Source organism: Eucyclogobius newberryi, unplaced genomic scaffold (genome assembly GCF_026437365.1).
Source record: "Eucyclogobius newberryi isolate DKJ021-1_F unplaced genomic scaffold, fEucNew1.0.hap1 SCAF_4, whole genome shotgun sequence".
Classification (NCBI taxonomy): Eukaryota; Metazoa; Chordata; class Actinopteri; order Gobiiformes; family Gobiidae; genus Eucyclogobius; species Eucyclogobius newberryi.
Window position 1 is genome coordinate 29,500,302 of NW_027316056.1, and position 134,687 is coordinate 29,634,988.

Below are 134,687 nucleotides of genomic sequence, written 5' to 3' on the forward strand. Positions count from 1 at the left end.
TGCGTGTGCCATAATAGATCGATGGTGTGTACACTCGTGTGTGTGTGTGCGTGTGTGCGTGTGCGCGGGCGCATAAGCGTGTTATCGAACATGGCTGCGCACCAATCAGCGCTCCTTGCGCAGTAACTCCTCTTTTACGCCCACAAGTGCTGCTGCACGATTGGACAATGATATGAGAGTGACACTTGTGTGGACCAACCATGGCCGAGTAAAAAGAGAAAATAGCCAAGCGGAATGCTTGAGTTTAGTCAATGAATAAAGTACCACGTTTGTTGGAAAACACTGTTCAATGTTCCATGTTCTCTGGTTGAATCCAACTCTCACAATTCAGATGTAAAGTGGGGCAGCACGGGCTATGAATTGATAAGATAAGCCTTTATTTGTCCACACAATGGGGACAAATAAAGGCTTATCTTATCAATTCATAGCCCGAATTGTTAAACTTATAAAAGGATAGCTGAAAACATCAGGGTTAGCTCCATAATCGTCATGATCAATTCCACAACACAAGTTATAACCCTTAAACCACCCAGACAATTAGAGCTAACTCACTTTGCACCTGTAACTGACAAAACTGTCCAGATCATCACCAGTCTGAGTTCATCTACGTGCTGCATGTGTTAACCACCAAAATCCCATTTGAACGTTATCTTCTTTTGTTGTTTGTGTTGCACCAAATCACCAGGACAAGTTCCTATGTCTGTGAATTTTGTTTATCGACAAATGGCAATAAACCCTATCATGATTCTGTTTCTTATTCTATCTGACATAGTTAACATGTCACTTCAATCTGGAACATTCCCATTGCTGCAGGACTGAGTACGGGAGACTGGGGTTGGTTGTCACATGGGTTGGTTTTCATAATATCTCAACCAGCAGAGGGGTCAAAAGTCGCGTGTCAGATAATTTTAGCTGTCAGCACTCTGTTGAGAAGACCTGCATTTTTTAAATATCAAAAAGTAAGTTTTTAGAATACAATTATTATATTTTTAACAAAATGACATTGACAGTCTAGTACGTTATGTTATTAAAAGAGGAAAGTAAGATGCTAATAGTACTACTTTTCAAAGCTAAGTTTAAAGCTCTTATCTTGAAACTCGGGGTTGGCTGTCACACTTTTTTGGGGGTTGGTTGTCACACCTGGACTGGCAAACCCAGTATACATTTGCCAAAACTGTGAGTTGGATGATGAAAATTATGACTGAGGGGCGCTATTGAAAGGGTTAACATAAAAACGGTTTTGTATTGTTTCTTTTATTCCTATTTATTCTTTAATTTGTTCTCTAGATTAAGTTTAACTTCAACCTTTATCTTTAATTTCCAACAAAAGAAAAAAGACTGTGGAATGTTATATCCCTACTTAATTTGTTTCGTGTTACATGCAGACAGATTTCTAAATGTGATTAATGAATTTTCCTAAAATGAATGTTTTAATCTTAAAAAAAAAGCAGTTGTTTTAATTTTTTTATTCAGTATTCTCTATTTTTTAAAAGTCTCCAGATTCCCCGATTTTCTTTTATATTGGATTGCTGCATTGAAAATAAATTGAATATTAAAAATGTCAAAGTTTGATCCCATTAATTCCCCCCCATTGAAATAACATTGGGACAACAAACCCCGTGACTAAATAATGAATATAAATGTAGTTTTGTTTCTTAGTGTTTCTGTGTATTCCATAAATAGGGCCTAGTAGCAGGAACTCACGCTCATCATTTCAGCCAATCACAGAGCTCCTGCCCGTGACGTAGGTGAGTGGGGCACTTCCTGGTTTGGTCTCCGCAACCGAAACCAAACGCACTATTTCAGGATGCATTTCTCCAGGTAAATGGCATTCAGACTCTCATTTAACAACATATAGGCGTGGTCGCCGTTCTATTTCTCATTTACGGATGTTCTTACTGGTTTTAGCCTTATTCTGTCAAGTCAACGCTGTGTGTTACTAGCTAATAATGGTAAAGCTAGCTAACCTTAACTATAAACATAATGTTTTTTGCACAAGTCAAGCTGTGTTTTTATTTGTCTCTCAAAAATGACTGAATATACGTAAAATATTTCGACATTAAAACATATGTATATATTTAATTTGTCTGGTGCAAATATTGCTAGGTCATTTTCTAGCATGGTAGTAGTGTTGTGTTTTTTTTTCTTATCTTTTCCGTCATAGTCCAATGTTGTAACATAACACACCTATTTGAAATGATCAACGGTAATTATCTCTTTATAAGTAACTACACATTTAAGTGTGAACCTTACAGTTGCTCATATTGTATCCAGTCACATTGTTTAGTTTATCCACACTCATTCTTCTTTATAGTTATAAATCTCTCACTCTCGCATGTTCACTGTGGACTGACAATAAGAACCTGGAGCCGCTTAACCAGGGATTACAGTGACAGGTTTTTAAAGCACATCCCTTTAGTTTGTGTTTATCATTGTCTCACACACTCGTAATGTTGGAAAAATGCACATGAACGTTTTAAATGAATGTTGGTATTGAGCTGATTGAAAATGTGTTCTGTATTGTAACATTTCAGCATTTCTTTTTAATAAGATAAGATAAGATAAGATAAGATAAGATAAGATATTCCTTTATTGTCCCACATGGGGAAATTTCATTGGTGCAACGCAGGTAGATACAGAGGTAGATACAGAAGAACAGATCACTTATAGTAATCTTTCAGGTTTGGAATTTACATAAAAAGGAAGAAACGAGGCTGCCATCAAGCCTAGACTGTGTTCCCCCCCCCTTCTACCTGGTTTGCACTCTTCTAACGGCTAAAGTGGTGCTAATCCTGTGTCCTGCGCCATGATGCTGTGTTGGGGCAATGCGAGAGATGGACAGTTGGGTAATGGTGTGGAGAAGAATCCAGTCTACGAGCCAAAGAGCTGTCCAGTGTTCTGCGGCAGGGGGCTGAGGGAGATCGCTTGCGCCGGGGAGCACACGGCGTTTCTGCTTCAGGATGGGAGCGTCTACACATGTGGCTCCAACAGCTGTGGACAGTTGGGCCACGACAAACCAGGGACGTCCCCAGGTAGGCCAAAGTTCTGTTTTCTAAAAGGCAATCTTGTCATTTATGTTCATTTTTTTAAATTCCGTACTGTAGTGAAACATTGCACATGCAGCCCAATTAAATCACTGTTCTCTTTGAATTACATATTTAAAGGGAAAGGTTAGTTTAGCTTTGTGCTGTCATTAAAAAGTAGTGTTCCTATTTCCCTCAACATAGAATGATTACTACTTCCACGTTATTTAAATGTTTGTGGCATTTCTGGGTTACCTCTTTGCAGAACTAGTCGTGGCTTTGGATGCTCAGAAAATAACAAGAGTGTGCTGTGGCCGGGCCCACTCTCTGGCGGTCAGTGAGCAGGGCCAGGTGTTCACCTGGGGGGCTGCAGAAGGCGGGCAGCTTGGTCTGGGCGCTACGGAGACGACTGTACGAATACCCAGGTGACCGTGTACTTTTGTGAATGGAATGTAGGCCGTAACTCGCGAGAAGCAGATGATCACAATAATCACAGAATCCAATATTTAGATCAGAGTTTTTGGTGTGCATGTCCAACAGAAATATGATCATCAAAAACATGATCATCAGATTTCGGTTGCGCATGTAAACATATTCATTAACATGTGCCAGTTAATTGAGGGATTTTCAAAGTAACAAGACAAAGTACAATTTAAAAATCTCTTATATTTTTATTTCCTTGTCAAAACCTGCAAGTGTGAAAAATCTGAAAGAAATCTGATTAGTCGCTTCACATCAGATGTTCATATGACATTTCAATAATCTGATGACTCCCGAAATCCGATAATGGTCAGATATTTGTTGTGCTGTTGAGTATTAAGGTTTATTAACAACTTGAAGCATTACAACAAATTTTGTTCAACCTTAGACTTGGACAAAATTAATTGATCCTCAGTGGAACTAACTTTGAGGAGCTCAAATAAACAGTTTAAATGGTAATCTTTGTAATCTTCATCAAGCGCACCAAAATCTGATTATTCATTTATATCTGTACCTTTTAAGATGATTTAAATGACATGCAAAATGGGATGTCATTGGGAGGGATTTTAATCAGAAAGAAATCAGATGATAACTGCAGCCACAGTCATCTAAAATATAGAAGGGTACGAATACAGATTTATAATGCAAAATACACTCTATATACGATGGGTATGAATAAGTACAAAAAAGTAAAAGTAAGTAAGTTAAATCAATACGGAATCATCAATAGCATTAACAATGTCTTTTAATGGTCCTTGCATACATGTTTAACATCAGTTTTAATTCTAACTCGTAAACATAAATAGTTTTCCTCTCCAAAATAAGTTGTTTGTCCCGCTTACTTAGATCCCTATTTTTTCTTTTTTAGATTGGTGAAGCGGCTGTGTGATCATCGCATCTCTCAAGTCATGTGTGGGAACCAGCACTGCATTGCACTTTCTAGAGGTGTGAAAAACATTCTTCTCCAAACACGCCTCTTCACACCTTGCTTATAGTTGTTGCCTTTGCATCACGGTTGGTTTGAAATTTCAGAAATGACCAAGCAATATTCCCTGCATTTTCAGACGGCCAGCTCTTCACTTGGGGTCAGAACACAAGTGGTCAACTGGGGTTGGGAAAAGGAGAGCCCAGTAAGCTGTTCCCTCAGCCGCTGAAGTCTCTGGCAGGGATTCCTCTGGCACAAATAACAGCTGGTGGCGACCATAGCTTTGCACTTTCTCTGTCTGGAGCAGTGTTTGGCTGGGGCAAGAACAGGGCTGGACAGCTGGGGCTGAATGATAAACAGGGTAATTATGTTCACCGGTCAATTATCTTCATTTTCTGTTCTATTGACACGCATCAATAAAGGAATATTGTAAAAAAAAAAGTTTAAAAAAAACGATGCCTATCTTATTACAGAAATAATATACATACAAATAATATGAATACAATTTTTTCTTCTATTATTTATATTGTTGAATAGTTGTATTTACTTTCAATTCTGTAAACTGATATTGCAAACTAATAATCCATTGATTCTAGTTTATGGTTTTTTTTTATTGTTTATTGTCAGTAGAATCGGCCTTGACTAACTGATTGACTTGACTTGAACTGATTTTGCTCTGTCATCCTCAGATCGCGCTGTCCCTTGTCACATAAAATTCCTTCGTTCTCAGAAAGTGGTTTACATCAGTTGTGGAGAGGAACACACTGCTGCTCTCACAAAGGTACTTGTGTATGTTCATGTCTGTTTTATCACATCAGTTGGGGAAACATAGATGGTAAAATCCTTTGAAGTTAATAGCGACTTTGAACCTGCGCAGTGACAGTGACGTTTACTTGATAAAAGGATGCTGCATAACCCTTCAAGTGAGGGTCTGCGCTTGTTTGTCTCCATAGAGATGTTATTGCTCTGCCTCGAATGTTTCACAGTACGGCATAAAAGGTATCCATCCCCAGGCCAAGTTAGGTCAGATCTGTGGAGAAGTGAGCCCATTAAAAACATTTGACGGCGTACTGCTGAACATTCCAGCTAAAGCATCTCTGTGAAAAGAAGCCGTTGGCAGAACCACCACCAGTAAAGTAATGCACTTTAATGCGAGCAGAAGGTGAACACAGAGTTTGTGGCAGAAGTGATAAAGAGGCGGAACATAGTGTTGGGCAGCTGTAATATCTCATATTCAACCCCAGTATATTTAAATATTTCATTATATGTGATGTATTAATTTTCTGTACGTCTCTCTTCAGGACGGTGGCTTGTTTACATTTGGAGATGGCTCTTGGGGTCAGCTGGGTCATGGCTCCACCAACAGCGAGCTTCTACCCAGACGAGTGCTGGAGCTCATGGGAACTGAAGTGTCCCAAATTACCTGTGGCAGGTCAGGTTAACTTTAACAACTATTAATGCAATATCATGTATTAGTCTTTTCAAGGCTGTCCTGATGATCTTAAACCTTTTCAGACACCACACTTTGGCGTTTGTGCCTTCCTCTGGTTTGGTTTATGCGTTTGGTTGTAACAACCACGGCCAGCTGGGCACTGGGATGTGGGGGAACTCTAAAAGTCCATGTCCAGTCAGGATTCCTTTCATTGGATGCTTTCAAAAAGGAGGCAGGCACAGTACTAATACCATTTATTTTACTCTTTTGTGTAATATGAAATATTTTTCATTTTAAAAAATTTGTGTATTTGTTTTTAGGACCAAAGCAGTGCACAGTAACAAAAATCATCTGTGGAGGTGACCATAGCTTTTTGTTGTTCTCATATGACCAGGTATGTAACTTAAATAATCCTTCTCTTGAACTTACTCTTATACTTTATGGCCTAATTTATATTTATATTCTGTATTATATTATACTATAATAGTATTTCTCATTACAGTTCTCGCTTACTTTCATTGTTTGATTGCTGTCTACAGTGCTTTGCTTTTATTATTAATGTTTAATAAATAATAGTAAATAATAATAATTTAATCATACTTGTGTGCATAACAAAATATAAAACACAACAACCAAAAATCTCACATATCCCTTTTTAAGTGCTCTTACAGTGAGAGAAAGTTACCACTTGATGGCAGTAATGCTTAACATTGAATGCTCTCAAAACGGTTTAGTCTGTCTTGTGCTGTCACAATACTTTCTTCATGGGTTAATTGTGTGACTAGTCAAAACTTCCCGAATGTTTTTCCCCAAATTAGCCAAAAATTCCCCACACACTGAAATAAACAAACGCTTCTCATGTTCCACAGAGTGCAGTTGTTCCAGAAGACTTCCGAGTGAATAGTATCAGTGAAAGTCTCTCCCCAATCAACTACGATCGCATCAACTCATGGAGGCTAAAGCTTATGTACAGCGCAGAGTCCAGCGTCACTGAGTAAGTCAAGGATTCTAATGTTTTTTTATTTCTTTGTGTTTGCAAAGAAAAAACAGTCGCCAGTCTTATTTCATTGACTTACATGTGTTTTTGAAATATACATTTTGTCTTTTTCAGTGACATTATAAATCAGCTCTCTTCCACGGCTTGTTGGAACGGCAGCTTCTTGGACCAGAGGTAAAGCCAAGAGCATGATCAGTCTAACGTAAAGACGATTCCTGTAATGTTATGATCTCATGTTTCTGCGGAGTGGTCTTCCCCATGAGGTGGCAGTGCCAGCTCGTGATGCGTGGGTCGTGTCTTTTTTCCAACACGTATGTCCTCTAATTTTGGCAATCTGACCTGCCCCAGCCGGCCCCCCACAGAATTTATTTTTCAACCCGCCCCACGCTTAGGCCTATTAAAACCTTTTTATATTGAAATGCAATGTAGCTTAATTTGGACTACGATTTTGTGTCGTCACCAGATAAGAGCTTTCAGGTGCTTCTTCAGACCAACAGAATCTGCACTTGAGCAATGAGATGGTTTAACAAATTAATCAACATACTAGAACTAATAATGATTTAAAATTAGTTTGCGTCTTTTCTTTGCACCCGTCTCTTCCTCTCGCTCGTTCTCTGTACAGAGAGATGTGAAGAGGACAGACAGGTAAATTGGCTTAATGAGGAACTGAATTTAGACACAATTAAATGAAAAGATCTAAGATACCACGGTTAGCATTTTGTAACAAACCCTGCAATAAAATGTTCATGTTTTGACCCGCCCTCAAACGACAACCCCACATCACTAGTGCTAGCTATGGGGGCAGTGACATTAAATCCCCGATAGAGATGACAGACTGTAAAGCGCATAAATTATCATGTTAACATTGCAGAGATGGTGGAGCTCATGTGAAGCCCACGTGCTCGGTGTAGAGGTGTAAGAGGTGTGAAGAAGCCCACATTCTCAAATATCACTGTTGTCTATTCTCAGAGATCCTTGGCCACCTGACCTACGTCTGCACTCTGGCACACTCTGCGGCCTCATCAGATCTCATGTAGAACATCCTTTAACAATCCCTTTTCATATTTCATTTCCCACACAAAGTTATCTAAAAATCCATGCACTTTCTGTTGTGGCTGCTAATCTCTCATGTTACGTTATTGTTTCGTGCTAAACATGTTGTACATGAGGGCTCCAAAAGGCTTTGTCATGGCTGTATTTGACCCGCAGTAGGTTGGTAGTTTTCCATCTGCAGATACTTATCACTTTGTGGGAATAAACAAGAAGCGACATCAAGACTGGAACCTTTTTTACCTTTTTAAAGTTCAGGCAGATGCACAATCAGTGCATTGAAGTTTGGTATTTGTCTGTCTTTCAAATACTGGTGTTTTTATTGCTAAAACATTCCTTGAAAAACATGCCTCTTTACTGTGAGCGAGGTCGTCCCTCCACAGATCTGACCTGTAACTTGACCTTTGCATTACCTTCATTGCCCATGGAGATAAATGAAATGCCATACTGTGGAAGATGCCAGGCAAAGCAAGAACATCTCCATGGAGATGACTAGTTTACTTAGATGTGCATCAGTGTGTTCTGTTTGACACTTTCCACCAGGGCTGATCTGATGACTAAATAAAGCCTCTGATGGTGACTGTAAATAGTTTGGTGACATACACTGGTGTTTTTCTGGCTTTTCTGACTCTGTGTGGTGCACCCTTTGTTTTGGAGGAAATGTGTTTAGGAATAGGTGTAGACACCTACAGGCTCGGTATACAGCACACACAGGCGAGTACTCCTGTTGAACTTGGCTTAAAGCTCACATGTGTCAAGAGTCAAGACTGGGTCAAAGAGCTGTAATAATCCCAAGTATTGTGTACTTTATATCAGAGCTTACACACCCTTTTCATCCATTCACTGACTCAGTTCAATCCCACTAGTGATGACCTAAATGTCACCTTGCTTTCATGATTTGATTTGATTTGATTTTTGATTTTGCAGTGATGATGCACATTTCAAAACCAATCCCAAGATCCCTGGCATCGACATTCCCTCTGTCCAGGCCTTGTTTGAGGCTCTCAGTCAGCCAGCTTTCTCTGCACTCCTGGAGCAGGTATGTCTTTGACGTCAACAAAAACAAGAGTTATGTCCTTGCATAGTTTACTATGCAACATACCGGTATGTCTTTGAGTCCCAACTTCTCCATGATTCATCTAGTTGTTGTATACTTATTATTGCCATTACATTATTCAAAACTGTAAATCTGTCTCCTACACCCACAGCCACTTAAGGGAAAAGTAAATATTCATTCTGTTTTGATGGTACGCCTTGTTCTACTGCAGATCTGTGGCAAAAGTGAGTCATAACTTCAGTATTAAACCAGTAATGTTAGGCTTGGGATTCACGTTGAGCAAACCAAAGTGTTTGGCTTCATTTCTAACCACTAAAAGCCTCACCCTTCTTTTAGCCGTCCGACTCCTCATGTTGACGAGCTGATTTCTAGTTTGTGTTTTTTTTCCTTCTGTTTGAACAGGCCACCAAAAGCTTTGAAAACTTGTTGATCCCTCAGCTGCCCAGCTCCCCACCAGACGTTGAAGCCATGAGGATCTACCTCATCCTGTCCGAGTGTCCATTAATGCACGACTCCAAGAACTTCATTCGACTCACTATTCCCTTTGCGATTGCGATACTGCAGCTGGACATCAACCCGAGCAAAGTATTAGGTGTGACATTTGGTTGATTAGAAATGCCCTATTTCAAAACATTTTAGAGCTGATGTAGTTTTTGCCTCCTCTTGGTGCAGATAACTGGTGGTGTTTTGTGGAGGGCAGTGTCTTCAGGCGAATGGTGGACATGTACAAGAGAATTGTAGTGTTCATGCTCACGCTTGGAAAGTCGGTGGTTGTGCCCGTGTTCTACGACAATTATTTCCTGGCCACGCTGAGACTGCTGGAAAAACTTCACAAGGTAAACAAGTGTGTTCTCCAGTTCTGTCCCGCTGTACAATCCATGGAAACGCGTTGTTTCTGGTCAAAGCGGTGGGTTTTGTGCCGGCCCCTGGCACCGCTGGTGAACCGTGTCTGTCGTTTGTTGCCAGGTGAACTTAAAGGCCAAACACGTAGACTACAACAGCTTTTATATCCCTGACATTACCAACCTGGTGGACATCCAGGAAGACTACCTCAAGTGGTTTTTAAGTCGAGCCGACATTGTGAGTGGTGAAAGTCCATTTTTGTTTGTTCTTATTTTGAACTTGACATTCCGAGTAAATAAATACTTTGAATTCAAATACATTTCCTTCTGTAATCTTGATTTTTTTCTTTTTTTTTCTTTTTTTTCCTTCAGAAATCTGGATCACCTCCATCCAAGGTAAACAAAATTTCTGCAATAAAGTTTAAATGTTTTCTCATTTTTCATCATTTGCAAACCACTGTTTTGTCTTGCAGAATGACTTTCCCTCAGTGAACCTTTGTGCCTATCCATTTATACTGAATGCTCAAGCGAAGACAACCATGCTGCAGACTGATGCTGAGCTGCAAATGCAGGTACTGAGACTGATTACTTTAAGTATTATCATGTCCGAGAAAGAGTATTGGACACCAAGAAGTCTCATAAGATGCAGATGCAGATGCATGTAGAATTCTGTTGCAAATGTAAATTTTATATTTAATAAATATTATCATATACCTTATATCAGGGGTCCCCAACGACTGGGCCGGGGCCCAGTTTTGGGCCATCTGCTACTGGGACCCCAGCAAATATAGAGCCGATAAACCTCAAGTATCATTAATAAGACAATTACAAAATATTTAGAACAAGGGTGTGTGCAAATGTTATGCTGTTGTTACTGGCCCCGCCCCTTTCAACTTGTCCCTGGAAAAAAGTCTTCTTATTGCTCTTGCCTTATACATGCGTATACTCCAGATCATTTTCACAGAAAGCATGGCTTTCATGGCCTTCAGCTAATGGGATGAGTGTCCTTTTCTCTCTGTGTCCTTTTCTCTGTGTGTCCTTTTCTCTGTGTGTGTGTGTGTGTCCTTTTCTCTGTGTGTGTGTGTCCTTTTCTCTGTGTGTGTGTGTCCTTTTCTCTGTGTGTGTGTGTGTGTCCTGTTCTCTGTGTGTGTGTGTCCTGTTCTCTGTGTGTGTGTGTGTGTGTGTGTGTCCTTTTCTGTGTGTGTGTGTGTGTGTGTGTGTGTGTCCTTTTCTCTCTGTGTGTCCTTTTCTCTCTGTGTGTCCTTTTCTCTCTGTGTGTCCTTTTCTCTCTGTGTGTGTCCTTTTCTCTCTGTGTGTGTCCTTTTCTCTATCTGTGTGTGTCCTTTTCTCTCTCTGTGTGTGTGTGTGTGTCCTTTTCTCTGTGTGTGTGTGTGTGTCCTTTTCTCTGTGTGTGTGTGTGTGTGTGTCCTTTTCTCTCTGTGTGTGTGTCCTTTTCTCTCTGTGTGTGTGTGTGTCCTTTTCTCTCTCTCTGTGTGTGTGTGTGTCCTTTTCTCTCTGTGTGTCCTTTTCTCTCTGTGTGTGTCCTTTTCTCTATCTGTGTGTGTCCTTTTCTCTATCTGTGTGTGTTTGTGTCCTTTTCTCTGTGTGTGTGTGTCCTTTTCTCTCTGTGTGTGTCCTTTTCTCTCTGTGTGTGTCCTTTTCTCTATCTGTGTGTGTCCTTTTCTCTCTGTGTGTGTCCTTTTCTCTCTGTGTGTCCTTTTCTCTATCTGTGTGTGTGTGTGTGTGTCCTTTTCTCTATCTGTGTGTGTGTGTGTCCTTTTCTCTGTGTGTGTGTGTCCTTTTCTCTATCTGTGTGTCCTTTTCTCTGTGTGTGTGTCCTTTTCTCTGTGTGTGTCCTTTTCTCTCTGTGTGTCCTTTTCTCTCTGTGTGTCCTTTTCTCTCTGTGTGTCCTTTTCTCTATCTGTGTGTGTGTGTGTGTGTCCTTTTCTCTCTGTGTGTGTCCTTTTCTCTCTGTGTGTGTCCTTTTCTCTCTGTATGTGTGTGTGTCCTTTTCTCTCTGTATGTGTGTCCTTTTCTCTGTGTGTGTGTCCTTTTCTCTGTGTGTGTGTCCTTTTCTCTCTGTGTGTGTCCTTTTCTCATTGCATTGTCCCTTTTACAAGATGGCTGTCAGTGGTGCAAACCTACACAACGTCTTCATGTTGCTCACGCTGGAACCACACTTGGCGAGGAACCCGTACCTGGTGCTGCATGTGCGGAGGGACCACTTAGTGAGCGACACGTTGCGGGAAGTGTCCATGTACTCGGACGTGGACCTCAAGAAACCCCTCAAGGTAAGAGTGGGAAACTTGTTTATGTAGTGTTTAAGAAAAATGATAAAGAGAAAGAATTAACTTGAAATAACAAACTGATGGGTGTTTTTGCTTGAGGTGATCTTCGATGGCGAGGAGGCTGTAGACGCCGGAGGAGTGACTAAAGAGTTCTTCCTGCTGCTGTTGAAGGAGCTGATGGACCCGGTCTACGGCATGTTCACGCATTACAAAGACTCAAATCTGCTCTGGTTTTCAGACAAAGTGAGTTGTTCCACTGTTACTGCATTTATATGTTCAGCGAGACCAGATTATGGGGTGCAGAACATGTAATGCGTCGAAATTATATCAATTTTGAGTTCAGTCCTAATCACATTCCTCTCATCAGTCACACCGAAAGTACTTACTGAAAAAGGCTTAAGCATCTGTCAGATTTGAGATTGTTTTTTATTCAATGTCACATGACCTTTTGCTCCAAATGGTGTTTAAGCTTTTCATCGTTTTGGCACTTGACTTCATAGTTTTTTATTGCCGTAGTGTTTCATGTCTGTGTTTGACCGAAACGATTGCTGTCAAGGAACACTACTTACACTACAACACACTATTTTTTGCTGTAATATTACAGCAAAAAATATAGATTTAAAGGCGTTATTGATGATTTTCCGCCAATTTGAGAACTCAAGCGGAAGTGTGCATGCGCACTCCCCCCGTGCAGATGCACACAACAGCCTCACTTCTACACGTGCGGTTGTTTATTAGTGCGACGGATCGCATCGAATCTCTCGTCTCCGTAGATTTCCGTCTCTTCTGAGTCAGCTCGAACTGTCTTTCTGTCTTAATTTTGTCCCGTACACTGAGGGAACTATATTATGATAGATCAATGCGCTTAGACACAGGGAAACATGCTGTTCTCATGGAGACGAGCTGATGAGGCTGCAGGTGAGCAGTAGGTGCGTTCTATGATTGATACGTGGCATGACTAATCGGCCGTCCACGTCACGAGGAAATGAGACTCAGATTTGTAAAAACAATAACTTAAAAAAAAAATACATATATATATATATATATATATATAAGATCAATTTAAAATTAATAAATAATAATAAAAACAAACATATATATAATAAATCAATTCAACTCATTTATCCATTCACTGTAATTGTTTATTTTATTGAGTATTTGTACTGAGTCTGAGTTTATTCGGTACAAAAGTAAATTACCATATATAAGTCACACATACCAACCTTTAAGTGATATAATAAATACAATGTAATGTTTTGTAATGGTAAACTTTGTCAATTCAACTCATTTATCCATTCACTGTAATTGTTTATTGTGTATTTGTATTTGTATTACCATATATAAGTGTAGTATAGTGTTATAATCATTTGTTGTCGTTGTCAGTGTTTTGTAGAGTCAAACTGGTTCCACCTGATCGGGATCATCTGCGGCCTGGCCATCTACAACTCCACTGTGGTCGACCTGCACTTTCCTCTGGCGCTGTACAAAAAGCTGCTCAAAGTCTCCCCGACGCTGGAGGATTTCCAAGAGCTGTCGCCCACCGAGGCCAGGTAATGAGACCCCTGCGGCTTCAAGCGACGCTAAATCCGCTTGTCGTCGCTCTGATTCCTGAACCCTCTGGCATTTGATCCGTTCGGTGTCGATCTGTCGTGGTGCCAAGGTTACCTAACGGGAAATTCACGTCTGTCACAGATGTCACTCTGTAGGCCACCAATGTCCAGTCGTGATTGTTTATAACGCGCTTACTCTGCGTGCACATACTTTCAACAAGCAGAGGGCGTCATTTACCCTGAAAGACGCATTTAGAAGACAAGATTGTGAAATGATTTAAACGCAAAAATCCCATAAATTCTGTGACATGCTGTCGTGCAATAAAGGCCATTTTTCTCTTCAAGGCAAACCATTTGTTTTCATTTTCAGAAAATTGAGTAGAAGGCAATAAACCGGACTGTCTGGGTTCTTTTGTCTTTTTGTTTCTGTAAATTCCACAGTGATAAACAGTGAGTGACAGAAGCAGTTAAAGTGAGAGTTTGAATTTCCTTGGGGATGTGACTTGTACTAGGAATGGACTTGCATTACTTAGAAAAAAATAATTCATTATCCTGTTGCTGTTTGTTCTCTGCGAGTCGTTTGGTCGCGTTTTGTTTCGGAACACATTACTTTAACTAAATTGTTAATTTTACACTCCACTCAGCTGCTACTATTGTTCTTATTATAGGAGTCTGCAGCAGCTATTGGACTACGACGGCAACGACGTAGAGGAGACGTTTTTGCTTAACTTTTCTGTGAGTAATCAAATATTAATCCTGTACAATGAATTACACTGAGGTTGCTGATTTACAAAACGCAAAGCTGTATTGCCAAGGAGGGAGATGCAAAAAAACATAAAGCCTGCAGCGCTAGCAGGCAACAGCAGATGTCAACGAAGCTGCTAATTATCACACACGTGCTCTGATCTTTTCACTGTCATTAAAGTCCGCACGCTGCAGCTGCGGAGATCAACTCTCACTGATCTTCCCGTTTCACTGAAAACAAACGCCACTTCGACACGTCAGTCAGCTGTGTGCTTGTTATAGGGAAAGACATACGATTATGTTACAATACTTCTCATCCTCAGGAATCATACGGGAAAATAATTATTAACTCATTTCTCTACTAAAATAGATTCCACGTTGGGAGAAACAGTGCTCCGAATGAGTATTTTTTTAAGCGGCACGGTAAAACGATTGGAGCGTTGCCGTGTTTATAAGCGCGGTGTTGCTCTAAACGCACGTCTCGACATGTCTGGTGTGGACAGTGCATAAAAGGTGTGACCACAAGTTTCAATTAATGACGCCGCAATAAAACCTTTAAAATGTGCCGCGGATCTGAATTTGAAGAGGAAAACAACAGCTACGCGTGAATGTAAACGTTATTCAAAGGTGCGCAATGACCCCGCCCGTCTCCATGGAGGTGTTATACATTTGCCTAGAACGTTCCAGAGTGCAGCAATGAACAAAATTTGTCAGCAAAAATCACGAAATGTATTCTCGTGATGGACAGTGTTTAGTTTCTTGCCTTGTATTGACGTATTTACAGTTGTTTTAAAATTGATTCATGGGTGTTTGAGTGATCCTGTATTGTCGCGTGCTCAGAAAATACCTGTCTTCACCAATCCCCTATCTCCACCCACAGCTGTGTACTTGAGAGTATTTAAAAACTGCAGCAGACTCCGTATCAAACATGTTAGATTTAGAAATTTCACATTGCTAGACTCTATTATTCAGTCGTTTTATATTAAATTTAGCGGATTACAATTACAAAAAAATACTAGAAAAATAGCATAGTATGTCTTCTTTAACATTTTTATAATGTCTTTTATAAGGTCTTGTTTAGCAAGTTTTCTGGGACAAGAACTTATTTTTTTAAATTTTTTTACTAATTGGGACTGCACATGATGAGAAAACAAAAACATCTAAAAATACCTAATTTCTAGTTACACAATATGACATCTACATTGTGTGAATGTCAAACTACTTCGTTGGCAATAAATGTTATTTAAAAATCCTCAATGACCCCACCCGTCTCCATGGAGGTGTTATACATTTGCCTAGAATGTTCCAGAGTGCAGCAATGAACAAAATCTGTCAGCAAAAATCACAAAATGCATTCTCGTCATGGGACAGTGTTTAGTGTCTTGCCTCATCGACTTGCATCAGCTGGTGATGTCACGTCCTGTCTGTGGCACAGAAAACTCAGAAGAATTGTTTTGCTTCTAATAAATCCAGTTTTCATGAGTAGCACACGTCTAGTCCCATTTTACGTCCAGTGATGATGTGATAACTAATCTAATCCAATGCTGTTGTTGTTGCTGTCATCAGATCACTCGGGAAAACTACGGGGTGACCGAGGTGAAGGAGCTGCTTCCAGGAGGTGAAAGCATCATCGTGGACAAAAACAACAGGTAAATCACTCGATTCGCGTCGCGTTCCGGGCCCCGAGTTCACGTTCCGGGCCCCGAGTTCACCTTATTTTATGCCCCGTTCGGTCCAAGACGGTCCGAGCGTTAATATCCAGTCTTGGGTGTCCTGAGAAAGGCGGGGTGATGTGGCCGCCCAGTTTGGTAGATTATATAGTTTAGAGTCCCCGGATCATTGTTGCTTTGGTGACCGGGTGTGGTTACTTGGAGCTGTTTCGCAATGCCTGTGCAAATATGAAGTCCCTTGTTTTTGTCTGAGCACATTTTCTGTGTTCCCAACGCTGGGACATTTACTCAAGATGCTTTATTTTCCATTTATATAAACGTATACATTATGGCTTCTTTGTCGTCTCCTTGAACGTGCGTTTCTGCATTTATATAGTACTGCTTTGCCTGGAATGTTGCATTGCATATACTGGTATTCAAGTACAGCTGCAGAAGAAACACAAAATAGTTCAAATTTATTTATCTTGAGAATTTCTTCCAGACGACAAAAAGCTGAACCTGATAATCTATATCTGAGGCCACTTCAAGGTTTATTATCCCACAATATTCATCCAGACTTTTGTTTTGGCCTGACCCGCTGCGTGTATAATAATGGAAAAAGCTTTATTTTAGTGCAAAGAGAGCACTACGTAATTTGGTAAATCGGCGAATCAGAACCGGCCGTGAAAAAAAAATCCACATGGGTCGATCTCTACTTAAAGGCGGTATGGACGATTTTTGGGCGATTTGAGAACTCAGGCGGAAGTGCGCATGCGCACTCCCCCGTGCGAACTGCGGAGCGCATCACATCGCTCGTCTCCCGTAGATTTCTGTCCACTTCTGCGTCAGCTCGAACTGTCTTTCTCCGTCTTCATTTTGCCCCTTACACTGAGGGAAATATGATAGAAAAATTTGCTGAAAAAAATCGTCCATACCACCTTTTTAAGATAATAGCAATAACCAGACTTTCTTTACCTTTTTCTGCCATAGATTTGCAAAGTTGAGGCCTAATCTGCATATTGAGCCCATATTATACCACCTGGAACCTTGATAATGTACTATACAATATATTGTTTCTCTGCTCATAACAGAACGTAACTGAAGCCTATATCCTAAAGTCCTATATCTAAATCATTTGTTAACATTAGCTGTTCTAGCGCTTATCCGTTTAATCTGACTGAGCAACTTTTGTAATGTAAACAACACGCCTCTCCGTGTTCCCAGGCTGGCACGTGGCCGAGAGCATTTGAATGACCTCAAAACTACAACTCTTCCTTTACTCAGGGCGTGTACTTTACAAATAGTTTTTGGACTATTTCAAAACGTGTCCATTTCCTTGTTGTTGTTTTCATAGCAGACACAGATAGCGTGTTGTACTCTCGTTGCAGGAAGGAGTTTGTGGACGCGTATTTGCACTACATGTTCTGCGCCTCGGTCAGCGAGCAGTACGAGGCCTTCACCACCGGCTTCCTCAAAGTGTGCGGCGGCGAGATCCTGTGGCTTTTCCAGCCCTCGGAGCTCATGGCCATGGTGGTGGGCAACAGCAACTACAACTGGGACGAGATGGAGAAGGTGCGTGACTTTGGGGCTGCAGGCCGTGTGGCTCAAAGGAGATGAGCATGAGACTGCGTGTTCTGGAGGTGGAGGGCATAGATAGACACATAGACACGCCTCTCTCTGTGGCTCTGGAGGGCGTAGATAGACACATAGACACGCCTCTCTCTGTGGCTCTGGAGGGCGTAGGCATTCAGAGACACACCTCTCACACTCACGCTTCACCGAGTTACGTCACATACAAATCTCCTTTTCAAAATTCGATTTGATTTTTTTACCTGGTATTGAATCACAACAGAAGGAGATCATCATTTTACATTTGGTTAATTTAAACTACAATATTCCTCTGAAACGCCTGAACAGTAGAAAGTGGTTCTCTGATAAGCCGCGCCTCTTCATAGTGACGTTTTACCGTAACAAGCGGCAGATTGTGAGTCTTGATTTTTCCAATAATCGTAATTTAGTGCAGGCATGTGGGCGGGGATAGGGGGTAGGGGAAAACAGGAATTTTCTTAGCACAGAGTCTCAGTTGCGGGGCAAAACTTGATCCCTCAAACACACATGAATTAATCAAAATACAACTTTGAGTAAAATAATAACGAGGAAAGGCCGCTTTATGTCATTTACCTGACCTTGTCACTAATGCCAAGTAAAAAGTATGTTTATTGGTCACTAGAACCAGAAGCACACGTGACGGTTAAAGGTGGTAAGCCTTTTGCTCAGATGCCAGTTTTACACATTAAACTAAATGCCAAAATACAAAAATTTGCTATTTGTTAATCAAAATACAGGGGACTGGCTCTGGAATTCTAAAATGTTCCCAGATTAGCCGAGTCGATAGCATGAGCATGGAGCGCCGTGTGCGTTTGTGTATAAGTTTGTGTATCATCTGACAACTATAATGTCTCCAGGGTTGAATACTGGCACCACGTTCTGAAACTAGTGCGAAAAAGTCCTTTGACCTTGAACTTGGTCTATTCTATTCACACAAAACAAAAACTGACAGATAATTACAGAGATACGGACCGTAAAGCAGGTCAACAAATCTGTCATCCCTCAGTTAAACAGCAGCTTCCTTCCACCACAGGATTCTCACCCGCTCCGGCTCGATTTAAAGAGCGACCTATGGAAAACCGTGACGACGCGATGTAATGCTTAACCTGCCCGCTACATATTGAAGGAGATTGGTAAACTATAAGACACACGATGTAAAGATTCTCAGCACATTGGGACCAGCCGAGTTTATGAATGAACGGTGTTTTCGGAAGTGTCCTGAATACACAGGTTTACATTTATTATGAACGCAGTCGTTTGGGGGAATTTTTAAGAGGACATATGAAATAAAATGTACTTTTCTGAGCTTTTAACGGCGATAATGCGATGTTCCTCATTATTGACGTACTTACTGTGGTTTTACAATTTGTTCACGGAAGTTGGAGTGATCTGGTATTGTCGCGTGCTCAGAAAATACCTGTCTTCACCTATCCCCTATCTCCACCTACAACACTGTACTTTAGAACTGCAGCAGACTCTGTGTCAAACATGTTCGATTAAGAAAGGTCACATAGCTAGACTCTTATTATTCAGTCGTTTTGGATTAAATTATAATATTTTCCAGTTTATTTAAAAAAAAAATACCAGAAAAAACTGCACAATATGTCTTTAACATTTTTATTTGGTCTTTTAAAATGTCTTTTCCACATCGGCACCATTGTAGCATCGACTTTTGGGACTAGAACTTCTTTATTTGATTTACCGTATTTTCTGGACTATAAGTCATTTTCATACTCATACTTATATTCATACATACATTTATACTTATATACTCCGGAGCGACTTATATATGATTATTATTTGTTATTTTCACACTTGCAACTGCATTTCATACTCCAGTGCAACTTATATATGTTTTTTTTCTTCTCTATTATGTATTTTTTGGCTGGTGCGACTTATAGTCCGGAAAATACGGTATTTCACTAATTAGGACTCCACATGAGGAGAAAACAAAAACTCATTAACTAGGGGAAAAAATACCTAATTTCTAATAAAATTGTGTAAAACAGACGAGGTCAAAGCGAGGGTAATTTAGGACTTATTATGACTTTATTGTTGGCCCTGTAGGAAAACAAAACCGCGACAGACGTATTGTTGTTTTTTGCAGAATGCCGAGTACAAAGGGGAGTATTCCGCCACGCACCCGACCGTCCGGCTGTTCTGGGAAGTCTTCCACGAGTTCCCTCTGGAGAAAAAGAAGCAGTTCTTATGTAAGTATCCGGCAGCGCGGCCTGTAATGAGCAAGGTCGAGGCTGTAATTATCTTTTAGTGCAGCGTTTGCCCTCTCGCGTTACCCGCCTCGCAAGTGTCGGTCGCGTTACCCGCCTCGAATATCGTTAGAAATAAAGCGGCGTTTGGAACATTCACGCGTCGCTCTCGTGCCGTTCTACCGACTTAAATAAAACGGTCGGTCGGTTTGATTCGGACGCGATCCGCAAGCCAAAGTTGAGTGACTGCGACGGTCAGATGAGTAGAGGGGGTAGCCGTGGCAACAGTTCCCATGGCAACGGCGGGGAGCATCCACACGGCAGCGGAGCCCAGTGCCATGTTGGTTTGTGTTATTGCCCCGGTATTATGCTCGTAATGATGGAAATGATATTCAGGACATTTACAGCATCTATAACCTGTGGTAGCTCGGATGTTGCACTGGTACTTCTAGTATTTGCATAGTATTTGAATAGTGTGTGAGTACAATAACACTTTGTTTGTACGCGTGAGACGTGAGATTTGATTATTGTTGAAACCAGGTTCATTGCATGCATGGAAGTGGTAAAAAGCGATGCACAGATATGTTGTGTATCTATTATAGGTTGTAGAGTTTGTGCTGGTTCTGTTTTGTGAAAGAGCTGCTACACTCTTATAACTACGGAAAAATGACTAAATTAAATGATCATTTAGTTTGTTCCTTTCATGTAAAAGAGGAAAATCGGTGAGAAAACCAGATAAAAAACAGGAACACGACAGCGACGCTCACACACATAGTAAACAAGCTATGAAAAGTAAAGTAATGATAAAGTTCAACAGCATAATTTGAGGTTTAACGTGATCTTAGCTGTTTATTATAAAGTTAAAGTTAATAATTCTATCCGTTTGCTCTGGTCCTCGCAGTGTTCTTGACCGGCAGCGACCGCATCCCCATCCACGGCATGGAGAGCCTGAAGATCGTCATCCAGTCCACGACGGCGGAGCTGCACTACCTGCCCGTGGCCCACACCTGCTACAACCTGCTGGACATGCCCCTCTACCGGACCAAAGAGACCCTGAGACAGCGCCTCACGCAGGCCGTGGAGCAGTACGAGGGCTTCAGCCTGGTTTGAGCGGGCGGCGGTCCGGCTGCACCGCTTCAATGCACTTTGGAAACACGACGGCCGCACGTTTGGCTCAAGACAGGATTATTGTGTAACCAGAATATTAAAAAACAAGCATCGATTTTAACCGGACATTGCCGGCGTCCCTCCTCTGCGTGTTTGAAACGTTTGCTCAAGCGCTTAATACTTACAATCGGAGATGATCACGTGGTTTGTACCGAAGGCCTCGCTCTGTATTTATTCCAAAATGCTGATTCATTGATGTGAAATATGTACTTGATATATTTTTGTACCACACTCCTCCTTTCTACAGCAATAAAGAGCAGCCCGGTGAATGTGAAGTCAGACCGGGCTGTTCTTGGACAGGCGTAACACTGGATCCATCAGCGCATGTGCTCATTCCTCCTGCAGACTTTAGTGCTATGCAACGCCCGTTTGTCACACCCTTTTGCACCTTTTGTTTTTGTGTTACAGAAATGTATTCAACCCATCGGAACGACAGGATTCTATGTTGTATGACGACTTTCCAATAAAACGAGTGCTCGAGCTCAGACACGAGTGGCAGGAATTGTGGCTTGATTTGGTATTTTTAGTGATTTAAAGTTAGTTACTCCGGTTGAATTGTTTTATATTGCTCCGTTTTAAGGTAATTCTGACCGATAGAGTCTTTAAATGATCCAGGCATCACTGAACGTCGAGCGCTAAAGACTTCAAACCGAGAGTGATGCTGAATACATAGATAAATATACACGGCGAATTAAGAGTTTAAGGTTAAATAAGATGAGAAGGTTAAATTACAATACAAAGGTTAAATTCCATTCCTAAAGTTAATTAGGTTAAATATAACAATCAAAGTCTAAAAATATCTAAATTGAATTAAGACTGAATAAAATAATTGGGTAATACTGAGTCTATTGTTTGGACTTTAGACTCATTTTTTAATATAAGTTGGTCCCGGAGTCAATAAAACTCATATTCAAGTCAAAATGGCACAACGCTGGGTAAATTCTATGACATATTTTGGCCCAAAAGGTTAAAGAGCTAAGGCCTAACTACTGTATAATGTGTGTTGACCTTTTCCCACAGAACGCAATGAATCTAAGCGCAAAAGAAGCGTGTGATTAAAAGCAGTTAAACATTTTTTTATATTTTAATTGCTGCTCATCCCTAAAATGTTGATTTCATGTGGTAGATTTTTCCTTGATTTAAACTCCTCTTGGTAATTTCCCCTCAAAACAAACCTAAGCCTACAAAAGCATCATTAAAAGACGGAAAAGTAAAAATGTACACAGCCCACACCGTTCAAGTCAGTAAAAATATGATTTCATTTGTGTTATATACAAAATACAATTTATACAATTTTATGTACTAAAATGTACACACTCAAAAGAATTAAGTCTGCCAGTGTTAACATTGAGAAATTTTACACTGATAAATCATCCATTTTGGAGAAAATAAAAACTGTACTTGCTCACAGAGATGTAAACAAACGCAGCGATCTATATTTACAAATCGAGCCAAGAAAAACGTCCTCCATCTTTTACTCCAGTGATTCCAACAGGCTTTAGCTTATTCCAGGGAGCAAGAGAAACGCACTACAAATACATGATCCAATATTCAATCACACATTATTTTGGTCGTCGTGTCTCTGGGCGTGATCGGAAAACGACGTGGAACGCATTCTATCACGGACGAACACTGATCCGTCTCGCTTACAAAAAACACACACTACATTCAGAATCTGGCGTGGAAACGATCTGTCGCTTTAAGACTAAAATGTGGCGACGTGACATTTGTTCGGTAAAAAAACAACAATGAAAGAAAGACATTAGCATTAGCGGTGGAGGTTTGATTCTTCTGCACGTCTCGCTGAGGTGGCAGTTCGTAGTGGAAGGTCCGGGAGGCTTGTTCTTCTCTTTTCTCTCCCTCATGTGATGAAATGTAACATTCTCTTGGCGTCAGTCCGTTAGTTTTCTCACATGAACTTGGTGGAGTCTCTTTTGCTGATGAGGACTTCGAGCAGCCGCAGTTTGGCCTTGACGTGTTTGTATTCGCCGTACTCGGCTGCCAGAGGGGAGCGGTCCTCCTTCTGAACATTCCTGCCAGGCCCAAGGAAATGACATAACAGAACTAGGTTAGAAGAAGAAGAAAATGTGACCTTATGTAATGTGAATGAGGTCTTTGTCCTGACCTTCCGTTTTGCCTGAAAAACTGGTCCTCGAATTCTTTCAGGTTCTGGCGGATTCGCTTCTTCTCTTCGCGGGTTTCTTGGAGCTGCTCCACGAGCTCCTCGCTGTGACAGAGGGAATGAGAAGTGTTTGGATTTGGGGGAAAGAAAACACACAAACAGATCTAACACAGGGGTGTCCAAGCTGTGGCCCGGGGGCCAAATGTGGCCTTCAGACCAATTTTAATTTTAATTTAAGTTGGCTCAAACAATAAAAATAAGTGCTTTTTACTGTCAAATTGGAAAAATTCAAACATGTTTATGTTATACCAACCTAATATTAACGTTCCAAGTTATTTATTAAAGATGTGGATGCTTATTGGCCCTCTACTCTTGATAAGTTTCACAATGCGACCCCCGGTGAAAAAAAGTTTGGACACCCCTGATCTAACACATATCGGATCGCACACATGTGAGTGCTTGGACTTTGTGTTGAAGGCTGCGTTCCAACATGTCCTGGTTTGATCCCAGTTTAGTCCTGATACAGACTTGGGTTGGTAAGTAAATACCCTTTTTACCTCAAAGAGTATATTGTGAGTATTAGAGTAGGTGTCTGAGGATTTGTGAGATTCACAGTCGAGTTACACAGATTTAAAGGTTTTGTGGTTCCCCAGGAGAAAGGTCCGACAACTCTTCAGGAAATGACAACACAGTCAACGTAACGTCCCCCAAGAAGCACGGAAAACCACCGTATGCTCGCTCCAGAGTGGACATGAGTAGCACATGAGGTGATTCTTACATGGTGGCCGCGTGCAGGTTGGACAGGCCCATGTCGGCGGAGGTCTTCGACGGCGACAGTTCGTCCACGGGAGAAATGAACCCGTCCGCTTCCTCGTCCGTGCGGTCCATGAAACTGAGCACGCTCGGTTCAGGCTTGACCGCCGGGATCACCTGCGTCTTCGTGTCCGAGTCGTCCTCGGAGCCGTCTTCCTCCTCCTGCAAAAACGAAAGGCTCGGTCAAAGCCTTGCGTTAGCGATAAAGCTAACGTGACGCTAGCGACAGCACTCTCTGCAGATTCACACATGCGTGGTTAGTGGATGGTTATGAATCACTTGAGAATACAACTGATTTAAGTCATTGAGCGTCTACTATTGAGGATTTGCAACATGTTAGCAGATTCTAAAGTCTAGTTACGACACATGATTTGAAAAAACACGTTATTTTTTTTAGACTGGCCATTAAAGATCTTCCTCTTCAAATCGGAATGAAGCGAAATTGGCCTGCATTCGGAACACTCCCCATTCCAGTCTTTCCCGAGGCCGTTTCTGAGCGTCTAACGCGGGAGACCAGCAGCCTTCGGAAATCGTGTTTTTTTTACAGGCGGTGGAGGAATGATTTATGGCCAGTCTAAAGCAATAGATTCATGGTAACGTTACACAAGCTCAGACCAAATCACAAACGACACGCCGCACGAGGCACCAGGCATCTACTGACTCCACGGGTCACTACGGCGGCGGGGAAACACGGCCGTCTCCCCGGTTCAGCCAATCAACAAGCGGCAATTGGGGTGCGGCCGAGGGGGGCTCTGGGGTTTGTTAAGAACGAGGGGAGAGGGGAGGTCTCGTTTTGCATGTCACTGATTCGCCAAAGCGGTGGCTCGTCACCTTGATGTCGTCGAAGAAGAGCGCGGTTTCGCCCTCGATTATGGGCTGCAGCAGCGGCCCTCGGCGCTTGCTGGAGGGGGACCCCTGTGGCGGACCATTCAGAAGGAGGAGACACACGTTTACTACTCTACGTTCCTCGCTGACTGAACGGGTTCAGCGTTGGTCAGTTTGCCGCGCGGTCGTTAATTCATAACGCGGGAGACCAACTCACAGGAGAAAAAACAGGCGGATCTCGTACGTTTATTGAACATTTATTGAACATTTCTTGAGCCGTAAACAAGTCGGTGCGTGTCTGCCGTGTGGAATGTGACACTATTTAACATGACGTGAGATTATATCGCTCAGGCGCATTACATAATCTACATGTCGTCAATCCATAATAGGCTCTTACATAATAGAGTTAATGCGAGCAGTTTACAATCCAGGGCTGCAACTAATGATTATTTTGTTATTTTGATGAGCAAAAAAACAGTGAAATACGATGACTGAAGGCTTCATGATAGATCATGTTTATGAATTAAGTGTATTTTTTAGCCGTTTTGTATTCAATATTGACACAGTCTTTGCAATAAAAGCTCATTTTGTGTGCATTTTATCGTTCTTAAAGTGCAGAGAGCAAATACAATAATCTAAACGTCACAGCGATTTTTCTTTTCATAGTCGACTCTTTGTTGCAGCCCTTTGGCAAACAGTTTTTTGCAGCTTCCCGGTGGCTCTGGACACTACGCCGCGAGCCAAGCGTGGAATAAAGCGGTATAACATGGCCGCTGTGACGACAGTGACGTAGTGAGTCAAATAAAAATGCAAATCCACTTACGATGACGGGGATTGTGGATGCTCGGCACAGGATCTGCTTCACCAGCCGGTACCGGTCGTACAGCGGCTTCATGATTTGCCTCTCGCTCTTGGTTACCTGGAAATAAGTTTGTTTGTTAGCTCAGTGTTTTGAAGGTCGGTGAAAAAAAACAACACAGAACAACAGGGAAAACAGCAGCACAAACCGCTAAAATATCCACCGTGTTTGTCGCTGTAACAAATTATTATCATTATTATCATTCCCACGGGCACATATCCGTGCTCGAGGCATTAAGCGCCCCTGACTTGCAATCCGGGTCACATTTGAGCGGTAAACAACTATTTGCGGATCGGCACGTTTTCCCGAGCGCGTGAAAGGTCGCGGTGGACTTACTGGTCGACCGTGGATGTTCTCGTAATAGAGGAGAGCTTTCTGCAGGGCGACTTTCTCCGCCGCGATCTGCTCCCGAGTCATGTCCTGCCCGAGAGAAGGAAGGAGGCGAGTCAGCGTTTTGTCGTTTATTCCCGGGCACGTTCCACGCTAAACCGACCCGTGTACCTTGATGTCCTCGGGCCGGCTGACCTCGCTCCGCTTCTCCTGCAGTTTCTTCTGAATGCTCTCCAGCGTGATGTCCACCGGGGGCTTGGGGTCCTTCTCCTGGGGGGGTTTCTTCTCCAGCTGGGAGCCGAAGCTCTTGGGCAGGGTGTTGCTGCGCTGGCGGGTCAGCGGCGGCAGGTCCTCCTCAGACTTTAGTATTCTCTGTTCTGGTTGGAAGGGAATGGCGTGAGTTGGATGCGTTTTCACCCGACAGAAAAGTTGAAAAACATGAGCATTTTTGTAAATACCTTTGAGCATTTTACGCAGTTTGGACAATTCTGTGACCCATTTGAGAACTTCTGGGTTGGCCGCTTTATCGCTATGTGAAGGCTGCGTGAAGAAAACATTAAAAAGGGTTACTTTACAAATAAAATATATTTACTACAGCTAGAATCTTTTTTCTTTTAATTAAGACTTTTTAAATGTATTTTTTATTAATTTAATTTAATTTAATTCAATTTAATTTATTAATTATTATTTTTATTTATTAGCTTTAAGTGTTTAAGATAGAATAATTTATACACATGGCTTTCAGCTTCCTGTTATATGCAAAGATTTTTCCAATTCAAAAGATCGTTATATTCTATTATAAATGATTAAATTGCTATGGGAACTATCATGACTTTTCCTCATTGTGAAATCTTTGGATTCTTACATAACATTGAAGTAGACCTGAAACTCCTCCCAATTGTTAATCTCACAGTGCCGTGCAGCTCGGGTTTGGAACACTGTCAACAACTTATTTGTCTGTTTATTCAGTTATATCTGTCCTATGAATTTATTGTGTCCAAGAGAGTCTTTCTTCTTCTTCTTCTTCTTCTTCTTCTTTTTAACCTTGACAAAGACTGTTTCTTCGCGTAGAGCAGACAATCTGGAGGTCTAGCCTGACTGCGTTACCCTTTTACCCCCACAAAAACACATTTCAGACAGTCAGACTCACCCTGTACTTCCGCTCGTCTTCGAACCTCTCCTCAAATCTGTGGATCTTTTTCTTTATGACGTGGATTCTCTTCGTGAGCTGCGCCGACGTCAGCTCCTCCTTTTCGTCATCGCAGGAGCCGAGCGACGAACTCCGCCTGCGGCTGAAAGACAGACACATCGGACGCGTTCACCTCGCCTGCCGCTTACGTCAAAACGCCAGAAAGTCTCCTCGCGTTTACCTGATGAACGAGTGCGCGTTGGGCGGCGACGGGGGCACCTCCGTATCCTCCAAATACTGCTGGCCGTGTCCGTAGGCGTAGAACCGCGGCGACACCATGGGGTCGCTGTCCTCGTCCAGCAGCTGTCGGATGAGACGTCCGCCGCCTTGAGGGGACGGCCGGGGCTCCTCTCGGTCCATGCTCTCCCTCTGCAGCAGCGGGTAGGCCGGGACGGGCTCTGGACAACAGACAGAACACCCACGTTAAGGATTCCTCACGCAAACCGCGCTCTCGACCGATGAGTAAACCATTCGCTTGCAAATGAACTTATATGCTTTCCATTCGGCTGTTTTCAGGTCACCGCGCCCGGTCCTGTACCTGCGTGTCGCAATCAGCATATTCATGTGGCCTGCCTTTTGCCTCGACGTGTGTCTGCGTTTGGAAGCGGGGCGAGGACGTTTGCACGATTGTGTGACATTCTGAAGTGACAGGTTTTTACAATGTACTATTTTCGACAACATTTGGTGTACTTATACCTGTCGTACATATAAATCATAGTTTTACGCAAATCGAGTGGGCATTTGTGGAGAAAACGTTGAAAGATCTGTAGAACATGACAGGAAGTGACATCACACTAGAGACGCTCATTCCAGTTCATGCATAATTTACACAAAGAAACAACTTTTTTGACGCTCTAAACATTAATTCAACAAAATAGTCGCTCTCATATATATTTTTGTCAAAAAAGTCATGAGTTTTGGCTCAGTGTTTGCTGGGTAATTTCCTGGTGTGATGACTTTATTACAAACAGGAAGTGAAATTATAAACATAAAAATGTGCTATTCTGGGATAAAATGGTTAACATTTTTAGCAAAATTCTTAATATATTCATCTTATCTGCGTTTTAGTTCAATGAGTCGTCGAACTTGTAGGGGGAACTTTAATGCTCATTCCTGTGTGATTTTACATACAGTAAGTTGCCTTTTCACCTCTAATAACGAGGAGGACACTGACGTGGAAACCCGCCAGGAAACGAGCTCCGTGGAGGAGGCTGAATTAGTACTTCCTCTGGGCCTCGGCGCTTGCACATTTTGTTCCCAAAGTTCCCGCTCGCTCCCGGTAGTCTGGCAATAATTATGTTTAGTTAAAATAGCTCCGCAGATGCCCTCGACGCTCTCCGGCTATTAATAAAGTTCTGCCTCTCAGTGGGATAATGTCAGACCCCAGTGAGGATGTTACAGTAAAGCCTCCGTGCTGTGTTTGCCATTCCTTCACTGGGCAGGACAGGGAACAGTTCATGGTTACGACGAGGTGACGGAACCTTCTAGAAACAAGCACTTCGCGGAGGAGGAGGAGGGGAGGGGGGATGCTTGGTGGGAGCCGTCTCGTAGGTTTCGTGGAAAAATTAGAACAGGTGACTCCACGCTGCGAGGTGAAACTCAGAAGGAGACATTCCGGGTAAAGGGTCGACGTGTTAGCCTGGTCTTTAAACGGTGCCGCGGCGGTGCGTGTTTGTGTTCGCGCCGGGGGGTGCGTGAGCGCAGCGCTGTACGGGAAGCGACTTAGCTCAGATTCCACCTCGGGTTAGTCCCCACGGCGACCCCCACCCCCCGTATTCCTGTACGTGCAGTTTCTCACTCGGCAGGTGAAACGCTCCATTACTCGCATTATGTCCCCGACTGAAGGTCCAGTACGTGCCAAACGCTACGGCTAAGTCTCCCTGGCATTCGGGAATTAATCCTTTAAATCAAGTGCTCGGGATTAGGCCAATAAAACAAAAAACATGTCTCTTCTTTGCCAGTTCGCTAAAGGTTGCGGTTGGCGTTGCCGTTGAGGGAGGCAAAAAAAAACTCCTTAAAGTCTCGAAAAGATGCAAGTCAGCATTCGTGCCAACTTACCGTCGCAGCAGCTTGAATAGAATATGAGTTTGAAATCAAGAGAAGGTGCGTTTATGAATGCGGGGTCTAGGGAGAGGAGAGAAAAACACGGGGGTACAGAATGAATGAATAGAAAGAAGCGTGCGGTTCAAGTGGCGGCGAAGAATATCATGTCGCCCACCAAAGTGTTGGCACAACGTGTACTAGGACAAAGGTCTTTTAAAAGCACAGTTGCTCAAAACGACTGTACATGCACGATATGCCAGCCCCCTTTTTTCAAACCACAAGCACCGTGCCAGCGCCAGCCACGGACAAACTCTGCTGACAAACAAGAAGCTGCCGAACTGTACGAGCGGGCAGTCCGTCGTGCCCCGTCTGCGTCGCCGCGGTGAGGTCATCTGCCTTGTGAGGACACGGCGTACAACAGGAAGGAGGCTAAGAGCGCACACGACACGAAGGAAACGAGCACAGTAACCCGCATTCTTCAGCTCAGCCCGCAGACGCCCACGCAATAACACCGTGTCCTCGGCTAAATCATACGGGGGGCGTCGTTTTATGGGTACGGCAGAGTCACAGACGCTTTTAATGCACGATGTAATCTTGTTTGGTCCAACTTTTCATTCGACAGATGGAGATAGTAAGAATTATGAACTCAAAATATCAAAAACTGTTGCTGTTTTGGTCCTTGTGTTTACTTTTAGCATCCTGTTTTGTGAGAGCGCAGCCGCCTTGCCAACATGTTATGTAATAAGTGCATCTTAAGTACATTTTTTATGCTTGAACGAAATGATTAAAATCTGAACTTGGGAATCCTACATAGACAGATATTTTTCACGAAACAGGACAGGTGGCATAACGGTACGACATTTTCCACATTTAGGTCACAACCTCAACTAAAAGTAGAAAGTGCTCCGTACAATGACGCCCGCCCTTCCCATGCTCTCGGGTCTTCGTGTTTTCGCACAGAGCTCTATAAATCATGCATTCCTCCCGTCTCCCGGCCCTAAACGTGAAGCCGTGAACTCCTGTAGTGTGGAATATTCCGAAACGCAACGGGAAACTCTCACCGTGCCGCTGACTTTACAAAATCGAGACGAAGAGCACACTATTTTCTTTCATTTTTCTTTTTTTTGCACAGTCACAGACCTCAACGTGCGCTTTAACCATTTAACAGTCAAAACCTGTTCAACACCATTCCTGCACGTGCTTCGGCTCGGCTTATTAACTGTTACATCAACATCCTCCTCCCTCAGAACGCCATGTGGCAACGTCCTGACAAAACAAACGCGGAGGTATATTGTGCTCGGGTTCCTACACTGACGCCCGTACCCGCTGGAGGGAGACGGGCGGCCGCACGGGGCGCTGTCATCGGGACCGTGCGCTGGTAATGACACTCGATAGGCACGCGTGAATAATTAATCAAGCGGTTATATTGTAGCACGTGCACAAAGCAGCACAAACAAGATAAACAATAAAACTGCCACGTGTGTGTTATCATCAATGCATCCATTTAATCATTGGCTGAGAACCACAACAGCAGGTAAAACAAAGGCGGGGCGGTGGAAAACCAAATGAAAAGTTTCCAAACTGTAGCTCAGGGCAGCGCTGAAAACAAACAAGAGGGGCCAGTGCGGTGTCACTTAACAGGAGCAAAGCCAACGAGCCGGAGCAGTAGCCGTTTGTAATTGGCCATGCGGCGCACACGAGCGCACATTAAAGCATCTGCGCGACTTAAGAGGATCTTTTGAAATCAAATCCTGCAGAGGCCGCGCAGCCAGTTGCGTCAGGCGCAGGGGGAAAACCAGGCAGTGTGCAGTGACTCGCGTGCAAGTTTGCAAGCGCTGGACAATGCACTTACTGTTTACGCAGATTCCAAAATGGAGGCAGTGTAAAAGGCGGGAGGGAGGGGGGAAAACAAAAAAAAAACAACATGCATGTGATAGCCCCAAGCCTCACCTCCCCAACTGTTGTCCTCGGTCAGAGCTGTCAGGTCCAATCGGGGCACGTCCTCGCAGCCCGACTTGTCGCAATCCGAGTCGGATCCTCCTCCGCCGCCTCCCACGCCGACCCTCCCCGTGTCGCAGGCGACGGGAGACTCCTGGATCTTCATCCTGAGCGTCTGCACAACCATGAGAGTGGAAAAGTGATGAAGTGGCGATAACAGCGGAAAGCCTGGCGACCACAATGACAGCGCTGCAGGGCGAGACACACTCTTTTAAGTTGGGTCGCACGTCGCCCCTCCCGCGCTGCCGGCCCAGCCCTCGCAGAAGGGGCAGGGCCTTGTTCCCGATTGGCCGGCAGCTTTTGGCCAAAACATACGCCCATTTTCCCCCGTGTGTGTGTGTGTTTGAGCGAAGGAGGAGCGGTCAAACCCTGCCCACTGTTTCCCCCTCCTTTTGGTAGAATCCCTCACCCATTCCACCCTCCCTTCTGCTTGTGCTCTCAACAGTAGTCTTTGCTTTCTTTTACTCGCTCTCTCTCCCCACCCAGGAGCTCTGCCTTGTACTTGTTGTTTGTGCAGTTTGAGCAAGAGAAGGAGGGATGGGGGGAGGCAGACAGATTGTGAGCCAGCACACGTAGGCTGACTTGAGGATTTTTAAATTTATTTCCCCCCCAAACGTATTATCAATCTGTTGTTGCGCAGAAACTCAATATATTACTATTGAAGGGCCGTCGCTTCACAGGACCACTTCATTATCAAAACGGTGTCGTGGATAATTAACGTGGGACACAAGATTCTAAGCTGGCCCACGGCGTGTACACGGGTCACTCAAACTCAGACGAGGGTCCTATTTCTTCTGTCCAAGCTAAATTTAGACGAAATACACTTCCTCGAGCGAGATGGCGTGGACAATGTACAGCAGGGGCTGCACAACCGCTGTGATTTTCCGTACAAAATATGTGCGAATAACAAAGTACGGCGTGAGATTTGACAATGTGTGCTTTTTGGGTGTTGTGGGTGAACTTGAGGCAGCGAGCCAAACTGGGCCTTATCGTTTGTTGCATGATTTGAAGTGGAGTGGATCGCAGAGCGCATACAAAGTGGCATTAGCGGCGGGTACGGGCTGCTCGCCGGGAGAGGACGTTTACCCAGTGGAGCCGTTATCGACGCCGTTGTGGAGCATGACAGCGCAAAGCCCCCTCCGCGGCAAGAGTACACGCTGCACCGCTCGCACCAAATCTGTTTATGTCACAGCGGCACTGAGCGGGAATGAGACGCGGCGAATAAACGTACTCACAAATGTACTGAGGTGATCGCGTGTGAGAAATACAGTTACTATCAACCAGTTATTACGTTATATTTGATTACAATCGGAATAATACAGCGTGAAATGTAGATTTTTTTCCCGTTAGCCTAATGTTAAACCAATGGAGATTTAAAAATGAAAAATGATAAACTTTTTTTTTTTGCGTCGCTTTGCTAATGTAGCTCTGTGGATGTCTTGGAATTGGGATTTAGAACATTTGACAACAAACACAAAACCAGCACAAGACCAGGAGAGAGAATAGGAGACAATAAATGTAAAACAAAAGATGTCCAAAGAAAACTGACCGAGGCACATGTGAATGTCCCATTTGGTCCAAAATAAATCCATTATCATTTCCGTCCAGCCCTTGAGTCATCCATTTTTTTAAGATCCTTATTATCTAACTTTAATTTATCAGTTATTCAAAATATTGGGCTGAATTTGATTAGTTTAAAAAGAGTAAAAGCCAATTAATTAAGGGCACTTGACGTTAAAGATGCAAATCAGTGCATAGTAGTGGGCTGAAATTGACAGGATTATGTGAAAATGTGCACAAACTGAATGACAATGACCCTCTCCCTCTGGTGATCAATACTAACCAGAATCAATAGCATTAAGTATTCAGTCAGGTGCTGTGGTTGAGTATCAGCTGCGTTTACACACTAAGTATCCCGGGTCGTCTTTGATGGAGGCTCAGCATAAACGACGCGCGCGGCGACTTGAGCGAGCCTGTTACATAAATCGATCGTTAAGTCTCTGAGGCGAAACATACGCAGCTGATACGAACGTCTACGTGTAATAATGCGGGTAATGCGCGCGGTCAAGTGGACAGTTTGCGACTAAAGTTGAAAATGACAGGAAGTAAACATGAGTACTCGTGATCAAACGTCAAAAAATCTTATGTTTGCAGCAAAAACGATACAAAAAGTACTAAGCGTCTTAGAAGTACGGTAAAAGTACACGTTATTCACAGGGATATGCTAGTTGCTGGAGAAACTGTGGCAGTAGGTGTTTTGGGACCGCCCTATTATTCATAAATACTGGACTGAGATTGGAGAGGTTTTAAAACAACTTATCTCGGATGTGAATCTCCAACAAAGGAAATGATTGATGAATACCTGTGGAGTGTACTTTGGGCTGCACCAAAAAAAGCAATATCAAGGAGATGGAGGACAGGGACAGGACTGAAACAACATTGGACTTTTATAACATAGGAAGAATCTTTTTTACAGTGAATTTGAAAATGGACAAATTTGCCAGACAGATAGAAAGAGGACTACTCTTTTTTTTGTTTTTTAGCTCTCCGTCTTCTTCCGTTTGTTTTTATTTGTACTTTTTGTACCTTTTGCATTGTCTTTTGTCCAAACAATAGAAAGAAAAAGTATAGTTTAACATGCTGTGTGTGGATAAAATAATATTGATGAAGAGCGAGATGGCACATCAGGTGAAATTTATTTTATTCATTAAATAAAATAAAGGTCATAGATTTTTTTGGGTAAATGTATTATTATTATTATTTGCATTATTCTTATTCTATGTATTTTCATTATTATTTTAATTATGATTATTTTTATCATTATGATTATTATGATTATTTTTCATTAGATTATATTATTGTGCAAATTAATACAGCTTTGGTCCTTGTATGGATGCATGTTAACAGCATTTTATCGTAATTAAACTCATCACTACATGAAGTAATCCAATCGCACCCAAAACTCGGCAATAAACAACCGTCTTTTTCTGCATAGGTCATGTTTTCTTTCCATCTGAGCGTGCCCGGGTAATCCTCGAAATCGTTCTAAAAATAGAGCCGCGTTTGAAACATAGTTTGAAAGCAGCTTTTGAGGGAGCAGCACAAGACGCGCGGCGAGGAGCACGGGCGCGGCGGATTACAGGCGGCACAGATGTTCAAGTCCGGCCTCCGCGTGCACGATTACATCACCATCGGAGGTCCAGCTGGCGCGTGGAGGGGGGACGAGGCTCGACGCTCTGTTTGGGGGCGATTGTGTGCAAACAAAGTGCAAATTAAAGACGTGGACATGCAGCGGTGATTGTGAACGCTATATTTGCCCGTGGCATCTTGTTTTTGCTTTTGGTACGGACATGCCGGCCCCGCCTCCCACACAAACACTGATACTAGAAGGGCCGCTCGAAGGTCACCGCTGTCAAAACAGGAAGTGGGAACGTCGCTAACAGGTTTAGCAGAGAATTGGGAAGAATCTGTGCTTGTAATTTGAGCCCTTTCTAGTGTACTGTACACAGCTCGGGTAATGAGACGTCCTCGATCACAGGAAACACTGACTTTAACATCTTAAAATATACTTAAAAAGAGAGAGTACACTAATATGAGTCACATTGCTGCAAAAAAATATGAACTACATTTTAAATAAATAAGCAGTGTTCCTTAAACGGGCTCATACGTTTAAAATACAGTATTGAAATGCTATATTTGTGGGGAGGACTTGAAATGTATTACTTTGTATGTTGTTAATCTCAATCCTAAAGCGCACACATAGTTGTAATGAAAATGCCAGTGATTTCGACACTACAGAATATATCAAATATTATTTGATATCTTGATACCGACTTTGATATTACAGCCGCTTTATTGACATTTTCAACACAAAATGTTTGCTCTTTCTTTATCTAACCCTGTGGTCTTATATTAGGTCTGATAAAGCTCAAGATCATTCTAAAACTGTTAAGGAAAGGTCAAGTTTAGCCTTGTTTATGTTATTTTTAGCATCAGTACTACTCAAGTGAGCATCGAGTCTATAATAGTTTAAAGGAATAATAGAGGATTTTTCACCAATTTGAGAACTCAAGCGACTGTTAGTCTGTCTCTTCTGAGCTCAAAAAGTCTTTCTCTGACTTCATTTTGTCCTGTACACTGAAGGAACTCGCTAAACACACACCAGCATATCAACCACGCATGCGCTGCGAGGGAAACGTGCTGCGATCCTGGGGACGAGCCAGAACGAGGCTGCCGGTGTGCAGTAGGACGCAAGGAATGATTGACATGTTGGAGAACTACTCGACTGTCCACGCCACAAAGAAATGAGACTCAGATTTGGCGCCCAAAATGTAGTTGTTGAAAGCGTGTCAAACAGGTGGTGGTCAGTAACTGGTGCATGTACTTACCGCTGAGGGGGAAGGAAACTCTAGCGTTGTGTCATTCCTGAAAATACAAAAAAGCGTACGGTCAACCCTTTATCTGTGACCTTGAGCCAGCGCAGATAACGGCAGTCTTTTATTAAACCACAAATGTCATTAACTACACAACAGCACTCGGAACCCATGTGAGTGTTTTTGTTATTCTTACCCGTCTTTGAACGTCTCCATGTGGGCTGCTTCAGATCTCGCATAGGTCTCCTTTAAAAGAAATATCAATTGTGCTGTTATTGCACTGATAAAAACTAATTGTTGCGAGTTGCACGGGCCAACAATACAAAGATAAACTGTGCCATAAATGCATAGAAAGAGGTGCGCGTCGGTTACTGCTACTTGTCTGTAAAACTCCCGTCAGCTTCTCTCTGACCTCTGACCTCGAGCACTTTGGGTCACGCCGAGTGCTGCGACTCTCGGTCACAGGCAGGAAGCCAAAAACGCTTTTTAGGAGGTATCTACTAAGCTGTATTTGCATTAATTTCATAATTATTTAGGGCCATAGATCATTGAGAGCCTTGCACCTCGCTCTTTTCTATGACCGTGCTCTCGTGGATTGTTTATTTCAGGTGTCCAGGTAGCTATGCTAATCAGCTCTTTGTTTGTAGCTCCTGTTTTGTGGCTGTCGGTCCGCCTGCCGTTGTCATAGCGCCAGCTGTGCCGTTTATGTGGCAGGTGAAGTCTGTCCAGTTGCATATTGATAACATAAATTCTTCTAGGTGATCATTATGGCGGTGTTCAGGATACTCAGCGCACCCACTGCCTCTGCTTTGTTTTGTTGCTTTGTCAAGTTAACCATTGGATGTGTAAATACATTTTTGTTTTGTATAATGCAAAAGAAGTATTCCCTCACCAAAAAACATGCCTGAAGTGGTTTTATATATAGTATGTAATTCATACATGTTTGATTAATCTTGGATCTCTCCTGGGCATTATTCGAATCCTCTTTACGGTTAGTCCTAGGAGTCCATGGCTTTTGTGGGAGACGTTTACATAACCAGGAAGTCTCTGCAGCGCCCAAGCTCCTACTGCCCCTCCCCTCACAGACCAGGCTCCTACTGCCCCTCCCCTCACAGACCAGGCTCCTACTGCCCCTCCTCTCACAGACCAGGCTCCTACTGCCCCTCCCCTCACAGATCAGGCTCCTACTGCCCCTCCCCTCACAGACCAGGCTCCTACTGCCCCTCCCCTCACAGACCAGGCTCCTACTGCCCCTCCCCTCACAGACCAGGCTCCTACTGCCCCTCCCCTCACAGACCAGGCTCCTACGCCAAGATATTGACATCACTTTGCCCAGCATACACCATTTTACCAAGGACTATGACTTCTTAAACCGCTGATTATGTGATAGAGGACTAGACAAAACACAGACTGTAAAGAAGGATTCCCTCCCCACAATCAAGAGTTCTGGATAAAGACTTATCAGTGGTTAGCTACCGCACATTAATTAGTTTTAAAATGCTATTTCTTGTGCTTATTACGATTGATGTGAAGGGGGAGTGGCTTAGTGCGAGATGCAGCAGAAGAGGGAGATTCAGAGTCAAAAACAAAACTGAAACTGATCAATACGTTGTTTTCAGCGAATACAGCCTTTTCAATCCAACACAGCATGGTGATCTATATATATGTTAACAATTAATACCCCATAGAAGTGTAAACCCGTCTTTAATTAACCGTCTTTGTCAATCAAGTTAAGGGTGGTATGGACGATTTTTTTCAGCAAATTTTTTATCATATTTCCTCGTGGCGTGGATAAATCATTTGTCCTGCCACGTATCAATCATAAAACGCACCTACCGCTCACCTGCAGCCGCGTCAGGCTCGTCCCCACGTTTCCGCGTGCCTAAGCGCATGGATCTATCATAATATAGTTCCCTCAGTGTACGGGGCAAAATGAAGACGGAGAAAGACAGTTCGAGCTGACGCAGAAGTGGACAGAAATCTACGGGAGACGAGCGATGCGATGCGCTCCGTTGCGCTAATAAACAAACGCACGTGTGTGTTGTATCAGTCCGCACGGGGGAGTGCGCACTTCTGCCTGAGTTCTCAAATCGCCGAAAAATCGTCCATACCGCCTTTAAGTTAAGTCAATTAACAAACCTGTGTGCTGTCATGTTTAGTTTTGTTGTATCTATTTTGTTATTGGTAACAACTAAAAAGACTTGGCTTTAACTATAGAAAGAAAAGACTATCCTAAGAGATGAGCGAGTTCTCTAGTCTGTAATTATAACTGTTTTTTATGGTTTTCATGGTTTTATTTATAATTTTTCTTTTTTGATCAGCGCACGAGCACATTCTATTTTTTTCTTGTAACCTCTGATCTTATGTGTGCTGTTATTGTTTGTATAATGGCCAAAACTTGACTTAAAGGCGCAATGGACGATTTTTCGGCGATTTGAGAACTCAGGTGGAAGTGCGCATGCCACTCCCCCGTGCGGACTGATACAACACACACATGCTTTTGTTTATTAGCGCGACGGATCACATCACGTCTCTCGTCTCCCGTAGATTTCCATCTCTAATGAGTCAGCTCGAACTGTCTTTCTCCGTCTTAATTTTGTCCCGTACACTGAGGGAACTATATTATGATAGATCAATGCGCTTAGACACGCGGAACCGTGCTGCTCTCGGGGGACGAGCCAGAACGCGGCTGCAGGTGAGCGGTAGGTGCGTTTTATGATTGATACGTGGCAGGACTAATTGGCAGTCCACGCCACGAGGAAATAAGACTCAGATTTGGGCCAAAAAATCGTCCATTCAACCTTTAATTGAATAAGTCAAGTTTTGGCTATTGTCTACTGAACTCATTTGTGACCTCGACGTTGGGAACCCAGTCCTAAGATATCCTTGTACATACAGAAAGGACATTGACACGAACATGATGACCTTGGCACACGCTCAAATGTGCCAGGAATCACCCACAGCCCATATGCATGTCATTCGTACAGTTGCATAAGGAGTTGGTATGGGAAAAACAGCCCCCCTGCCCCGAGGTGTGACAGTGGCACACTGTCAGTTTGACAAGTCTATTTCCATCAGTCTTGGAGCTGTAGCACGCCGTGGGGCTGATCTTTACATTTGCAAAAGAACATTTAAGTGGAAAGCGCTGCCTCGACGCAGCTGTCTCGAAAGACGAGTCACAAAAATGAATCCAGTTACAGCATTCTTCACAACGTGTCCTGGTCAGAATGTTGATTAAACACTTCACACTTTGTACCTCTCGCTGTTCTGATAATGTAAAGGCACATTGCAATGTAAAGGCACTACACATTTCTCTTACCAAGCCATGTTCTGTTTTTATGTCTTTAGGTGTAACTAGTAGATTTGTTTCTACATGTTCTTATTTTTTTTTATATTTAGGTCGATGGGAGAGTGCCTGAAAAACAGACTGACTACAGTGGGACGTGTCAATAAAATTTCAGATTTTTCCTCAATGCATGCAAAAGTTAAGGAATGTTTCTGTAAGTGGATCTATAACGCCACATTTACACCAACTTCTATCTGCATCAGATAGAAGTTGGCCGATTGCAATTTATAAATAAATAAATAAGATAATATATAGAGTGCGTGCATCAGGGATGCGTCTGAAGGTTTTCAAACCACAATCAGGAAATGGCATTTGTATAAAATTGCATATTTTAACTCATTGTTTAATAGATAACACTGTGGTGAAATGATCTGGTTGTGTTCAGAGTTTGCATCTGGAGACACCTTTAGCTGGGTCTGTGTTTGTGTCTCCTCCTTCAATCCTCCATTTCTCCTCCGCTCCTCTCCTTTTCCTCTGCTCATCCTCTGATCCTCTCCTTTTCCTCTATTCCTTTCCTTTTGCTTATCTCCTTTTCCTCTGCTCCTCTCCATTTCCTCTGTTCATCCTTCACTCCTCTGCTCTCTCCTCCGTTGTTCTTCGTAAATCGATAAAGCCAACAGGCTTCCTCCCCTCGATGTTCATCGAGTACATCCACAGTTGCGTCATGAAGTGATTTGAAAAAGAGAAGCTGTGTGCTCTCAAAGCAGGTGCTCGCTGGCTTTTACAAACATCATATGGCTTTGGTTTACACAAAAAAGACGGAATATGTCCAAAAGAAAAGAGAGCAAAACTAAATTCCCACTGCAAACAAATATATTATTTCCAATATCTGCCCCGGTATTGATGTCCAACTCTGTTTTTGGGTGTGCCAGAAACAAGGAAATGAAAGGTTCTGTCTTGATGTATTTATCTTTTGTCTGGCTATATTTAGCTCATTCAACCTCAGTCTGGAGTCTCTCTGCTCTACAAATACAGTATATGAATCTCTCTGAGTCCTCTGCCTCTCCTCAGCTGTGCAGACAGGGCAGGTCAGTCTGCAGAGGGAAGAAGCCAAAGTCGTGACTCATTCTAAACGTGTGTGAGGGCCACAGAGGCTGACCAACTCCTATTTAGAGATGAACCCAGTGTTGGCACGAGGGATGTCACAGTATAATATCTTTGTGTTACATTTATTGTGAGAAAAAACCTCAAGATTTATTGAGACTGTGACCAAACAACAATGACATTTTTGAAATTGCTTTAATTTTTAATTTTTAAATGTTACTGTTCCTTAAAGGCGCAATGGACGATTTTTCGGCGATTTGAGAACGCAGGCGGAAGTGCGCATGCCACTCCCCCGTGCGGACTGATACAACACACGTGCGTTTGTTTATTAGCGCAACGTAGCGCATCACATCGCTCGTCTCCCGCAGATTTCTGTCCACTTCTGCGTCAGCTCGAACTGTCTTTCTCCGTCTTCATTTTGCCCCGTACACTGAGGGAACTATATTATGATAGATCCATGCGCTTAGGCACGCGGAAACGTGGGGACGAACCGCACGCGGCTGCAGGTGAGCGGTAGGTGCGTTTTATGATTGATACGTGGCAGGACTAATCGGCACGAGGAAATAAGACTTAGATTTGGGCCAAAAAAATCGTCCATTTAACCTTTAACTTTGTGACAAGCTTTACACGTCCTTTACTTTCTGAAAAGACAAAATAAAGTTAAGTGTGACAGTTCTATACATTTAGGTCTATCTTTGGGGTATATATTAAACAGAAAATACTTAATTTTCCTGACTATTATTTTTCATTTTTTACGATTATATTGTGCACTGAATAATCACAATTATCGATTTACCTAATTATCTTCAAATCCATAGTTGGTACTGGGAGTTTTTCTTTTGCGGCACACATGCCCAGCGTAATTTAATTGTTTAATGATGGACTATTTGTGTGTTTTCACACCATCTGCCTTTTAATAAAACTTTCCCCGTGTTCTGCCATCAGCAAACGGGAGTTTTGCATTGGCTTTAAATTAATATCGTCATTGAGTCAATAAATACACAGTAAATACTGCACAGATGTAGCAGAGCAGGTGTGCATGAGTACTCTGTAAAAACAGCACCATGTTTTAACATAAGCCTACACTGACCAAAACAAAGCATCAGCTTACAGATGAACTGAAGGTCCAGAGTTGCCTCTATATCCACCTGAAAACACAAAGTCTGCATGCCGTGTGTAAACACAGTTTTCCACATTGAAGCCAAAACAGACATGATCAACACTTGGCTGTAATGTCCTCCTCCTCGAAACCATGGATGTATTAACTCGTAAACCGCACAAGCCTGCGTAAAGTTCAGCCAAAACAGAAATACTATCTGCCATAATCCTTCTCCTCCTCCCATAAACGTGTAGTAAAAGCATACGCGCTGTGCAACTGTGCCATACATGCAGAAAACAACAGTGAAACTTAATACACGAATTAGCCGTGAGCTGACACCAGGCACTTTTCAAGATGCTTTTTTGCATAGTATTGGCCATTATTGTGTCTCTTACGTCTGCTGTTATATTTTGTTGCAATAATTCAAGTAAACCTCATTTACATGCATTATTATGGGCCTATGGGTCATACCGCAAAGTTACCGCAAGGGAAACTTTTTGTATATTATGGTCTAAAGTACCATACAGCAATAACTGACAGAATAAGATGCTTTGTGGATAAAAGCCCTTTCTAATTGCCTTTATGACTGTGGCTCTGTGTTTCTGCAGAAGTGGTCAACAATTAGCACAGCCTGCTGTGCATTACGAGACGCTAATGAGAACATCAGGAGGTGGGCTGTTAGGCTGCTACACAGATTTATGTTAAACTGGCATCCATTTAGTGTAGTGATCAAATAAACATTTTTAAAATTATTCCTTGTGTAACATAATTTATTACACCACCAACAATCCAAAGAAGAGACCTCAAAGATGATTGCTGAGAGAGATGACTCACCGCGTGGCCGTCCTGGTCGTCACTTAGCAGCACAAGTGTGGGGCTGTGTCTCCACGTCTTAACCCTGGATGTTTGCTCCACGAGGTTCCTCTGGTCCCAGTTCTCCACCAGCACAGAACCAGGATCGTTCCGGCAGCTTGACTGGATATTCTCCTTGTTGGTGCTAGTCCGGGCGAGTGCAGCTCTGTAGATGACCACATAAAGGAAATGGTGAGGAAACGGAGCCTGCTCTCTCAAACCTTTTCTCTCCTGTCACTTATGTTTTGATGCTTTGGGGACACTTAAAGCCTCATGTTCTCATTCTTTTCAGTGTTTAGACTTAAAGCTTGTTCTGTTTACTTCATATTTACTGTGCACAGCTTGTCTAATCCGTGTGCCACTGATATGAGACTCCAGTAGTTGCCCATCAACAAGGATTAGCCTGCTGCAGGGACGACTCCTGTTGAAAATTGTTCCCTCCGACATTATACATATACAATTTTTCTCAGTTATACTTAATTATATAGAACTAGCCATCTAATTATTGCATGTGTCAAAGGTGATTGGAATAAAATGAGGGACATTTTAAACGATTCCAACATTTTGGGCAATCATTCTGTTTTGGAGGGAGAAATGGAATGGAAAAACACATACTTTCATTGTCGGGACACCTGTCGATTTTGATTTAGTCAAAACAAAGTGTGGGTGAATGTTTATGACACAAGCGGCATTGACCAGGAGCTAAAAGTATTCCACGTACTAGACCCAAGTTTTCAGAAGTAGAATTTTCAACGGAACTTGGTGGACTCATCAACATCGACAACCTCAAGAATGTTTTTTGCTGCGATACCTGCTGGTGTCGCCGCGCCACGGACCCGGCGCGTCCTGCTGCCTCTGGCTTCGCCGTCTCTCGCGGGCGCTCGGGGTTACGTGGCGCCGGGTCGAGTCTCCGCCCTCCTCTGACCTTTGATCCCTCCAGGGGTCAAAGCCGAAGAGGTGTCGCTCCACTGCTGACCGAACTGTCCCGTCCAAATAACTGCTGTGAGAAACGATAACTTACATTGAAATTACAGTGCATTATTAGCGATCCTGCATTAATAGTAGATAAATGTAGTGGTAAATAATATAGTATGAAGTAGCACTTACTCTAGCACATGTGGCGTGCGGTGTGCTGGCGAGAGGAGGGGACTGGAAAACAGAAAAAGGAGAAAGGTGAGGACATATGCCACAGAAACAGGTGGTCACAACAGGTCACCGGGCAACACTTAAACCCCCGGAGCCATGTTTCCTTCCCCGGGAGATCGAGGCATCTTGTGTGTCGTGTTAACTTTAGCCGTGTTCGGGGCCCGCGGGAGTCTGGCTTCTATGACGACCGATGCGCAGGGCCAGTTTAATTGTAAAAGCGCACACGCATTATTCCAGGAGCTTTGACTAAGCCGTTTGGAGACGAGAGCAGACGAAAACTGAAGTGACGAAACGAACAGAAGAGGTGTGGCAACATGATGAAATTTAGATGATACATTCTGTTTCGAAGGAATGAAAAATGTGGTAATCATGTGCATTTATAGCAAAAAACAAAGAAAAAATGCCACAAAAAATAGTGTTCTAAACTTTCAAATAAGGGTATAATTTTGAGAGTATTTCAAATTTGTCTGATTATTAAACCTCAACTAATAAATGTTTTAACAGATTTCTGACTGAAATAATTATCGCAATAAAAAAATTAACATATTTTGCTAAGTGCATTTTTAATTGAAATTGTATTTACTATACTTTTGCATCAATTGATTATTATTTTCATAGATAATTTTAGGACATTTTAGAACCCTTTTGTGATTTTTTTATTATTAAAAAAAATAAAATAAAAGTTTTATGAAGCCATTTTATTGTTAGATTGCAATTTTGTTCAGAGGAAACCTATTACACTCATCCATCCATTAACGCCGTATCGTAAAACGTTCTTGTATATAACCATAACTCAACAATGAGACTAAAATAATCTTCATATTCCCAGGAATGCTACTACTACAAATACTGCTATCTGAACAAAATAGAGGACGATGGGCACACGGGAGGCGTGGCCGCTTGTTGCCCGCGTGTTGACAGTGAAAGCACTGCCCTGTAGAGGTTTTGTGATAATGGGACAGATTATTATGGATCATGGCACTCAGTGAAGGTGACTGTACCGATCCGACGTGGGTTTTGAGCAACACAACAAGAGCCACTGCATTCGTCCCGGGGCAGACTTTTAAACTGTGTATTAGAGGTCAGGGTGAAAAATATAGTTATACTCATGTTATATAAAGAGCAGACATAATCATGAGTAATGGACCGAAAAGTAAAGCACTCGCACATATCTCCAGGCAACTATAACTCTACATAATGTGCACTAAAAGAACACCTATTATTACCATTATGTTACGGTTCATATCTTATAACGGCAGGCGATTGTTGAGCACATCAAGTCACATGTTCATTTAAATAAAGTTTACTTAAAGGTGCCATAACATGCTTTTTTTCACGTTTCGTAGTCTATCCTAAGTGTAAAATTGATAATAATAAGGGTTGTGCAACACCCTTAACATAATAGTTAAGAAATATCACCCAGACCTTGGACCCCCTCACCAACCCGGAAATGCAAACGGCTTGGTTTGATATTTGCCCCCACCCTTGTGAAGAGCGATCTGGCTCCCCCGCCCAACCCGTGACGTAGTCTCAGAGCGCGTGTGTGCCCCGCCCACCCGTGACGTAGTGTGTGCCCCACAGCTGTCTGCTGTAAGCTCCGCGGTGCGCCGCTCCACGCGACTGAGTGAGAAAGAGTCTACTTTGAGACTGAATAAAAACTGGTGACGTGTGCTTGCCCTTATGACGCGGTCTTGCCCCACCGCCCGTCAGTTTGGAGATTCGTGGAAAGGAGATAGTCTGTAATATAGCTAAAAACTGCGGGAATCAATTAAAAAAACACTCTGGGTACATATATGAAGCACAAATAGCAATGTAAGAAGGTTAAAAGCTCTGAAAAGTTGATTTTGCATGTTATGGGACCTTTAATATATAATGGCTAATCATTCTGTAAATGTGGTTGATGTTTGCTCACTGCTCAATTAACCCGACTAAAAACAGAACCATCTTACAATAAAAGTGAGTGTGGAACGTACAATTTTATAAAACAGGAAAAAAGTATCGAAAGTATTTCAATGACTGTGGCGTTCTCATATCAAATGTACCACTGCGCTTCAGTCGAGACTTCTCTCTTTTACTGCTGAGGCCACAAATACTGCACAAATTACTACATCTTCCCTGCTACAATACCTGCAGTACAATTTATGTCATATTGTCATAACTGTGTACTTACAGCTTCTCTGAGTTACAGTAGACTAAACTTTCCCCTTACGCATAGGCGATAATGGCCATGAATTCAAACCGAAAAGCTTCAAAATAAAATCTAAAAGTTCCTAAAAAGCCTAAACGTTATTCCATGTCATGCCCATACCAAATTCCCCTCGCAGCCTTAAATATATATAGGTTAAATATATTCGATGTGCCACATTTAGACTGCTAATGAAATAAAACGTTTACGTGGGGCGATACGACGCGCCGTAAAACGAAGACGCGGGTAAAGTACTCCCAGATGGCCCCGGTGCACCGCAACAATAATCGCGTCAGCGCCTAAACTTATGACAATGGACTTAGCTTTGTGTTACTGTTTGGTGAATCATGACCAGCTGCAAAATAAAAGCAACAGGGATGAATCAGAGTCCAAATACAGGATGACGCAGCGCGGCCCGCGCATCCGACCCGGCCGCAAACCCGACTCAGACACATGGCCGACCGAGTGTCTTAATCGGGACAACACAGCGGCAACCATCAGCGCGCTAAAATAGACGCCGCGCTCATTCGGAGGTTGTCTCCATCTCCCCATTGACGAGGACGTTCTGGAAAGTACGATCGGTGTAAACGTCTAAAAATATGACTCTGACAAGTGCAGGCTATTTCTGTGTTCGTTCTGTGATACCGGAACAATGAGGAGTCGTAGTGCGGCTGGTGAGTACAGCAAGGTGACAGTTTGAGGCCCCCCAAAGTAACACGCATTGTTTTATTGCAACTATATTCCTTTGTTTTTGTGATAATGTACAGTACACAGAGATTCATATAGTACATTCGCTCACTGTGGCCGGGTCGACTGAGAGACGGGTGAAATAGCATGGGAATATATTTCCCATGCTATTTCACCCGTCTCTCAGAGCTCGGACTCATCTGAGAGGCTGTGTGTGTTACAATGTGTGTGTTTCTTATCAAAAAGAGTTGAGCCACTGCACTTTACACTTGGTACGTCACAATGTCAAGTCTTAAAGGTGGTATGGACGATTTTTTTCAGCAAATTTTTTATCATATTTCCTCGTGGCGTGGATAAATCATTTGTCCTGCTACGTATCAATCATAAAACGCACCTATTGCTCACCTGCAGCCGCGTCAGGCTCGTCCCCACGTTTCCGCGTGCCTAAGCGCATGGATCTATCATAATATAGTTCCCTCAGTGTACGGGGCAAAATGAAGACGGAGAAAGACAGTTCGAGCTGACGCAGAAGTGGACAGAAATCTACGGGAGATAAGCGATGCGCTCCGTTGCGCTAATAAACAAACGCACATGTGTGTTGTATCAGTCCGCACGGGGGAGTGCGCATGCGCACTTCCGCCTGTGTTCTCAAATCGCCGAAAAATCGTCCATACCGCCTTTAAGTGTTACAAATATTGCAAGAAAAAAACATGAGGATTTAAGGATTATTCAAGATGACAGAGAAATCTTTCCTTCATGTTATTTATTCCTGAAGTTCGTGGCCAGTTTTATTAAATCAAACTTTCTGAATGACAAACCGGTAAAATTATTTTTTGGACATTAGCCTGAATTAAAAACACTTAATTCTGATTCTTAAATTCTCATAATAACCGTATTTTCCGGATTATAAGCCGCACTATTTTTACATAGTTTTGGCCAGGGTGCGACTTATACTCCAGTGCGACTTGTATGTGTTTTTTTTTTCTTCTCTATTATGCATTTTTTGGCTGGTAAGACTTATACTCCGGAGCGACTTATTATTTTATTTGTTTAGGATCATCATATTCAGTGACCTGAATATTCAGTTTTAATTGTTTAACCGAATACTCTTGCCATCCCTACTTTACACTTAACACTGCTTGCCCTGGAATTTAAGGTAATATTTACAGTGCACAACTGCCCTTTAATGCAATGTGCCAATTGTTATGACATTTGTATTGCGCAATACAGCCATGTTTAAAGAGCTGAGCGTGCAGAAAGAGCATGCTTCACTTGACAACTAACCATTGTGCGCAAACTAGCAAGACCCAGCACAGAACGGATCTTACTAGAGGAATGAAAATACAGGAAGTAGCAAATCCAAATCTCTCACAATGGAAACTCACACAAGTCGAAGCCTGGCACTGTGAAGCCAGAACAATTCAGGTTATTAAATACAGTCAAATATGAAGGCCGACTGTGCCAACTCGTTAGTCCATCTGTGATCCAGTTTAGCTGAGCAGACTACTATTTGGCACATGACGAGAATGTGAGAGAATGTGGGACGCTTTCCCCAGAGACGGTTCACCGCCGCATGTTTGTGAGTGTGAGCATGACAGGGAGCAAGTAGGCCACGGAGTCATTTATGAGCCAGCTGAGCGGACGAACCAGAGGACGCAAATAAAGAGCAAAACTAGTTAACGTCGGACAATTGCTCTCCCAAACAAACAAAAAATTGTATTACATTTTAATTGGAATTTGCTATTTTATTATCATTCACAGACTGTGCATTACTTCATTCCAAACCAAACAAATGGCAACTTCCGCTAAATGTAAATACCATATTTTCCAGTTATTTTAAGTTACACCGGAGTATAAGTAGCACCAGCCAAAAAATGCATAATAGATAAGAAAAAATATATATATATATATATATATATATATATATATATATATATATATATAAGTCACACTGGAGTATAAGTCGCACCAGCCAAAAAATGCATAATAGAGAAGAAAAAAACATATATAAGTCGCACTGCAGTATACGTCGCACCCCGGGCAAAACTATGAACAAATTTGACGATCATGACCAGTTTATCACCAAAAATAGTCTTGGTACATATTGTAGAAAGTACGTAAAAAGGTTAGGGGCCAGTATTTTAAAACAGTTTTAGTTAAAGTCCTTCTTTGTTCCGTCAAGGGTACGTTGACTGTAGTAACCTCGTGAGCGCGCAGCCTTCGCAACAGTGCGCCAAGTGTCGCCCGGTGCCCCTATTGTTATTCATTAGAAAAGAGCGTCCCGCCTGCACACCCCTCTGCATCCACATCAAAACAACACACAAGCGCTCATCCGAAAGTACCTCCTGTAGAACGGCGATATCGGCCTCTTTTCGTCCTCATCCTCGTTGGCGCCGTCCTCTTCTCGGGAGCTGGAATAACAAGTACAATTTTAAAAAACACGTATAAATAGTTTGTTGTCGATTTGTGAAGTGGCGCCTTCAAAAACACGTCGCCCCCCGCCGTTACATGTCTCGGCGGAGCTGGAACGGGGACGTACGGCCGGCTTTTGTGCGCAGAAGAATAGACATGGCAGTTCACACGTCGCCGCTTTTGTCAAACTTGTCTCGGGTAATGATTGTTAAGTGGCGAGAGGAACGGTCGCGGGCTGGAGAAGAGCGCGCCGAAATTATGCAACGATGACAGGGAACTTGATATCCAAAATGCACGGATTGCCTAATGTTTGTGTGTCCGAGCAGTGGTGTGCGTTTGAATAAGCAGAACTCAATACTGAACTTATGTACACCGGAGCAAAGGATTGGAAGTATAATAGACGTATAACGCAAGTGATGTTGATATAGACCAGTGGTTCTGAAACGTTTCGCACCAAGTACCACCTAAGACAATATTTGGCTTGCCGAGAATCATCAAATGACAAAATTAGGGAAACGTTGTCTAAAATGAGACAGAAAAGCAGGTATAAAATGACAGAATACCACGGATAACGTAATAAAGTAGTTCAAAATATTGATTCACCCGAAGAAAGGAAGAAAAAACATTAATTGATTTTTTTCTCTAACCTCTCCTTGAACCAACACCTTAACGTGGTGGAGGGGTTTGAGTGCCCGAATGATCCCGGGAGCTATGTTGTCGGGGGCTTCATGCCCCTGGTAGGGTCTCCCAAGGCAAATAGGTCCTAGGTGACGGGTCAGACAAAGATCGGTTCAGAAGCCCCCTATGATGACAACACAAACAAGGCAGTTTACGTCGCCCGGCTCGGCGTCACCGGGGCCCCATCCCGGAGCCAGGGCCTGGGATGGGTGCTCCATGGCGAGCGCCTGGTGGCCGGGTCTTACCCCACGGGGCCCGGCCGGGCAAAGCCCGAAGGAGCGACGTGGGGCCGCCCTCCCGTGGGCCCACCACCCGCAGGAGGATCCATAAGGGGCCGGTGCAGAGAGATCTGGGCGGCAGTCGTCGGCAGGGGCCTCGGCGACCAGATCTCCAGACACAGAGACTAACTCTGGGGACATGGAATGTCACCTCGCTGGGGGGGAAAGAGCCTGAGCTTGTGCGGGAGGTTGAGCGATACCGACTAGATATAGTCGGCCTCACCTCCACGCACAGTTTGGGCTCTGGAACCTATCTCCTTGAGAGGGGCTGGACGCTCCACTTCTCTGGTGTTGCCCGCGGGGAGAGGCGGCGGGCTGGTGTGGGCTTGCTGATAGCCCTTCAGCTCAGCCGCCACGTGTTGGAGTTTACCCCGGTGAACGAGAGGGTCGCGTCCCTCCGCCTTCGGGTGGGGGACAGGTCTCTCACTGTTGTGGCGACCTACGGGCCGAACAGCAGTGCAGAGTACCCGGCCTTCTTGGAGTCCTTGGGAGGGGTACTGGACAGTGCACCGACCGGGGACTCCGTTGTTCTACTGGGGGACTTCAACGCCCACGTGGGCAATGACAGTGACACCTGGAGAGGGGTGATCGGGAAGAACGGCTTCCCCGATCTGAACCCGAGCGGTGTTCAGTTATTGGACTTCTGTGCTAGCCACGGATTGTCCATAACGAACACCATGTTCAAGCACAAGGGTGTTCATCAGTGCACATGGCACCAGGACACCCTAGGCCGGAGGTCAATGATCGACTTTGTTGTCGTGTCATCTGACCTCCGGCCGCGTGTCTTGGACACTCGGGTGAAGAGAGGGGCGGAGTTGTCAACCGATCACCACCTGGTGGTGAGTTGGATCCGCTGGCTGAGGAGGAAGCCGGACAGACTTGGCAGACCCAAGCGCATTGTGAGGGTCTGTTGGGAACGTCTAGTGGAGCCCTCTGTCAGTAGGGTATTCAACTCGCACCTCCGGGAGAGCTTCTCCCATGTCCCGGGGGAGGCTGGGGACATTGAGTCCGAGTGGACCATGTTCTCCGCCTCCATTGTTGATGCGGCTGCTCGGAGTTGTGGTCGCAAGGTCTCCGGTGCCTGTCGTGGCGGCAACCCCCGAACCCGGTGGTGGACACCGGAAGTAAGGGATGCCGTCAGACTGAAGAAGGAGGCCTATCAGGCCACTCTGGCTTGTAGGTCTCCGGAGGTCATCGACGGGTATCGGCAGGCCAAGCGAGCCGCGGCTCGTGCTGTCGCAGAGGCAAAAACCCGGGCCTGGGAGGAGTTCGGGGAGGCCATGGAGGAGGACTATCGGTCGGCACCAAAGAAATTCTGGCAAACCGTCCGGCGCCTCAGGAGGGGGAAGCAGTGTCTCACCAACACCGTTTACGGTGCGGGTGGAGGCCTGCTGACCTCGACTGTCGTCGGACGGTGGAAGGAATACTTTGAGGATCTCCTTAATCCCTCAGTCGCGTCTTCCGAAGAGGAAGTAGAGACCGGGGACTCGGAGGCTGGCTCATCCATCACCCAAGCTGAAGTCACTGAGGTTGTTCGCAAACTCCTCGGTGGCAGGGCTCCGGGGGTGGATGAGATCTGCCCTGAGTACCTAAAGTATCTGGATGTTGTAGGACTGTCTTGGTTGACACGTCTCTGCAACATCGCGTGGCGTTCGGGGACCGTGCCTCTGGACTGGCAGACCGGGGTGGTGGTCCCTCTGTTCAAGAAGGGGGACTGGAGGGTGTGTTCCAACTACAGAGGGATCACACTCCTCAGCCTCCTGGGTAAGGTCTATTCCAAGGTACTGGAGAGGAGAATCCGACCGATAGTCGAACCTCGGATTCAGGAGGAGCAGAGTGGTTTTCGTCCCGGTCGTGGAACACTGGACCAGCTCTATACCCTCCATCGGGTGCTCGAGGGTTCATGGGAGTTTGCCCAACCAGTCCACATGTGCTTTGTGGATCTGGAGAAGGCTTTCGACCGTGTCCCTCAGGGTGTCCTTTGGGGGGTGCTCCGGGAGTACGGGGTCCGGGGCCCTTTGCCCAGGGCTGTCCGGTCCCTGTATGACCGGAGCAGGAGCTGTGTTCGCATTGCCGGCAGTAAGTCAGACCTGTTCCCAGTGCATGTTGGACTCCGCCAGGGCTGCCCTTTGTCACCGGTTCTGTTCATAATTTTTATGGACAGAATTTCTAGACGCAGTCAGGGGTCGGAGGGTGTCCGGTTTGGGGACCACAGGATCTCATCTCTGCTGTTTGCAGACGGTGTTGTCCTGATGGCTCCATCAAACCCGGACCTGCAACATGCACTGGGACGGTTTGCAGCAGAGTGTGAAGCGGCTGGGATGAGAATCAGCACCTCCAAATCCGAGGCCATGGTTCTCGACCGGAAAAAGGTGGCTTGCCCTCTCCAGGTGGGTGGGGAGTCCTTGCCCCAAGTGGAGGAGTTCAAGTATCTCGGGGTCTTGTTCACGAGTGAGGGAAGGATGGAGCGTGAGATCGACAGGCGGATCGGTGCAGCGGCTGCAGTGATGCAGTCGCTGCATCGGACCGTTGTGGTGAAGAGGGAGCTGAGCCGAAAGGCAAAGCTCTCTATTTACCGTTCGGTCTACGTTCCTACCCTCACCTATGGTCATGAGCTTTGAGTAGTGACCGAAAGAACAAGATTGCGGATACAAGCGGTCGAAATGAGTTTCCTCCGCCGTGTGGCTGGGCGCTCCCTTAGAGATAAGGTGAGGAGCTCGGCCACACGGGGGGAGCTCGGAGTAGAGCCGCTGCTCCTCCACGTCGAGAGGAGCCAGCTGAGGTGGCTCGGGCATCTGTTCCGGATGCCTCCTGGGCGCCTCCCTCGGGAGGTGTTTCAGGCATGTCCCACCGGGAAGAGGCCCCGGGGAAGACCCAGGACACGCTGGAGAGACTATGTCTCTCGGCTGGCCTGGGAACGCCTCGGGATCCCCCCGGAGGAGTTAGAGGAAGTGTCTGGGGAGGAGGAAGTCTGGGAGTCCCTGCTCAGACTGCTGCCCCCGCGACCCGGCCCCGGATAAAGCGGCAGAAGATGGATGGATGGATGGATTTTCTCTAAATACAACAAATACTATACCCTGCGACGAGTTGGCCACTGTCCAGGGTGTACCCCGCCTAAGGCCCAAAGTCACTGGGATAGGCTCCAGTCACCCGTGACCCCGAAAGGGAACAAGCGGTAGAAAATGGATGGATGGATGGACAACAAATACTCTGTGTACCACCAGAGGTAAATGTACCAGAGTTTGAGACACTTTTTGAAAGGACATTTTAAGGCTTTATTCCACAGGACAGAAATGTGAAATGGGAATGAGACCGGGGAATGACATGCAGCAAACCGCCGAGCGTTGGGATGCATTTTCAACAGGAGAGTTAGCGTTAGCTTCAAAACACTATGACAAAAGTGACGCTACACAATAATAATATACCAAAAACATAGCATAACAGTTTGACAATGATATTTATTTTTTATTTCACCAGCCACCACAAATCTTGCAAACACTAGTGAACGTTAGAAGCTGGAGTTGGAAGTTAGGCTCGTATTACTATGCCAAATATAATATAATTTACAATAACTTATAAACAATAATTTGTGTGGTGTACAAACGATAAAAGGATTTGAATGGGACAGAACACAATATCACTACCAGGCTGCGTGCAAAAGGTATTCTATATTGTGGAACAGTCCCAGCAAAGCAATAACATCTACATGGAGACGAGCAAGTGGCGCAGTGTTAGAAAATGTACATAATGCGCATTTAATGAAAAAGTGTTGCAGATTTTGAAACTGCGACGCAACAGCGACGCAAATGTGGACGAATGGAACCGCCACGAGTCAGTGACGTGACCAGGTGAAAACAGAGTAGAATGACTAAAGACAGGCAGAGAAACACCCGGCAAAAACATCTCTCTAAATAGATTGTTGAATGTCTATTTACAATACAACGTGGCAATGATGGAGTAAACTTTCCCCGTCGGAGGCTAATACTGTGTTTTCTGTTTTGACGCGGCTTATAATGAGCGGTATGCCGTTTATGACAACAACGGATTTAAGTTCCACCTCAAACCAGAATGGAAACGGGCCAGAGAGCCGCCGTGGTTCCCTCGAACAACAACATTCCTTCGGGTGTCGTCAACATGATCGTTTCTACCACTTTCCTTCAAGGCCCCTCCCACTCGCACTTACACACTTGCTATTATTCTTCTAGTGTTGCACAGTCTGGTATTATAACAATGTTGCCGTCCCTGCCACTCGGGAGTTGTGAAAGCAGAAAGCTGTTTACCCGCTAGCTCACTGAGGGGATTTGTGGAGACACCCGGGGCCAAATACCACAACTTTCAGATGTAGTGCCTCTATATATGCAAATCTACAGTGGATTAGTGACAAACGCACATTATGGCGGACGTTTAGCTTGTTATCCATAAAAGGCCTAAGGACATTCTTCAAACACAGTGGACAAATAGTAGTGGTCACGTCCTAAGCATTGGCCTTGAGCCTCGTTAATCCTATTTGTTCCTTCCATTTAACTTTATACGTGAGCATTTAAACAAAGATTGACGGAAATTGACACAGTAACACAGGTAATGTACAAAAGGACCCTGAATGAATGCAAGGGAGATCATTTTAATGCCAAACTGTGGAACATTCCAGGTGAAAAGGTCACATCTTTATAATAGTTGTTCTGGATGAAATGGTTTAGAAATAATTTTCTGGATCTACGGTGACCAGATGATGTTGTCTGAATTCAGGGATGTGGAGGACATGTTTTCTTAAAGTGCTTTTATTCACTAAAGGGTTCAAACTTAAAAGAAAAACACATTTGAACATTCCATTAAACATTGTGCTCAAGCCATCTTTATCTTGGACAGATGATATATATGATATATGCATATATCATATGCAGTTTGAAGCGCACGCGTTTGGACAATGAAACCACCATGACCAGCCGTGGTCTGAAGTGGCCCCTGAACAGCCCGGGCTTCACACACTTGTATCAGGACGTCTAAACCCATATTCTGTGTAACTTTGGAGAACAATAGCCTTTGTTCTTTCCTGAGATTATGTCAGAAAGACACTGCACGTGTCCACGGTGAGCTTCTGGTCTTTGCAATGAGCTAAAAATAACCAGAAGGTGTAGCAACGTAAACTAAAAACTGAGGTGAAAACGGAGTCGTGTAGAACGTCTTTATGGACTTAGAAACATCCCTAGTATTCAGACAACAATTTGAGCCTGTAATTGACCTGGCTCATTACTGCATCCAGGAGCTTTGAAGACCACAATGCACGCACAGGGGCCAGTGCTGCTGCGCTTTGTCACCCGGCCCATGACAGGGCAGCGCTGGGCCAGACCAGGGGCCACATGTCCCCCAGGGCGAACTTAGCCAAGAGCGTAGGACGAGAGTTGATGGAGAGTGGGCCACTGAAGCGTGATGGTTAATGACCGGCCAAAATATGCACCGGCCCAAATATGCACCGGCCCAAATATGCACCGGCCCAAATGTGCACTGGCTCAAATGTGCACCGGCCCAAATGTGCACCGGCCCAAATGTGCACCGGTCCACCGGGAATGCTCCAGATAAGGCTCGTTTTAATGGACAGATCTTCAAGCTAATTCTGTGCAATAAGAGCGTGTGAGCACTTGTGAGAAGAGAAAGCGCTGAGTCAGGAGCTTGTCTCTTTAGTCTTCTCATGTGTCTCTGAGTTTCCCACACTTTACTTAAAATATGCACAATTTGATTAGAAATCCAGTTTGTCCTTCCCTCCTGCCTCTGGTGCTGTGACATCACCTCCTGCTCCGCCTTCTTCTCCCTGACCCAGCAGCAGCTTCTCCTCTATTGCTTTTCATTATTATAACTCCAGATATAAAGCCAGAGTGAAACTTAGCGCACACGTGTTTCAGCCAAATAAGGTAATGAGCGCACACAATTAAGATTAATACTTAAAACCTTAGATTAGAGGTGCTATAAACAATATAATCAGTCAAAGATGGAAGAATGGAAGTAATCTGAATAGAAAAATCAAGATCAATCTGTATGGGTGAAAATATTTTAATGAACGTCTTCGCACTGCTCTAATCTAAAGTTGCAATGGGAGCAAAGGTACAGTTCTCACAGTTTTACGAGTGAGACAAAGAGGCTGAGGCCACTCATCACTGCTTAAAGCCCGCGCTGACAGGGGCCTCAGGTGGAACTCATGGAGTCCGCTTTTGGGACCCGTGTTCACACCACACCGCTACGTTCCTCACTCCTACCTGTCTCCGCCGGGCTTCTGAGAATCACAGCGCTTACATCACAAGAACGACTGAACCATGGCAACCCCACACAAACGCATGCGCCCCTTCGGTGTGACAGCGCCACGTCTGCGGAGCAGCGAGTTCACATGACGCTGCTACATCGGCCGATGTGGCCTGACACGGTTGCAGTGGAGTATGAAATACGGTTGCAAGTGTGAAAATAACAAATAATATCGCATATAAATCGCTCCGGAGTGTAAGTATATAACTATAAATATAAGTATAAGTCGCACCCCGGCCAAAACTATGAAAAAAGTTAAATACGGTCACATATCTTTGACATGCTCCGTTCTGAAGTCCAGATATTGTTGCGTCTGTCTGCATTTGTAGTACATTATAGTGAGGGCAGTCATCAACATTTATCTTCTTCGAGTGCTGAAAATGGTTCCGGTTTATGGAGTTGGGTTTGATGCCAAGTGTCGACAGCAGGGTACAGATTTATCATTTAATTATCAAGTTTTCCTGTTTACAACTCGGAGGCAGAAGCCGCTTGGCCGGCCGTGCTGCTCAGAAACAGACCAACACTACGGAAAGTGACAACGAGCTGGAAACCTCCCGCTCGGACTGTCACTTGAACATTAAGTCACAAATACTCACGGCTGAAGACATACATACTACTTTCCCCATGAAATTTCCCCATGTGTGGACATTAAAGGATTATCTTATCTTATCTTACTTTTACCATTTAATCACAGGTGCAAAGGTCATTTGATTTGTGGATTATATTGTGTGGACCTTTTTGTGTCGATGTCAATGTAATGTTTTTGTTTGACATGTATTTACTGTGAGCCATTATTGCTGAAATAATTGCTTGTCATTTTTCTACGATAAACATATATAATGTTAAAGGAATCCTGTTGTTGCCATTTGTTTAGGCATTTTTAACATACCACATACTGTAGGTCGTATCAATATCCTCATTTTGAATGAATAAGTTTACGTGGATGTCCATATTAAAATATAAATATACAACAGAAAAACACATTTCCAACAGTATTCATCTAAAAGGAATTGGTGCTTATATATATATAAGCCTTTTCTATAGATTACACACACTACAATGACTCAACAATTCAAACATAAAAATATCCACTGCATTTTATCACCCCAGACCTAGAATTCAACCCTCTTATAAACCTCTTTTTTATTTAGAACAAGTTTAGAACAATTTTTTTTCGAGTATTAAAGGTCCCATAACATGCAAAATTGACTTTTCAGAGCTTTTAACCTTCTTACATTGCTATTTGTGCTTCATATATGTACCCAGAGTGTTTTTTTGATTGATTCCCGCAGTGTTTAGCTATATTACAGACTATCTCCTTTCCTCCAATCTCCAAACTGACGGGGGGTGTTCACAGGACCGCGTCATAACCACAGGCACGCGTCATCATCCCCCCTCACCCTCCCCCCTCTCGCCTGCCGCCTCCCGCCCCCTTCCCCCGGCTCCGCTGCTGCAGGCTCGTCTCCTCATTCAAGCCCCGGAGTTTTTCTGCTTTGATTTACGACGAACCACGGCTCAAAGAGGCCCAAAACTTAATTAATGATATCGCACTCTTTACTATTATCACAGTGGTGAAGGTTTATGAGGCAATTGATGCAGCAACCGGGACAATAAACGGAGAGAAGTTCTATCCGATACCGAAAAACCAGGAAATAAGAGCGCGATGGACATAAGACTTGTATATATATATGGATGATTTTTTTGCCCCAATCTGAGTCTAATTTCCTTGTGGCGTGGACTGCTGATTAGTCCTGCCACTTATCAATCGTAGGATGCACCTACGGCTCACAGAGATTTGTTTTCAAAATCTATGGCCTTTGCTGTCGATACAACTGACGCTCCGATTGCAAACTGTGCATTGAAAACTGTTTATCTGCTTTCTCTGCGATGATACAAGGGTCGGACTGTGTCCACTCTTTTTCTTTCGTTTTAAATGATGACTTATACCTGGCCGCACTAATAAACTTGGTCTTTTTCAGCGGAACAGGTTCACTGCTGCTGCCACTGCTGCTGTCCCGCTGACGGGGACAGCTGATAACTCGCGCGCTGAAACACTGCTTGTGATTGTTGTGACCTAGTTTCATGTCAGCAGTTAGATTTACGGTGGCCTGTTGGAAGCCTTCAAATTTCCTGACAATAGTGACAGTGCTTGACGAGATCGGGAAGGGCATTTTTTTTAAAAAAATTACAGATTTGAAATTTATTTTGAAATGTATTTTTAGCGCGAGAAAAGGCCATCAGCGCGTGAGAGCGTGAAGCAGATCATAAATGCGTGAGTCTCACGCCAAATGCGTGAGAGTTGACAGTTATGACATTAGTGGGGTCTTCTCGTTGCACACTGCTGACGCACATTAGTGGGGTCTTCTCGTCACCCGATACGCGCTGACAAGGAGAACCGACTGTGTGGGAAAAGCTGAAAAACCGACGAGACGATTGACACGCCACATCTACCCTTTGATGTAAAATAAATAAATTAACGATGATTAACAATGATTGCCACCGTGAAAAAAATAACAGTGAAGTTCTAAATTCACATTTATTGTCGCAGCTTTAGCAGAATATTGACATCCCTGAACATTTACTCAACTTGATATATACAACTTATACAAGATATAACTTGATATATATAATATATATATATATATATATATATATATATATACACAATATTCTATTTCCGGCCAGAAGGCTTTGTTAGGTTAGTGCACCTTTCCCCCAATATTTGTATTCATATTTTCCCTGTTCTGTTTCTTAGATTAGTTCTTTATATTTATTCCTGTTTTTTGGTAGTTTTTTGGTATCTATCTTTTTTTCTCAGTTTTTCATTGGTTGGCTCCCTGCAGGCTCGCATGGTTTGGTAGCTTTTTGTTAGCTTTAGTACTTCTGTTTGGCCTGGTGGGGTCCTATTTTAGTTTCCTTTGCATTTGGGGTTTAGTTTGTACTTGTTCAATTAGAGGTGTCGACACCGGCTCCTCGGCCGTGTACATGGCTGGCCCGGCGTTTGTTAGGCTGGCCCACCAGGTCCACCTTTCTGTTGTTACTTTTTGGGGCACTAGTTATTTTATTAACTGTTCCTTCTTCCTCTTTATCTCCTGCTTCAATAAAAGTGAAACCAGAAGTTAAGTAAAATCTTTGAACTCTTACATTACACCTTTATAAATATGTATCCCTTGTTTTAGGTCATAACAGGCTTATGTATACATTTCAAGCATGAAAAGAGCTGGCAAAGAGCTCAACAAATGTGCTGCAATCAAGACTACGAGACCCCTGTGTAATAAATATGTGAGAAAGCGAGTGCTACAAACCTTTTGCAGTGAGTGGCGCTCCCAGAGAGTCGCACCAAACATTTATGTAACGTGTCAATGTATCCGGTGATGACACGTATATCAACATCTTGATATATTGTACTAAAGGTTACTGGGGGGGATCAGCCTCAGCTATCATTTATTAAAGGCATTCTTTTTTAATGGCGGCAGTAATTCACTTGTTGCTACTCGAATATCAGTAAAAGCCACGTATAGCTGAGATACTTTATGGTTGAGCTGCTTTAGTAAGTCTCAAAAATACCGTTAAAATGTAAATAAGACTAATTGTAACTGAATTCTCTAAATGCAGGTGTGGTCAAAGTCAAGTCGAACATTGCTCGGAACCCTGACAACAGACACAGCTGTGGGCCGTCTATTCCAGGCGCGAGGGCACCCGACACCCGGAGGTTCTGGTGTCAGCGTCTTATAATAGGCCTATTTGCATGCCGCGGGCGCGAAGCCATGAGCGTCCCGGGGCCTTAGATCCTGGATTGGTGTCAGTCTCCACCTCGGCCCCGGGCTCACGGCACTTAACCTACGCAAACAGTGGGCATAACCTATTTACCGCACGGCCCCCGGTAACGGTTTACCAGGCGAGACGCTCACAGATGTGCACAGAAGACTTAAATGTCCAGCGCTGTTAAATAAAACATGTGGTAGATAAAAACATATTTATTATCCTGATAACATATGTGCTAAAATGTGCCTGCTCCGGATGAAGTTCACAATTCACACAAAAAACTGTCAAATTAAACAAAAAATTGCAGAAATATCACCTTGGTCATAAGACACTCCACATTTTACTATTTATTGCAGCTTTTCTTATTATAGAGAATATATACTTGATATTAAAAGTCTGCAATATATAGAAATTTAGACAATTTTGTGAATGTTGTTTAGAAGGTAATGATAAAAATTATACATAAAGAGCCAATTAAAGATAAAAATGGAAAAAAAGAAAACTGTCAAATAAATGTAATATTTCTGAACTTCATTTTAAATTTGTCTGATGATTAAACCTCTAAACTAATATGTTTAAAGACATTTCTGTTGGATTGTCATGCAGTGATGTCATCTGATTATGGTTTATTTATGTAGAATAGTATATTATTGTACATTATATTATTATGTTGTTCAGATCACACGTAAATACTGACCTCCTCATGCTGTCCATGCCGTTGGATGAGCCCACGTCCACGCTGAAGGGGTCCGGGACATTGCTCCGAGGGCGTCGCGGTCTCAACTCCGCCTCCTCCGACGTCCCTGGGACCCGCGGTCTGGACCGAGGCCTGGCGCGGGGCTCCCGGGCGTACAGGCCGGGCGGCGTGGGCAAAACCCGAGCTCCTGCCGCGTCACTCCTCGTCCCTTTCCTCACCTGTTTGACACGGGACGGTGATGGGTGAGACAGGTGAGTCCCGCGACAGGAAACGTGAGACGCGACGGCCCGGAGCCTGCGAACAATCCCGCTCATTCAGACACGCCCGCGGACTGTCGGGTCGCGGCGCACATTCGGGGATTTGTCTAAAGCTGATACAGAAAGCAATAAAGCGAGCACAAAAGGGAGGCTTGTACAAGGGTAAGGCTAGACCGGCACTTCTTACCGTGCCGACCCGCAGTGGGTGCAGGCTGTCTGCCCCGCCGACAGTGGAGTAGGAGTAGAACCTCAACCTGATTACGGCCACGTTCTGAAAAGTCCCCTTCGGCATTTTGAGCGAGGCGAGCGGAGCAGCTGCACGAGAACGTTTTTTTTTTACAGGTTTTTCTTTCCTTTTCGGAGATGAACTGACACGCAGCCGACCAGCCAGCGCACTGGTCTATGCGCTCTACGGGGGCCCGGTTTGGGAAGGGGTACAGTCTGGGTGAGATGGTCAACTGACGCTCAACAGTCGTGGAAAGTTAAAAATCGAAAGGGTTTAAAGTGCATGGATCCAAACTCTATTTAAGGCCATTAGTGCGCTTAATGTGGGAATGTAATTAGCGGTTATAGCAGATCCCGCTAGTGCCTTTGGGCTTATCTGATTTGTCGGGTTGAATCCTGCTGAAAGAGAATTTTAAATAAATAAGTGCATTGTTGTGTCTGTTCTTTGAGAGCATTTGGAATTATTTTAAATCTTTGTAGAGTCTGCAGCGTTCAGAGTCGACAAACAGAGCGTCGCCGGCCAAATCGCGATATCATTAGAAGAGAAAATAAAATACACGACGGACTGAGCTGATCATTAACACAAAACTCTATAAAAAAGGTCAATCAATATCTTTTTTTTTCCCCTTTCAAAACAGACTTGAGTGCAGTCGCTTACGCCGAATGCCTCTCTGCCCTTGTGGCGCAAACATTTACAATATCTCACTTGGAACGGGACGATATTTGCTCGTTCTTTTGGCGAACAAATAATGCTACTTGTTTGTTGACTGTGGCTTGAGAGTTAGAGGTCAGGCTCGTAACAATTGCATTACTTTCTTTTCCTACACTACAACTGCAATGTATTTTTGTTTACAACCCCTGAAAGTGTGCAAGAAGTCAAGTCAACTGCTTGCCAAATAAACCTATTAAACTGTTGTACGCTCTATTTTATAATCCAATATTGTCTAGATTCAAGTACAGCTGAGGGCTTTGTTGTTGTTGTTGTTGTTGTACTTTGTCATTATCACATTAAATCATTAAATCATGTGATGGAGCACAGAGAAGACCTACTGTGTTCTGCTGAAAAAAAGGGAGATTTATTTACCGGCGATGGTGAGAAACTGCCGTAAACATCGGCGTGACAGCGGAGAATCGTACCTTCAGGTTTCTAGGCCTGGGTTTCGGAGCGTCCGTGCTGGGCCGCTCCACCGATTCTGCATTTGTAGCTGGGGTTACTGCTCCCGCCTGAAAAGTTACACACAATACACCGTCAGAAGAAAATAGTCGTGTTAAATTACTGCTAGGGATGTCAAAAATATTACGTTAATTGATAATTGCGATGAGTCCGGTCACAATATAATCGTAAAGGCTAAAAAAATTATAATTGGGACATGTTTGGGAGAAAAATGCGTTAAATTTTTTTTTTCTCAACTTAGATTAGCTTTTTTGTCACGCTGTATATGTTAAATTGATCATTCATAAAGTTTGATTTTGTAAAGCAGATCACATATTGAGAAGCGGTGATGTGTTAAGAAAACAAGAAGGAAAGAACATTTAGGATTTTATTGTTGTTTTGGTCGTGACGTTAATAATTGCAAATCATTGTTAAATCGCAATGTTATTCTCACAATAATCGTTAGACTGAAGTTTAAAATCGTGACATCCCCAATTACTGCGTCAAAACATACAATTACTTTCAGGTAAACACTATTCAACAGTGTGAAATACTATTTAATGTGAGAGTAGAAGCAAAAGAAATACAGTTTATTTAAGCAGCATTCAAATTCCAAGATCATAAAAGACACTGGAATTTCCTCATTGTGGAACAAATAAAAGTTATCTTATCTTACTGTATTTAATACTTTAACTACGACTACAATTTCCAAAAGAAGGTGCTGGTAAAGCTAAGTACTGCGTCGGTCTCAACCCCTATGAACTCATTTACATGTTTCTAATCTAACAAAAACTATTACTGCATTTGATAATGTAGCGCGAGAAATTAAAAAATATATTCCCTTAAAAATTGTACAGGAAAAAAGTCTTAAAATCCAATCCGACTTTATTTCTATTGCAAAAAAAGATTGGTTTTAAGAGCTGAGAAAAGAAGAAGAAAAAAAGCATTATATTAATTTAAAGAAAAAGTCTCCCTCCACCCATTTCTAAGTTACTCCACTGAGACTAACAAAATACCATTTGATTCAATATTTTTCCACTTTCCCTACATATTTTTACTGGTACATTTTCTTTGTGAGTAATGTTTAAGTAAGAAGGTCATGATCTTTCACACCGAGTAACCCTAAACACAACCCGGGCCAGTATCTACAGTCAGCTGACAGTGATAACATCCCCTGAGCTCACACAATCCCACACACACACACACACACACACTCACTCACTCACTCACTCACTCACTCACACAAACACACACACACACACACTCACTCAAACACACACACACACACATGTACACACACACACACACATGTACACACACACACACATGTACACACACACTCTCACACACACTCACACACACAATCCCACGCACGCACGCACACACACACACACACACACACACACACAGACACACAGACACACAGACACACACGTACACACACACACACACACACACACGTACACACGTACACACGTACACACACACACACACACACACACAGTAGGTTAGAAAACAACCTTTTTTCCCCCAAAACACACCAATGTTGTGCAAATCCCGTCACACAGTCACATGGTTGGTGTAATCCGAGGATGTGGATGGGAATTTGAAAGTACAAGCAGTAAATATTGTAACAAAGCACATCTCTCAGAGGGTGCATGACCCCAACACAACATGAAACACATACTACCTTTATCCTGGGAGCCGGCTGTGGGGTTTTTAGATTAGGAGAACTCCATAACGGCCTTGTGTCCACATCTGTTGGCTGTGCCGCCTAAGAAGAAAGAAAACATGATTCATAATCGTTATTAAATAAATATTTAGGTGTGGTCCTCCATAAAGAACTATAAACAATCTTAGAAAAAAAAACAAAAACTACACTCCTCTTTTCTAAACTATAAAGAAAGATCTTGAAAAATTGACTGAAGTCTAAGGATTGAAAATATAAAAATGAATGTTTTGCCCAGACTTCTCTATCTATTCCAGACTCTCCAAATTTCCATCCCCAACCGGCTTTTCGAGGAGTGGAATAAAGCAATCTCAAGATTTAAATTCCAAGAAAAGAAACACCGAATAAGATTCAAAACTTTACAATTATCAATAGAAAAAGCAGGTTGAGGTTCAAATGATTTTATTTCAGCTCAAATCAGAGCGTTGCTGGTGTGACCCAGAATATGAAGCTCAGTAGAAATATATTGAGATTAATGCTGTGCCAGGGGTTCCTGTGCAAGCCTTACTGGCAGATGACAAACAGTTGAATAATTTGAAAGAAGTAAAGAATCCCTGGGTAAAATCTTTCCTCACAACATGGAAGAAGCTAATTGGGACATACAAAATAAACAAAGATGTCAAAATCTTAAACTGGTTGGCTTATGACCAAGGTTTTATACCAAATTGCACTGACCTGAGATTCAAGGCAACGTTTTTCACCTGATTGTAAAAGATGATCACGTGAAAAGTTTGAAAACCGATTGTGCAACTTCTCCCACTTAAAAAGATGAGAGAGGACTGTGATTTTTATCATCAGTACACTTCAACTATGAGAGACAGACTGTGGGGAAAGAATCCAGGAAATCACATTGTAGGATTTTTAATGAATTCATTGATAAATTCCTCGGTAAAATAAGTATTTGGTCACCTACAAACAAGCAAGATTTCTGGCTCTCACAGACCTGTAACTTCTCCTTTAAGAGGCGCTTCTGTCCTAAACTTGTTACCACTATTAATTGCACCAGTTTGAGCTCATTATCAGTATAAAAGACCTGTCCACAACCTCAAACAGTCAGACTCCAAACTCCTCTAAGGCCAAGACCAAAGAGCTGTTACAGGAGCACCAGAACCAACATTGCAGACCTGTACCAGGCTCGGAAGACTGAATCTGCAATTAGTAAGCAGCTTGGTGTGACGAAATCAACTGTGGGAGCAATTATTAGAAAATGACATAGAAGACCAGTGATAATCTCCCTCGATCTGGGGCTCCACGTAAGCTCTCAACCCGTGGAGTCAAAATGATCACAAGAACGGGCTGTGAATGAGCTGCAGAGAGCTGGGACCAAAGTAACAAAGGCTATCATCAGTAAGACACTACTCCACCAGGGACTCAAATCCTGCAACGCATTATTCAAAACAAATGGGAAAGAGAAGGTGATCTTGTCTTGACAGACGAGGAGTGGGAAAGTGTTTGTACATCCCAGAGGAGGACGACAAAATCACATGTTTGGAGGGAATTCTGTTGGGAAAATGTGTCACGTGCTCATCATTCACGAGGTTGTTCTAGCTGTTGGAGAAATTGTGGCAGCCAAGAGGCAAGCTATTATCACATGTTCTGGGACTGTCCACTTCAGAACGACGTACATGGGCCTTTTGGAGCACACGGGAAAGCCACCAGAACAAACGGATGACTCAAACTGCACCGATAATTAAGGACTGATTTAGCACTATACCACTATACACAAAATACCCAGTACAAAATACAGAACATGGTTAGTCTTTTGTGTTGAATGAATGTTTATACGGACAAAAAATGTGTTCAATTGTTTCTGCCTTTTGGAAAAGACACAAAACTCTGATAAATAATCAGCTCATGTACCATGATGCGGAACCACGTAACCTTTAATTGTGGAAACTCTTTTATACGATTTGTGTGCTATCATATTTTCCCCTTGGTCCAAGATCTCAATCTCGATGGACTCTCACCTGCTTCAATAAAGGTTCATAAATACATAAATACATGAAGGAAAAACAGTTGGACCAGTGATCGTTACTGACCCCCAATACATTACATTTATAGCACCAACTAATTAATTTTTCACGGGCAGAATAGAAACATTACAAGGCCTGTGTTGCTTGACGTAATGGTACTCCTGCAACCTCAGAACACTAAATATTAGGCTAAAAGTAAATAACCGGCCGTAGTATATTGGGCCCGTCCAGCAGAAAGCATAACATCATAAAGCTGTTGGAATGATTAACCATTAGCCACGTTTATTAACTAGTAAAGCTGGAGTGCAAAGTGCGTTCAAAGGCACACATGTTCGTGAGAGCGTGTTGTAAGCCGAGCTAGTCCTGACCGAGGGCTTTCCCAAAGGCCGGCTCGTGTGCCAGAGCCCCGTCCGATCATATCCCGCCTCTGAAATCCATCACACGGTGTGAGCGGATGCAAACGTGCGGGTAATAATGTTCGAATAACAACAAGTTAATAACAGGTCAATAATTCAGTATTCCGGCGTGGTTCGGAGGGGCTACGTGGTGAAACGCAATCTTGCAGATGATTCTGAAATAGCCCAGGTGGTAGCCTCGCACAGGTGAAAGGTCGAACTTTAACCGCTGCGACGTCACACTTCGGCGGCATCGAGTGGACCCAGTTACATTTTTGTCGGATCGTCGCGACGCGGCCCCTGACGGGTGAAGGATGTTGTTCCCAGAAGTGGAATCTGGGGCATCGGTCTCGCCGCTGACATGATGGGGTCAAAGGTCGCTGATGGTGCGGCACAAGAACATGTTTATTCTTAAAAGAAACCTCTAAAATATATTACTAGACTCTTGAGTATTAGTTAAACAGCGATCTAGTCCAGGTTTAACTGAAATGTGTAAGGTAAAGGTAGACTCTATTGTCCACGTAAGGAAATTAGCTTCAAAAACATGAATTATGAAGCAGCAACATGCAAACGTACAGATGATCCTCTAGCATTGGCCTGCTTCACCTCTTTGTGGGAAAATGCTCAAGTTACACCCGGCAAATAGGATGATGATAGCAAAGAGAGAGCACCCAAGTAATCCATGCGCAACGTCGGTTTCGTCAGTACAAATGGCTACTAAAAAAACTCATCCTAGCTGCAGCAATATTCCCTGTGTGAGGATGAGGAAGGTCACAGTACCTTGACCTGCTGAAGCAAGGACAGAGGAACTAACCATGTCACTGACAGCGAGGCTAGGCCCGAGAGAAGCGCATTTCCATGTCAAACCCTCAATCTGTGGCATATATGTTGTGTAGTACGCCATTTCACGTGGACAACTTCAGAGAAACACGTTAACCCGGCGTATCGTTCAGCCACTACTAATCCCGGCCATGTGGAATGTTAGTATTCCCGCGACGGAAACAATAATACAAACATTCACGCTATGACTTATCGGCTTTAACAGTCTAAGACCACCTAAAAACGACTCAACCGTATTTGTGCCACCCATTGCTTTCCACGAGGCATTAACCGGGTTGCAACAAGTCACAAACTACATTTATTTATGTGAATCAATAACTCTCATCCGCCACCGAAGCGAGAAGAACGCACCCCGGGAACGTCGCAGCGCGCTCACCTGCGGGAGGGGGGTGTTCAGCAGAAGAAATCAATCTTCAGCAGACCATTACACAACAGCGTATTTATAAACCGTGTTTTGAGGCGACGGGCAGGGGCCGGTGCCAGTGCCACGTGTCTCGCCAACAGTGTTTCAGGGTTCGGGATAAAGCACCTGGACGATGATGAGGGTCGGGTAGTTTTCCCCGCAGCGTTCCAGATCCCGCTCGGCCTCGAAGATGTTGTTGTAATTCTGGATGAGTTTGACCATGATCTTGTTGCACACGGTCTGGTCCTTCATCGCGTCGAAACCGGCAGCCACGCTAAAAACGGGAAAGAAAAGGAAAGTTCAGTGTTCATTTTTGTCCTAATAAAACATACATTTTGTCCAGCAGATTAGTTTTAGTTTCATGTTTTATTCTAACTGTGTATTGCATGACTTCACGGGACATTTACAGAAGTGTTTCGTGGATGTTGAGCTTGTTTATGCTCTGGTTTGACACTGTAGTTTTTATTATTTGACAAAAACATCAGCACTTTTAGTCAACAAAAACATCTATTCTTAGTCATAGCTTTAGTCGACAAACATGTCAGTAATTGTAGTCACGGTTTTAGTCATTGTGATTACTTTCTAGTTCAGTTTCAGTCAGCAAAACTATAACACTGACAAATATTTCACGCTGATTAACACCGGTTAGGTTCGAGCCGTACATCAAAACACACAACACATGAGCTATTGACAGACAGCACAAGAGTATTTTAGTAAAGCGCGTCCAGAACACTCGGCCCACCCACGGTCAGTCTGGTCAATACTCAGCGTGCAAACATCAGCGCAAACGTGTTGATGAGACGAAACAAAGTGTCCATCAAAACCCTGCGTTATTCAAACAGCACATGATTACGCAAGTCATGCAAAACAGTTTCACCGTCAGGAATGTAGGTTTGACGGGGGAATTTAAGTATAAAAATAGTCAGTAAAACCACAATAATAATAATAGTCTTCATCTATACTGACTGTGGGCTTTCTTGATTTTCTATTGCATAAAGCACCCCCTGCTGGCCAAAGGTTGAACACTTTTGAAAGGTAAGAAAAAACAAAATCGACGGACGTGTGCTACTACGGGGTTTGTGCGATTCATCAGATTATAATCGATGAATCAAGAGGCAAATGTTTGGTGCGGTCTGGACATCCTGTTGTGGGCGTCGCAGTCAAAGGCAATCGGTCAGCGGTTCAGCCGGTCTCACACATGTTTAGCGCACGCTGTCCAACGTGTCTCTAGTGACATCAAAAAGGCATCTGGAGCCCTGACAGAGGCAAAGTTTAATATCAGATTTTGTGGACAGAAATAGGGGCAGCGTGGTCAGCAGTGGTACGTCCTGGTGGCTGTTACTACCACGTGAACCCGGCTGTATTACACCGCCCAAGGATTATCAAGGGGAACGTGAATGCATATTTAACAAAAAGAGCTGGATCATAATTAAGGACTTGTTCACAGGCCTGTCACAATAATTACTATCAACTTATCATTCAATAAATGATAGAAATATTTATTGCGGGCGCTTTTTCTTATTTGTCTGTACTTCAATAAGGTTTAAGCTGTAAACCGTCGAATAAATAACCCGTCTGACTAATAATAGATATAAAATAACTACTTTAACGTTTCATTTATCTATTTTTTTATTGCAGCTCATCTTTTTTCAACAACATTAAATAGTGTAGTAGGATTAACTCTTCTAATTATCGCGTCAAATGGCCTAAATAACTTTCTCTATGATTGTTTATTGTCTACATTTTCTCCAGCACTTCAAAATGTGTTCTCCTGACACGTGTCCCTGTTCTAAATGATGGAGCTGACTGTTTGTAATGAAGATCGTTAGCCTGTGGTTGATATGAAGCTGGAAGTAATCTGCTCATCTGGACATTTCTCGGACATTTCTGCGGTAAATGATGACACGCGACGTGATGAAAAATTGTGTTTTGCGCGACTCACTGGAACACGCTCGGTCCAAACACGGTGGCCAGGTTGTGCGCGGTCATGCGGTTCTCCTTGTGGCCGCGCTCCACCTGCGTCAGGAAGTGGCAGAGGTACCGGAGCAGGCGGAGGTGAGCGTCGGGGAGCCCCAGGAGCAGCTCTCGCATGTCGGAGGAACAACGGTCTCCGCCATCTACGGACACAAACGACACCAGTGACACTTTGTGGACAGAAGAGCGACGTAACATCCGATCGCGGTCGGAGCCACCTGTAACACCTCGCGCCACAGCGGAGAGCCGGCCAAATATGTTGATGCTATTACTCGTCGGCACGTAATTGGGTCAGAGTTAGATCCGATTGAGTTCGAAATGACTCCGTGACGCAAATGGGCGATCGGACGTGTTACTGCTTAGAGAAGATTTAACTAGAGGGGGCTCGATACAGTCACGGCAACAAGCAAATGGAGGTAATCAAGGTTGGAATTCACTGTGAAGGACTTAACTGTTAAAAAAAATACATCATTTTCAGTTTCCCAGTCCAACATTAATAATGGAGCACTTTAAAGACAGCACAATCACACACAACACACAAGGGCTGTATAAAAACATTAAAGTGAGACAAAACAGCTCTAAATCGAAAATAGAAACATGTCAACCGTTAGAATCGAGTTAAACGCTGAAGTAAACAAATACGCTTTAAGAAAAGGCTTGTCTGAAAAAGCCTGATCACAGTCTGACAGCTGAGAAATTTAAAATCAATACAATGTGCACAGGTCGTGGAGGGAATGGAGCATGGGAGTTTTACTGTGGATATAATAAGTCTACAAAATCAAATCCTTTGGGGGATTAGCATTGCACTAATCTAGACGTGTGGAGATAAAAAGCATGGATTCAAATTTCAAAATGGCGAGATTGTTTTTTATCTATAGGCTATACGACGTGTGGGTAGTTTTCTGCAATATTCACGGGCATATGATGTGTTGTAGTGGTTCTTGTCTGGCGCTCTTAGTACCAGGCCATACTACATACTATACCAGCCCCAAATGAGGTCTAAATCAGGTCTGGGTAGGACTAAGCCAAGACTAAAGTAGCTCTAAACAAGGAGGAATGACAAAAAGAGGGCACGATGTGGATCAAACTGACCAAATAGGAAAGAAAGTGTGGAGCGCGTTGTGTCTCACCTGCAAAACAACCTGTGCAATGCTCCTATATGTATCAGTCTTATACCGAATACTTTTCATTATTTAGCAGTGATTGTTTGCAGATGGTTGAGGGAGGTCTGGCTCGTGCAGTATTAAAGCTTCCTGATTTTTAAATCGCTAAAGGAGGAAGTAGGTATTTCAATTTCCTGCATTCTGGTGAATTCTAAGAGCTCTTGGCAGTTCAAGAGTATTTTTAATAAACAAAAAGGCCTATATTTTTCAATATTCTGACTAATAACTAATGTCAAATATTGTATTGTCCGAGTGCTACTGTGAAAGCTGCTGTAGTAAAGTTTGAGTGTTAATGTGAGGTTATAGTTATAGCCTAATGTACAAGTCTCCACTACTTCTATCATTATAAGCAACACAAGCAAATCATATGTACAAGTAGAACACACCTATGAGTGGATAATCAAATCAATGGCCTACTTTTATGTATTCAAGATTAATATAATTATCAATATTTCTATATTTTGCTTTAAATCCCTGACATCTAATCATTTGAATCTGTTGAATCCTATAGGTAGAGGTGACGTCTGTATCCTGGTGATTTTAGATGTACTACTTTACCAGGCCATTGCCCATTCACTGGGTATCATGATGTGGTTATATGTCATGTGTTTTATTTTATTGCCACCATCCTGCCTAAACCCTCCTGACTTTAGCTGCTCCGCCCGGGCACACCTCTTCCCCACAGACTGTATCATGTCTTCTCTCTTCTTCCTGCTCTGACATGGATTCTAGATACGTTTTAGACTGTAAACTGTTTTCTCTGGACTCCTTAACTTATTCTGTATGTTATGGGTTAATTTATAAATTGTGTTTTAAGTTTTGTGAGAATGAGTTTGACTTGCCGGCCCGCGCTGCTGTGCGTGTGTCGGCTGCATTGACATCAGATTGCACTTTTATTTATTCACTCTTTTGCTTCTTTTGTGAATTGTTTTGTAGCTTTACATCCGCAGAACAATACTTCAGTTCTCCCATATTTTTATTCCAAGTCTGCTCAGCCCACTACTGACCGTGTGAGAGACAATGCAGAAAGAGGGGGACTCCTCAAAGAAAGTGACTACAGGAAAGAGGAGAGTAAAGTTTGTGCAGGTCTGAACCGAGAGACAAGCACATATGAATTGTGGCGCAAATCCAGCCACACTTCTACTGGGTAACCGTCTGTGTATCGTAGATTACACTATTGGACTTTCTACTCGTGTAGTTCAAACTGTAGTTCTGTGATAACAGGCTACATCCCCCTCAGAGTCAGAGCTCTCCTGGCTCTGTCCTCTGTGGCAGAGAGAGGACACATGCTCTCACACAAGTAATAGGCCTATGTTCATGTGCAATCATATTCCAGAGAGCGCACGGCTTTAGCACAGCTTTTGCATATGGTGAAGTCTAACTGGGGTGGGCTACCTAAGCTCAGCCAATCAGAACGTCGCTTTCAGAACTTACTTCCTGGTTGAAAATAAATAAATTACTCAGCTACAGACAGCACACAGTGGTCTCATTTGGTCACAAAGTCCAGCACAACATTCTCTAATTCAAGCAACTAGTATATTTGAAAATTGAATTCAAGTTATTTTATTTTATTCAAGGCCATAATAAATTAAATTAAATGACATTACATAGTGAACAGCTGAAGGACTCACCCTGGTAGTGTTGTAGTAAGGCCTGCTGGACTGAGGGGCTGATGAGGGCCTGAGGCAGCTCCCTGAGGAACATCTTTAGGAGACTGGCCACAGTAGAAACATCAGCCTCCGACACGAGGTCCACGTCCTCGTCCCGCTCCAGCCGCAGCTTCAGGTTCTCCACCGCGCGCACGTTCCCGTTCACCCGGAACAAGCCCTCCTGCTGCAGCCCTGAGGGAGAAGACACCTTACAACACCAGGTAAGACTCTCTGACACTTTACATCAGGTGTTGACACGCGGAATGCAACTATTACCACTGAGTTTAATGGCGGAGTTTGACCTGAGCCAAAATGACGCAGCTTGTGTTATTTAAGCACGTGTTCCGCACATGCACAGCCATAGCTCTGCTCACACACAATGAATAATACTAATCAACCGAATTAATATATACTTATATGATCTGCATATCTAACTTTAGCGGTATAGTAATGGAAATTGCAGATAACTTCATTAAAGGAAGAAAATTCTAAAATAATGTATTCATACCTTCATCATATTTACATTACTTTTCTTGTTGTGTTTAAGTTATATAATATTAATATTTTTAAAAGTTAAACCTGGCTGCATGCCTCATAAGAACAGCTGGAAAGTTAACAATTTTCCACGTGGCGCGAGCTGTCAATTGGTACATGAACGTTCAGCTGAACAATCCTGACATCTAGTGGATGAGGTGTGGAACTGCATGTTCCAGGCTGTGGATCTATTCATTAGTTTTGCATTTACTTATTCAATGCTTCATCTGAAAGTACAGGTATACATTAGGCAGACATTGTTGTGAATTATACACTACAAGTCAAAGGTTTGAACACTCTTTTTCATTTCATGCTTCACTTTATTTACATTGTGGATTCTCACTGAAGGCATCAAAATGAACACTGAACAGAAAAACATCATGAAGCTCATTGAGAGAAGGACAAGGGTTTGCAGCGCTGTCAACAAAGCAATGGGAGGCTACTTTGAGGAATCTGAATGTTATAGCAAAGAACATTTTCTTTGCTATAATTTTGCGTCAACATTTTTATGCCTTCAGTTTGTGTCAGCAATGTAGTAAACATGAATGGGAAGGTGAAGCATCAGTTTACCCAACCCATGAAGTCCTGCCAAGACTCTGTTCTCATTCCCAAACCATTATCTGCCCGTGAACTTAACTAAACTTAAATAAACCATTTTTAAAAATAAGCATTTGCTTGAATTGCACCAAGGCAAAGTGGCTGTCTTGCAGAATTGCATTGGGGGAAAATGTGCGTCAGACAATAGCTAAATACAGTATATATTTAAATACACACCATGATCCAGGCAAACGCTCATAGAGCTAACTGTTTGCTTAAATGTTTTGTTTTAATACTTGATCTGGAATAATACATTACTCGACGGCCCTTTTGAAGAAGTTTTATGCAAACATAACGCTCTGTTCAAACTACATAACATGTTAATGTTACTATTAAGTTGTGTGTTTTCTCTTACCGTGACAGCGGAGATGCTCCACCATCCTCCTCACCACCAGAGGCAGTCCATCCTTCAGCAGCCCTTGCTCTTGCAGCTCGCTCAGAGATTTCCCGAACACTCTGTTCTGCTTGTTCACCGTTCCCCTGGGTTTTAGGATGGGAATCTGAACCACCTTCAACATGTCTTCCTTCACCTTCACCGCTGCCTTACTGTGCTGTGGAAAACATGCAGACAGATCAGCCTCTATGTCCCGGGGGCTGGTCCAAGCCGTCCCAGACCGGTCCCACAGTCTGTGCTCGATCGTGTGAGAGGTGAGGTCAGAGCCTGTGACGTCTCGTTACAGTCCATCATTTACACCTCCTGCTGCCTCACACGTTTACATTTAACAGCTAGAAGTCAGCATGTGCGAAGAGCTAAAAGGCTGCAAAGTGAAAGCCTGACTGTGCACTTGTTGCTACGACAAATATCCAGTTACCATGCAACAGCTGTGGGTAAAGGCTGGAGATGCATATCTGCCTGTGCAAATAGACTTGCATCTGTAGTGACGAGGATTTATGTCACCTAAATCCCAATAGGACAAAAACATATTGTCAAAATGAACATTATATTAATATTTCTACACTAAATTATATTTTGTTTGCCACTTCAAGTTGCACTTGGCTGCTCTCTACAGTGACTCAGACCTGTTAATTAGCCTTGGCAATTGATGGGGGATTAAACTCTCCAACCTACACCAACATTATAAGAGTATAATAATAGTACTTTGTGGTATAATAGTTTATTATCTTTAAAGGCACAGTTTATAACTTAAAAAAAAAAAAAAAAAAAAGATTTAACAAAAACTGTGAACTCAACTAAATTGACTCTTTAATGTGACTCTTGTTAAATTCCTGTTTCCATGGAATTGCTGTTACTTTAGCTATAATATTCCACATTATAAACAATTCTATTTGCGTGGAACATTTGCATACTGTGCCTTTCATTGGTAAATGAATCAACTCCTTTCACTTTAGCAAATGCACAAAAAACTAGTGTACGTCTTTAATTATGCTGCAGTAATAATGCCAGCAAAAACATAACTGCACTGACCACTGGAAAGCACCTTCAACATTACATATTTTTTCCGTGGACAGAACATAAACTGCCGCTGAACAGAAAGTTTTATTAATTTCTCTTTAAAAATCTGCGTGCGCACACCTGGCACGTCTTCCCTCACCGCGCCAGGCTCGCACAGCCGCGTTCACAGCTTTTTACGGTTCAATATCTTTTCCGTGCAAACATTGTCGCCAGATACACGGCGCCACCACATCACCTTTCCTCAGAGCAAATAGTGCACAAATCATCCTCCGCTGATCCGCGTCTAACGTGAGCTAAACCGCCGGGAAATATTGACTTGGAACGTGTAGTTTTTAGCAATAAATGATCAAAAACCTTCCTGGAAATAAAACAATTAAACATATGTGTATGATGACGTGCCTTCTGGATGGTGGGCCGACGTTTCCTGCAACATTTGGCCCCTGTGACCATAGCAACCGTTGCACCATGTGACAAGTCTATTCCAAATGAGTGAATTTACCCACGCGCCGGACGAGGGGCCCTCAGCGGCTTGAAAAGGGCCAAGGTGCGCAGTGGCTTTATAGTGCACATAAGAGTACATTTTTGTCTCGCTTGTCGAGCCGATGGGAGGGCGCAATAAGGAGACGTGTGCGCCACCCTTGGGTCGGCTGCTTAAACTCTGTTCACAGATGGTGCTGAGATGGTTAAGGAGACGGGATCTGACAATACCAGATGCCCCGGCTAATTCACGAAGCATCTGCGCTCCGATCAAACGAGCCGCCCACTGTGCAAGATTAAACCTCTTAAGTGTCACCACAGCAAAGTGACAATACAGTTGGATTTATTATCAAGAGGAAGTCATAAAGTACATTACTAGTGAGCTTAGAATTGGATTGTCAGTAAATAAGTAATAGATCAAGTTAAAACGACATAAAAAATCAAGTTTAATCTGTCTAATGATAATAATAATAATAATAAAAAACACAATCTGGTTAATTGCTCAGCACAACTATACTTTTTTAATAAGGTTTTAAAGACTTAAGCCAGTCTGAGCTGAGTCTGATAGCTTTATCAGCAGATGTCCATGAGATCTGAGTAAATTTGTATGTAAACATAGTGGACATATAACATAGTAGTGATAGCTGATATATCTAGGCTAGTACATATAGTTATTATTATAAAACGAGAGCTCAGAGCGTCAACATTCCGTACTGACCCCACGTGGCAAGTGATAAAGAGTTAGATCAGCTTAATTTTTGATATTTTCTAGAGATTTAAAAATAAAAATAAAAAATGCACCCCTTAAGTATCGATATCGCACAATACTTGATATTGAAACAAATTTGATATTTTACAATCACACCAAGGTTCTTCATCTTTCAATGTATTTATTTTAATGAATTTTAGATTTTATTATTATTTTATATAAAGTCCTAAATTAGCCTTGATTTAATACTGTTCTGTTTTTTAAGCCAATGTTGACCTTTTGTTTTGACAGAGTCCAGTCAAAACCAGTAAATCAAGGCACACTTTTGTCCTCAATCTTTTCAAATATTGTTCAGCCCTAGTTCAGTTTATTATAATTGTCCCTTTTACACCTCTTTAAGTCAAAACCTTCCTCCTGCAACACGGCATTCAAGCGAGAAAAGCCACTATTTGCATGTGACAGAGAGTTGGCGCCGCATTGAAAAGGAGGAAACTCATCCTGCTGTTATTGCCTATTGTTTGCCGTGATTAGCCCAATATTCTCCCTCTTCTCTTCCCTCCCTCTTCTCTCCCTCTTCTCTCCCTCTTCTCTCTCTCTTCTCTCCCTCTTCTCTCCCTCTTCTCCCCCTAAACCTCCCTCACCCGCCGCCACATCTTTCCAAACATCTTCTCACCGCCGCCGGCACGTAACCATAAAACGCGCCTGCCACTTTGAGATATAAACAACTTCCTGACGCGTCCTAGTTTTCTGCAAGCTTTTTGGAGTGCGAGTAAGGACTCTTCGGGGTGCAAAAGCAAGCTGCTCCCGGGGCCATTTGTTTTGAGTTGTTTTCGCATGCTTATGGAGAGGAACTGCAGGCCCCAGCATGCAGCCAAGTCCTTCTCTGTCTCTAAAGCTGCTTGAACCACTGGTAGTACGGTTCCCACAGCTGCAATGCAACTCCTCATAGAGATGGCATTGGAATCATGGCAAATAGGCACCTCTAGCAGCTAAAATACCCGTTTGGCTTCGTATAATGGTGCACTTTGTTGACCTCATGGAAGCAGTGAGTCACATTGAGGAAGAACATAACTGCGAATTAACTCCAAGGAAAATTACACATTGACTATTTTGCTCAATGTTTGATTTTTAGAATGCAAAATGAATGAACTGTTAGAGGCTTTTTGTTGTTGTTGTTGTTGTCCTGATGACTACAGTTGAAACTTTTAATACTGTGGACCTCTTCTGGATGAATAAGTGATTTCACAGTTAATGGAAAATCCCTCAGATAACATGAATTGACAGTAGAAGATGTCAGAAGTTGAGTTGTCTAACCCACTCTCTTGTGTCCATGTAAATGCTCATAATTGCACCGGAAGTCACGTGTCCAAAGTGAGTGAAAGTTTTGACTCTCTTTTTGTGTCTCTTGAGAAGCGGTGCGTTCCCCCCGGCGCCGACTCAACTCTTTTCAATGGGAATTCCTGCGCACCAACTTAAAAGAGCTTCTACTCACACAGATGGTCAGAGCTCCTGCCCCCATTCTTTTCTTTCAGGGGGGAAAAGCAGCAGCAGCAGCAGCAGCAGCAGCAGCAGCAGCAGAAGAGATGTTGTTAAAGTCCTCCTCCTCTTCTCCCCAGAAGTGGAAGCCCCTTTAAAAGTGCTCTACCCGTGGCCCATGACAAAGCCGGCGGGTGAAGGAGTGCGGTCGGCGGGCAGCAGCAGAGTTCCCAGTGGGGCTTGTGCCGCTGCCTGCCGGTGAGCAAAGGGTTTGTCTCTGTTTCTCCCTCTCTCGCTCTCTCTCTCTCTCTCACACTCTCCCCCCTTCTCTCTCTCCTCCCGAGCTGAAATCTGAGCCAGGCCCACCGATTGGCCGAGGGGGAGGTCATGTGATCGAGGGGGGGTTCAGGCCCTAAACTTTTAAACGTGTGCCTTCAGGATCTGACTGACACTGAGAGGAAACAGCTGAATTGAAGACGCAGGCTCAAAATAGCCAAGAGGCGTAGTAAAGAGGCGTAGTAAAGTATTATGTGGCGCGGGCTACAAAACAAATACAATATTGTGGAGCAATTTTAGACTTAGAACTGATTTCTTGATTTGATTTCACATCAGAGAATAAAATAAATTCAACTGATATAAAGTGGCTTTTCCATGATGCATTGTTTTTCCCCACAGGTTTATACAAACAAAATAATCAAACTTGTACAATACATATTTTTATAGCTCATTTTATTCAATATTTATCATATTCTGTACATTTGCTTTATTATTTATTTGCCCTTTTATAATATATAATGATATCCAACCCTTGTTCACAGTGCATTGAAATAGACAATTATATTAAGCAACTTCTCAATATTCTGCAAATTCACATTGTTGACACATATTTGCATAGCTGTGCGTTCTCCAAAATGATAGTATGTGGTCTCCAAGGGATTATACTATGCTACTCTGGACTCAAGTACTTTAACAGGCACTACTGTACACTGTGTTTTATAGCGCCGTTAAATTTTTCAGCTTCGGTCGCACAGTGTTGGTTTAACTTGGCACCGTCCTGATAATTACACAGCTCTGAAATGGCTAATAAAAGCTCGAGTCAAAGCGTAGACTTCTCTCATACACAAACTTCTTAATATTGCGCTCTATCCAGTCGCTGAACGCAGACACGCGCGTGAACACCGAAGGCTTCTTGTCTTTGATGCAGCCTTGAGCCCCGAAGCTGACGATGCCGTGGACCTCCCAGGACGAGCCTGCAGGTTCGCAGGCAAAGGGACCGCCAGAGTCGCCCTGAGGACCAGTGCAAGGACGTGCAAAAGCGTTAAGAACAATCGTACAAGTGTTTCAAAGAATGCAGCTATAGTCGGCAGCTTTCAAAATACTTTCAATGCTATAATTGATATCTCTGCATGCATTTTTGCCCTTTTGTTCATCTCATTATTACTACAAACTGGGCTGCGATGTGCCCTCAAGGCCGACTGATCACAAACAACAGCTCCACACAAAACACCCTCCCACGTGCTCCGTCCCACATCACTTTATTTACTGGGTTGTGTAAAGAGCCCTTGTCTTTACCTGGCAGGCCGACTTGAGCTCATCGGGAGATTCATATCCCGCACAGATCATGGAGGGCCGCAGCGTGTCCCACCAGTACGCCGGCTTACTGCAGGTGGGGAAGTCCACGACGGGCAGCGCCGCCTGGTTCAGCCGCTCGGCCACTTTGGGGATGAGGCTCCCTGAAGGTGAATTACATTTAAAACACACAGACATTTAGCTTTAACGTTGACTATTGTCTCGACCCCTATTCGACTCCATAACATGTTGAGTACCTTTTTCATCCCCCCAGCCAGTGACGAAGCAGGGCGTCCCGGCAGGCATCACGGCCCCGGGCGTGGGCAGGCAGACGGGGCTGATCTCTTCGGTCATGTTGACTCTTTCAGACAAATGGACCAGGGCGATGTCATTGGTGATGTCCGTTTTGTCCTGTTCGTACACGAAGCCCTCGTGCCGAATGATGCCGTCGACCTTGTAGCACGCCTCCGCTGACGGGACGTCGGCTGAAGAGTTCATGTGGTGCTTCCCCAGACACATGCGCCAGTACGAGGGCGTGTTCAGGGGGCTGCGGTAACCAAGGGTGAGTGCACAGAAAAGTACGGAAAGTAGCAACAGGTCCGCCGCCTGCCTGTCTGGAGATGTCACGTCTTTGCCTATGTTCCACAGCATGGCATTGAACATATCTATCGCCACGGAGACATCGGGCCAAATGGCAGATCAGGCAATCCCGCTCACAGTAAAAATATATGGTTTTCCAGGGTATTGAGCAATAAAAAACACCTGTAATTCAATAAATGCTACATAGGTAAGTTTAATGCCATGCTGTGGAACATTCCTGGCAAAGAATTAACATCTCCATGGAGACAAAGCAAGTGGTGGAGCCTCCACCAGAAAAGGTGCACAGCTTTAAAGTTATTGCTCAATTGTAGTTAAAACTTACAACATGAAACAATGTGCAGCTGTGAGAATCCATTCTTCATGAATTAGAGATCCTCCGCAGCCGTGCATGTAAGGGATGGGCAGGAACGGGGTGGCCTGAACATGAAAATGGTATTAAAGTGAGTTAAGTAAGAAAGTACGTTTAAATTAAAGCTTTTTACAATACAGTATCAAAGCTTTATTGCATTGGATAAACCACTGGTACTGGACTGAACACTGATCACAATGAATGTAAATGGACTTTAAAAACAGAACATTCTGGGTTATCCCCCTGCATGACATCATGCAGTGAGGCCAAATGTTTTGCGCTCTGAAAAGGGACAATCAGGTACCAAGAGCAATCAGGTAACACTTTATTAGCCTTAATACAGCATGAACAAAGACTTCTTTCATAATGAACATATCGTTTATTAAAGCTTAGCCACTACTAGTTAATACCCTAAGCCCATAATTACTATTTGTACATTATGAATAAAGTCTTTGTTCATGCTGTAGTTATTGTAAAGTGGTACCAGAAATCATTTATCAGATAGTACATTGTTATTTTGTACAGACATGAAAGGCAGGTCACCTGCATAGAAACTTGCCAGGGCCATGAATGAGGCACTGCTTCCACTCCATTGACGACCCTCAGAGTGGCAGTGCTTGGTTTTATTGCAGGACGTCCACAATCTTCAGGCCAGGCTGGAGGACACAATATTTATAGTTATTTCTACAGGAAGATAAAATGTGTGCAAACAATAGCTCGCCTTGTTTCTTTACAATATTATGAAACATACTGATGGTTACGTTGTCCCAGGGGTTAGTCGGCGGAGGAGGAAGAGTCGGAATAATGTTAGGATCTGTGGTCCAGTATCCACGGAAACCACTCTGCTGATTCACTCCATTACTGACGAACCGAACGAGCACGCTGTTAGCAGGGACAGTAATAGCTCTTGGAGGGGCAAATCCACAGTATCGACCTGCACAATGAGAAGTAGAGCCCCTTTGTAACAGCCGTCCACCCACACCGACCTCCACCGGGGGCCGGAAATCGAGCTGCAGTACCAAATCTGACCTAGTAGTGTCATAGTTGCGCCGTTGAAAATCTCCACGTAGTCCACACACTTGCCCAACATGTTCACAGCTTGCAATTCAAAGTGTGTGAATGCCACATGGATGCTTGATGCTGTGGGGATGTCGACAGTCCATGTGCAAACAGACTGGCCTGCATAGTCACCGGGCCAGTTTGGAGATGACACTTCTCCCTGTTCAGAGCTGAAGCTGCCTCCACACGGCGCTGCGCAAAGAGAAGAAAAAATAAACATATTGCTGTAAATGTAATGGAATGGATTTTATTTAGACTTGGAGCGATATAAATATGACATTGAAGCATTACCTTCTGAGGGATCCACTGCTCTCCAGGTGGCATGGAAACCTGTGTCCACCACTTTGTCATTGGAGGAGAAGCTAAGGTGCAGCGTGTTACCAACACTGACTATGTCCTGAGGGGCCACATGGCTGCAGTGAGTGCCTGAGCAAAACATAAACCATTCTTAGAATGTATAAATAATATAAACAGTCACTGTCTTTAAACAGTGCATATTCTTATTAGATTACAACAACAGGAGCACAATATGGCATTACTCTCACTCTACATTCTCACTGCCCATCAACAACATGTCTGTCTTTAAGGTAAAAACTATGTGTCCTTTTGACCGCTATGGCAACCTGTCAGGATTGGGTTGATGTAAATCCACTCAAACATGCAAACTCCACACAGAAAGGTCTGGGCTGGCCCCGAACTGTGTGATGAGAGTGAATGAACAATGTATTCAAAATACATAGCTTCAAAAATAATAATGTAAAACATTTGCAATTCAGTAATTCAAATACTTTAGTATTAGTAATTGACGTGAGGTCCTTGCCCCTAGAGGCAACTGCTGTTGTGATTTCAGGCCTTAAATACATTGAAAATGTAATTGAAATTGCTTATGTTCAGCTCTTGTTTTGGTTTATATCACTGCATTTTGTATTTGGACATTACATCAGTTTAATTTTGCTATGAATATAATTACAGGAAGTAAAATGAGGACGGAAAAAGGTTACCAAGACTCCCCAGCTGGTCTGTGATGCTGACTTTGTCGTTCATGCACCCATTGCTCTCCTCCAGGGAGAAGTTCTGGAAGTGGAGGTGCACCAGTTTGCCATCGGGCACCCTGATGTTCCACTGGCAGTCGGCTTTGCTGCTGTAGCTGCCAGGGAATCCCATAGAGGACAGCGAGCCTGCTGCGCCACTCATGTCCTTCGGCCCGCCACAGCCAGATGCTGCACAGACAGGACAGAAGGTGAGAAAACATCTATATTTAGGTTTGGGCTAATTGGGACGCTAAGGATCTTCATACTGTGCTCCTTGTACATGTCTCTGCGCATGACGTTCTGGAGCCAGGGAAGGTAGGCTGAGGTGCGCGTGAACACAGAGGGCTTCTTGTCCATGATGCATCCGATGGGTCCAAAACTAGTGATGCCGTGAACTTCCCAGGGGCCTCCCGGGGCGTCCTGGCACACCAGAGGACCACCCGAATCTCCCTGCAAAAATGACAAAAACGTTTAAAATTGTATGGACGTCTTAGTAATAAGGAATAGTTTAGGCAAGAGCAGTAAAGGTTTAAGGAACAAGTCTGTTGATTTATTGTATTGTAGTTTTTGTTGTGTAATTTCTTTCTTTTGCTGTGGATTTAAAAAGAAGATCTGCTCTATAGTTCTTTTCACATCTTGGTCGTTACCTGACAAACAGACTGGAGTTCATCAGGAAGAGTGTAGCCGCTGCAAATCATCGACGTCTTGACTTGAAACCACCAGTAGTCCATCCTCTTACACGTGTCATACGGGACCACGGGCAGCGCCACCTGATTGAGCGCCTCGGAGGCTTTGGCGTTCAGCGAATCGCCTAAAATCAGACAAGATGATCAGGTTGTACTTACTGCAGCGTCCACCAGAGGGCACACAACTCTCTAAAAGCCATTCCGAATACATCGCTCCATCACACAAACCCACTGCAGGTGTTTTGGAAATGATAAATGTATATAAACGTGTATATATAAAGCACCTGTTTCATCGCCCCAACCGGTGGCATAGCACTTCTTCCCGCCGGGCAGAACCTCCTCTTCCGAAGGCAAGCAGGCGTAGGAGACCTCGTCCGTCGCCGTGACCTCTCCGTCAAGCCGGACCAGGGCAATGTCAAACTCCACGGTGGGCACGGTGGGGTACTTGAAGCCTTCGTGGCGATGGAAGCCGGTCACATTGAAGCAGCGCTCGGTGGACTCGGTGAAGGTCAGGTTGTGTTTGCCCAGGCACATGCGCCAGCGGTGGAGCTCGTCTGCATAGCTACGACAGGGTAATGTGCTCAGTGCGGGGTTCATGCTGTGCGCTATGAGATGAGGTCGCGAAGAAAGGGCGTACGTGACTTCGAGTGTAGAGATTGTGTCGGAATCAGAATCAGAAAAGGAGTTTATTGCCACTGTCAATGAACAAAGGTCAGAAACTAGGATCTCGCTTTGGCCTTAAGGTGCAACATGCAGCAATGAAGAATATTAACTGCAACATTTGGCATGCATACAATTAAAATTGTACAAATATATATCAATCTGACATTTTATACATTTGTATGAGCTGTTTCCATCATTTTGTTGATAACAATAAATAAATTGCTTAACATTTTGGTGTTCCAGGCTTTGACTTCCATAGAATGATAGCAGTGTGGAAGAAGTACTACATTTTGTTAATCAAGTAGTACATAAATAAAATCTAAGTAATAGTGTCCAAGTACCGTTTAAAAATCTAAATTATTTCACACAAAGATTTTAAGAACTGTTAAAGCATTAAATTGAGTTGGTGTAATCCCTCCCAGGAGTGTACGACTGGAAGGTTGAATCTTAAACCTCCATTTTGGTTTAAAGAAGAATTATCTTTTTCAACAAAGATTGCCTCCTTTCAAACCATCTTTTCTTCCTGCTAATCAGGTACTCAGTGAGGAGGGAGCAAAAGTCAGGTTACAATAGGATGTAGATGGCCCATTACAGGGCTAAACAAAGAGAATAGTAGTGAAATAAAAAACTCTTTTTGCTTCCCTTAGCTTCACAAAGATCTTATTTTGTCTATCCTTGTAGCTTTTGGGTCAAATTTAATTGTTACTGTGATTGTCACTGGAAGATTAAATATGCCCTTTTGATTCTCCGACATTACACTAATATTTAGTTTAGTTAGTTTGATATCTGCAGTTGCTTAAGGCTCAGCTCAAAACCTTTTTATTCAGTCGGCCTTTTAATAACAGCTGATTTAGGGACTGATTTTACTGTATATTGTTGAATGTGTATTGCTCACTGTAAGTTTTGGGTTTTTACCATTGTATTCTGTGTTTCAACGTTTTTTGTGAAGCACTTTTGTCTGTGAAAGGGGCTACTCAAATAAAATGTACTTATTTACCCAAACGGCTCCCTATTGGACTGTTACCTAAGGCACCTGTTGACACGTCTCTAACAAGCTTTTTACTGAAACTGAAGTAACGTTGCAAGAAAAGGCCTAAAGGGAGTCAGTCGTTATTCAAGGAGACGTTGAAGTCTTTGTACCCACTCACTTGATAAAGCAGTGGGCCGCCGTTAGCACCCAGTTCTTGTGGATAAGCGTGCCGCCGCAGATGTGCGCGTGTGTCGGTCGAGAGTTTGGCAAAACCTCAAAACAGACAAAGTTACGTAAAAAACCCTGTTCATGGGCATCTGATGTAAATATGACGTGAGTGGGTGTGGATTGGCTCTGCCGCTCACCTGCATGGAGACTTGCCAGGGCCAGGAGTGGGGCGTGGCCGGTTCCCCGTTCACAATGCGTGTCCCAATGGAAGGGGGGACGGCTGGTTTCCCACATGTGCTGGGCCACTCTGGGGAAAACAAAAGAAAAACATCAATATTCAATAGGAACTTGTACATTTTGTTGTTTGCTTTGACACCACACGAAAATAATTACAGCAGAGGAATAGGATATTATTATGTCACGATATCAAATCTAATGTTACGAGAAGAAATGTCATGATTTTTCACAATTATTAGACCAAACAACAGCAACCAACAACCACCTTACAATGGTTAATAAATCACCATTCCTCACGAGCGTTTTGAAATCAAACTTTCGGAATTAACAATTTTCAATATTGACAAATGAAAAGCCTAATAAAAAAGTACACTTTGGATTGCACTGAAAGTACAGACTACGATTCTCATGATTCTCTTTTTTTTTTGTTCTTAGTTATAAATTGTCACGATTAACATAATACTTCTGACATCCTGAAATAGTATTATAGTCTATTTAATAATTTGTTGGCTTGAAAGAGATGAGTGTGCGGCGAGATATTCAGCAAATAGTCATTGAGAGCTACAGCTTAAAGTGCCTCTGACAGTCTGACGACTCATTAAACTAAAATGTTAGTTTTAGTTATGAGTTAGTATAAATATATTTAAAATTTGGCTAAAACTATTAAAAAAATATCCCATCTTATTTTTTAGATTTATAATTGTACTTCCTGTTTGTAATTGATGACATCACACTAGGAAATTAGCTTGCAACCACTGGGCCAAAACCTGTCTATTGTCAATTTGTTTTAAATATTTGACAAGCACCTTTTATTTATTTGAACTATTGTTTTGGGGGTCAAAAAGTGGTTTCTTTAATGTAAATTCTGCATAAACTTTGGACAGAATGGGTGTCCCTGTATTGTGATGTCACTTCCTGTTATTTTCTAAAGATTTTTCAGCATCTGTTTTTACACAAATAGCTACTTGATTGTTGTAAATCACTTATATTCACAATAGGTACAATTACACCAAATAAAGTCAAAATTAGAACATCACAAAAACCTGTCATAGGCACTTTAAACTCCCAGGCACGTTCTCATTACACTTCAGGTCGTTTCTTCACACTTTGTTCGTCTGATTAGTCGCTCCAAATCGCGTTGCTTTGATGGCGTTATTATTAATCATCTACAAATCCAGTCAGCAGTTGTATGTCCAGATCTACGTGTTGGACATACAGCCATCTTTCCCGTCACACACAGAGCCATTCCCTGGACGTGTGGACCCCTGAGGCGGCAGCGTCCGTCTATAAAGCCACCTGAGGCCCGTCGCCGGGAGAGGAATCAAAAGCGAGCGACAAGCAGCGAGCGCCGTGCCACTTCGCGTTATCTCCACGACATGTCAAGCCTTGTTTTACAACACGTCTGAGTGAAGAAGGAGATGTGTGCCGAGGTGTGAACGTGGCCGGAGATAGAAATGTCTGCTCTAGCTGAAAGGGAGGCTTCTCCTACAAAGTTGCTGATTTGGGCTTGATGTATTGATATTTTTCATATTCATATTTTCCATCTGTCATCTTAGAGAATATGTTTATTTGTTTATATGAGACATTGCAGAGTTGCTACGGTAAAGTAAGAAAGATAGACAGAGGCGGGCAATATATCTCCATTTAGATTATATTGTGAATGTCGTTTTGGAGAGTTGAATAGCGAGTATATAGTTATAGTTTAAAAAAAATGCTCCGAAAAGAGCTGATATGAAATAAAAAATGAAAAAAGTCACGTTCCAAACTTATATTTTTATATTTTGGAACTTTTGTGATTCATTTTACGCCTAAACTAATATGTTTAAAGACATTTTTTTTGTCTGAATATCATTATGGGACACACACACTCATAACAAAATAAATAATTGAGATATACATTTTTTGTCAATTGTACAAAAAGAGCAGAACAAGCAGAATAATGCCAAAAAAGATCGGATTTTGAAACAACTCTATTCAATATCTACATGTTTAAAAGTGCACTACATGTAACTTTTCTGCCGCTGCTTATCTCTTGCATTTATTGAATACCTGTATTTTATTGATCAAAATACCTTGAAATGTATGCATCCTTATTGAGAGCGGGTTTGCCTTTGCACAGATCTGACGCGTAACTTGCCCCGGTGGCGTTACTAGCTTCTCTCGACGGTAATAGACAAGTTAAATGCTATACTAGTATTTAACCTTGTTTCAACAGTGTCATTATTTTACTCAAAGTTGTATTTTGATTCCTGCACGTTTGAGTCATCCTGTACCATCCTGCAACAAGCAACAACATGTAAAATAATATGTCAATTTAAAAAAGCACAATATGTCTCCTTTACGATACTAAATGACATGAAATAAAATGAAAAGAAACGATAAAACGCTGTATTCGACCGTCAGTGGAAAGGGCACACGTGACGGCGCAACTTTCAACACCGACTATTTCTGGAAACCGCCGCTGATAACCCACTTAATCCTCAAACCGAATGTCCTTTGCTGTTCGCACTTTGCCCTGATAACGCGTGGACTTTGAGCAGCTGACGGCGCCATTGTTCCGCGCGCCCAAAATAGTGCATCGCAAATACACAAAAAAAGCGTTCCCATTAGCGGAGTTTGCTATTAGCGACCGCAGTTTGCTAATGTCGCCCCTCTCGCCGGCTGCACGCTCCAGATAATCAAAACGTTCCACTTGAGTTTAATTGGTAAAATACTAAAACTGTCTAATTGTAGATACACAATTTCGTCTTCTCTATTTGTTTATCTGTGCGGAGCAGCCGTGGCTCATATATTTGACGAAAGTGAAAGAAACTACCTATTTTGATGTCGTCCCAGGGGTTTGGTGGTGTGGGGGGGTCGGTGGGCGGGGCGAGGCTGGGGTTTGTGATTTGAATCCACTGGGCCCTGAAGCCTTTGGCCTCTGTGAACAAGTCCGAGTGGAAGCGTACGACCAGCCTGTTTCCTTTAGTCTGGATCAGCCCGGGCATGTTAGTCCCACAGAATGGACCTTCATAACAAAGTAAGTCATAGTCAAATACAAAACATTGAGAACACAGGACATCACTGAACCGTACTTACCAAATTTTTGAATGTTGTTAGTCAGTGTGTTGACATCGTAAACCATTACATTATCATAACACTTGGATGTCAAAAAGTCTTTTGCTTCGAGGTCAAAATGGGTGAAGTTGAAAATCATCTTTTTCCCCAAAGGAACTTGTATGTTCCACATGCATTCAGAATTGGCCTTGTAGTTCAGGGGCCAGTTGGAAGATGTGATGATTCCAAGTTGCTCTCTGGAGGTGAAGCCACAGCCCTGGATCTCTGAAATACAAAATAGTTACAGATGATAAAATACTGAGCTGGGGTATGGAGCAAATCATCTTTTATGCATCAAAGATTGTGATCACATTTTCAGATACAATTTTTATTTGCTGCAATAAACGGAATGATCAACATCATAAACCCAAAGTAAGCTTTTTTCATTTTTTTTAAGCTCATAATGTGGTTCCCATAATTATTTAATTCATTTTTGCTCCCTACACACTTTAAAGAAGCACTTTGTCTTATTTTCATGGTAAACTTGCTATACAAATACACAACAAAATGGGGCATTTCATAGTTTAATTCCCTGATAACCGCACAGGAGATAAGACTTTTATCTGTTGCTTTGTGCTGTGTATTGCTGCAGACCTTCGGTGTTGTTTATGGAGTGACTTTGCTGCTTTCTAAACGTGTGACAGAAGTGTTTTATGGAGGGTGAGGTGCTGAACTGTTCCAGCTGCAGCTCCAGGTGAGAGGCGTCCCTCTGTATGTGCTGCTGTCTGTGGCTCTGTACCTGTGATATCCTCAGGATACACGGCCTCCCACTTGGCAGAGAAGCCGCGGTCTGTGAGGCGGTTGTCAGACTGGAAGGTGACAGAGACTGTGTCACTGGCACTGACCAGCACAGGGGGAAGGATGTAGCCACAATGAGTCCCTAAAACACACACAGAGGATTAGAGACAAGAGAATACTGTAAGCCTGTTTTAACAATACCCTGCAGAGCGGCTGATGGATGGGGATCCAATTACCATGACGTTCTGTCATGGGCCGCTGTGGTCAGGTGGCACGCTTGCATTTTTGGTGAAAACAATGGCTTTCCTTGTTGACAGATAATTTATCAGTTCTATACAGTGCAGTTTACATTATTCACTTATTCTTCTTGATTAGAACACTGTCATCATCAGATATCTGGATTCAATATAAAAACATGCACTTGAGCCTCAGCACTTCAGCTCTTGGCTCTGCAGTAGATAAAGCTGTATCAGCTTCACTGGAGCCACTGAATAACAAGGAGATGTCATTTAAAGTTTTCTATGTGCTTTGCAATGAAGATTCTAATCAACTGTTTTATGGTACCAGACAGCAATTAAGATATACAGAGTATGAGAGGCAACTTCAGGGTGCGCTGAGCACCAAAGTCAAAGTTCCCTTTGTTAATGACAGACGGAGGTGGTAAATCAATTAATTACTGCGTAAGGTACAAAATACAAAAGTAATGGTGTACCGAGCGTGTTGAATGTATCAGAGATGACCAGTTTGTCTTCCTTGCACTGTCCCATCTCTCCTGGGATGGCCATGTCAGTAATCTGCAGTTTGACCAGGAAACCTTTGGGCACCGTGATGGCCCACTGACAGCTCAGGTGGGCCGGATAAGCGTTTGGAAAGCCTAAAGAGTGGATGACTCCTTTTCTCCCGGTGATCACAGCCGGACCACCACAACCTGCAAAACCACAAATCAAGCGAAGCCCAGCATTAGTCATATCCTCCTCCCTCCACTGGCCTGAGCGCTCCAGACCCCAGAGGTTACTCACGTAATGCGCTAATGGAGGAGGGGGGGGGCCGTGTTACTGTGATATTTGCACAACTGCTCCATGATCAGGTTCATTATGTTGCATTTTAATTGGTCACGAGAGAGAACTGTTGTGTTTGCCAATATATTTAATCTACCGCTGAGCAGAGAACTCTCGGGAGGGAGCCGCGGAAACACATAAAGCGGTTTGCCTCCATTTAACTATTTTATCAGTTTGCACTACATCTGAACATTGTACTTAGATTATAGTAGAAGTATCAATTTAAAGGAAATGTAAGTGTCATTTGTTGTAAAACGGCCACAGAAAAAGCAGGAGGACTTACTTACCAGAGGTGGGAGGCTTTGTGGTGACAGATGAAGTGGTTTGGGTGGTTTGGGCGGTCGTGCCCGGTGTGGCGGTCGTGCCGGGGTTGGGCGTGGTCGTCGGGATCACGGGAGGAGGAAGGCTGGACTTGGTGAAAGTGGCAGTAAAGCCTTTGGAGCTCAGTGTGCTGTCGGATTTGAAGCGGACCACCATTGTGTTGGTCATGACGGTCACCACTGGTCTGGGCAGCGTGCGGCCACAGAATTTGCCTGTAAAACGAATGCGGGACGTGTGTTGAGCTTATCAGTAATATTTAAAATGCTGCTTAATGCTCAACAACAATAAGGGATCTGTGAAGGATTCGCTCCATCACTCGAGTCGTGCTTATCTCAATGAAACAATATTCTTTTAGTAGACAACGTATAACATGTATAATAGGTTCCCTTGGGAGAAAGATCCCAATTCTCATCTGTTTGTGGCTATAATGTCAAAGTGCATATGACAGGTTCTCATGTTTTATAATTATTACTTAGTTTGTGAAGAAAAATTGGAAAATGTTGAGCCGAGTTTAAAAAAAAACTTAATCCCTTAGTCTGTGTCATCACTATGCATCGAACAATTTACACAAAACTGATGAATCTTTCTCACAGTATAAACAATTATTTATAGAACTGAAGGTGTTATCAGCCAGGTTTTATTATTTGTCAAATTCTAACTAATGTGTGTAATTTATTTGGATTTTATCCCTCGTTTACAAGATGGTTTCAACAGTTACATTTACTGCCCGTGTCCAACCAGGAAGTACAATTATCAATTTCAAAATGATCAACATTTTGAGTGTAATCTTAAATGTTATCCTGGTTATTGCGTTTTAGTGAAATGCCTAGTCCAACCTGTGGTGACATTCAACATTTTCCCATAACTAGTCGATTCTGTTTTCAGTCAATTATTTGGTAAAACCAGAACTTTGTGAGAAAATAGACCTCCACACGGTGTCTCCATCTAATTATGAAATACTTTATCTTTTCAAACTTGTAATAAAGAGCCGTGTGAGCTACTTTGATGCTTTGGGATGAGAGCTGATTGGCCGTGCAGCGGTGCTTCACTTCTCTGTCTAATAAAGCTGTCGGATCAAACGTTGCATTTCTAGTGGGTTTAGTGCAGTTTTTCTAACTTACCCAGTAATGAGGAGCCGACACCATCTCCATCATAGACCTGAACAAAGTCCCCGCACACCTCCGGCACCAGGTCAAAGGCCGTGAACGTGAGCCGGACCTTTTCACCCTCCGGCACTGTAATTTTCCACTGCAGAACACAGCAGATATTCATTAGCGCTACATCATTAACGCCGTTCATGTATTGTCTTAACAACAAGCTGCTCCTGCATCGTGTCTTGTGCCCAGTCTCCAGTCATCTGGGCTCAAACAAGTGGTGCATTTAGCTTGAGTGTAATTCATAGATAATTGTCACCCCCAGTGTGTTTTGTTTGGACAGACGGTTCGCTGTCTCGGGCTGAGTGCGGCGAGATGAGATCATGATGACAGCCAAATAACACCATATGACTCCATATCCAAAACAAGCAGCCACGTCCCAGCTCCACACCAGTTCAACTCATACAATGCTTAAACACTGTGGGCATATAACTAACGTCATAACTGGCTATAGAACTAATGTCTTCAGTTCAAACCATCATAAAGGCCAAATGGAGCTGTCTATTAATCCTCTCATTGTATACACAACTTTAAAAAGAGGTCTTCCGCAAATGTAGCCTGAAAGGTTTTCCAGCTGTAGTAGATTTCAACTATAATGTTTATACTAAGGAAAATGCTTGATTGTACCTTTTAATATGATCTTTGGTAAGGCTTTAAAATAAGTTTCCATAATTATTTATTGCATTCATAAGTACTAGTTATTCATAAGCATTTAAAAGGCATTTACTAGCACTAATCACTTGAAAGCTGTTTAATAAGCAGCTTATAAAGGTTTTTGTGTTTTTGTACATGCTTCATTAACACACACAGGGTGTTTTAAGGTCTTATAAGCCATCTACAAATGCTAGTAACTGTCTTAGTGCATAAACAAATGCCTTGTACCGCATTTTCCGCACTATAAGTCTATTTTTGATAATTTTTCATATATAAGGCGCACCGGACTATAAGGGGCATTAACTGAAACAAAACAACATTTTTGAGGAAATTAAAGGCTTTTAAGTGCGCCTTATAGTGCGGAAAATACTGTAACTAGTTTACTCAGGAGCCTTATTTTAAAGCGTGTTTATTTCTCTGCACTGATACTTGTTCATTTACTCTCTAGTTTTGATTCAGTTTAACAAAGAGCAGTGAGTGCGTCAGGGATGAATCAACAGTGGACGTGTAGAAGGCGTCATCAGGTTCTCATCTGGGATCAGTCGGAAACGTGGACTGCAAAAAACCTAGAAAAGAATGTCTGAACCACTCTGACAGCAATTAAAAATCCTTTATTGTGTAAGGGACACATTTCGACTAGTTTGAATTTCTTTGTTTTGTTTTGTTCTGTATCCCAATGGCCTTTGCCTTGCCTTTACTCCTGGGGTCCACAGTATCGGTTAGTATCTGGGTATCGATACTTTTGACATGCCTTAAAACCTTTAAAAAAAACCTCCTTTATACTGAATTCCCTTTTGGTTTCACTCACTGCTTTCCAACCATTACGTGACTTGCTGTAAGACACTCAAATCTGCCTACAGACAAACATTTACTCTGTTCATTATGTGCTCCGTCCCTATCAAATAAATAATAATAGGAAAACAAACTTTTTGGCTTTAGTTTCAGAGCAAATTTTCTTCCATGCGTCGAATTTTTTTCACTTTAGCCTTAATAATGGGACATCTTTATATATCTCCTTTTTTATTCCTATATTTATTTTGTCTGACAAACCTGAATATATAATGTTCATTTATTTGGCTGTATCGGGGTGTAAATTTAGAAATAATCTCTTATCCATGCAAATATGTATTGTCTTTTTTTTTTTTTTTTTAACACTCTTTTTTTGAAGCCCATTACCATGACCTTCTGCCGTCTATTTCCAGTGAGTGCTTCGTGCCCCATTGTACAGATTAATGGCAGACCCCTGAGCACGGGGCCACATCCACGTGTGTGCATGTGTGCAGTGCAGTGGTCTGTACCTGATAGAGCGCATCGTTTGGGTAGTTCTGCCCCGGAGAGCCTGGGGTCTGCAGATTCCCCTGGTCACCTTGGAGAAAACCACCGGCCCCGGCTATTTCTGGTGCAGAGATGGAGGGCATTTCAGCGTCGCACTGCACCGCAAGGATACACCAACCAATATGCCCCCATAAGCCCCCTCCCCGCTTCCATTTGCACCGCTCACCACCTTTTCGCTTCCCTATCTGGGTCGAGCGGCAGAATAGTGCATTATGCTAAAATCCGGTTCATTTTCTTCAATCTGATTTGCATTGTATTATGGTTTTTACCTGGTGCCAGTCCGGGGGCCACGGCCTTGTAATGAGCCTTGAATCCTTGGTCTGTTTTTCTTTCATTGGTGTCGAAGTAGACGGTCAAGCGATTTGTCAGCGACACAATCGGCCTTGGTTTGCTGTAGCCGCAGTATTTACCTACAAAGAAGCCGCGCATCAGTAACAAATGCAGACAAGTTTTATTTTTAAGATGGGAAAAGTGGCAGCGAGAATAGAAGCGATGGCCTGATGGTAGAGTCTGGAGGAGGGTGCACCGGGCCAGGGCTCCTACGGATGCTTGATCAGATTTGGTTCAGTCTGTAGCTTCACTTGAACGTCTGAAAAAAGCTGTTCCAAAGCTGTGCACGCGCCTAAAAGGAATTCCTGTGGATATTAACAACGTGCCAAAGGGTTTGTGAGAGTGAGGTACTAGAATATACCTCAAAATAGAAATACCTAGAAATGTAATAACGTATGGCTGTGATCAATATATCGTTATATCGTGATGGACTTATTGGCAATACGATTGTCGATACAGAGATGTGTAACGCTTAAGCAACATAAAGTCATTAGAAATGTCCGATTTCTACACTTCTCAACTCAGACTGTTGCATTAGAGGAGCTGGAAATGTGACTTAATCATGGAACTGTTGTATTCTGATATAGAGGACATGAAATCTGAATGCTTTAGGTTATTCTACTTAATCAAAACATCATTTTAGTCAACTTTTAACACCGGATTTAAGGGATATCCATGAATCAGGACGCGTATCGTATCAAGTTCTGTGTATCAGGATTTGTATTGTATCGTGAGGTGCTAGGACGTACCCAGCCCTATAATAACATGTGTATAACTAACATTTTGCTGTGTAATAAATGTACCTTAGTAACACAACGTTAATCTCCGTCTGTAAGCTGTAAATGTGTGACTTCTAAGGCGGGTCGGCGAGTCTTACCAATGACTCCCAGAGAATCTCGCAGTGTCACAAAATCCCCCGTGCACAGCTGCGTGTCCTCCAGCGCAAACTCCTCGAACCACAGATGGATCACCTGCAACGACAGCCGGCGAGTCAGAGGATTGTGCCGACGGTTCGAGTTTCTCCTGCGGGCGCCGCGACAAGAGCGGTGGATAATGACAGAGACAAGGTCGCCGTCCGTCCTGACCACGGCCGCCGACAATCAGAGGATAACTTCACTGAGGACCAGACGGAGCAATCACTTCTCAAAGACCTTGGGACGGACGCGGTCGAGAGAAGGCGGTTTTTATAGCGTTGTAGTTCAAGGAGGGAAAATAGTGGTTTTGTTTTGGTATTTGAAATGCTGTTACAAAAATTATATTGATTGATTTAGACAAACTTGAATCATCCACAGGGGAAAGTACAGTAGCTCTCACGTCGGGCCCAGTGGTGGAAAGTAACAAGTGCAAAAGTGACTTTTTTCTGTATTGGTACTTTTACAGTGGTTCTACTTTCACTTCATTTCATTTGAGAGAATTTCCACATGGTTTGAGGTTTATTTTTGCATGATTGTGGTGACATCCTAAACAAAAAATAGCCTAGAAATATGAAGAAAAAAATGACCAACAATCAGCACAATTCTTAAGCAAAATCACTACATTTGACTCCAATTATTCTCCAAATCTGTGTGTAATAAATTTAATGTTTGACTCCAAAAGGTACTTCAAATTGTCCTTACTTTTTATGTAATATTTTTACTTGAGTAATCATTTAGCTCATGCATCTGTACTTTTAATTTTTTTTGTTTCAATAATATATTTATATATATATATATATATATATATATATATATATATATATATGGTATATATATATTTTTGTATTTTTTTGGCAAGTATTCATTTTTGAAAATATTAATGTATCACTATATAATATAACTATTTCAATATGTTTTATGAAATTCAAAACAATTAGTGTCATACTGAAACGTTTCATTAATGTATGTTTATTTTATTTTTTTTCCTTTCTTCGTATTTCTTTTTGAAAATATAAATAAAATGTAAAGTATTTCAACATGTTTCCAGTGACATCTCCAGGGCGCCACACTGAAGTACCTGGGGGCCTCTTGTACACGCCGGGTGCTGCCTACAGTACACAGCTTCGGGATTATCCGCCTGCGACTATCTCGGGCTGATGGGGAAATAAGAGCATCCACGGACACAAATAACATCCAAGTTTCCCACAGAGAGGCTCCAATCAGTCCGCGGAAACGAGTTGGGCTTTCACACCTTTTTCAGTTCCTGGGAGGTGTTTTTTAGGTCTAGTCCCCATTTTGTCGCACGTTCGAACAGAGTAGGAACTAGGACTGGCCCCGCACAAGGTTTCAGTCGGATCAGAAACCTCCAGCACATTTACAACATTAACTATTGGCAATAAATTAATGAATAATAAAACATAATAATATGAGCGAGAAATTAGAAAACAGTATCTAATAGTAGTATCTAAACGTTTGAATAATTGTGTTTTCAGAATGAGATCATCGTTGTTGATTCTGTTGTTTGTTACAGTTTCACGTGCAGGTTTACAGTGTTCAGAAGGAGGATGAAGGATGAAGCAACTGTTCATTACTGTTCATATGTTTTTCTGATCGTTCCACTGTTTCAGACACGGCTGATTCTGCTCCAGTCAACTGCACCTTAGAGGCCCCATGTCACGACCCCGACCCGTAGACCAGGATGAACTCTCCCTACACTACATGAACCTCTCTCTCCCCCTGAGGCCCCACAGTCTGTAGATGGAAGCTCGTCCTTCTGTGGGAGTACGATCTCTGCTTCACCTCGAGGTTTATACTTTTTCCTTTTTGTTGTTTTTCCTTGCCGAGGGTCTAAGCATGGGACAATTATCCATTTGTTGTAAACATTATTTAATCAGCTTCTGATTGTTCCTTCTGTTGGTTAAATCAACTGTGGAACGCCCATGGCAACTACTGTTGGGATTTGGGGCATTACAAAAATAAAATGAATTGAATTGCGATGTATTGTTATTTTGTTCTTCCAATTACAATAACTTTTTACTCTTAATTGAATCATTTCCTGGACCACTACTTTATCTGAGGGATATTATTTTGAAGTCATTTTACTCTCACTTTAGTACATTGATTTTATTATAGTATTTTATTTTTATCTTTATTTATTTTCCCCCTCCATTTCTTATTAGGAAATGAGAGTTGTTTTTTTTTTAAACTTCCTATAAGTTATCTGTCCTTTTCCTCTGTATCTACCTGCGTTGCAACAATGAAATTTCCCCATGTGTGGACAATAAAGGATTATCTTATCTTATTTGTTGTATACTCTGCCCACCTCTGTGAATATAAATATGTTCTAATTGTATAGCCAGTGTTGCCGTGTGACCGCGAGCCGGGGGCCACGGTGACACCCCTGACTGAACAGGCACTGGGGATTGTTGGGACTAATGCCTCTTGCTGTAGTTGCAGTTTGTTCCAGTTTGCGCTGCTTGTTTACTTAAACATCACAGATCTTTAAAAAGCTGGGACGGTTGTGCGTGTTGTGGTCACCTTGTTGGGCTCCACGGTGATGTGCCAGGAGCAGCTCTTGCCATTTTCGTAGCTGTTGGGGTAGTTCCAGCTGGTGAAGGTGCCAGATTCTGCAGACAGCTCCTGGGCGCCTCCGCAGCCCGACGGCAGCGCTAGCAACAGATACATCTCATTATTTTAGATTTGTAAATGACATCTAACGACAAGCCTCTTTCAGCTCATAACACCTAGCTTATTTTGATGTATTTGTTCTGACGTGTCACCAAGACGTATTATTCCTTACTCAAAATGAAGACATATTGTGACAGATGACAGTTTCATCCACATATTCAACAGCGTCTTGATGTAAACACATTAGTCACGTGCGCCTTTATTCATATTTACTGTGCAATAAATTAGGAATGACTTGTAACGCTCTGAGCAAATTGGTTTAGCCGATATACACACAAAGAATCGCCCAGTGCGAAATAAACAATTCCCCGTCTTCAATTAGGCGAGACAAAACAAGGCAGAGGCAGCGCGGGGACGGTAACAAGCAGTCAGTCCTATTTCACACCAAACATTTTCACTTCTGCGACGATATAACAAATAGACTTTCTTAATGAAATGTGAAATTGCTGGGAGGAAAGAGGAAGAGGTAGAAAAGGCTACAGGTGCGACGTACCCAGAGACTAGACTAGAGCTGTAACTTTACCAAATGGAAATGTTCTCATCAAATCTAAGCACCGTATTTTCCGGACTATAAGGTGCACTTAAAAGCCTTTAATTATCTAAAAAAAAGCCTTATATATGGATTCATTAATATCTCGCACCAACTGCCAAAAGATTACCAAGAAAAGCCACTTTGCGCATACTACATTAATAAAGTTCAACTGACTGACTTATCTGACTGTTTTGTTTCGCTTAATGCGTCTTATTGTCCGGTGCGCTTTATGTATGAAAAATTATCAGAAATAGACCATTCATTGACAATGCGCCTTATAATCCAGTGCGCTTTATAGTGTGGAAAATACGGTAAGTAAATAATATGTATACTGAGTGCAATTAGAAACAATTCTACACATTCACGATCAATGTTTACTTTTACTCAACTAGCATTCTTATGTCATCCGATCAAGAACAGGCTTTTTGATATTGAATTAACTCCTGAGGAGGGTCCGCCCACTGCGTGTCTCCATGGAGATGTTATTGCTGTTCCTGAAAGGCTCCACAATATGGCATCAAACCTATTTATCTCCAAGGAGAAAAGAGCCAAGTGGCAGGTCAGATCTGTGAAGAGGCAATCCTGCTCACTGTAAGTTTTATATTTATTAGTGTGTTACCTTACGGGGAACATTCCAGGCAAAGGTGTATCATCTCCATGGCGACGGACAAGAGGACACCAACAGAAAAGTTACACCTTTGATACGGCGATGAAAGAGATCAAACTGAGAACGTTTCCAACACAACTAGATATTTGGCAGCTGAGAAAAAGGCCAAAATTTTTCTCCTGAATTCGTATTTTTCAATTAAATTTGGCATCAAAGGGCGACAGTGAACGACTTGCAATAGCAATAGTTTCACCCCGCAAGGAATTACGAAACATTACACAAAAGGTTTAAATCGGCCCGAGTTAGTTATCTACCGTAATATGTCGTATGATTTGTTCTATTTGGCTTTGAGATAAGAATTGTCTTGTTGAACGAGCAGTTTTTTTTAATCTTATCAGTTATCAGCATGACAGTATGCTTTCATATACATAGGGCACAAACATCTACCAATATCAAATACCAATGATGAAATAATCCAATAATAATTATTTATAATAGTACTTATAATAATAATTGTGAAGAAGAAGAAATCAGATCATCAAAAACATGTCAGTTAATCAATGGATTATTAGAGCAACTGGAATTTAAATGTTTATATTTTTGTGCAAAACTTGAACCAGGTGTGAACGTTCAGAAATAAATCGGATTACTCACACCAGACGTCCGTAGCCGGCGACCCAAACGATTCTATCTCACCAAAGTACAGGTCAAGATATTACAGTTCATGGACAAATGCTATTTTAATTGATCTGACAAACTACATTTCTTTCCCTAAGTCAATGCCACGATACCCTTTCCCCCCCCACATGTACCAAGACTTAATCCCCACTTGCCAACTTACTTTCTCCGGTGGTGGGCTCGGGTTTGTCGATGAAGTAGATCACCACCAGGCCGATGCAGGCGCAGGTTATCCCCAAGAAGAGGAAGATGAGGCCTTTCTCCAGCGTGGTCGTCTTCCCCATGGCTGCGTCTGCCGTCCTCCGACCCTCACAACATCTTATTGCCAACGACGGCGAGCTTTCCGCTGGACTTTGAGAGCCCTGACCCTTGAACTCCGTGTGCGTGTGGTGCAATGGGCTGTAAAGCTCTGATAATTATAGATAATTATGCAATTAAGTTCCTTTGTGGAAGGGGAGAGTTGTTTTAATACACTGTGGTAAACAATTACACAGTTCAGTTTTCCTGTGCAGCTGAGAGAAGCTTAGATAAGTATTTCAGCCGTGTTTTGAGGACCCTAGTTCGATATTGGTCCGTTACTTACAAAAACACTGTGAGCCTGGTTTGGATTTCACGTAACTGTGAGCGATCATTTCCTGACCTTCTATTGGACAAATATGTGTGATTGACGTTTTTAATACATTTAACCAACAAAAACATTCGGCGATTCACAGCGATGCAAGGCAGTTTCCTTTAAAACGATGTGTCCAGCTCAAAGGCTTTATTAGACGGGACAGTGGAAATGAGCCGAGGCCCAGAATCGAGCCCTCGACACAACATAAACACCACGGTGGCAGCAACCGCACATGTGCAACACCTCTATCCACTGCACCACCGGCAAGCACACTCGCAGTACCGTGTTTTCCGAACTATAAGTCGCACCTTTTTTTTATAGTTTTGGCGGGTGCGACATATACTTATATATATACTTATATTTATACTTATATACTTATACTTATACTCCGGAGCGACTTATATGTGATATTATTTGTTGTTGTTGGTGTTTCACACCGCATTTCCTACTCCAGTGTGACGTATAAATGTTTTTTTCTTTTCTATTGTGCATTTTTTTGGCTGGTGCGACTTATAGTCCGGGAAATACAGTAGTTTCGATGTTCTTCCTGTGTCTGTTTAGGGCTCCTTTGGGTACTCTCCGTGGGACTTTGTGAGTTAAACAAAGGTCATACATCAATAAAGAAATTCTAGTATTGTGTGTACGTTCATTTTAAGTAGTTTTAGTATGGGAACTGTTTCTTTTCTACCACGTAAAAGGTTCTGTCTTCATATATGTTCTAAATGACGTTGTGATGCGCTCGTTTTCACCCGTGTAGACCTGGGCCTGGATTCTCATGCAATGGAAACACGGATCGCCCGCAGTCCTACACTCGCTGCGTACTGTGCTGCAGTGATGCACTCCACACTCTCATAGATTGCATATGTGCGCCTCCACCGCCACCACGCCGTCGTTTCATACCCTTCCTCTGCGTTTACGGGCGTTGAGCTGGTTTTGGATCTTCTCGCTGCACTGGAGGGGCCAGTGATTTATGGCCGCATCTGTCAGCAGCCGTAATAAAGCAGTGTGTAATGAAGAGGAGAAGGTGACCTCACTGGATGTGGGAGATCTGTGCAGCAGTTCTCAGCGTTCACATGCTGCTCAGGCCTGTGCAGCGAGTGTTCGACTAATCAATGACTGACTCGGTAATACAATTATACCCTGCACGAATCCTCATGAGCTGGAGTTGTTGAATACAAGTAGATTTAAATAGTTAGGATCAAATTTATTATGGGTTTTTTATTTATTTTTTCATTTGACAAGTTCAATCTACTGTCAATCTCTCATAAAATCCTGCTTTAGATTAGATTCATTTAATAGGATCATAAATGCAATCATCCTGCTATACTTTCATTTAGTGTCACATTAACGCTTTATTGAACTCGTTTTTCTATATATATTTCTGTTATTTCGCAATCTTCCAACTAAGCTGAATTTGAACGCAGTGTTTCCGTAAGATCTGAATCCGTTACGACGATGTACTGTGAGTTAAAAGTGGGAATAATCGAGACAACACAAGGAAAAAAACAGCAATAATAACACAAGAAGTAGTGAAAGGAAAGCCCCGAAATGTACAGCGTGCAAACACCTCTTGGAGAGCCCGGCACTGCACCACAAACAAATGTAGGCCACATATATTATTCCAGCGGGAGCGCGGCGGGCACTGGGAGCACGAGCTTCACTTGCAGCGAACACAACAGGAGGATAAATAAGGCTCCAGCCGCACTGAAGCGATGGGAGGAGGCTGCAGCACGAGCTTTAATCTCCTCTCTGTTACAGGCTTAGAGCGCTTCATTATGATATCATTATACCAGGAAGAATAGAGCCTGTGATGAAAACGGGGGAACAAGGACAAAGTGGAGAGCCGGGTTTCAAGAGGGACGAGCAGAACATGGAAAAGGATGGATGATGAGAAAAAGAGTGCATAAATAGTTGCTTAGGCTGAGCGGGGCAGTCCTAATTATTCACACATCTGAAGTTGTGATCTGTAAATAGTAATTAACACTCGTCCCCTTGGTAGGAGTTGAGTTAATATGCCACAAATGATGTGTGAGGAGACACGTTCTGTTCTGCCAACGCTGCCGTCCGGGACTTTACACTGTGGCTGTGCTCACGCTGTGGCTGATTTTTACCCGTACGTTACAAAAATGGGCAACAAAATTCAATTATTTTTGTCCCAACTGTTGATATAATAATATTTGTTTTGAATGTTTATTGAAAATTGAGGATTTTTCCATTTTTGTAAACCTTTTGGGCACATAGTAATGGTTTGTGAACAAATACATCGTAAAATCTGTAGTTAAACGTGATTTTAATGGAAAAACTGGGATTAACCACAGAATATTGCAAATTATAAGCAATCCTCTGGGTTTGCCTGGAGAAACGCTCTCTACTACATATGAACGGTTCTTCATCTGCCTCAAGGAACTGGTTCTCCTCCTGAAGAACTGGTTCTCCTCCTGAAGAACTGGTTCTCCTCCTGAGTGGGTCCAGCTCCACTGTCTATCTCACGTCCGCCTTTCCGTCTGAGGAAGTCAGATCTCTCCTTCACTGTGGAACTCCTCCAGGTTAATACTTTTTCCCAAAGAGGTTTGGTAGTTTTTCCTGGCAGAGAAGGAGGGTCTAAGGACATTGCCAAGTCCCTATGAACATTGTTTAATCTGTTTTTCACTGTCTGGATTGGACTTTGGGGCCACATGGGGCTTTTCTGTGTGGGGTTTGCATGTTCTCCCCGTGTCTGCACAGGTTTCCCCTACCACTAAAAACATGTACAATAGGCTCCTCCTCTGGGGCCAGGACTCCCCTGAAAAAGAGATGCTACATCTCAGTGGGACTTTCCTGGTTAAATAAAGGTCTATAAATAAATACAATTTAACATGAGATATTAATAGACACTTGATGAATGCATTTTGTATGTTTTACTGGACAAATACTTAGTACAATAGCTTTTCATCTCATCCACAGATAAATCACATACTCATACAGGCTCAAATACAATTTTGAGATTATTTTTATTTTATTTTTTTCAATCCTTTGTAAACTACCGTCAATTAACATTTTAATTTTTAACATTCCGAAAACAGCATTTTAAAGAGTACACAGTGGATAAAAAAATGCAAATAAATTGCCTATATTGAATTATCCTGATGGTTTGGGAACAAAAGCAATACGTTGTAACAGGTAAGTTACATATAGTAGCCATTTGAGTAGCCTATACTTTAATTTCTAATGAATAGGTCTAAACTGTAAATAGTCCTGAATGTCAGTCTATTGCACGTTAGTTAATTGTCATTCACACTTCTAATTCTGATTCCGATCTTGGAAATCAGCATAAACCCTCGTATCATATTCCTCAGCCAGAGTGACGGTGGCATAATTGAAGTGTTACGTCTGCTGCACAAAACTGAACAACACAGACTGCTCTCAGTGCGGTCGTCATGGCAATGGGTTGGGCTTTTGACATGTCATTATATTAATCAGTTTTGTCCTATGTGCGGCTGTCCTCATCTGTACATAGCAGGTGACACGCACAACAATCACCCGGTTCTGCAGCAGCAGCAGCAGCAGCAGCAGCAGCAGCAGCAGCAGCAGCAGCCATGTTTACCACGTTAGAACTGGGTCACTCCAAAAGACGTGCACCACCCGCCTGTGGAGCACTTTCAATTATAGTGGAGAAAAATCCAGCCCAGCCCGAATTCCCCCTCGGAACGTCTGGATGCTGTTAGTGACTGTTTCCAAACCGCTCACACATCAAAACATCGGGCACAGATTGCTTCTAATCTTTCACACGCTTGTCTCCAGTTGCCTCCAAGGAGTGGCATGTTTTTTTTAACGAATGCATTAAAAGAGCATCTTGAGCTCTTAATTACTGTACACTGTAAAACCCAAAGTCGGTAAGTTGGGCCCATACATAGTTTTCATACAAAGTTAGACTCTATTCCAGACGTTAGAGCCAAACACTGTGTCGAGAAGTATGAAGAGTCCGACCGTGGAAGTAGGGCAGGGGCTCCCAAACTTTTCAGGCTGGGACCCCAAAATAATCCATGCAACTGGAACCCCCACTGCCAAATTAAATTGATGTTAGTTCAACAGATAAAATGTGTAAAATCAAGTTTGATATTTAATTTAATCTAATTTATTGGACCCAATTTTTCCTCATGCTGTTTTTTTTTTTTTTTTTTTTTTTTTTAAATAGGTTTAATACAGTGTGCAATAATTTTCAAAAGGATGTCTTGAAATCATCTCGGGACCCCCAGCTCATAACACTTGGGGACCATTGGGGTACCCTGGGGCCCCTCAGACCGTCGTCAATATTCTTCATGCAGGCTGAACTATCTTGTCCAAAGATGTACCAACAGCATTTAGTACGGGCTGAATCAAAGCTATGTTGGCCTCAAGTTGGCCACGTTACAGGTCAGATCTGTGGAGAGACGAACTCGCTCACAGTAAGAATGCATATTTTTCAAGGTATTTCTGAGCAATAAAATACATGTAATGACTGGATAGATGTTTGATGCCATAAAATCTACATTTCTGTAGCAAAACATGAACATCTCCATGGAACGAGGAGGTGGCGACCCTTCCACCAGAAAAGTTACATAGTACACCATTAAATTAAAGACACTTTTGTGTGTTTAAAGTCTGTTAAAATAAAGATAGCTCCACACAGTCACACACAGGTGCCCCTGGGCAAAAGCGTTTGGAGTGTGCTTATACATTTGACTTCACATGTACTGGTCAGCCAATTGGTTTTCTTGAATTTATTTTCATTAAAACTATTTATTTTGCGGTAAAGTAATAAGCTAAATAATGCCAAAATTATCCTCGCTTCCTAAACTAATGCCAAGTGCATCAACAACTACAACAAAGCCTTTCCAGAGCACTTCCCCGCCTACGCACATGCAGTAAACAGTGGAGTAGAACCATTAATTTGAGCATCATCTCAGCGTGAGTCAGGGAACCCCTTGTGGCTTTAGCTTTCATTTTTCTTCTTTGTTGGCTGTGGGCTTTATTAGACAGAAGACGACAGGGTGAAATGAGAGCGAGGGGAAGAGATGCAGTAAATTGTCGGAGTCTGGATTCAAACTCACAACACTGCGGCCGGCTTTACATGGAGCCCGGCATATGTGCTGTGCCTTAACCACTCGAACACCGGGCAGCACGAGGCTTTAGCTTTCTACCACGCCCCATCAGCTGGGTAATAGTGCCAAACTGCGATGTCGTCTTGTTCCAATGTTTGTGTTCTCTTAAATGGTCGTTCTAAAACCGATTTTCTGTAATGACTTAAACTACATGGTTCAAACCTGCATTATTTTACACTTTGTAAGACATTGTTTTGGGGACTGTATGCTTAGTGCAATAAGATTTGAGCTGTAGGGGTCGAATAAGTAACTTCTGTTAATAATTATAGGTATTAACCAACTTCTAAATTGTTTCATTCTGCTTTTTATTTGTTGCAGCTTATGTGGGTTTTTTAAACAATATTATCCATTTCGAAAAGGGTTTGCTGGCGTTATCCTGCTTTAGAGTCAGTGGTATAAACTGTTTTCAGTGGTTTAGGATTTTTGTTATGATTTTGTGATCTTACACGTAAAATATGCAATGAAATATATTATTATAATATAACACGCTACATCAGAAAGTCGCTATTTGAACACAAAGTACAAATCAATGAGTTTTATTTGAAAACAAAATATTATTTGAATGATCAAATGTACTTATAATGGGAACCTATAAAATAGCAAACTGGATTCCACCCAGAAGCAAACATATGGTGACTGCATATTCTGTAGCATACATTTCCATCCATTCATTTTCTGAGTGGTTCCTTGAGCGTCTTGAAGGTAGAAAAGCGATATATAAATGTGACCATTTATTTATCATTCAACCTGTGGAGGAAACTGATTTCCACCTCTTGTGATCTTGTACTTTCAGTTATTACCTAAAGCTCGTTTGGAGACAGACATTTGGCTTCTCCAAACTCCTCCTAGACCCACGTTTTTGCCTCTGTGATCGCAAAAGCAGTTGTACGTTTGGTCTGCCAATACCCGTCAACTACCTCAGGACACCTTCTTCAGCCTGACAGTGCCCTTTCTTCCAGCGCCCGCCACCGGGTTCAGGGTTGCTGCCGGGACAAGCACTAAAGATCTTACGAGCAGCTCTGAGCTACTGCATTGACAATGGAGATGGAGAACATGGTCCACTCGGACTCAATGTCTTCATTCTCCCCCAGGTTCTGGGAGAAACTCTCCTGGAGGTGTGAGTAGAAGACTCACAGAGGCTGACAGAGGCACTGACGTTTCCGAAAGGCCCTTATGATACGCTTGGGTCAATCAAGTCTGTCCGGCTTCCTCCTCTGCCCGCAGATCCGACTCACCACCAAGTGATGATCGGTTAAAAGTTCAGCCGCTCTCTCCACGTGAGTGTCCAAGGGTGAAGGTCAGATGGTGCAACAACAAAGTCGATTATCAACCTCCAGCCTCAGGTGAACACACAGGTGAACACACAGGTGAACACACAGGTGAACACACAGGTGAACACACAGGTGTCTAACAGTGCACGCCATCCTTGTGCTCTGACATGGTGTTTGTTATGGACCAAATGTAGAAGGCCATTAACTGAATACTGCTCGTGTTCGGCTTGGGGAGGGCGTTCCTCCTGACCATCCCTCTCAGGTGTTGTTGCCTACGTGGATGTTGAAGTCTCTGTAGAATAATGGAATCTCCAGTCAGTGCACTGTTCAGTAAGATGGCGGGGCATTCTGCACTGATGTTTGGCCTGTAGACCAACAGAACAGAACTACCTGAAGGAGCAGGGACATGACCTTCTGGTTAACTGGAGTAAACTTGAACATGTGGAGGCTGAGCTGTGGCTATAAACAAGCCTACACCAGCCTGCTGTCTCTCCCCGTGGGCAACGCCAGAGAAGTGGAGCACCCATCCCATTCGAGGAGTTGGGTTTCAGAGCCAATTAGGCTGTGCCTGAGGGTGAGCCTGACTAAGTTCTCTCTTAACTTAAGACTCTCTTAACCTCCCAAGCTCAATGCTCCTTTACCCTTAGTGACGTGACGTCGCTACAGAGGCTTTGTCCATGGACTGGGTTATCGAGGTACCATCGCCCATCCTCTTGGCACCGAAACCCCTACGGCTCCCTCTGCGGGTGGTGAGCCCACAGTAGGGTGGACCCATGATGTCATTTCGGGGCTTAATGCTGTGGGCAAAGTGTGATGCATTAAAGTCCCAGGCTGGGATCCCGGGTGGGGCCCTTTTTGCACCATACCAAATTAAACTTTAATCTTTCAACAAACCAAATTGAGAATAATTTCAGTACAAAGCCATGATAGAATAGAACCATACAAGCACACAACAGGCCTGCTTGGAGCTTGATATCTTTGTGACACTTGCCTTACAAGTCTGCTCCTCTCCTCTGCCCTGTGAACCCTCCCTGACAAATGGCGTGACAGATACTCTTTGAAACCTCATCTTCACTATGCTTCATTTTGGAATGCATCTTTCCAGATCTTTGGAACAGACCGCCTGTGGCCCTAAATCTGAAACATTTCCAAATAGATAATATGAGCTTATTAAACATTTTATGTGACCTAATTAAAAGAAAATCTATCTGTTGCACAGATTCAATTTTATGACTTCCCAGATTAATAATAATATTATGACACTCTTCGGTCAGCCATGGACGCCTTATGTAAGATCCAAAGTTATAGGAAGGCTAGAACAACGTTTCACAGTACCACTCCATGGTTAGAATACAGTCATCAAATTATTCATAACTTTACATCTGTACCCTTAATATATATATAAAGTGTGGATCCTGAAACGCTAACAAGTGACACACATCTGAGGACAATCACGGCGGTCTCAAAGTGGCCCACCTCTGATGGCAGATTGTCTTCAAATAAATTGACTATATTTTATTTTACTTATGACTATATCCTAAATGCAGAGTTGTCTTGTGAAACAAGAACAATGGTTATTTAAACTACCTGTCCCCATGGTAACACACCTTTTAGCCTGTGCTCTTTTAACAAGCGTGCCATATTCACACAAATACATTCATAAAGGAACACATGGACATTAAGCTGTAGTTCGTTAAGCTAATATTACATTAAGCAAATGCAACATTATGGATAAATACACAACAATTATGCCATGATGTAAACAAAATACAAAGACAAACTAAAACCAATACAATCAATTTCTGCAGAATGGCACAAAGTTACATCATATATTGTCTGTTGAATGATTTTGAAGTTAAGATTACAATAGGCTGATCTCCTAAATGCTTCATTGATTTTCTCTACTGCACAAAAGCGTTTCCTTTTATACAGTGAACATTATGTGGCATCGCTTTGCTCATTTCGGCTGATGCATTATTAGACCGTTTTCAAAAGCACAGAACCTGGCCAGCAGGAGAAAAAACGATTTACATAACTAGCAAATAGAAAAGTGAAAACATCGTTCCTCTAAAATAGGAAAGAATAGGAATGAGATTAACACTAGAATGTTTATAGTATAAAATGGAATTGGAGACAGCTCTTGTTTGTTATATCTCTGGGTAATTACTGGGCTTATGAAACAAAACTGGCATAAAGTCTAATGTGTTCTCTGTGACTATACATGAACAGAAGTTAAAATGCTTTTTTAATAATAGTTTCAGAGATTGGTGCCATTCTTCAAACCCAAAGATGCAATTGTTGTCAGTTGAAAAGACTTCAAGACATTAGATTATAGCAGGTTTGTGGAGCATATCCCTAACAAACAAAGGTTTAACATTTGTGGATGTCAGTAGTTTGGATTGACCACCATCTGAAACCATGACATCATCAAATTCTAGAACATGAAGGCAATCTACTACCACACTTCACGTTTGCTTCAATTATAGTTTCATTTGTATTCAGCATTTGAATGTGCAATAATGTAGAGATCCCTGTTGTTTATAACGGAACTATTTATTTAAAGCACACATTGTATTTTACTTCATGCCATTTCAATTAAGTACAGTTGAATCACTGAAAATGTAGTAGTACTGAGACAGCCCAAAAATCCTTTGAAAAAATAAGAAAGTGGTATTAGTAGTAACAGGAACACCAATAGCAGCGAAAAGTATCGTAGTGATGGTAATAGTATTAGTGAAAGTAGTTGGGGTAGTAGTAGTAGTAGTAGTAGTAGTAGTAGTAGTAGTAGTAGTAGTAGTAGTAGGCTACTGGTGGTAAAATAAATAGTAATGAGCACAAAAATAATATGTGATTATTTATGATGACTGAATGTTCATCTACAAGAAATGCAACAAATGTTTTTACAATCTTCATAATGAGCGTGCAGTGTGATGGGCACCTAAAGGTCAGGCCTCTGTTAGAGCAACAAAAGAGATTCATAATGTGTAAACTGTGTACTCACATTCACACATGTACACAAGTGTCATTAGAAAAATTCCCTTATTAATATGTGAAAATTATTAATTGAAAAGGGTTTTATTTTACAATGATGTGATTTGTCCTGCTGTGACAACCAAATGTCTCTGGACAGGCCTTAAGTTCTTTAATCTGATTAGTTTGATTTATTAGGTTTTATCATAGCAACTAAGTACGACTTGTTATGAAATATTGAAATTAATAATTATTACATTATTTAAATTTCTTAGAGTTATAAAAAAAGTTTTTTTGTTTTTTTTTCATAATATCTGGCGTAAAGCAAACAAAGATCAAATCAGTTCATATTCGGGTCAGAAGTCCAAACCCTAAAAACACACAAATCTGTTTTGACTTTTCTGAACATACTTTTTGATCTCTCCTACTCGATCATTCAATACATGGTTATCGTGGTAGTATTTATATCTTATTTAACCCACTGAATAATTTAGACAGCAAATCTTGTGACACGCCCCGTCAGACAAGACTTAAATTAATCACACAGGAATAACAAATGTCTCTTTGTATTTTTAATAGAAACCCAAGGGAGACCAGGCTAAACGGTGCATGTATACAATCTCTTTCTGCACAAAGTAATCAATGACTTAGGAGAACTGTGCCAAAAAAAACATTACAGCCATTTTATAAATATAGAGCCCGGAGACAGCTCAACGACACATATCCAATGCACTGAATGGAATGAAGAACATAGCAGTTGCACAATAAAATCTACCCTTCACCTGCCTTAGCGCTGCCTTTATAACTAACATGCGTTTCACTATTATTGCCTTTGGTTATTCCAAAAGTTCTTCTCATAATAGACTATACGTATATCTATAAAATGTCTTGCGATTTGTTCTCTGTATCCTACTTTTCCGTCGTCCCTGCTCGGACACATCACAAATAGTAGAACTCTTTTTATGCTACAACATTCCGGTATACTTACAGTGCAGGGGCCCATTTTTGTCCCATTTGAGTTTTTCACGTGGCATGTTTGACTCATCACACGAGCCGAGGACAAGCGTTTTTACCTCCGCCGTGCGCGATGCCGCTGACCGACCCCCCGGGGGCGCTAGTCCAGGACAGAGGAGGGGGTGGGCCGCGCGCAGCAGTTGGGCCGTCTGACGTTTTGTAGCATTGACCTGAAAAAATTGCCCTGCCTCCGCTTGTTCTTCGTGCGCTGCGGCGAGTCCGAGATTGACTTCCTTATAGACGCTTGGGCTATCAGTTTCCTCTCTTGCTCCTTAATCTTTGACTGTAGGTGAATCTGGATGGCAAAGCCCAGCGATTCGGGGTCCACGGACGCGCCGTACACCTCCCACGTCATCCCTTGCTCGTCCCAGATTACATCTTGGACGTTTTTGTCTTTTTGTGTGTCATCCTCATCACTTTTTTTGCCCTCGTCCTTGCTCGCCGCCTTGCTCGCCGCCTTGCTCGCCGCCTTGCTCGCCGCCTTGCTCGCCGTCTTGCTCGCCGTCTTGCTCGCCGTCTTGCTCGCCGTCTTGGTCGCCGTCTTGCTTACTGTCTTGCTTACGGTCTTGCTCGCCTCTTTGCTTGTTGATGTTTTAACCTTAGCTGTATCAGCAGTTCCGGACTGGGCATTGACCCTCCCTGTCACTTGGGACGCCTCCGATTTAGAACTGGGGGCTTCAGTAGTTGTATCTTTTTGCTTTCCCGCTTGAAGTTCTCCTTCTTTGTGTTTGCTGTGCTCGATGTTGATCTGATAGACCGGCTGCGTGTTGCACAGAGTCGCCGAACCATCTTTGGGTTTGGCTCCCAGCTTGCTGTTTTGCTGAGGGCACAACTCCGCCTCGACCGTTAACTTATCTGCACCTGTGGCTGCGACGGATGGACTCGCCACCGCGGTTGCATCGATACTTGGCCGCGGCGCATGAGCGAACAAACTCGGGCTTGTGCACACGCCTCTAGTGCACATGTGGGCCACAGCTTGCACCTCCACGTCGCGGCGCTGTATGGCGGGCGTGGGCGGAGGTTCTGAGGTCATCGTGGAGGCTTCGGCGTAGTGCTTGCCGTTGGGATTTGGCGCCGGTCCCGCCATCGCAGCTGCCGGTTGGCTCGCCTCATTGATCGACTGGTTCGGCGTGGCGGAAGTGTGCGAGGAGGAGGCGACTTGTGAGGCTGTTGCGGTGGGTTCTTGGGAGGAAGTATCGAGAGGAACTGTGGTTTCACATTTCGCTGGGAGCGGAGATTCCAGATTTTGCTTGGGCGGAGATGAGATAAATTCGTCATGCGTCGCCAGATCTGTAGTCCGGATATCCGAATTACCATTTTGACTAGAAACACTTTTGCTTGCACCATTCTGCGTTTTAACCCCTTCCGTATCTTTTACCGTACAGTTGTTGGTTTGTGCGTCTACTTGTGACGACTTCATCTCTGTCACGTTAGCGTTAGCATCCTTTCCGTCACATGACAGATCCAGCTGGTGTTGCTCTGCCTTCACCACAGCCTCGCCGTTCGCCGGCTTGTCCATGCCATCCGTGGAATCTGACTTTGCGGTGCTTTTTGATGTGGTGACATTCGCAGTATCCATAGAAACGGTGTCTGGGTTGCGATCCGGGGTGGCGAGGATCGGGCCGGGACAGCGCGGTGTGAGGGCCGATTCGCTGACCCAGTTGGCGTTGGACTCCTTATTGCCCAGCGGGTCGACCGCGGCCAGCTGAGGAACCATCTGCACCGTCACTGTCCGTTTCGGGTTGGTTCCCATATTGGATTCAGTCTTTTAAGAAAAGCGAATTATAATCCAGAAAGGAAAACAGATGAGTGCGGCGGCCTCAGTTGCTGCTCTCCGTCTCCTGAAGGAAGAGAACAGACATGATTATACTGTCGAAGCATCATGTCAAATTAATATTAATACTAAATCTGCAGTTACGGCTCCACCACACACTCATAACACATTATTCTTCTACTGGGCTGTACCGGCTTTTCATCTTTATTGGTCCACGATGAGTACATAATAAAGATGCAATAAATACATGGCAATGGGCGATGAGTGTATTCCCCAAAAAGCACAATAAATGAACAATAATAGTATGTTTTTACTTGGAGAGTGTGAAAGTGTGGATTAAAGGTTCCTCTTTATAGGTTTGGTGTTTTGTAACGGAAAGAAACATTTTGTATTGTAATAATATACAGTTCAATTTGATGATCAGATTCTAAAACCTCACACATTTTTCCTAACTGAGCTGGAAAAATGTGGTCTTGTGAGGATGTCGTTTAACAGTCTATCTTTTTTTAATTGAGTCGTAACATGACAAACAACCAGTTGCTATAGTTTTGTAGTCCACATTTTCTGTCGCTGCTGCAAAAGCTTGACACAGATGCAAACCACAAAACATCACAGTCAGAAAGCAGAGTGGATGTGGTTTTTGTCCGTCTGCATGTCGTATTCCGACAGAGCTTTGATATAAACTAACACAAAAGTCTCGATCCTAGACTGGTTTGGATTCGATCAGTTCGGGTGATTTGTTTTTCCCCTTTTGTGGAGCTGTGCATTGACCCAGAGCTGTTTTTCATGCTGGTTTGGCTGCATGCGTTTGCCCCAGTCCTGTATAAGAAAATGTACCTTGCCGTATTTTGACATTATTCCCATTCGTTATCGTATATCCCACCTTTAGTTTAACCGGAAAAGCTGAGATCACACCAAGCCAGTGTGGCCAATAAATCATAGCCTTGTAAAGATTGATTCTATTGTCAGTGAAAAACCATTCCTCATTAATTAGCGAGCAGCAAAGACCACAATCCCAAGAAGAAAAGAGACAACATCCAACACCAGTGACACAGAAATCTCCCAATTTCCTCATGGTGTGTTCTTCTCACACCTTGCCTCTGGATGAAATTGACTACTTGTCTCAGAGCACGCATCTAGGTCAGCCCTGCGCGTGAAAAAAAAAAAAAAAGAAGACAAACAGCGTTACATCTGCAATATCTACCACTTTAGAGCAGAACAGATGAACTGTAGCGGGACTTGATCATTATTTCCACGAGACACGGGGGACAGCGGACCAGAGAGAAGACGCAACGGCGCATAATTCCGCGGGAACATTATTGATGAGCAAGAATTTTACTCAATATGATGTGGACAGCTGCTCTCCCTTCTCTCAAATCATGATCCAATTGTCAATGGGACATAACGCGTAAAAAGAAATGTACAAAATAATCAGAATTGTAAACGAGAAAAGCTGGTATGTTTTGGCCGATGCCTGACAGGTGCAGTCTATGTGTGCCATCCTACTTTTTTTATTCTAATATTCAATTATAACAACACACAAAAAAAGCCCGTGGTGGTCAGATATCCCGCCTCATCCCAAACGCGCCCGGTGCTCTCTTCCAGCCCGCCGCGCGCAATAACGGCACCGTCTGCGGACCCCTGCGTCGCGGGACATTTGGCGTGACCTTGCGAGGCGAAATACGCGGGTGAAGCGGAGAATACGAGTCGAATGATACACGGGAATCTTACCTTTTGAAGGGAGGATCCGGAGAGAGGGCGGGGGGGTGCGCCTCTGCTCCGGTGCGTGCAGAACGGAGCAGTGCGCGGCGGCGGACGGACGGACGGACGGGGGAGGGAAAAAAAACAAAACCCCGGAGCCCCCCGTGTGTGCGCCGCGGACCGCCAAACCACGCCTTCTATCGCGATAAGGGTCCGCGGAGGTGTCGGTTCCTCAGTGCCACATTCCCAGCTCCCGTGAAGAAGAAGTGAGTGTGAGATAGAGAGAGAGATGGGGAGAGTCTGTCCGACGCGCGTGTGAGTCACCGCGGCCCCCGGAGCGTGTCCCTTTTTACGCGCGCGGGGGGGGATGAACGGGGCGGACGCGGAGGGAGGTTGTGTCTTGTGGATGCGGGGAAGAGCTGAGATGCAGAGAGGGGGGGGAAAGGCAAGAGAACCAGCAGAACTCCACACGTGATAAAAAAAACTGCCTTTTTTTTATTGCTTCTGAACAGGGCCGGCCCAAGCCTTCAGGGGGCCCTAAGCGAAAACATTTTTGGGGGCCCCTCACCACGTCATCAGAATCAGTTTTATTGCCATTGTCAGTAAACTATTCACATATGGGAACTTTCTTCAACGCAAACAAAGAGCACCAAAACTCCAGGGCATCTGTTTGCCAGTTAGTTTACTCTCAACACATCACAAGCTCAAATATTGATAACTTAAATCCCACAATGCAACTTGGTATTCCGCGCTGACATCACCTCTACTCCCTGTACAAATAACACACATCCCAGATATGTTTTTGGGCGTATTTGGGGGCGTTAAGGGTCTACAGCCACATTAGCAGTTTAAACTAATGAACAGGGGGGTCTGGGGGCCCTCCCCCAGAGATTTTCAGACCTTTTTTGGGTCTTCTGCTGCATTTTAATTTGGTCCAGCCGACTAAAGTAAGAGTAAAATGTTGAGGTTGTAATGCTATAAAATGATGATGTGATGAAACTGTGCCAGGAGAAAATGACTAAAGCCAGTTATTAATACATTAGTGTACTTAATTACTCAATACAATATTGGCTATGAAAAATAATTATGGTCAAATTGATTCATTTTAACTGAAAATGTAAAAGTAATAGTTATCCTTACTAATTTATCTTTTACAGCTCCCAACTGTTCCTTCTTGCCAAAGTGACAAAACAAGTTATATTAAATTAAAAAAATGGCATAAGCATTGCTTGATTAACAATTAACACTGATAAAACAGTGCAAACATATTATTCCCAGAGAATTAATAGTATATAGTATTATTCTATAACAGACGTAATCATAATATGTCTGGTTATTTTTCACTATCAATTTATTATAATTTATAACAAATAGTCTAATGATGCTTTTTAAATAAATTGAAATGTTTTATTGCTCTATTAAAAGTGAATTACAATATAAATGTTTGTTCTGATCAGAACATCACACACTGGACTCCTGCATGAAACAATGCTGCGATGTGATTGGCTGATGGACCTCACGTGCATAAACCTTTACGTTCCTCTTATTGCACTTTAAGAAGTCAAAGTAAAACAGACATCACGAGTCACGATTGATCTCACACATGGTGATGTGAGAGAGAGGGACGCAAACTCAAACCAGCTCATCTCTAAGTGAGGCTGCACAGGGGCCCGGGACAGGGGCCCGGGACAGGGGCCGCACACTGTTCACTCCAAAGTTTCACATCAGAGGTTCTGGACGAGACGGCGCTCGTCCGGACCGGATCTCCGCCTCTTCGTGACCTGGGGCACAGACGCCCCTCACCGGCCTCACCTGCAGCTAACACGGGGCTGGTGTAAATGTGAAGCTTATTATCTTTCATTCAGACACATATTATTAAGCGCGGGGCAGAGCTCTCCTCGCCTCCAGCCTGAGCGAACTAACGTGACAGACTCGTGTTGTTTCAAACAGCAGCATTAACCGTCTCTTTGTAAGAGAAGTTCAATACCTGGAGAGTATTGTTGAGTTTGCAGTTTCTTTACATCGTCAAGAAGTTTCTTTCTTCTTTCGTTTTTCGGCATCGGGGGGATATATTCCTCTGGACATGAGGACCACGTTGTGTTGTGTTTATGTTTTGCTCTCGTTCTGCTCGCGCACAATGAAGTTGACCAATCAGCGCAGGTCTGGTGTCTCGGTTGCCAGATTGTCATTACAAATAAATGCGTTTTTTGTGTTATATGTTACCGCTGTGTGCGCTGCCGCGCCAGCAGCGCTACTACACTAGTGGCGCACGCTGCGCTTGCACTTCTCATAAGACGGGTTGCCAGATTGGGGGCCCTATTAACGCCTCGGGGCCCTACGCGGCTGCTTAGTTCGCTTATAGGCTGGGCCGGCCCTGCTTCTGAAGAACGAGATCGTTTGTTTTGGTGCGCACCTTTGTCTGTGTCATTAATAAATAAGCCTGATCATAGTAAGCCTATTATTATATAGCCTATTGCTATTTTGATCCCATAGCAGTTGTTTCTCTTGTTTTGACTTGTATAGGTTGCTTTATCATTGTTCATTGTTTTATGTTGCACTGAATCACCAAACAAGTTCCTATGTTTGTGAATTCTGTTCTTTGACAATAAACCTTTTCTGATTCTGATTCTGGGAGATTTATGGGGAGATCAGGAGTGCTGTGGACATTGGAAGGCAACAACAAAGATCTATCATGGGTTTCCTCTTTGGGAGCCCAACCCCTCTATTATACTTATTATATATTAAGTACACATCTACTCTACATATCATTTCTGGCTGTTCTTCTTCTTTGTGCAGACATATGTTGCTGCTGGGACTGATCCTTTTTCACATTTGGCTCGGTTGTACTTATGCTTCTTTCCTGATGATCAAATGGATACAAAACTACAAGTACAGTATCTTTCAGAAGGCAGTTGGTGTCTATAAATGTTTTAAACAGTGCATCTATAATAAATGGCCTGCTATTGCCAAATCTGCAATCTTGATCCATTAGGTTGCATTGCCTATTTGAACTTTATGACAAACGTTTATTAATGTTTTGCTCTTAATAAAGCACAATGCCATGAAGTGGTCAAGTGAACAATGGCACCAATGTCATTAATATGGTTACCACTGCATAATTAGATTTGATCCCCTTTTAAGTAATTTCAGGTCAAGTCTGCATTGCTCTAAACCCCAAACCAAGTTGTCTCACATGCCTTGAACGTCCACTGCATTACATTACCAGAAATGTCTTTAAACCAAATATATTGTGCAATGGCCTGAGTGTTATGCATCAAATTTGGGCATCGTTATTTTTTTTTTCTATTGTACAATTGTCTCCTACAGAGATTTTGCAGTGTGTTTGTTGAGCAAAACCATTCCTTAAAGTAATCCTCAGATTTCATCAACATTTTCGACAAAAGGTCAACAGAGGGCCGAGGACTAGATTATTTTGCTCCAGTGTATATCCAGATTATGTGCTTTTTACAATTGGCCTACATTTAGAGGCGTGGGTCTCTGATCAAACAGGTTGTGGGTTCAGTCCTTCACCCCTACACCCTACACGCAATCTTTGTGTTACTTGATGTACCGATGTAATCAGAGACATGCTTGTATACAACCATTTTTAGTGGAATTATTATCATTTAACGTACCTATAAAATAAGGTATGTTTCTGGTATTACAATCAACAGGTCTAAGCCAACCTGGGACACAGGAAATTGGAGGTTAAAGCAGAAAAAGGAGAGAAAATGACACGTGGAATTGATTGTTTCACAAATGGGTCATAGCATCTCCAAAACAGCCCTACTTATTTGTTCATTATTTTAAGTTTTGTATAGAAAAATGATACAAAATTAATAACTCAGATTTAGTTCAAATGGTCTGGCCTTTTTTGAGTCTTGGCTGAAGTTTAAATGATGTGATGTTATAGATAGAGGCCTACTTTCTCTTGCAGCCCAAACAGACTGATTAGAGGAGGAAGATCAAGTCTTGATTAATTAAAAACAACTCGGGTCTCTCAAGGTGCAGAGTTGATGTGTTAATGAAACATAAATGAGCCTGAACCTGCTAAAATGCGCTAAACCCAATATTATTATTAATATAAAAGATGGTGCAGTATTGGGGAATAAACATCGAATGACTGTATTGACGTTGACGCCATCTTGTGGCCGAACTGCAAGACTGCAATCAATGAAATACAAACAAATAACCATGGAAGGTTGTGTCCGTGGATGTTTTTTTTATTATATTCATATTTATTATATCATGTAAATAAGATGAAGATAGCGCTTTAAAGTCTTCCGCTGTCAGTAGTGTTTATGAGTTTCCTTGACTTTTCCAAGGAAACAAAAAAGTAAACAAATATGATATAAATTGCATTCATGAAACTTTACGAAATAGATCCCCCCAAATATGTATAAACTACATATACAAACTATATATAGACATTTCTTAAATATATTTCCATAGTTGCTTCGTGCGGTTGAGTTTTGCCGTTTCCGCGCGCACGTAAACGCAGCACGTAAACTGTTGTCAAGTGAAACGTCGCTAACAGCTGCTCGTCTGATGCTAGCATCACTTACACACCAGGGCAACTTCAGCTGTATTATTTGCATCTTTTCGTCTTAACGGTAAGACAAACACATGTTTTCATCATTTGACACACACTGTTTTCGTAAAGGAGCTTTTCTTTGACCTCATAACACAGCTAACTGACTGCAAAGACAACCTGTTGTGTCCATTTTGTCAATGACTTTTTACTTTCACTTGAGAATAAAGTTAATACACAACTCAACTTTAAAGAATAATCCAATTTATTTCATTCAGTCTGTATAATGTGTGTTCTGGTCGGCATAGCTTTAACTGTACGTACGAGAGCTTAGCCATAGCTAACGTTACTATGCTAACGAGTAACATGGTAACCATCTTCATCCATGTTCACGTGTCTATGGGGTAAATAACTGTCTCATATTCCTTTGAAATTCATGACCTGCATCTTTTTGGAGATTGTAATAAAACAGTGGCACAGGCTGATGCCCAAATGAGACTGTGAATATCCCTGAATAGTGTTTTTCATAACCTCTTAGCTTTATAATGTCTGTCCTGTGTTTATCTTTGCAGAACATGTTGGCTTGCCTCCTGCGGTTCGTCTACACGTCCTTCCTGAGACACTGGCTGAAGTGGCTCCTCAGACAGGCCACAGGCAAATGTGAGCTGCAGAGAATATGCTCTGGATACAAACATGGGGCAGCAAGGACAACTAAAGCAGGTGATGGAGTGTGTCTGTGTCGCCAGGCAACCATGGTGGGAATTATGAACTTATAATGAATGTGTTCCTGTCGTTTGTCACAGAGTATTCTCTACAGTCGTCAAAGAACAAGGTAAAAGGCACTTACGCGACACAAAGAGGGAGTAGTAATACATACAGAGCCGAGATTTTAAAATGCACAATCACATCTGTAGTCGACAAAACAAATACCTCTTCTTTTTTTGAATGTGTTTGTTTACCAAGGCTTCTTTTGCAGGTCCTAAGAAATGCGTTGACCGCCGAAAGGACCAACTTACCCCAATGCGTGGATCAAATAATGACAGAGAAGAACGTCAAACCGCAGAAAGATCCGCTGTAAGTTTTATTAACTCGACTGTGGAAAATAACAAGTATAGATGATAAAATAATGTTGTTTTGTAGGTTCAAGGACAGCCTCCACACTTGTTTATTACAGATTACAGGCTACAGCCAACTGTATGTGGGCGTGGAAGAGTTGAGAAAAGAGGCGTTCAGCTCCGATAACCCGGCTCACGAGTCCATGCTGCCAAAGGTCCGTAACTGGTCGTTTTTACATTGTACTTTTGAGAAGTAAAACATTATTATTTATTTATTTATTTATTTATTTATTGTTATAAGCTGTGGGACCTGCTGATGCCCTCGGTCAAACTAGAGTCGAGGATCACGAAACAGTGGGGAGACATTGGTTTCCAGGGAGACGACCCCAAGACCGACTTCAGAGGAATGGGTCTCCTGGGACTTATCAACCTCATGTGAGTGTCTGAATCGCTCCATATACCATATTTTCCGGACTATAAGTTGCACCAGCCAAAAAATGCATAATAGAGAAGAAAAAACATATATAAGTTGCACTGGAGTATGAAATGCAGTTGCAAGTGCGAAACTAACAGATAATATCACATATATAAGTCGCTCCGGAGTACAAGTATATAAGTATAAATATAAGTATAAGTCGCACCCCGGCCAAAACTATGAAAAAAAGGTGCAACTTATAGTATGGAAAATACGGTACACATCTTATCCGTGGTTTAGAGAAGAGTTTGAGAAGTAAAGTTTGCCACGATAATCTAAAATAACCTCCGCAATAGCATCGTCTTTTTTGCACACTGCTCCTGACCAGATTGTCTAAGGATTTGTCTACGAGCATAAACATTGTCTACTTAATCAACATGTTTCGGATGTGTTTCTCTCAGATTCTTCAGTGAGAACTACACAGAGGAAGCTCGGCAGGTTTTGTCGCATGCAAACCACCCTAAGCTCGGGTGAGACGCTGTAAACGATACTATTAATAAACGTGTGAAAGTCAGAGGATTGACTCATTCCGCACGACAGGTACTCGTACGCCATTGTGGGGATCAACCTGACGGAGATGGCCTACAGTCTCCTGAAGTGCGGAGCTTTGAAGCCTCATTTTTACAACACGGTTGTGGGTTCGCCGGAGCTGCAGCATTTCCACCAGCTTTACTGTACGTGTTCATGCGCAACCGCTGTTCAATGACAAAACGCACGGCTGCTGTCAAAGGCTTTTTCCTCTCTTCTAGGTTTCCTGGCGTATGAATTTGACAAGTTCTGGCTGTCGGAGGAACCAGAGAGCATCATGTTGTTCAATGAATACAGAGAAAAGTTCCACAAAAAAGTTCAACTCTGCCTGACGGACCCGGCTGTGTGCCTCACGTTAAGAGCAGAAAACTGATTTAACCGCTCCTCGTCTTCTCCTTTTGACCCTTAACACTTGAAATGGTGTCAAATATTCCAGTACTTCCTGTAATCAACAGTGACAGATTGAGATGTAATTGGTTTGTGAGTTTGCAGCTGTACTCGGCAGCTTAGTGGACATTTGCAGAATTACACCACCACCATGTACTACAATAAATAATATTTATACTAGTTTTTGTGTGTTGTTGTTTGCATGATTTTGCCATTTGCAAAATATATGAAACCATTAACACAATGTGTGACCAAATATTGTACAGAAATGTTGGTGTAATAAATGAATAAAACTTAGTAATTAATGTGTTTTCTGTATGCCATTTGTACTTCCTTTGTAATGAGTAACACATCAAAGGCAATAAACTAGTTTTATGGCCTGAGTGGATGTGAGTGCTCAACATTAAGTCAACGCATGTTTTATAAAACACAGTATTTAATATGTCAAATACAGGCATTATTGAATGTGTATCTGGTGCAAAGTGCCCAAATGTCCATACATGCTCAAGTAAACATAATGTCTGCATTATATATAAGAGCTCTTAGATTCCCTTTTTAAACAAAGGACTTGTGCTGCCACAGGACAGGAATACTGCTTTTATAAGGCTTTAAGATCAAGATTTCTTCAGTCATTTAACAAAACAAATTTAGCTGGTGGTTTCCATATTTTTCTTAGCGACCATCATGAGCCTCTTGACTTGTTCAAACGTCACAAACATCACAACGTTCCATGAGCCAAGCCTGAGAAATGACGGCACAAACCTGAAACACGACAAAAGAATACGGTTTAAAAGACATCTATAAAACACAAATAATGTGTGTGTTTACCCTTTGTAAAAAGCTGTGGGCCCCTCTTTGGTCAGCATGACCCAGGAACAGTTAATGGCACTTTTGTATTGTCCAGGTGGTGAGTTCATGTATCTGGTTTTGACAACATCCACTGGGGAAGCTATCACCGTGGTAACAAAGCCTGCTCCAAATGCTGAGACGAAGTGGCACGGGAGATTATCTGCAGAAGAAGAAGACAGATATCACTATTGTTTGAATTGCCACTTTTTATCAGCAGAGGTCAAAGGTCATATGTGTGCACCCACCTGACAGGAGCTTGTGCCTGAGGATCGCCTCTTTGATCAGGTCATAGGTCACCAGCTCTGTGCAGTTCACCAGTGCATTCCTGGTGATGTTGGGAAATGTGCCTAAAATGACATGCACACACACGTAAACCCGAGGCCCGTTTGCCCCCAGAATGCAATCTGTTCTCCACCTTTCCAGAGCCCTTTCAGGCCCTCGTTCTGGAAGATGTGCCTGTAGGCCTGCATGGTGCCGCTGTACCGCCGCGCCACGCCAGCCAAGGTCACCTGTGCCTGGAAGCGCACCTTCACCACGTCTGTGGGCTGAGCAAAGGACACTGCCATGGCCCCCGTGGTGCAGCCCGCCAGGATGCGCACCAGCACTCCAGGATCTGAACATGGAGCAGGGGGGGGGAGTCATGATGTTGTGTGAAGGTGAACATACATAACGCACGTCAGCGGGGCTCACTTTCTTTTCCTCCAGTGTACACATCTTTAACGTTGTCATAGAGGCCTATCCGGACAGAGGCGAAGCACAGTTGCCTCTGCAGTCCCGCCACGAGCCCGTTGTAGAGGGAGCGGGGCCCCTCTGTGCGCACCATAGTGGCAATGGTCCCGAACACCCCCCTGTACCTGATGTTCTGCACCGAGGTCTTCTCTCCTTGGATCTGCGGATGCAAACACACTGCTCTTGAGTATTGCACGAGTATTGTACACGTTTAATCCTGCGTGGACATGTGTGTGAGGCAGATACCTGGAGCCGCACTTTGGCTGTGTCCAGGGGAAACGTAATTAAATCAGCGATGCAGGCGGCTGTCCCGGCACTGGCCATCTTGACCGCCAGAGGAGGGGGGACATCTGAAGGCTTGAGTCCCACCATTGCTCCTGGAATACAGTGTACTTCACGTTTATGGTTGGGTACATCTCTTCTTGTTTCATCACTAGGGTTGGGAATAACATGGTCCCTCACGATTCGATACACATGGCTCATAATACTTCATGTTTACAGCGATAAACAATATATTGCACATGATATTCTATAACATGTAACACACTTTTAAATGGAATAAATATCACACAGATTTGGGGAAAAAAAACTTTTTTACTACAAGCTTTTTAAGAAATACACTCATTTAGATATTCAAAACGGTGAAAATGCCAATTTTTTTTTAAATAGACGAAATGCTCATTGTATCTGCTGATATTAATACTGTATCACAATATATCGATCTATTGTTTTTATGGTACGTCCCCAATTATGACAACCACTTATTCCAGGAAGAGTAATGACAGCAGAGACGCAAAGACTGTAACTCCAAGAAAAATGATTTGTAAACTACATCATAATCATATTATTATATTGATTTCAACAATTACAATTACTCTTCACCACTACAATAACATATCACTTTCAATTGTATTTGAATAAAAGGAAATAGTATCAAATGAAAAGTGATTTACTGATATTTGTTTACTTCATTAGTATATATTGTGTAAAACATTATTTGAGTATACAGAACGTATGTGTTTGCACTTTGCAGCTGTGCAACACAAACATTACTACTGCATGGTTCATATTTTCTTATACGTTTGCTTTTAATGAGTCAAGTACAATACATTTTGAAGGCGTAGTACTTACGGTGTTATGTCCTCTGATGTGTTTTATTGGTCCGGGGCAGTTCCGATCATAATCCAGTGCCCAGAGAAGAGAGATTGATGTGAAGTCCTATATCAATATATTTACTGCTGTCTTTCTTTTTATGACATGTTCAGAGAGGCGTTACTGTGTACTCCGGTCCGGCAGGTCAAACCAAAGTCCACTCACTGTCAGAAAGTCAATGTTCAATTTACCTCACAGAACACACACTACTCAGAAAACAACACGCTTCACATAGAGCCGCCACAAGGACCTTTTCAGTCATTTAGGAGCGTTACACTACAGCTCATAATAGATCATATATATACTGTATATACATCAGGCCCTACAAACGATTTATTGCGGCCCATGACCCACCTTCCAAAAAAAAAAAAAAAAAAATGTATTTACCATATATGCAATCTTGTTTACTGGTTTAATTCTGGGTTAGCACTAGTTTAGACCTTGTTTAATTCTGCTGAGTTAGTCCTGGTTCTGACTTGGTTGGTACTAGTCTAGTCCTAGTTTAATTCTGGTTCAGTACTGGGTGGCAATTTTGGTAAAGCAATTTGTATTATATTTTTCACAAAATGTTATCAGTAGTTATTTTATCAAATTAACTCATTTGAGTTAGTGTTGAGGATATTTTGTGTGACCCAAACTGTTCTTACAGTCTTATGTACAGTCTTATGTACTGTATTATGTACTGTATTATGTGCTGTATTATGTACAGTACTATGTGTACAGTATTATGTACAGTACTATGTGTACAGTATTATGTACAGTACTATGTGTACAGTATTATGTACAGTATTTTGTATAGTATTATGTACAGTACTATGTGTACAGTGTTGTGGACAGTATTATGTACAGTAATATTTGTACAGTATTGTGTACAGTATTATGTGTACAGTACTATGTGTACAGTATTATGTACAGTATTATGTGTACAGTATTATGTACAGCATTATGTGTACAGTATTATTCACAGTATTATGTGTACAGTATTATGTACAGTATTATGTGTACAGTATTATTCACAGTATTATGTGTACAGTATTATGTACAGTATTATGTGTACAGTATAATTCACAGTATTATGTACAGTAGTATGTGTACATTATTATTCACAGTATTATGTACAGTATTATGTGTACAGTATTATTCACAGTATTATGTACAGTATTATGTGTACATTATTATTCACAGTATTATGTACAGTATTATGTGTACAGTATTATTCACAGTATTATGTGTACAGTATAATTCACAGTATTATGTACAGTGTTATGTGTACATTATTATTCACAGTATTATGTACAGTACTATGTGTACAGTATTATGTACAGTACTATGTGTACAGTATTATGTACAATATTATGTACAGTACTATGTGTACAGTATTATGTACAGTACTATGTGTACAGTATTATGTACAGTATTTTGTATAGTATTATGTGTACAGTACTATGTGTACAGTGTTGTGGACAGTATTATGTACAGTAATATTTGTACAGTATTGTGTACAGTATTATGTGTACAGTACTATGTGTACAGTATTATGTACAGTATTATGTGTACAGTATTATGTACAGCATTATGTGTACAGTATTATTCACAGTATTATGTGTACAGTATTATGTACAGTATTATGTGTACAGTATTATTCACAGTATTATGTACAGTATTATGTGTACAGTATAATTCACAGTATTATGTACAGTAGTATGTGTACATTATTATTCACAGTATTATGTACAGTATTATGTGTACAGTATTATTCACAGTATTATTTACAGTATTGTGTACAGTATTATTCATAGTATTATGTGTACAGTATAATTCACAGTATTATGTACAGTGTTATGTGTACATTATTATTCACAGTATTATGTACAGTACTATGTGTACAGTATTATGTACAGTACTATGTGTACAGTATTGTGTACAGTATTATGTATAGTACTATGTGTACAGTATTATGTACAGTACTATGTGTACAGTATTGTGTACAGTATTATGTACAGTATTATGTGTACAGTATTATTCACAGTATTATGTATAGTACTATGTGTACAGTATTATTCACAGTATTATGTATAGTACTATGTGTACAGTATTGTGTACAGTATTATTCACAGTATTATGTACAGTACTATGTGTACAGTATTATTCACAGTATTATGTATAGTACTATGTGTACAGTATTGTGTACAGTATTATTCACAGTATTATGTACAGTACTATGTGTACAGTATTATGTATAGTACTATGTGTACAGTATTATTCACAGTATTATGTATAGTACTATGTGTACAGTATTGTGTACAGTATTATTCACAGTATTATGTACAGTACTAGGTGTACAGTATTATGTATAGTACTATGTGTACAATGTTGTGTACAGTATTATTCACAGTATTATGTACAGTACTAGGTGTACAGTATTATGTATATTACTATGTGTACAGTATTGTGTACAGTATTATTTACAGTATTATGTACAGTACTAGGTGTACAGTATTATGTATAGTACTATGTGTACAGTATTGTGTACAGTATTATTCACAGTATTATGTACAGTACTAGGTGTACAGTATTATGTATAGTACTATGTGTACAGTATTGTGTACAGTATTATTCACAGTATTATGTACAGTACTAGGTGTACAGTATTATGTATAGTACTATGTGTACAGTATTGTGTACAGTATTATTCACAGTATTATGTACAGTACTAGGTGTACAGTATTATGTATAGTACTATGTGTACAGTATTGTGTACAGTATTATTCACAGTATTATGTACAGTACTAGGTGTACAGTATTATGTATAGTACTATGTGTACAGTATTGTGTACAGTATTATTCACAGTATTATGTACAGTACTAGGTGTACAGTATTATGTATAGTACTATGTGTACAGTATTGTGTACAGTATTATTCACAGTATTATGTACAGTACTAGGTGTACAGTATTATGTATAGTACTATGTGTACAGTATTGTGTACAGTATTATTCACAGTATTATGCAACACTGACCCAGAGGCTTTGGCCCCAGGAAAAATCTGTCCCTTGAGAAAGTGAAGTGTAACAGCTCCGCCTTGTATGAATATACACACCACATGCTACATATTCAAATGTTACAGTTTCCACTTTCCACTCATTATCATTTTTTATCATCCAGACCGTTCAAGGAGGCTTGGCCTCTCAACCAATCACAGAGCAGCTTTAGAAAAGGGAAAGTAGTAAAGCTGAGTAAGTTTCTGTGTATGTATGTATGTATGTATGTATGTATGTATGTATGTATGTATGTATGTATGTATTGTGTAACACTGGTGTCTCTGCTCAGTCGGAGCAGCTCACTCAGGAGGTAGTAAAGGACTATCATATGTGGAAATGTTTAAAAAGCAGAGCAGTGACGTAAAGCCATGTCCGGAGTTCACTGTGGCAGATAAGATCACACCATGTTTGAACTCAGTTTTGCTGCTGCGGCTGACTTAGTTTTTTACTTTTTATTCATACAAGGCAGAACTTAATGAGAGAAACTCACGAGTGCCCTGTTACATACAACACACAACAACACATTAAACAAGCAGAACAGAATATCTAGATGCAATAGCAATAAAACAATCACTAAAACAACATAAAACATTGGCACTGTGGATTTTATCAGTGCTTTGAATTCATAAAAAGGTATAAAATCCTTTAATTTAAAATGTCTTTGCGTTTTGTTCCATAAACCAGCTCCGTATTGATGCAATGAGACTCTAAAATAAGAATGTCCTGAGATCTTAATCGCTGAATATCTGATCTGATGTATAAGTGACAGTGGTGAGATCTGTATCCTTCTCCTGTAATGAACCTTAGAGCTGGACCTTAGTGATGAACCTTAGAGCTGAACCTCAGAGCTGGACCTCAGAGCTGGACCTCAGAGCTGGACCTCAGAGCTGGACCTCAGAGCTGAACCTTAGAGATGAACCTCAGAGCTGAACCTAAGAGCTGGATCTTAGTGATGAACCTTAGAGCTGGACCTTAGTGATGAACCTTAGAGCTGGACCTTAGAGCTGAACCTCAGAGCTGAACCTTAGAGCTGAACCTCAGAGCTGAACCTTAGAGCTGAACCTCAGAGCTGGATCTTAGTGATGAACCTTAGAGCTGGACCTTAGTGATGAACCTTAGAGCTGGACCTTAGAGCTGAACCTCAGAGCTGAACCTCAGAGCTGGACCTTAGTGATGAACCTTAGAGCTGGACCTTAGAGCTGAACCTTAGAGCTGAACCTCAGAGCTGGACCTTAGAGCTGGACCTTAGAGCTGGACCTTAGAGCTGAACCTTAGAGCTGGACCTTAGACCTGAACCTTAGAGCTGAACCTTAGAGCTGGACCTTAGAGCTGGACCTTAGAGCTGGACCTTAGTGATGAACCTTAGAGCTGGACCTTAGAGCTGAACCTTAGAGCTGGACCTTAGAGCTGAACCTTAGAGCTGGACCTTAGAGCTGAACCTTAGTGATGAACCTTAGAGCTGGACCTTAGAGCTGAACCTTAGAGCTGGACCTTAGAGCTGAACCTTAGAGCTGGACCTTAGAGCTGAACCTTAGAGCTGGACCTTAGAGCTGAACCGTAGAGCTGGACCTTAGAGCTGAACTTTAGAGCTGAACCTCAGAGCTGGACCTTAGAGCTGGACCTTAGAGCTGGACCTTAGAGCTGAACCTTAGAGCTGGACCTTAGAGCTGGACCTTAGAGCTGAACCTCAGAGCTGGACCTTAGAGCTGGACCTTAGTGATGAACCTTAGAGCTGAACCTTAGAGCTGTTTTGTTGAACCGAGTGAAAATCCAGTTGGATATATTGAATCAGAAGGAGCATAGAAAGCACATGACATCATCTGCAGACAAGTGGCAAATAGAGTTTATGTAAATTGTGAATAGAAGTGGTCCAAGGACTGACCCTTGTGAGTTCACCTGAAAACCACCTCAGAATGTGAATCAAACCCAGAAGCAGACGATCCGAGAGAATTCAATGATTTACAGAATCAAAGGCCTGAGACAAATCAACAAAAAACGCAGCACATTCTTCATGATTGTCCAGTGCAATAGCGATATCAGAAAGCATGCACCTGGTTACTTATTAGCTTCTCCAAGAGTGTTGCTAGGCAGGATAGTTTTGAGATTGGACGGACATTATTCAGATCATATTTCTGTGCAAAGGGAGAGAGAACACAAGCAGTTTGCCAGAGTAATGGGATACTTTCAGTGTGAATTGTGAGATTAAAAACAATTTACTATTAGTGGGGCTGATGACAAAAGTAACCTAGGTTCCAGGGTGTCGGCTCCAGTGGACTTTTATGAATCTATAGAGAGCAACATATTTAATACTACATACTGTGTAAAGAGCTTAAGGGAAAATACTTGATCATCAGGTCTATTCTCATGTTTTGGGGAAACGGCAATGGATTGAGCAGCATAAAAAAAATGTCTGGTTAAAGCCTTTTATAATTGAATTTGTGAAAGAGGGAGCAGAATGTTGTGACAAGGTTTTAACAGTTTACAGCCAACATTTTGCAGAATTGCTCTTTGATTCAGTGAAAGTGTCGGCGTAGTAAGATGCTTTGGCTTTGTGAACAATAGAAACATATTTATTGTACTCGGTGAATAACCACAGTATTCACAGTCGGGAGGTGCAGCCCTTTGCCACGCGCACGTCTCTCACCAAAGAAGGTCCCAGGACGAGCACTGAGGGACCTCGTTTGTAGTTGTACGAGCCTGGATGTCCCAAGTGACGTCTCCGTGTTTGGTCCAGAGCCACAGCCGGGGCCCCAAAGCTCACTCTGGAGTTACTTCTGTCATTTCAATCCTTAGATATCAGGGCTAAGTGTCTCACTGTCACTCTTTTTCCTCCTATAGGATCTACTGTACACTGTATCATGTGTTATTGACTGCATACTCTGTTAATGATGCTTCTAGGGAAGACCTGGGCATTTGTGGCCCCAGGGGCAAGATGTGGCCCTCGGCATGTTTTAATACGGACCCTAGGAAGATTTTAGTTTCTATTTTTTAACTGTCTGTAACATCTGTCTGCACTTGTATCCTTAATGAAGATGACATGAAATGAATTGAATAATAGATTTAATAGCCTATATTTGACAGAAAGGTGATTTTTTTTATCTTCTATCTATCTAAAAAAAAAAAAAAAAAATCACACCAATGATCGCGGGCCGGGATTCGAATATGGCCCTCGGAGAAAAATAATTGCCCACCCCCCTGTTCTAGGGGTAGCATCAGTATTATACCAACCCTGAACAGTAGATGGCAGTGTTTCACTCGTTTGGTGCAGGGCTTTGAATGGCTATAAACATTGCATTACACATTAAAACTGCAGTGTATAATCAATTTAATTCTTTCGCATGTGCACAAAGTATCCAGAGCAAGAACAAGGCAAAAGTATTCACATAACAGTGGATGGCAATAGCATCACGGTGTAAACATAAAGTGCTGAATCTGACACGGTGTAACGATTAAACATTTGAATTCCAGACATGTTTTAGTCACAGTTCACATCATATTTTCCGACAAAAAACCGCACTGATGTATGATGAGTGAACAGAGAAAGTGAAATATGCAGAAGTGAGGTCCATTTACAGTGAACAAACTCAAAACAGCATTGTTTTCCACCAAATAAAACATGTTTAAAATAGCAGCAGGTTGGAACATAAAGAGGCAATAACGATGTTGTATGTTGTTGTATGACAGTTAGTACATTGAGTATTATATTGTATGTGGACATTTACATTTACATAGTCTAAGAGTACTAGAAGTTACAATCTTAACATCTATGCGAAATGTAAAATCAAGTTTAGCTACTTTGTGTGGACACTGACTATTGGAGCAAACGCTACAAACCCGATTCCAAAGTCTGGGAACATTCAAACTATTTTAATTTCCATGGTAACGGCCCCTTTTAAAAACTGTGATTTTATTTAATGTACATTCTATTTTGGTTTGCCTCGACTAAACTTGTTTTTAGTGGTCCCGTACAATATTATGACGTTGTATTATGCATTTCATATCTCATTATATTTTACACAGCGTTCCATCTTTCTGGTTGTAATCTGCAGGTTTGCATGTTTGTTCCTCCTCAGAAAACTCTCGGAGCGCCTAGGAATAAACGTCTCTCACATGACATGATAAAATACTTTTCCGGGAACATTTTGGTCACAAAGTATCACCCTCACACGTCACATTCACTCGAAAACTTTGCACATCACCGACTTCTCTCGCGCGCCGTTCCCTTTTCTCAACAGTCTTTCGTGCGCCGCCCTTCCGTCTCCATCACCCCGACAACGAGATCTCATAGTCACTTGTGGACAGCGAGTTCGCCCGTCCCACTTTTCCCACGTTCTTGGCGTTGGTGATGCGCGCCGTCACCTCTACTGGCTTCTCAAAGTACTGCACCAGCGCTTGTTCCGTCAGCACCGACGCCAGGAACTGCTCGAACGTGATGGCCCAGTCCCGGTCCACGCTCGTGCTGTGGGGTAACCCTGTGTGGTGGCGCGAACCCATGTGACCCCTGTTGCCATGGGAACCGCGGCTGTCGCTCCGCACCAGCACCGTGTCGTCGGCAATGTCCTCGCACTGCAGCTTGTCGTCCATCTCGTGCGAGCCGGCGCTCAGGACGGAGTAAGAGGACATGGACGTGTCGTCTTTGGTCTCGTCGTCGGACGTCAGCATGGCGGAGGACGTGCCTTTCGGGGAAGAGTCCTCCAGCTTGACCTCCTGCATCGGAGGGGTCTCCGCGCCGTCGTCCGCCGCTTTCTCCTCGTCGCACGGCTCGTCCCCGAGGGCGGACGGGAGGTGGACGGCGCCCCCGGTGACAGACTCCTGCGTGGCGCCGCTCTCTGGCGTGCCGTCCTTTCTCGCGGCGGCAGAGAAGAGTTTGCCCACCTCGCCCATCTCCAGCAGTAAACTGGTGACGGTGGCGGTGGCGTGGTACAGCTCTTGCTCTGCCACGTCCTCGCTGAACATGCTGTAGAGCGTCTTACAGAGCTCGATGAACTGGCTCTGGAATAGGAGAGAAAAGAGAGTCGTCATTGATGAAGACGTTCCGGTTCTTTGTCTGAAAAAGGTTGGACGGTTGAAGTTTTACCTGATTGAGCTTGGGCAAGTCTTTGGGGTTTTCCGGTTTGGATCGAGACTCCTGGTTCCATAGTTTAAGGTAGTGGCGGTAATCCGGTGGGTTCAGTTTTTTCACTACAAAAACAGAACAAAAACACAATGAACCAGGGTTGGGCAATTTTTTTTTCATTTTCACATCCAGTTTTGCACAGTTGCTCTGACTATATTGTGTACTTAGTCACAGTATTTTTCATTTTAATGTAGTAAATACCTTGTTTTTTATGCATGCCTTTTTCTATAGTCGTCAATATTTTCCTATTATTATTCATTGGTTTATGTTGCACCTATTGCTTATTTGTTCACCGACAGTGGCAACAAAAATGAAATGAAATCATCATCATAATAAACAAATAAATTGGCTTTCTATAATCATTTCCTGAACATAAAAAATACTTTTAATAACGACCATTTAAAAAACAACAACGTATTGCTCAGGAAAGGCTTTATCGGGATTGTCAAACTGGGAATGTGCTTCGGCGATACAATTTTATGTAAATACGATGTGTGTTTTATGACACAGCATCATCTCACCTTTCTCGTTCTTAAAGGTGACTCTGACAAACCCGTCGTCCTTCTCACTTCTGCACCGCGAGTCGTGGCCTGGATTCACAAACATCAAGACACGCTCGTTAGTCATGCAGATATCGCAGCTCATTTTCCATTTCCACACCGTCTTTGACATAATTTATCAACGACTTTCGCCTCATTTCCTGCTCCTGGAACCAGCGTGTGACCCAGATTGGAATAGGCAGTTGTTGAGTACTGCATGTGGATGTTCTCTATATTTATCAAGGTGAAAATAAGCGACCGACACAGTTCAGACTTGCACCTCGCACACATCACGTTACCCAGATGCTGTTCTTATCGTGGCTTTGACGCCATTTCCGTGACTACAGAGTGACCGGGTGCAACGCTGCGCGGCTAAAACGTACCCATGGAGGCTTCTGGAGCGATGTCTTCGAAAAAGTACTGCGTGGCTTCGAAGGCGGAGTCCGGCTCGTCCTGTTCAACTGGTGCGTCTGTGAGAAGAAGGAGGAGAAGGAGGAGGAGAAGGGGAGAAAGAGGAGAAGAAGGAGAAGGAGAAGGGGAGAAAGAGGAGAAGAAGGAGAAGGAGAAGGAGGAGAAGAAGGAGAAGAAGAAGGAGAAGAAGAAGGTGAAGAAGGAAAAGTAGATAAAGAAAGAGGAGAAGAAGAAGGAGAAGAAGATAGAGAAGGAGAAGGAAAATTTAAGAGGAAGAAGAAGGATGAGAAGGAGAAGAAGGGGGAGGAGGAGGAGAAGATAAAGAAGAAGAATATAAAGATGAAGAAGATAAAGAAGAAGGAGTAGAAGGGGAAAAAGAAGAAGAGGAAGAAGGATGAGAAGGAGAAGGAGGAGGAGAAGGGGAGAAAGAGGAGAAGGAGAAGAAGGAGGAGGAGAAGGAGGAGAAGGAGGAGGAGAAGGGGAGAAAGAGGAGAAGAAGGAGAAGGAGGAGGAGAAGAAGGAGAAGAAGGAGGAGAAGGAGGAGGAGAAGGGCAGAAAGAGGAGAAGAAGGAGAAGAAGGAGGAGAAGAAGGAGAAGAAGGAGGAGAAGAAGGAGAAGGGGAGAAAGAGGAGAAGAAGAAGGAGAATAAGGAGGAGAAGAAGGAGGAGAAGGAGGAGGAGAAGGAGGAGAAAGAGGAGAAGTAGGAGAAGGAGAAGAAGGAGAAGAAGGTGAAGAAGGAAAAGTAGATAAAGAAAGAGGAGAAGAAGAAGGAGAAGAAGAAGGAGAAGAAGAAGGTGAAGAAGGAAAAGTAGATAAAGAAAGAGGAGAAGAAGAAGGAGAAGAAGATAGAGAAGGAGAAGGAAAATTTAAGAGGAAGAAGAAGGATGAGAAGGAGAAGAAGGAGGAGGAGGAGGAGGAGAAGATAAAGAAGAAGAATATAAAGATGAAGAAGATAAAGAAGAAGGAGTAGAAGGGGGAAAAGAAGAAGAGGAAGAAGGATGAGAAGGAGAAGGAGGAGGAGAAGATGAAGAAGAAGAATATAAAGATGAAGAAGAAGATAAAGATGAAGAAGAAGAAGATAAAGAAGAAGGAGTAGAAGGGGGAAAAGAAAAAGAGGAAGAAGAATATGGCAATAATGTTACTATGGCAGGTTTGTGGAGCTAATCGCTAACAAATCTTTATTTAAGTTCAATATTTGTGGATCCAAAGTTTGGATATCTCTGTCATTACAGGCCCCTCCCCCCCATCAAAGTCATCATAGTGCCGCCAGGCCACGCTACGGATCACATCTATGGAGAGGTGACCCCACTCGCATGTTTTTAAATCACAAACAGACCATTTACCTGGGATGACGTGTAACTTGTAGAGCAGTTTGAGTTTCTCCGTGAGGTCGCCATGACACAGCACGCCTGTAACCACGACAACATCGTTTCATTCCTCAAAACAAACAACAAACAAATGAATAAATAAAAAACACAATTTATTTTGTACCTAGGCCCGTGATGAACTCCCTGAAGTTAATGAGGCCGTCTGCGTTGTGGTCGAGCAAGCGGAAGAAGCGCAGTGCCAGGGGGTCCGAGTGCACCCCGTTGGCCCAGGGGAAGAGCAGGGTGAAGAGGCCCTTGAACTGCTCCGTGTCGATGCGGTACTGCTCCAGGTACGGCAGGCTCGGGTCGTGGCGCTCTGTGGGGTTTGTGCTGCCGCCCCAGTAACAGCTGGTCAGGTGCTCCGCCTGGCACCAAACATGGAGACATTAGCATTAGCATAAACAGCATTTTTTAAAACTTTATTAGGCCTTCAAGAAAACATAAGAACATTTTGATTATCTTAAAATTGAATGTGTTTGTATGTAAATATGTGTAATTACAAATTTAGTTACTGTAAAAACTGCCCAGCGGGAATAAATGTGTTTTTACTTCAACGAGACATCTACTGTTCATGGTATGTGTATAATTTCAATGTTTTACTTTAATACACGGAAATCTAGTGAAAATATAAATCAATATTGCAAATCTTGTGTCGTGTTTTCAACCCTTTTCTGAGATATATTTGTCATTGAAAGGACAACGCAGCAGGAAATAGACGACAGTATGAATATATTTAAATGTAAAAAGGCGAATTAAATTAGGGGGCAAAGTTGTCAAAAAGCAATTAAAAAGCAGCATTTGTTAAGTTTGTGATAAGAAAGCAATATGGCCAACAGCCGAGAGGCATTTTCACAGGTAAACAATTCGATTCGTTAATGCCCGTGCGCCATTTTAGATAATGAAACGACAGTGATTAGGAAAAACAGCGGGTGAAATTACCTTGAAAAGTATAAAAAGCTCCTCCAGTTCGTCGATGCTAAAGGCGGTCTCTGTTACGATGGTTCTGACCACGTTGCGTTTCGTCGTGTCCTCGATGGTCTGGATGACTCGGAGTCTCTGTTTGAAACGCATCTGCTCGATGACGTCAGCGCGGATCGAGCCGAAGTTCTGTTAAAAAATAAATAAACAATTAAATAAAAGACTTGAAAAACGACTAAATGGGACGTTTTCTTTTTGGTTCTTTGTGTCTTGATTGCGCTTTTTTTTTTGCTCTGTTTTTGGTGGATATCGCCTTGTTTGGGTTTAAGTCTTTTCTCTTTGGTCATGTTCTCGTTCTTTGTGTTTATTTTTATGTTTAGAAAAGTAAAAAAATAAAATAATGTAAAGAAAATAATAAAGTAATAAAACTATACAATAATAAAATTATAAAACAATACAAAATTATAAAAGAAATCAAATAAAAAGATTTTTTTTTTATGTTAAAAAAAAACTAATGAAAACATCTGATGAAAACAAAACTGAATAATAAAACAAAATAAAATAAATACAATAAATACAATGAATACAATGAATAAATAAAATAAATAAAATAAATAAAATAAATAAAATAAATAAAATAAATAAAATAAATAAAATAAATAAAATAAAT

The 134,687-nt window shown here is 42.6% G+C and overlaps 7 protein-coding genes across 7 annotated transcripts in view; 2 read left to right on the top strand and 5 right to left on the bottom strand.

Moving 5' to 3' along the window:
• The first annotated feature begins 1,721 nt into the window (after positions 1-1,721).
• herc3 (HECT and RLD domain containing E3 ubiquitin protein ligase 3) lies at positions 1,722-21,406 on the top strand. The gene is made up of 25 exons (XM_072462548.1): positions 1,722-1,821; positions 2,682-3,032; positions 3,289-3,448; positions 4,372-4,448; positions 4,568-4,789; positions 5,118-5,209; positions 5,730-5,860; positions 5,944-6,101; positions 6,181-6,254; positions 6,730-6,854; positions 6,972-7,031; positions 8,835-8,946; positions 9,367-9,556; positions 9,637-9,800; positions 9,931-10,044; positions 10,179-10,202; positions 10,280-10,378; positions 11,927-12,097; positions 12,194-12,337; positions 13,478-13,644; positions 14,313-14,379; positions 15,955-16,037; positions 17,426-17,609; positions 19,753-19,855; positions 20,754-21,406. The coding sequence occupies exons 2-25, from the start codon at positions 2,807-2,809 to the stop codon at positions 20,960-20,962; spliced, it is 3,156 nt and encodes a 1,051-aa protein (XP_072318649.1). The 5' UTR covers positions 1,722-1,821; positions 2,682-2,806; the 3' UTR covers positions 20,963-21,406.
• An 854-nt stretch (positions 21,407-22,260) lies between these two features.
• fam13a (family with sequence similarity 13 member A) lies at positions 22,261-77,109 on the bottom strand. Its single transcript, XM_072462608.1, has 26 exons — positions 77,036-77,109; positions 73,299-73,494; positions 71,795-72,004; positions 68,969-69,143; positions 67,153-67,300; positions 63,377-63,460; positions 61,671-61,757; positions 60,052-60,269; positions 48,273-48,341; positions 43,020-43,061; positions 42,724-42,909; positions 41,895-42,078; positions 35,768-35,817; positions 35,587-35,623; positions 31,151-31,313; positions 29,216-29,281; positions 27,339-27,555; positions 27,119-27,260; positions 26,427-26,508; positions 26,140-26,345; positions 25,975-26,058; positions 25,603-25,698; positions 24,786-24,869; positions 23,920-24,116; positions 23,145-23,246; positions 22,261-23,052 (listed from the first exon to the last, which is right to left on the bottom strand). Exons 1-26 carry the CDS (start codon positions 77,060-77,062, stop codon positions 22,929-22,931), a joined length of 3,276 nt encoding a protein of 1,091 aa, XP_072318709.1. The 5' UTR covers positions 77,063-77,109; the 3' UTR covers positions 22,261-22,928.
• A 926-nt stretch (positions 77,110-78,035) lies between these two features.
• On the bottom strand, positions 78,036-98,740 carry LOC140377725 (ovochymase-2). The gene is made up of 25 exons (XM_072463271.1): positions 98,620-98,740; positions 96,490-96,620; positions 93,915-94,008; positions 92,977-93,117; positions 92,671-92,768; positions 90,686-90,812; positions 89,531-89,776; positions 88,898-89,113; positions 88,187-88,327; positions 87,430-87,672; positions 87,167-87,358; positions 84,312-84,421; positions 84,125-84,219; positions 82,598-82,875; positions 82,275-82,438; positions 81,894-82,077; positions 81,598-81,816; positions 80,888-81,022; positions 80,567-80,788; positions 80,289-80,471; positions 80,081-80,193; positions 79,511-79,605; positions 78,846-79,135; positions 78,592-78,752; positions 78,036-78,306 (listed from the first exon to the last, which is right to left on the bottom strand). Exons 1-25 carry the CDS (start codon positions 98,738-98,740, stop codon positions 78,100-78,102), a joined length of 4,206 nt encoding a protein of 1,401 aa, XP_072319372.1. The 3' UTR covers positions 78,036-78,099.
• A 10,251-nt stretch (positions 98,741-108,991) lies between these two features.
• Positions 108,992-111,306, bottom strand: gprin3b (GPRIN family member 3b). The gene has a single exon (XM_072463529.1). The coding sequence runs from the start codon at positions 111,195-111,197 to the stop codon at positions 109,545-109,547; it is 1,653 nt and encodes a 550-aa protein (XP_072319630.1). The 5' UTR covers positions 111,198-111,306; the 3' UTR covers positions 108,992-109,544.
• A 6,113-nt stretch (positions 111,307-117,419) lies between these two features.
• On the top strand, positions 117,420-120,278 carry elmod2 (ELMO/CED-12 domain containing 2). The gene is made up of 9 exons (XM_072462700.1): positions 117,420-117,532; positions 118,023-118,170; positions 118,254-118,282; positions 118,427-118,524; positions 118,591-118,720; positions 118,807-118,940; positions 119,382-119,450; positions 119,521-119,654; positions 119,730-120,278. The coding sequence occupies exons 2-9, from the start codon at positions 118,026-118,028 to the stop codon at positions 119,879-119,881; spliced, it is 891 nt and encodes a 296-aa protein (XP_072318801.1). The 5' UTR covers positions 117,420-117,532; positions 118,023-118,025; the 3' UTR covers positions 119,882-120,278.
• A 35-nt stretch (positions 120,279-120,313) lies between these two features.
• ucp1 (uncoupling protein 1) lies at positions 120,314-122,762 on the bottom strand. The gene is made up of 7 exons (XM_072462699.1): positions 122,605-122,762; positions 121,720-121,850; positions 121,435-121,633; positions 121,160-121,357; positions 120,990-121,091; positions 120,724-120,904; positions 120,314-120,657 (listed from the first exon to the last, which is right to left on the bottom strand). The coding sequence occupies exons 2-7, from the start codon at positions 121,843-121,845 to the stop codon at positions 120,543-120,545; spliced, it is 921 nt and encodes a 306-aa protein (XP_072318800.1). The 5' UTR covers positions 121,846-121,850; positions 122,605-122,762; the 3' UTR covers positions 120,314-120,542.
• Positions 122,763-128,974: 6,212 nt separating this feature from the next.
• Positions 128,975-134,687, bottom strand: part of tbc1d9 (TBC1 domain family, member 9 (with GRAM domain)) — a 30,375-nt gene continuing 24,662 nt past the window's right edge. Inside the window, exons 14-20 of the mRNA XM_072462213.1 lie at positions 134,039-134,206; positions 133,224-133,464; positions 133,076-133,141; positions 131,705-131,791; positions 131,304-131,372; positions 130,744-130,847; positions 128,975-130,658 (exon numbers count right to left, since the gene is read on the bottom strand). Of these exons, the coding sequence (XP_072318314.1) occupies positions 129,930-130,658; positions 130,744-130,847; positions 131,304-131,372; positions 131,705-131,791; positions 133,076-133,141; positions 133,224-133,464; positions 134,039-134,206 (1,464 nt within the window). The 3' untranslated portion in view covers positions 128,975-129,929. The remainder of the gene's footprint in view (positions 130,659-130,743; positions 130,848-131,303; positions 131,373-131,704; positions 131,792-133,075; positions 133,142-133,223; positions 133,465-134,038; positions 134,207-134,687) is intronic.

Coding starts and splice junctions, on each gene's coding strand:
- LOC140377725 (XM_072463271.1), bottom strand. CDS start 98,740: ATGGGGAAGACGACCACGCTGGAGAAAGGCCTCATCTTCCTCTTCTTG. Junction 79,136..79,510: donor GCTGCACATTGTTTCATGTT/GTAAGTTTTAAC, acceptor TGGTTACCGCAG/CCCCCTGAACACGCCCTCGT. Junction 78,753..78,845: donor TGGCTGGGGGGATGAAAAAG/GTACTCAACATG, acceptor ATTCACCTTCAG/GGAGCCTCATCCCCAAAGTG.
- herc3 (XM_072462548.1), top strand. CDS start 2,807: ATGATGCTGTGTTGGGGCAATGCGAGAGATGGACAGTTGGGTAATGGT. Junction 5,210..5,729: donor ACACTGCTGCTCTCACAAAG/GTACTTGTGTAT, acceptor GTCTCTCTTCAG/GACGGTGGCTTGTTTACATT. Junction 10,203..10,279: donor CTGGATCACCTCCATCCAAG/GTAAACAAAATT, acceptor TTTGTCTTGCAG/AATGACTTTCCCTCAGTGAA.
- ucp1 (XM_072462699.1), bottom strand. CDS start 121,845: ATGGTGGGACTCAAGCCTTCAGATGTCCCCCCTCCTCTGGCGGTCAAG. Junction 121,634..121,719: donor CAGCCAAAGTGCGGCTCCAG/GTATCTGCCTCA, acceptor TTGCATCCGCAG/ATCCAAGGAGAGAAGACCTC. Junction 121,358..121,434: donor GTACACTGGAGGAAAAGAAA/GTGAGCCCCGCT, acceptor CTCCATGTTCAG/ATCCTGGAGTGCTGGTGCGC.
- fam13a (XM_072462608.1), bottom strand. CDS start 77,062: ATGGGGGCAGGAGCTCTGACCATCTGT. Junction 48,342..60,051: donor GGCATGGACAGCATGAGGAG/GTCAGTATTTAC, acceptor TTGTTATTCCAG/CTCCCGAGAAGAGGACGGCG. Junction 23,053..23,144: donor TTTTTCAGGCAAAACGGAAG/GTCAGGACAAAG, acceptor TGGGCCTGGCAG/GAATGTTCAGAAGGAGGACC.
- elmod2 (XM_072462700.1), top strand. CDS start 118,026: ATGTTGGCTTGCCTCCTGCGGTTCGTCTACACGTCCTTCCTGAGACAC. Junction 118,525..118,590: donor AAACCGCAGAAAGATCCGCT/GTAAGTTTTATT, acceptor GTTGTTTTGTAG/GTTCAAGGACAGCCTCCACA. Junction 118,721..118,806: donor ACGAGTCCATGCTGCCAAAG/GTCCGTAACTGG, acceptor TATTGTTATAAG/CTGTGGGACCTGCTGATGCC.
- gprin3b (XM_072463529.1), bottom strand. CDS start 111,197: ATGGGAACCAACCCGAAACGGACAGTGACGGTGCAGATGGTTCCTCAG.